At 44.0% G+C, this 144,179-nt stretch overlaps 3 protein-coding genes across 4 annotated transcripts in view; 1 reads left to right on the plus strand and 2 right to left on the minus strand.

Annotated features, from left to right (window-relative positions):
- Positions 1–8,608: 8,608 nt before the first annotated feature.
- CCAR1 (cell division cycle and apoptosis regulator 1) lies at positions 8,609–64,236 on the plus strand. Of its 2 annotated transcripts, none has more exons than XM_083148942.1 (24): positions 8,609–8,939; positions 13,681–13,856; positions 15,663–15,704; positions 17,184–17,249; positions 17,367–17,560; positions 17,732–17,846; positions 17,935–18,136; positions 24,774–24,906; positions 25,678–25,839; positions 43,203–43,428; positions 44,320–44,433; positions 45,754–45,920; positions 46,846–47,056; positions 47,679–47,762; positions 49,649–49,834; positions 49,921–50,112; positions 50,864–51,088; positions 51,380–51,488; positions 52,955–53,049; positions 54,850–54,996; positions 56,458–56,578; positions 56,981–57,166; positions 59,392–59,597; positions 63,474–64,236. In XM_083148942.1, the coding sequence occupies exons 1-24, from the start codon at positions 8,864–8,866 to the stop codon at positions 63,525–63,527; spliced, it is 3,489 nt and encodes a 1,162-aa protein (XP_083005068.1). In that variant the 5' UTR covers positions 8,609–8,863; the 3' UTR covers positions 63,528–64,236. The 2 variants fall into 2 exon arrangements, with proteins under 2 accessions (XP_083005068.1, XP_083005069.1); XM_083148943.1 differs by having other exon boundaries at positions 17,217–17,249.
- A 2,694-nt stretch (positions 64,237–66,930) lies between these two features.
- Positions 66,931–120,029, minus strand: STOX1 (storkhead box 1). The gene is made up of 4 exons (XM_083148945.1): positions 119,630–120,029; positions 75,386–75,538; positions 70,802–73,073; positions 66,931–68,352 (listed from the first exon to the last, which is right to left on the minus strand). The coding sequence occupies exons 1-4, from the start codon at positions 119,931–119,933 to the stop codon at positions 68,196–68,198; spliced, it is 2,886 nt and encodes a 961-aa protein (XP_083005071.1). The 5' UTR covers positions 119,934–120,029; the 3' UTR covers positions 66,931–68,195.
- Positions 120,030–136,060: 16,031 nt separating this feature from the next.
- LOC146009712 (uncharacterized) overlaps positions 136,061–144,179 on the minus strand; it is a 13,378-nt gene continuing 5,259 nt past the window's right edge. The window contains exon 3 of the mRNA XM_083150168.1: positions 136,061–136,498. Within this exon, the coding sequence (XP_083006294.1) occupies positions 136,061–136,498 (438 nt within the window). The remainder of the gene's footprint in view (positions 136,499–144,179) is intronic.

Raw genomic sequence — 144,179 nt, forward strand, 5'->3', positions numbered from 1 at the left:
GTGAAAATGAAAAATTACATTTTTTTACACAAAAATGCAGTTCTGGCTCAAAATTTTTCATTTTCATAAGGTATGAAGGAGAAAAAGCACCCCAAAATCTGTGCCCCAATTTCTCCCGAGTATGGCAATGCCTCATATGTGACCAAAAAATACCAGTTGGGTGCATGGCAGGACTCAGAAGGGAAGGAGTGATTTTTGGATTTTGCAGCTCAGATTCTGGTGGAATGTTGGTGGGTGCTATGTGGCATTAGCAAGACCCCCGAAGCACGGTGAAATGATGAACCTAATAATCCATAGATGTGTGGTATATTTTAAAACACTCCTTTATACATAGGCCGGGTTTGTCGGGGCAAGTTTCACAGTGGAAAATAGTTTCCTTTCTTATTCCCTTTTTATAGCAAACTTTGCACCTTTTTTGTGTCCTGCCCTTTCTTGCAGTGGAGGGGATTTCGTTCGGAAAATGCTGCCCTGGTACAATACGGGGGCCAGTACTAGAAGTACTGGGGCCCTCTGCCTGCTGGTTCCCAAATACTAGGCCCTTTATGACTTCCTCTTGAAAGTGCATAAATGTCCCCCTCTGGCCGGTAGAACGGAATAGCACGTAAGCGTTATACAGTGCCATCTGGATGATATACACGGCCAGCTTCTTGTACCAGATTTTTGTTTTCCGCAGGGCACTGTACGGCTTCAGTACCTGATCTGAAAGATCCACTCCGCCCATGTACCTATTGTAATCCAGGATACAATTAGGTTTTGAGGTGTGGGTACTGGTACCTCGTACAGGGACGGAGGTGGTACTGTCTCCGTGAATTGTTGTCAGTATAAGGACATCCCTCTTGTCCTTATATTTGACCAACAACATATTTTCGGTGCATATTCCCCTGCTTTCACCCCTTCTCATTACTTGGGCAATGTGCGTTTTTGGGAGGCCTCTTTGGTTCTTGCGCACAGTACCGCAAGCTGCTGTACCTCTTGAACCAAGGGCCTTAAACAGGGGGATGCTAGTGTAAAAGTTATCCACATAGAGGTGATAACCTTTATCCAGGAAGGGGTGCACTAAATCCCAGACAATTTTTCCACTAACACCTACGAGGGAGGGGGGGCATTCTGGCGGTTCAATTCTTGAATCCTTCCCTTCATATACCCTAAACCTGTGAGTGTACCCTGAGGTGCTTTCACACAGCTTATACATTTTTATGCCATACCTTGCCCTCTTACTGGGAAGGTACTGGCGGAATTTAACCCTTCCTTTAAAATGTATAAGGGACTCGTCTATGCAAATGAATTTATCTGGGATGTACATCTCTTCAAATTTGGCACTGAAATGATCAATGACCGGCCTGACTTTGAATAGCCGGTCAAAGGTGGGATCATCTCTGGGTGGGCACTGTGCATTATCGTTGTAATGCAAAAATTTAAGGATCGTCTCAAATCGAGCCCGGGGCATGGCCATACGGTAAAATGGGGTGCTGTACAGAACATCTGTACTCCAATATTGCCTAATTTCTGGCTTTTTTACTATGCCCATATGAAACACCAGACCCCAAAACGTCGTCATCATCTCTACTGCATCTACAGGGGTCCACCTAGCAAATGATGACGTGGGGTTTTGAGCAATAAACTGCTGGGCATATAAATTAGTTTGGTCCACCATTAAATTTATAAAATCATCAGAGAAAAATAATTTGAAAAAGTCAATTTCTCTGAGACCTGTGGAATCAAATTGGATTCCTGGCATGGCCAAAAACTCAGGAACTTGGGGCTCAAAATTGTCTGGTGGTGGGGTCCATACGAGATCAATTATTGGGGGGGGGTCTCAGCTGCTCTACGGGGGCGTCTTTGAGGGGGTCCCTCATCACCAGAGGAGGAAGAGGAGCTTAAGGCGAATCCTTAAAATTCCCCGCTTGCATCACTGGCTGTGTCAGAGTCAGAAGCAAGCATGGCATATGCCTCCTCCACTGAATACATTCTTCTGGATGACTGGGATGACATTTGGGATGACATTTGGGATGACATTTGGGATGCCATTTTTATTTTTGTGTTACTGGTAGTGAAATGTTTCAACACGTGTATAGTGTAGGGGGGGGTACAAACTTTATTTCAACCAGGGGGGTATGTAGTGTGTAGTGTGTATGTAGTGCAGAAAAAAAAAATACTTTATACAAAAAAAAAAAAAATGAAGGGGTTAAAAAAAAAAAAAATTGAAGGGGTAAAAAAAAAAAAAAAAAAGGTCCTGCGCCAAAAATTGAGCACAGATGTTGGTCAGTAACGTCCGTCACTGAACAGCGCTCAAAGGCAACAGGAATTTGATCAAAAAAAAAAAAAAATAGATCAACCCTGTGCCGAAAAAGATGATCAGTGATGTACGTCACTGATCAGCGCACAGCGGCCACAGGACACCCCCAAAATCACAGTGTGTGTAAAAAAAAAATTAAAAAAAGACCCCACAGCACACACAAAAAAAAAAAAGGTGATCAGTGATGCGACACTGATTACCAGTGAGGGGCAGCAGGTGCACAACCTTTGGTGCAACTGACAGTGCAACTGGCAGGTATATATAAAAAAAAAAAAACCTCTGCACCCCTAAAAAGTTGCTGATCACCTCAGATATAGTGATCAGCACAAAAGGCGGGGGCAGCAGACACAAAATTTAGCACTCTCTATCACTCTCTGTCACTATCTCTCTCTATCTCTCTATCTCTCACTATCTATCACTCTATGACACTGCAGCAGCAGCACTGACAGTTATATATATGAAAAATAACCCCTGCACCCCCAAAAAGTTGCTGGGGGTGCACAAAAGGGGGGCAGCAGACACAAAATATAGCAGTCTCTATCACTCTCTGTCACTATCTCTCTCTATCTCTCTATCTCTCACTATCTATCACTCTATGACACTGCAGCAGCAGCACTGACAGGTATATATATATATATAAAAAATACCCTGCGCCCCCAAAAAGTTGCTGATCAGTTAATTTATACTGATCAGCACAAAAGGGGGGGCAGCAGTCAGTTATATAAAAAAATATATAGCACGATCTGTCACTATCTCTCTATCTCTCTCTATCTCTATCTCTCTCTATCTATAACTCTATTACACTGCAGCAGCACAAAATATAGCACTCTCTGTCACTAGGCCTCTCTATCTCTCTCTCTCTATCTCTCTCTCTCTCTAACTCGATGACACTGCAGCAGCACAACACAGCACAACACAGCACAGGATGTCACAAGATGAAGCAAGATCCCAAGCAGTGATCAGGTAAGTATTGAGCAAGGTTCTGGTCAGTAAATGGCGACAGCTGGTCACTGCACGCTATTCCAGACCGGAATGGCGTCTGCAGTGTAGTCCCCGTTAGTTTAAACCCCCCTCCATGGCTGTGATTGGTCCGTCGGTCCGACGGACCAATCACGGCCTTTGGGGGCGGGCGGGGTGAGGTGGGGTGACACCAGTGTCACCCTTACACCCCGCGGTGATTGGTGCTGTACTTTACAGCACCAATCACCTCCGATCCCGTGTCACCGGCGAACGTTATTCGCCGGTGACACAGAAAACGCTGTAATTGGCTGTTCACACTGAACAGCCAATCACAGCGATCGCCGACGGGGGGGCTGCATCGCAGCCCCCCCTGGGCATGCAGGGACATGTCTGCTGTCAGGGACAGCAGACATCGTCCCTCTGTCACTGCGTCTCTAGACGCAGTGACAGTTAGAAGTCATGACGTATATATACGTCATGTGTCGGGAAGTACTTCCCGGCCATGACGTATATATACGTCAAATGTCGGGAAGGGGTTAATATCGCTCCAACTGACACGGGTTCTCGTGCATGTATATGGGATTAATATCCTAAGAAGGTCCCAATACCATTAGTGGGGATCCACTATCACTGTGGATTTCTTACACACTTAGTGAAGGGATAACTCTCGAGGAAGGTCCCTCTGAGTTTATAAACCCCTTTTTGGCCCTGAGGAAGCTATTATCTGCGAAGCGCGTGCCGGCTAGCGGTGCGCAGGCAGATGTGTGCTACTTTTGTTATTTTTCATACTAATGTATTTTGATTGTGTGTAGTTTAAATGCTGCGATAGTCCCCACATTTGCGCATACTGCTCAGCATATGCAACCCTTTGGAGGCGGCTCCAAGTGACCTGGCACAGCCAGCCACCCCGGTGGTGTACCTACTTAGGTCTTATACTGGAGCGTTCCCACGCTAGAGACCACACACACCGGGCAATCTGCACTGGCTTGGTGCATAGGAGCAGCGGGAGCTTTATATCCAGGAAAGAGCGAAACACAATGACAGCCCCCACAACGGTGCTGACTGTCTCACATGTGTAAACTCTAGGAGGCGGCTCCACCTGGATTATCGCAGCTAGATACCCTGGGGTGCACAGACACCCGTGCTAATCCTAGAGCGTTTTCACGCCGGATCAACGCACACACAGGGCGATCTACATTGTTCAAGTGCACCCATCAGAGGGGTTTATAAACTCAGAGGGACCTTCCTCGAGAGTTATCCCTTCACTAAGTGTGTAAGAAATCCACAGTGATAGTGGATCCCCACTAATGGTATTGGGATTCTTAGGATATTAATCCCATATACATGCACGAGAACCCGTGTCAGTTGGAGCGATATTAATAAGAGGTTGTTTCAACCTACGCTCAGACACGTCTACTGATCTGCCAGACCAATATTTCTGGACAGACCAGACGCACACCACCTAATAAGTGAAATACAGTATAACATCTTTGCAACATCTGCCTGCCACCTTGGTTTTAAAAATTGTGTGAACCCCACCTTGTTTGTTGTTATTTGTTAACATTTTATCTCGCAGTTCTTAAAAGAAGTATTAAAAGTTAAATTTTATTTCTGTTTGGTGCACCTACACAGGACATCTTTCTCTCTTGTTGTTTACAAATCTCCATGTCCTATGGTAGCACACCCCCAGCATTATATTATTACTCTATTAATATTTGCATAAGGTGGTCCACCTCTCTTGACTAGAGGTCTTGTGCGACCGACCCAAAAAACCTCCTTGCACTCGACTATGTTTTAGGGAATACTGAAGTCTTCAAATAGAATAAGTATGGTCTCTGCCTGTATTGCATAACATGATTGGTTATTGCAAACAATGATAACTCAATTGAGTTGTGAAATAAGCAAATCCTAACAGGTAGGGCGAATGGCACTGTGTTCTCTTTAGTGTACACTATAAACATCATGTCCTTCCAAGTCAAAATATAAACCCTGAGCATACTGTTCAAATCCTCCACACCCTCCTGTAAGTAGAACAGGGAATGGAAAATGTACTTTATTCTATGTAATACTGCATAGGAATATACAAAAGGCAAATATATTAAAGATAAGCATTTCAAATGAAATAAATGTAAAACAATAAAATCTGTAACAATGGAGGCTATAGTAGCACATGTACTTTGGCAGCTAGTTATGAAAAGTTAAATGAACCTGTCTAGCAGACTATTGACCTGGTAGATATGTTCAATTTTGACAAATATGCACATAGATAAAATAATAAAATTAAAGGTGCGTACACACGTACAGATTTTCTGTCTGATCTATCTGGTGGGAACAAAAACCTGGAATTGTATGGGAGCAACGGACAATCCATAAATTGTTCCCAAACACTTGAAAACAGTCAGTGATCAGTCAGACAAATTGTTTAATCGTTCTGATATAACACATTTATCAAAGCATATATTTTTTTCTGTTTTCCTGCATTTGAGTGGAAATTTTTGATTGTCATTTGCTCCCATACATTTCCAGGTTTTTTTCCCACCAGATAGATCAGACAGAAAATCTGTACGTACCTTATGTCAGCCTTTGTGTAAATAATAAAGAGGGTTATGCATGCCTCCCAACTGTCCTTATTTTAGAGGGATTATCCTAATTTGGGGCCAGCAAATGTGCAGAGATTCACTCCTAGATGGGTAGGGAGAATAGGAGTTTGGGCAATTATTTTATGTGACTTAAATGTTATATTAATATTTATTATTAATCTAAGAAAAAAATCTCTGTATTTTCCTACCAAAAATGAAGTTAATTCTCGCCACTACATACATCAAAGGGATGTAGCAAACAAGGAGGGAAAGAAAAAGTCCCCCTAATAATCTGACAGGGCTATGGGTGATGGTCTGATGGGACTCGACACTCTGAGAGGGTATTTGTGCCGAATTTCATTTATACTTGTGCAAAAGACTTCAACATAAAACAATGGCGGATAGGTGCTCGATGCTTAAGGATATAGTAGAATGATAAGTAGGGGAGGAATAGGATGTATTCCACCTATAATATAATGTTGCCAGTTCATTGTAGGAAATTATCTACCTATATTGGATGTGGCCATGATCCTGCATGGGTTGTTCATCTTTCTGCCTGCTAAAGGGATGAGCAGGCTCGATGAACAACCAGCAGGCACCCACATTGGATCGTCATCAAGCCCCAACACGGTAAGTTTTTGAATTATTGCTTGTTCTGATCAGTCGGAAATGGCCGTATCGTTTAAAAAAATCTAACCATGTGTGGGCACCTTAAGGGCCTAACATAGACTTGATCTCAGGGCAAATTTGTTCCCAAAATGGGCAAAGCCATGTGCAATGCAGGTGGGGCGAATGTAGCGTGCCCCACGGAGTAGCCAGAGACAGATAGCTGGCCCAGGTATTTCCCCACTGGGTGGCTGGACACGTTCACCCTAGATATTGTCCCAAAGGCTGGTGAAAGATAGATAGCCAGCCCACGTACTACGTCACTGGCTGGCCAGAAACAGATAGTTGGCCCTGGTACTGCCCCACATGGTGGCTGGACACAGACAGCCGCCCCAGGTATTGCCCCACGAGGTGGCTGGACACAGACAGCCGCCCCAGGTACTGCCCCACGAGGTGGCCAGACACAGACAGAAGGCCTAGGTACTTGTCCACAGGCTGACCAGAAACAGATAGTTGGCCCTGGTACTGCCCCACATGGTGGCTGGACACAGACAGCCGCCCCAGGTATTGCCCCACAAGGTGGCCAGACACAGACAGCCGCCCCAGGTACTGCCCCACGAGGTGGCCAGACACAGACAGAAGGCCTAGGTACTTGTCCACAGGCTGGCCAGAGACAGATAGCCAGCCCAGGTACTGCTCAACAAGGTGTCTGGACTACAGCCAGGTACTGCCCCACTGGCTGGTCAGAGATTGATAGCTGGCCCAGGTACTGTCCCACAGGCTGGCCAGAGCAAGACAGTCGGCCCAGGTACTGTCCCACAGGGTGGCTGGACACATGCAGATTGCCCAGGTACTGCCCCACAGGCTGGCCAGAGACAGAGAGCTGGTCTAGGTATTGCCCCACAGGGTGGCAGGACAGAGAGCTGTACCAAGTACTGCCCCATGGGGTGGCCAGACAGAGTCGGCCAAGGTACTGCCCCACAGGCTGGTCAGAGATAAACATCCTGCCCAGGTACTGCCCCACAAGGTGACCGGACACAGACAGAGGGCCTAGGTTCTTGTTCACAGGCTGGCCAGAGACAGATAGCCAGCCCAGGTACTGCTCCAGAAGGTGGCTGGACACAGACAGTTGGCCCAGGTACTGCCCCACAGGCTGCAGAGAAATTGATAGCCGGCCAAGGTACTGCCCCACAGGGTGGCCGAACAGACAGTTGGCCCAGGTACTGCCCCACAGGCTGGAGAGAAATAGATAGCTGGCTTAGGTATTGCCCACAAGGTGGCCGGACAGAGCTGGCCGAGATGCTGCTCCACAAGGTGGCCGGACACAGACAGTCAGCCCAAATACTGCCCCACAGGATAGTCAAAGATTGATAGTCGACCGAGATACTGCCCCACAGGGTGGCAGGAAACAGACAGTCAGACAAGGTACTGCCCCATAGACTGGTCAGAGATAGATAGCCGGCCCAGGTACTGCCCCACAGGGTGGCTGGGCACAGACAGCTGGCCCAATACTGCCCCACAGGCTGATCAGAGATTGATAGCCGGCCCAGGTACAGGGTGGCTGGGCACGGACAGCTAGTCCATACCCTCCAACATGACCCATTGCATTTGGTACATAATGCTATGTTCCTGGACTTCCCTCTTAATGTATGATTGCCATCACCTGTGTGGAACTAGGTAATTGAAGAGAAGGGTGTTTCAACTCAGGTGACGGCACTCATATATTAAGAGGGAAGTCCAGGAACAGAGCAATGTGTACCAAATGCAATGGGTCATGGTGGAGGGTATGATGATCCAGGTACTGCCCCACAGGGTAGCTGGACACAGCATATTTAGGTATTGCCCCACAGGGTGGCCGGTCAGAGAGCTGGCCGAGGTACTGCGCAACAGGATTGTCGGACACAGTACTGCCTCACAGGCTGGTCAGAGACAGGTAGCCGGCCCAGGTACTGACCCACAAGCTGGTCAGAGATTGGTACTGCCACACAGGGTGGCTGGATACAGAGCTGGCCTAGGTATTTCCCCCACACTGGTGGCCGTACAAAGAAATGGCCGGGGTACTGCCCATGGGGTAGCCGGGCAAAGAGTGCAGGCCAAGGTACTGCCCCCACTGGATGTCAGAAGAAGCTAATATGCGGCCGCAGTACGACAGAGATGTCTCAGGCAACCAACGGCACGCGTGGCGCCCATGATTTTACACTGGCGGAAGGATTTGCTCTGCCACCACCCTCACCAGCCTGGCTGGCACCGCCCGGCGCTGTGACGCGATCGATGGGTCGCGCTGTGCTGACGCTGCGTTTTATATGAGGCGGCGTCAGTGCAGCGCGACGATTGCCCGTGTCACTCTGCCGGTCGACAGGGCAGTTTCGACCGACAATATCACCTCCGCTGTAGGAGATTAAACTGAACTCTTCTTGTCACCATGGCGCAGTTTGGAGGACAGAAGACCCCTCCGCCGTGGGCGACCCAATTTACAGCCACCGCTGTGTCTCAGCCGGGTAATCCATAGCCTCCTCCTTATTGTTTTGGTTCTGCTGTGACGATTGTGTGTAGTTTGTGAGCCTGCTTTATTCGTTCCTATGTACTTAATGGGGGTCATGGCCTTGTGGTTCTGACAGTCTGTGCCCAGTATCGTTCTGTGATACTTATAATGCAATATTTACAGTACATTATTTTTTTTTTTACACACTATTGTAATCGAGATTATTATGGTGTCATGCTTATATACTGTACTATCAACACTTAATGCAGTGCTATGCACGTTCTGAACAGATATTACACCTACATGGATGTACAAACCAGTAAAAAAGTTTTAATTTGTCTTTAAAATAGAAAATATGATGTAGTACTTGCTATATGATATAGGGTCAGATACACTAAGCTTCAAAAGTAATAAAATGGAGTGATAAACAGCCAGCCAATCAGCTCCCACCTGACATGTCACTGGCTGTTCTTGAAAAATGTCAGGCAGGAGCTGACTTGTGACTGACTGGTTGTTTATCACTCTCCATTTTATCACCTTTAACGCTTAGAGCTGGGGTAGCCAGCCCTAGTCCTCGAGAGCTACCAACAGAGCATGTTTTGCAGGTCTCCTCACAGAATCACAAGTGAGCTAATTAGCTTCATATGTGTATCTTTTAAAATGTGTCAGTGATTAATGAGTGCAGCTGTGCAGCAGCTAGGTTGTCTGGAAAATGTGAACTGTTGGTAGCTCTCGAGGGCTAGGGTTGGCTACCACTGGCTTAGAGCATCTGGTCCATAATGTTTATTAGACCTTCCCAGTATACATATTAAGGCAAAGGGTCTATTATTTTTTTTTTTTTATAGCTGGGAAAACAATAGAATAATGTGTACCCGGCAGTTGCAATGGGACACTGCAGGGTGTACACACTTGAACAATGCAGGGGATTGACTGTGAGCTGTAGGAAGCCATTCTGCATTTTACACAATAACTTCTGGTTGGCCGGGAAGCACGAGCGACCAGAATATATCCCTTGATCCGTGGGAGTGCACAATGGGCCATGCACACTGAACAAAATGCCTGTCTTGTTGTACCCATATGCCTAAAAACAACTAATAGAGCACATTTCTGTGTGTATCTTCCCTAATGCTGTGTACACACAGAAGTGATGTGTACACAAATGATAAGCTGGCTGACCTGTCATAATGTGCATAGACATCAGATCAATGTAATGAAGTATAGAGCAACATTTTGCTCAGTCCTTGAACGGTGTGCGCTCCTGTGCGTCGTTAACAATGATTGATGTTTACTGAACATGGAAAGGATAGTAGTGCAAAAGGTACTTGTTTCCTAGCACGGCCACAATCGCGGGCATCGGGTGTAATTTTTAGTGGTCTGCGACGCGACCGACGCGATGCCTCCGATTTTCCCATTGAAAAAAGTCAAGGTCGCGTCGCAGGCGGCTAAAAAAGGCTTAAATGGTCCAGACGCGATGCCCCCGATTTCCCATAGGAAACAATGTTAAATGGCTCAATTTACCCGCGATGCCCCCGATTTCCCATAGGAAACAATGTTAAATGCCTCAATTTCACCAAATCATCATAGGGAACAATGGTAAATGGGCCAGAAACCCCCAAAAACACCCCATAACAGTGAAATGTCCCCCCAAAAGTAGTTTACGCCACCCCACGATCAACTTGAACCCGAAGCGTGGCGAGCGCAGCGGTACGCGTTCTCCGCCCTTTTCATACCCCCACTATCCACGTCGGCGTGGAGTTGAGAATAGAATAGTGTGGCGAGCGCAGCGAGGGAACGCGGATACCTTCACAGGTAAACGCGTCCCTTCACGGGCTTCACAGGTATCCGCGTCCCCTCGCTATTCTATTCTCAACTCCACGCCGACGTGGATAGTAGGGGTATGAAAAGGTCGGAGGACGCGTGCTAGAAAATCGCGGGCATCGCGTCGGTACCATCACCCCCGATTTTTACTAACGATGCCCACGATCATGATCGGTGTGGCCGTGCTAGGAAACAAGTACCGTGCAAAAACCCCAGTGAGGAATTAAAAATAACATTTAATATTTCCCATGAAAACACATTTTGCAGAATGCACCAATGTCCGTCACAATATTTGTCACTTTAATTCGAGAGTGAGGATCCATTCCTTGTGTTACCGCTATAGACCGTAGCGGTCCTGATTCGAATGTGTAATCCCCCCCCTGTTGGGTTTTTATTTACCACATGCTTTGCCACTGAAGGAGTTAATCTTGGTTTCAATACATAGCAGCATTGTCCTCAATAGGAACGGTGTGGAAGAGGGGTGCAGTTCTGTCATGAACACAGGTGTGGATAGCGTCCCAAATGTGGGGCAGCTGGTCCGGATCCTTTTGCAGATAGAGGTGATGAGCGTGCTGAAAGTGGTGCAATGGACGGGCTCTCAGTTCTGTTTACAGAACATGCTGGTCAATTTGGCTATATAGCCAAAAACCCTGCGTGTTCAGGGGGTCCTGGTGACATCACTGAATGATATTGGTGGCCGATGTTGTTCAGTGTGTACGCACAATAAAGGCCGCCAGTGGCCAATATGGTTAACTGTATCGGCTGTGGCCAGGTCGGCTAGCTTAAAGGAAGAACCTGATGGACTGAAGGTCCTAACATAGCTTTTGGGCATCTTGTTTAATTATCCTGGTGTAACATGTGTTGTAGCCAGGTGAACAGTAAGCTATTGCATATGTCTGCAGTTATTAGGTTAATCAGTAGCAAGACAGGCTTCAGCTAGTACATACTGTAATTCTTCATTACAGACTTCTATTTTTGGGATGCTTGGGGAATATTCCGTTATTTGCAATGACAGGCTGTACACTTTATAGAAAATAACTATTTATTTTACTGCACACCCTTATGGGGTGCCAGATAAAATGGGCAATGTCGCCTTTACGATCCTTCCTACTGTATGCACATTGCAAATAATTTAGTGTTTTCACAGTTGTGCATGTGAAGGAGGAAACACTCTCTCTGCACACATGTTAATCTGCATCTAAGTGTATTGACTTATTTTATTAACCAGTGATTGTAGTTATTTATTTACTAAGATGGGAGTTCTATTGAAGATGGGATGTTGCCCCTAGCAACCAATCAAATTATATCTAGTAGCTTCTAAAAGGTGTTAAATAAATAAGAAGTAGATTCTGGTTGGTTGCTATGGGCGAAAATCCCATCTTCAATTGAACATCCCATCTAAAGGGTAAATTTACTAAAGCCCTTTACACACTAAATTAGTCCCCACCAACACCGATATTGGCGGTGGCGGGCTGCTGGCATCAGCAAGTGCATACACACACCCTTATGTTGGCGAGGTAGGAAGGCCTCCACACTAACGAGGGCCTCCTATGCCTGAACACGCAGGATGAGGGCACAATAACAATGTGTGAGTGCGCACATCGTTAATGTTATTGAGTGTACACACTAGAGGATATTGTGAACAATGTTGCCTAGTGTGTATGGGGCTTAAGATGGGAGATCTATTGATTATTGGATGTTGTCCATAGCAACCAATCAGATTCTACTTCCCATTTATTTAGCACCTTTTTAAAAATTAGATAAAATCTGGATTGGTTGCTATAGGCAACATCCCATCTACAATAGAATTCCCAACTTAGTAAATTTACCCCTTTATAAATAAATAGAATAAGTAAATTTATCAAAAACCAGTGTACATATTGTTAACCTTAAGTCAGTGGTCAGGGTACTGGTAATTCACCCCAAATTGGGTAAAAATGTTACTGGGGTCCGCCCGCTTCTTCAGTAGAGGCGACTCAGTGGAGGCGACTAGTTGCTGCACTATCTCGGCAGCACGCAGTCTGTACTGCCGCTGCTGCGCCAAGTTTCTTTGCCTGGTTATAGGCTCCTGTCAGGGTATACCCCTCTCTAGTATAGGGGTAGACATTTGCACAGACTGTCACTATCATCTTGAAATACTGACACTAAGGGGGATATTCAATCTTCAGGTCACGGCAGGCGAGCTTGCTTGCCCGCCGTGACCCAGTCCCGTTCTCGGTCAGCTCGACCGAGAACACGCAGGCGGGATTCAATGTCCCGCCTGTCGGGGAGCGAAAAGGGGGCATGGCCGCGAGTTGCGGCCGGGAAGTGACGAGATGCAGCCGGCAGCTCGTCACTTCCCGGCTGTTCTCGGCAGAACGAGCCCGACAGCTAGAGATGTCGGGCTCGTTCTGCCAGGAAACCCTGTTCAATGCTGTCGGGGAAGACAGCATTGAATAGGGCCCGTCGAGCATCTCCCCCACGGGATATGCTAGACGGAGATTGAATATCCCCCTAATAGTTGCCTGGACGTCACATTATCAATGGCTATACCACACACAGCCCGGCAGCCATTGATGATAATGATGATGATTACCATGTATGACTGTGTGTGGTACATTAAGCTGCATTAGAATGACAGGTACTTATGTAATATCTGGGCTCCCAATTTTTCTTATGAGACCGGGTCCCCTCGCGGGGCTCGCTGCGCTCGCCATGCTTCGGGCACGGTGGCTCGCTGCGCTCGCCACACTATATAAAATCAACTCCATGCGTAGTTGGATAGTAGGGGTATGAAAAAATGGGGTGCATTTAACATGGGAGACCAGATAATACATAAGTACCGAATGACATCCCTTCGTAAATAAAACCTGATTTATGGGTAGCATCAGTCACGTGTATCTGTATTTTCAGGATATTTACAAACTGAATGATATACTATGATGTTTTGTTGTTGGCAGCATTAGGTGTCCAGCAGTCCTCCATACTTGGGGCTTCTCCCACGATTTATACTCAGCAGTCGGCACTTGCAGCAGCTGGCCTAAGCTCCCCATCTCCAGCAAGCTACCAACTTACTCAGACTGCAGCTTTGCAGCAACAGGCAGCAGCCGCCGCCGCCGCGGCCGCCCTCCAGCAGGTGAATGCTAATTTATCTCATTCTCTCTCTCTCTTTTTTGTTGTTGGAAGCAATATACCTGTAAGCTTGCCTAGCTAACCTCTTTTCTGGAGTGCAAGTGCATTTGGTGGAACTTGTTTATTCTGTATAAAGCAGGATAAGTAGAGATTTCTGGTGTGTAAGTATTTTGATGTTAATCTCTTGTTTGGAACAAAGTAGAATTATGTTTCATGGTCATAGTGTTCATTCTAGCACCCGCTATCTTTGAAAATCCATGCAGTTCCTCTTCTTGCCTGTGGTGTCGCTGTCTGCTGTAGAGCTTCTAGCACAATGTGGTCTGTATATCAGCTCTGATATGCAAACCAGACCTGTGCTAGAAACACCACAGCAGACAGCGACACCCCAAGCAGCGAACAGGAACTGCATGAGTTTTCAGAGATAGCGGGTGCTAAAATGAACACTATTGTCATCTAAAGACTTTAGCTGATATACCAGTGATACTCCACCAGTATACTGTGATGAATGTGTATTTTATGTGTTTTTCTTTGCTTTCTTTCAAGTGTTAAAGGAAACATTTAAAAGAGTAAGAACTGTGCCGGTGAATAATAAATTGCAGAAAGACAGATAATGTGCAAAATATATAGCAATAATTAGGGTTGGATGGTTTAAACCAAACTGTTTTTATTATGCTGTGATGCCTACTGTATATAACTTGAGGTTATGGTATATTAGATCTGCAATGTCTAGTCTACAGTCATATGGTTGACCACTAATGTTTGACAGGGGCCAAAGGACGACTGAAAAGATCGACAGGGTCAACCGGCCGACATTCAAAAGATTGACATGGAATAGGTCATGACATGAGTTTCTTGTTTTTTTTTTCAACTAGATGCGATGCGCACCATGCACTTTGGTCTAGATTGCATCGCATCTAGTTGAAAACGCATGCGATATGCTAAAGCAGAATGTGTTTTGGGCTAGATGTGATGTGATCTAGTCCAAAAAGTGCCTGCAGCACATACATATCGATGTGTGTGGGAGCGTGCATCGCAAACCCAAAATGCACCATGTGGGCACCTTTAGACTATTCCACTTATCCACTACCCTTCTTGTGAACTAATTCTACCCGCAACAGCAATCAGGATTTCCCACAATCTAATATTCAATTACAGACTCTTTTCAGTTACATGTTAATAAACACCCCAGATTGTACTGATCAAGATTGTTTTTATTGTGCTAATAATGTTTTTTTCTTCTTCAGATACTGTATCACTTTCAGTGAAGGTGCCCATACTTTGGGCCGATTACCCCCCCCCCCCCCCCTGCTGCCAGTCCGACTTCCGAATTTGTTCTCCTGGTGGTGGGGTGCAGGGTCGCATGCAATACATAACATGTGAAAGGACATTGCATGCAATCCTGCCACCCGGGAAGGTCCCAGGTGCTCAGGGGAGTCGTGTGTGTGTGTGTGTGTGTGTGTGTGTGTGTGTGTGTGTATATATTTTTTTTTCCCTTTCAATTTATTATTCATCAGTGCGGTCCTTACTCATTGTTGCTACCTACCACTGGGTATATATATATTTTTTGTTATAGTGTGTTTTAGAAAAAAAACAGTATTGACACCAGGTGAGCATCACTCCCAACTGTAACAAGTTAGACATCCGTACTGAGCAATCCCATCAAAGTAAAGGGCCCAAGATGGCCGAATGTTCCATGTGTAATATTTTGCACCTTTTTTAAGCCTGACTCTATAAGTGTGCAAATATTAGCACAGGTTCCATGCCCATTAGAAAAAAAGTGATAATGAAAGGTATTTTGTTTTTATTTCAGCAATATTCTCAGCCCCAGCAAATTTACAGTGTACAGCAACAGGTTTGTGAACATACATTTGTTTCTGCCATTTGTTTTAATACTGGAAATAGTGAATTTATGACCTGAACTTAAAAGGAAAAAAATCCTGTTATGTATACAATGGGGTGTATTCCATGTTTTTGCGAGCTGTGACAGCGAGCAGTGCTGACTGCTCAACTGATTCAACTGACCCCCTGCATACACTGTTTCCCCCTCGCTAGGTTTTTGTATCGACACTAAAACAGTGAGACTCGCAGCTTAATCCAGGCTCCCTGCTTTAGCCGCTAGCCTCACTGTTTGCGGAAATCCTTGCCATCCTTTGACAGCAAGGATTCACCAGGAACGTGGAATAGGCTTGTTTTTGACGCTCCCTACCGTTTAACCCCCCTCTCCGGCCGCATTGAATACGGCCCAAAGACTTGTGAAAGTGTTCAACCCCTTAAAAAGTCAACAGAGTTGTCTGTATTACAGATGCCACTTTCACAGTATCTAGGCATTGTAATGTGAACTGGTATACACCAATATACTTACAATAAATTCAGAACGTGCTCTCTTCCTTCACCTGAAAGTTATTTATTGCCAGTGGTGGTAATATAATGTCTAAACAATAAATATACATATACGTTTAATTGCTGGTTAAAGTTCTCTCTGTGTTAGGGGACCAATTAATTGAGCTGAACTTTTTTATTGAATCCATGTTATCTGTTGATACTGCTTTCATGCAACAATACAAAAAAGAGCTGTTTAGACTGGGTAACAGGTTCCCAGGTTAAATGAAATGCTCTGTGTTTGCATTATGCACAGCTGGGCAAGCCAATGTTGTCACAGCAAAGCCTAGCAGATGTGTTCTGCGCCTCATTTTTTTACTTTTTACCCTGTACGAAAATTCCAAGTACACCATTGCAAATTAAACAGATCATATGTCCCTTTTTTTTTTTTTTTTTACATTTGTTATTTCTTTTGTATTTAAATGGACTTTTTATATACTGTACAAATAATGTGTGTGGAAAAAAATAAATGACTTCACCTGTGCACCTACTTGGGTGACCTGTAAAACCTGAACTCAAATTGTGCTGCATGCACAGTTGACAGGGGGAGCGTTTGTCATTCGTAGCCTTCACATTGGGCGATTATGTTAAATGATATCGCTCAGGAGGCCCAAAAATGAACGAGATCATTAAAAAAAAATATCACCCAGTGTGTATGCACCTTAAGTATGATAACCTATGGAATACTGTTCTTCTGTGTTTTTTTTAAGGAGCTAACTTTAAATGTCATAGTGAATGTGTAGAATTAGTTAAACCATGTTAGAAAATCACATACTATTTTACATTAACTAGAAGGGAACAAATGATAAGTATGAGCAGAACTTTGCACTGATTCTGCTGCAGTTTTCCTCCAGAGATATCCACCTTGAGAAGAAAATAAAACTATTGCGTACAGTATGTATGTCTGGTATTTGGCTATCGAAGTGACCTAAATATGAATTAATTTTTATAGAACTGTCCTGATGACCGTTCTTTATTATTCCAGTTGCAACAGCCACAGCAAACATTGATAACTCAGGTGAGTCCTCCATTTTGTTTTCCAGCCACATTGTGTGCAGTAAACACTCTTTTTGGTAGCATTGTTGAGTGGCTGTTTCATTTGAATCCTTTTCCCTATGCAATTCTTCTTTTGTAGCCAGCTGTTGCCCTACCTACAAGCCTTGCCCTGTCCACTCCGCAGCAAACAGCACAGATAACTGTTTCTTACCCAACTTCCCGTTCCGGTCAGCAGCAGACACAGCCCCAGAAGCAGCGTGTTTTCACTGGGGTGGTTACAAAGCTCCATGAGACCTTTGGCTTTGTGGATGAAGATGTGTTTTTCCAACTAACGTAAGTCATAATGTTGGCAGAATTTAACCTTACAGTTAAGCTGGTACACATTGGGGTGAAGGGCATTCGTATCAAATTGGTGACCTTTGACTTCCTATGCCTGAACCATGCAATGCAAATAGATTTTTATTTTTTACTTTGTATTAAATATCAGTTGTTTTGTTTCTGCAGAGCTGTTAAGGGAAAGTCACCACTGGTTGGAGATCGTGTTCTAGTAGAAGCCACTTACAATCCTAATATGCCTTTTAAATGGAATGCACAGAGAATTCAGACTCTTCCTAACCAGGTGAATAAATGTACCTGCAGTGCTCTGTTCTAGCCTCCCTTTGTTGTGTAGTCTGTTTCTTCTGCTTATACAGATTGTCATTTTCCAGAACCCGGCTCCAGCACAGCCTTTGATAAAGACCCCTACAGCAGTAATGCAGCCTGTGGGTCAGCAAACTGCTTTTGGGGTTCAATCACAACCCCCTCCTCAAGCACAGACTCTGCTGCAGGCACAAATATCGGCTGCATCGCTAAATCCTTTGCTTCAGGCACAGCCTTCCCCTCTGTTACAGCAGCAGCAGCAGCCAAAAGGTACTGTACGGTTTCTTCTCCTACTTAAACAACATTCTCACTTTGTACAGGGAGACTCAGATGCTCTTTCATTATGGGCCTGATTCTGAGCCCACGTAGTGCTCATGCTCACTTAGTTGAGCCTATTTTTGCAACTGTGCATGCGCCCGCTTTAGACCGGTACAGCACATGTTCCACAATAACCAATAAGCTTGTTGTATCTGGGCCATAAAAGGTTCATCAGGGATGGTGGGGACCAGGCTTCAGTTTGTACTCTGTAGGATCGCTGGGATACTTTCACATCTAAGCACAGTTTTATATATGTAATAAAAGCATTTATTCAGGCATGCATGTGGCTTATATTGAAGATTTTTTTAATGTCCCCTTCATCTCCCTTTATTTAAGCTGTGAATGCAGTTTAATCAGTACTTTAGGACTAAAAGTGCAGAGTTGAAATGAAGCAGGTGGCAATGGGCTTAGAATGGATCTTCCCAGTCTTCACACCATGCACAATTCCTGTCATTCTTGCAAGACTTAAGGTGCATACACACGGGGCGATATATTGCCGGGCGATATATCACGAGCGATATGTCGCTCAATGCCCCCTTTCCATCGGCGACCAGAGATGGTCGCTGATGAAAAGAAACCTCTGCCGGGCGGTGCTGCAGAGGTAACCAGCAAGCTCCTGCGATCAGCAATTAGAACGGGGCTGAAACCAGGAGCGTGCACCCGGCAATTATCACACGCCAGCGACCATATTCCCAGCAATATCAGCCCCTTTCACAGCCGTGTGTACACGGCTTTAATGTAATTGTTGTTTTTAGAGTGGGCATTTCCCTATACCATAATGCATACATGTGCCTACGTTATCGATGACCTGGTATAGTCTTAATAAACCTAGTGAAATGCTTTCAGTGATTAGAGTAACAAATGTGGTAGCACAGAGCCTGAAATAATGTAACACATTTTGTTCATGATACAAGAATAAGTCTCTCAGGGGTACATTTACTAAGATGGGAGTTCTATTGAAGATGGGATGTTGCCCATAGCAACCCATCAGATTATTTCTATTATCTTCTAAGTAAATAAGAAGTAGAATCTGGTTGCAATGGACAGCATCCCATCTTCAGTAGAACTTCCATCTTAGTAAATTTACCCCTCAGGAATCTATTTACTAAGCCGTAGATGGAGATAAAGTAGCAACCAACCAGCTTCTGGTCACTTCTTCGTCCATCCACTAAGGGGCACAAGGACTGGGTCTTGCCCTGAGTTGAGTCTGCGCACTAAATAGCTACTGACGTTTTCCTAGCATACACCCTCCTATTATATCCCACCTCCAGCCATTGGCCAGCTGTGTTCAGTTGTTCTGGGAGGCTGCTATTGAGTGATTCCCCCGGTTACTATTTTATTTAATTTTCTTTTGAAGAGAGGTCTGTGTAGGCATCCCAGAGGATGCCCTAACAGCCACTCCAACACCCAGAGCTTGGGTGGCAGTGCCTGCGACTGTGTCAGTGACTTCCAGAAGGGGACAGCCCTAGAATCTTGCAGCAAATGTATGTCCTGGCCAGGTAAGTGGGAGTGAACAGCATCCTGTCGAGTATTCACTGCTAGTGTGCGAGACCACCAGAGCTGCTCTACACATTAGGCCACAAGGGCATGAGCAATTGCATTTGGGGATTTTCTCCTTGGGGGATGGGAGACCGAAGCAACCTGTTAACCCCTCCGCCATCCCTGAGCATGCTTTAAACATAGTAGACTGCTCGTCTCAGGCTGCCTCCTTCCTCACTCTCCACTCTTCAGAGTCCAGCTGGGCAGCCATTTTTAAATGTATGCCTCAGCCCTTCTCCAGAGAGTAGTTTTCCCTGTTTTCCTGTCTACCTCACTCCTCAGGTTATACCTGAGCTCCTTCCTGCTCTGTCAGTGCTGGTTTGTTGAACACTAATTTCCCATTTGTTTTTATAAAAATAAAAAAGGTGTTTAAATGTTCTGTGTGTATTTATTGAGTACTTTATCTGTGTGTATTTATTGAGTACTTTATCTGTGTGTACCTGGCTGCTTACATTGGCCTGTTATGTCTGTACTCCTGCCGTGCAGTTAGCTTTGCTTAGGGATCCAGTGAATTGGCAGTCGTTTCCTTGGGATACTTGCTGCATAATGTGAAGGCAATTCTACACACAGAACTCATGTCTGCTTGTATAGCCATGTTAGTGGCTGCTAAGCAAATGCACTGGAAGGCTGCCTTTTTCTAGTGCACACAAAAAGGTTGATTTCTCTAATGTGGCACATTATGGTGGGCCCCTACCTAGACTGGTGAGTGGCTTTTGCATCAGGTACACCTTTTGTGTAGGTGTCTGCTGCAATGGTCAAGCAAAGCTCTCAGGCTGATTTCTTCTGCGGCAGACGTCAGGGGCCCCAGGGATTAAAGTGGGTAGAGAGTGAGGTCACGACCTTTCCAGCACCAGAAAGGATAAAACTTCTGGACTGCCCAGAGACAGCCCTGGCTCCTCCCCTCCTCTACCCTGCCTCCTAGGCTAGCTACTTTCAGTTTTGATTGTGCTGGCAGGAGCCAACACGCATTTTGAAAGGAGCTGCTTTTAGCAGCCTAAACTTCGTTTTTAATCTTTTTTTTTATTCTTATTTTTACACTGACCGGAGTCAGTGACAGAGCAGCAGCGCTGAGGGTCTGTTAGACCCCTGCACTGCGCTCCATCACCCGGGACCCGGCAGCCGCATCACCTCACACGTGGCTTCCACAGCGGGGGTGTCGGCTGGCTCCAGGCACTGAGGAGACGCAGCCGCGACGGGGACCGGGACTTCAGCGGTGACAACCGCTTCAGTTAACGCGCTCCCCGCTGGGAGCGTGCGCATGTAATAGCGGCTGAGCAGCTCGGCGAGGGGGACGCCGGGCTGCACTAGCAAGCGGCCAGAACGCCGCCTTTCAATAGGTTGTGCACCCTGCCCCGCTGGACCACCAGGAAGACTTGAGTGTGGGCTGCAGCGCCGGTATGCGGGGCCGCCCGGCAAGCGCCGTATCCCAGCCATTTTACCGCATGAGTCATTAATCCCAGGTTGCCATTTGCTAGTAGGGAGAAGGGAGCCTCTCCTCACACAGCCCCTCTCCCGGAGACAGGAGCTAGGATATACCCATGTGAGTTTCCAGCCCTGGTCTCTTCCTGCCTGCCGCATAGTGATAGAGGGACACGGAGAGCACTTTGCCAGTCCGGGGTCCACCTCTTCACAGCCAGGCCATTTGGTCAAATCCCCCCTGTACCTCTCCTACTGGAGCACAGGTTACAGCAATTTATGCTCCTGCCGGCCATAGTGCTTTGCGGAGCTCAGTGCCACTTTATTATTTGTATTATATGTGTGCTGTGTCTCTTATACTGTGTTAACACCATCACTGCATGTCCGAAGTATAGGGTGTTACCTATACCAGTGTAGCTGCCTCTTGTACTATGTCAGAGGACAGCGATAGTGACACAGGGGCTTTTTTATTGGTGTCCTGCACACATTGCAAGACTGGCCCGAGTACCACCGGCCAGCCTGGACAGTTGTGAGTATAGCCTGATGGCGGTCCGAGGCTACCCTTTCAAAAAGGTGCGCCATTGGAGCTGGCCAGGAGGGGAGCTTACCGCAGGGTTTGCTCCCAGAGGCCATGACACTTCCCCAGCTATCACACGGCTCTGGTGGTCATTTTAACATGCTTGACACCCCTGCACGCTGCTGGAGGCTCCAGACTGATGCTGCCAGGGCTGTGCTCCAACATGTCCCTGTCTCCCTGCTGCATCTATGACTGCGGCTGCTCCCCCAGGTTCTGTGATCAGACAGTGGGGTTTAGAGCATAGTGGGACAGTATTGGGCTCATAGCACTCCTGTGTTATATACCATGGTGTTGTTGATGGCCTGTGGCAGCTCATCTCCTTATACTGTCTTTCTTATCCAGTGATTCTATCTCTGGTTACCTATACCTACTCTGTCTGTGTGTGTGTGTGTGTGTGTGTGTGTGTGTAGTGTATAAGTGTATATATTGGCAGGTGGAAAGTGTATAACTCAGTGTACACAGTCCTCTGAGGGGCCTGCTTTATCAGCCCCCTGTGTTCCATCCCAAAGGAATTTTCCTGCTGCCTTCCCTAATGTATTTTTCCTCTGTATTACTGCTACCACTGGGTGACAGAGAGATCGTTAGATCTATGCAATAAAGGCCTCTGCTTGTGCAATGTGTATCTGCTGGCAGGCAGGCAGACACCCCCTTTCTGTGTTACAGAAAGATACACTGTGTTCTCAGATTACAGTTTATGGGGGGACAGTTTGCAGCCAGCTAGGTCATACAGAGGACAGCAGGAAGTCTTATATCCTGCTATCAGGGTGACACAGAGGTCACTGCCTTACTCTCTAATGCAGAGGTTCCCAATCTTTTTTGATTCACGGCACCCTAGAGAATCAGAATTTTTTTCACGGCACCCCTAGGCCCCAAAAAAATTAATTAGATTGGGTTTATATTCGATTCTTAGAGGCAGTTATGTGGTAAAGGGCAGGATTTGCTTCTGTTTGTACACATTCTATGATTGGCAGCCACCAGCACTGGTTTTGCTCCTAAATAATTAACCATTAATAGTTTGAGTTGGTCCTAGACTACTAAGCCGCGGCACCCCTGCATGTGTCCCGAGGCACCCCAGGGAGCCACGGCACACAGTTTGGGAACCACTGCTCTAATGCACAGATACTGAGGGTAACATTGCACTGTCACACAGACAGCTGGTTGTGGTGTGTACTCACAATACAATCCAGTGTGGGATCTGACTATGTAGTTGGAATTACATTAGGATCACATGCAGGTGGCATGCAGATTGCACATTTGAGATCATGATGCATCCTCTTGGCAGGCCACAAATGTCTATATGAAGTCTAATGCAGATAGCATGACTTGTATGTAACTAACTCATAAGTTAGCAAAGATTTCTATAGCAAGTCAAATAGCAAAGGAATCTCAGTGTGTGCAGCCATTACAGTTCTGGTCCAGACACTTATAAAGTGTAAAAGACCTCTGCAAACTTTCAAATCCTGTCGGCCATAGTCCAGGTCTGTTTAAACCTAATAAAGAGCGATAGCTCAATCAGCAGCCCTCCCGTCCCTATCCCGACAAGGTGCACGGCTAGGAGGATTTGGTCCCCACAATACTATGGGTTATTTCATGCCCTGACAGGGCACTATGGCAAACGTCACTATAGTGGACCCTGAAGTATAATTTCTCCACAGGATAACCTTCGGTATTCCTGCTCAATGGAAGTTGGAGAATAATTTTACTTAGTATTCCTCCAGGCCTTTAGTAGCCTTGCACCACTCTGTGTTGGGGCTTGGTGTAAATTGGGCCGTAAAAAATATCCTGGGTCCTGTCACCCGGGAATCCAACCCTGCAAATGCTCAGTCAGACATGGGTCATACCCAGTGTGAGAGGTCGTGTAAACAGGTAACCCGAGTCATTCGACCGGGGACTCCTTACCACCAATGACTGGAGCCAATAACTCCCGACCACAGTGTCCTGCGGTCAGTCCGTAGGTTGGGTAGAGGCCGCGTACAGCCTCCGCTACATAGTAGACCGCAGCGGAGGCTGGGAGGAGGCCAATGAGCCGGGGGGGTTTAATGGATTCCCGTGTGCAGCATCCATTCACATCATGGACAGAGACTGGAGGTGCACGGAGGCTGGGGGCAGCTCAGCAACTTACCTTGGTTGGCGTTTCCCCTTTTGCTTTCAGGACTGAAATCTTCCTCACCACTGATGCAGGGCTTCATGGGTGGTAGGTCAGTTGTCAGTCCTTCAGGTTTGGTGGATGGCACTTTTCTGTTTGACTTTCTGAATTTCCGAGTCTCTTAAGTCTAGCATGACTACTCTTGGCTCTGCTCCTCCTCCAGTTTTTTCCTCCTATCAAGTCTCTCACAGGTTGACATTACTATATTGCTCTCCTCCTGGCTTCTGCCTAGTCACAGGTTGTGGTGTGCAGATCCTCTACACCTCTGACACTCTCTGCGACTGCCTTTACAGTTGGATCTCCTGTCTTAGGGCCTGTGCTTCCATCGGATCTGGCCACATCACCTTAACGGGGTGGTTATTGAGACATCAGTCAGCAGCTCTGGTACTTACGTGCCCCTGGGCGACAGCTTTAGGATGTTCCAGTGCCCCTAAGAGGATGGATTTTTTTCCAGTTTAAATCCTTTTCTTCAATTCCGTAGGGGGGGGGCACAGGGCAGGCACCCTTACACAGCTGGCTTAGAAGGGTTAGATACTATAATACCAGTTCACCACCTTTCCTGTGAGGTGTCTGAGGGTTCAATCTCCTTGGTTCTCCATTCTATAACTAGTGTTCCTGAGCCCTATTGGACTTGAAGGAAATTATTTAACCAGGTAAGAACAGGAATCTTTTTTTTTTTTCCCAAATAGATTCTGTAACATGGCAGTTAGGAACTGATTCGTACTTTTATCTCCACCCGAGGCTTAGTAAATTGACCCCTTAATTTTCAACCAGCTTAGCCCATATTAGTTTTACTTTTTGTCAACAATCTGCAGCATATTTATGTATTACCACAGGAACTAAACCCATTGGCATAGATCAGTGGCAATTTTAAACACCACTCATCATATTTGTTTTCTGTGTTCTGCCAGCTGGCTTGTTACAGACCCCCGTTCGCATTGTATCTCAGCCACAGCCTGTCCGACGGATTGAACCGCCATCAAGATTCTCTGGTAGAAGTGATAGAGGAGATTCTTCCATATCCAGCAGAAAAGATGACCGGAAGTTAGTTTTTTAATTTCTTTTTATAAGTTTGTGTAATTTTACATTTATAAAAGCAATATTCAAACAATGTAATCGAGGCAGCTGTGACAACTATGGTTATTGCTCATGACAAGAACTCTTGAAAGTAGGATAGGAGGTCATTCTGGTCTGTTCTCACCATTGCAAATTTGCAACAGTGAGCGATGTTTATGGGCTGCGCATATACGCTTCTGTGCACGTGCAGCCCATCTGTGCAAGCAGACGCTGCAACTTGTATAGTCGCCGGCCCATTTACATGGATCAATGCAGGGGCGTGGGGTGGCAGATATGGGTTGCGCCTGTGGGAACGTCCAGCGTTTCGTGGGCGGTCCCATGGTAATTTGCCAGAGATGCGGGTGCTGGGGCTAGGCAGCTGACGTCACCAGATGCCAGCTGCCTGCCCTCTTCCAGTACAAGGTAGCTGCAAATCTGAGACACCAGAGAGTGTCTTGGAGTTGCGATGGTCGGCGCACCATCGAATTATTTCTTACCACAATTAAATACCGCCCCATGTGTGCACTAATAGTGTTCCACAAAAAGAATGGGACACACATACTTTGTGTCTCCTAATAGCGATCCTCAATGAGACTGGGACAAATGCTAGGTGTGTGCCCATAATATTCTTTAGTGTAGTCTTAATAAAAAGCTGTTGTGTAATCTTTTTATATAGCACAATAACATAATCAGCCGATTGCTTTGCGGATTCTTTTTCACAGCAAGAAATGTAATTTTATTTTTAATTCTTTTTCTTAGCCGAGAAAGAGAACGGGAGAGGCGTAGGTCACGTGATCGATCACCTCAAAGAAAACGCTCGAGAGAGCGATCTCCACGGCGTGAGCGAGAGAGGTCACCGCGTAGACCCAGACGGGTTGTTCCCCGCTACACGGTTCAGTTTTCCAAGTTTTCTTTAGATTGGTAAGTTGTCTGTGAGGGAACTTGGGCTCCGGTGTACAGAGGAAATTTGTCAAAGATTGCATGCACCTTTCATCATTCCTGGAGGCAGAAACGACAGAACATATTTCTGTATATATTTAAATAAATATAAATACATCAAAAGTACTGGCCACAAAGCTGTAGTGAAGTGTTAACCCCTTCCTGACAGAGCCAGTTTTTGCGTTCCTGACAGAGCCCTTTTTTTCAAATCTGACATGTCTCACTTAAGTGGGGATAACTTTTTTTTGCTTTTACTTATCCCAGTGATTTTGAGATTGTTTTTTCGTGACACATTGTACTTCAAGTTAGTGGTAAATTTTCGTCGATGCAGTCTGTGTTTTTTTGTGAAAAATACCAAAATGTCGTAAAAAAATGGAAAATTTAGCAATTTGCAAAATGTTAAATTTTCTGCTTGTGAGACAAATAATCATACCACTCAAAATAGTTAATAACTAACATAGACCATATGTCTACTTTATGTTGACATCATTATTTCAACTTCCTTTTAATTTTTTGGGACACTAGGAGGCTTACAATATGAATAGCAAATTCTCAAATTTTCAAGAAAATTTCAAACACTGATTTTTTTAGTGTCACCCTTACACCCCGCGGTGATTGGTGCTGTACTTTACAGCACCAATCACCTCCGATCGCGTGTCACCGGCGAACGTTATTCGCCGGTGACACAGAAAACGCTGTAATTGGCTGTTCACACTGAACAGCCAATCACAGCGATCGCCGACGGGGGGGCGGCATCGCAGCCCCCCCTGGGCATGCACGGACATGTCTGCTGTCAGGGACAGCAGACATGTTGAAACTGTCACCGCGTCTATAGACGCGGTGACAGTTAAATGCCATGACGTACATTTACGCCATGTGTCGGGAAGTACTTCCCGACCATGACGTAAATGTACGTCAATTGTCGGGAAGGGGTTAATGGTTTGGTTTAGCAAAGGAACAAAATACAGATATACGTATATGAAGATCTGGGGATTTTTTGGTCTTTGCCTTTGTTATCCAGTTACTCCATATGAACCTGAAACGTTGGCAATGGTTATAAAAGCTGGAAATGGTTTCTTATGAGTTAGCGGTGGGCATGGATGTTGTATAGAAGAACTGCACTGGACATGCATTAACCCCTTCCTGACAGAGCCAGTTTTTGCGTTCCTGACAGAGCCCTTTTTTTCAAATCTGACATGTCTCACTTAAGTGGGGATAACTTTTTTTTGCTTTTACTTATCCCAGTGATTTTGAGATTGTTTTTTCGTGACACATTGTACTTCAAGTTAGTGGTAAATTTGGGTCGATGCAGTCTGTGTTTTTTTGTGAAAAATACCAAAATGTCGTAAAAAAATGGAAAATTTAGCAATTTGCAAAATGTTAAATTTTCTGCTTGTGAGACAAATAATCATACCACTCAAAATAGTTAATAACTAACATAGACCATATGTCTACTTTATGTTGACATCATTATTTCAACTTCCTTTTAATTTTTTGGGACACTAGGAGGCTTACAATATGAATAGCAAATTCTCAAATTTTCAAGAAAATTTCAAACACTGATTTTTTTAGGGACCAGTTCAGTTCTGATGTGACTTTGAGGGACTTGTATGTGAGACACCCCCATAAATGATGCCATTTCAAAAACTGCACCCCTCACAGTATTCAAAACAGCATTTTGGAAGTTTGTTAACCCTTTAGGTGTTTCACAGGAATTAAAACAAAGTGTAGGTGAAATTTCAAAATTTCTTTTTTTTTGCAGATTTGCAATTTTAATACATTTTTCTAAGGAACACAGTACATTTTACTAGAGAAATGTGACTGAAAATTGATTCCCCCAATTCTTTTGTTTTCATAAATATCCTATATGTGGCCCTAGTGTGCACGGTGACCAAACCACAGGCTTCATAATAGAAGGAGCACCTACTTGATTTTGGAGCCTCCTTTTTATGAGATTATTTTTTAGGCACCATGTAGGTTTCTAGGCACCATAAGATGCTAAAAGTTAGGAACCCCCCCACAAGTGACCCCATTTTGCAAACTACACCCCTCAGGGAATTCATCTAGGGGTATAGTGTACATTTCAAACCCCCAGGGGTTTCACCAATTTTGATACAAGTGGGCAGTGAAAATGAAAAATTACATTTTTTTACACAAAAATGCAGTTCTGGCTCAAAATTTTTCATTTTCAGAAGGTATGAAGGAGAAAAAGCACCCCAAAATCTGTGCCCCAATTTCTCCCGAGTACGGCAATGCCTCACATGTGACCAAAAAATACCAGTTGGGTGCATGGCAGGACTCAGAAGGGAAGGAGTGATTTTTGGATTTTGCAGCACAGATTCTGGTGGAATGAATGGTGGGTGCTATGTTGCACCAATACAGTGGAACCCCCCCACAAGTCACCCCATTTTGCAAACTACACCCCTCAGGGAATTCATCTAGGGGTATAGTGTACATTTCAAACCCCCAGGGGTTTCACCAATTTTGATACAAGTGGGCAGTGAAAATGAAAAATTACATTTTTTTACACAAAAATGCAGTTCTGGCTCAAAATTTTTCAATTTCAGAAGGAATGAAGGAGACAAAGCACCCCAAAATCTGTGCCCCAATTTCTCCCGAGTACGGCAATGCCTCATGTGTGACCAAAAAGTTGCAGGACTCAGAAGGGAAGGAGTGATATTTGGATTTTGCAGCACAAATTCTGGTGGAATGATGGTGGGTGCTATGTCGCATTAGCAAGACCCCCAAAGCACCAATACAGTGGAACCCCCCCACAAGTGACCCCATTTTGCAAACTACACCCCTCAGGGAATTCATCTAGGGGTATAGTGTACATTTCAAACCCCCAGGGGTTTCACCAATTTTGATACAAGTGGGCAGTGAAAATGAAAAATTACATTTTTTTACACAAAAATGCAGTTCTGGCTCAAAATTTTTCATTTTCAGAAGGTATGAAGGAGAAAAAGCACCCCAAAATCTGTGCCCCAATTTCTCCCGAGTACGGCAATGCCTCACATGTGACCAAAAAATACCAGTTGGGTGCATGGCAGGACTCAGAACGGAAGGAGTGATTTTTGGATTTTGCGGCTCAGATTATGGTGGAATGAATGGTGGGTGGTATGTGGCATTAGCAAGACCCCCGAAGCACGGTGAAATTATGAACCTAATAATCCATAGATGTGTGGTATATTTTAAAACACTCCTTTATACATAGGCCGGGTTTGTCGGGGCAAGTGTCACACTGGAAAATAGTTTGCTTTCTTATTCCCTTTTTATAGCAAACTTTGCACCTTTTTTGTGTCCTGCCCTTTTTTCCAGTGGAGAGGATTTCATCAGGAAAATGCTGCCCTGGTACAATACGGGGGCCAGTACTAGAAGTACTGGGGCCCTCAGCCTGCTGGTTCCCAAATATTAGGCCCTTTATGACTTCCTCTTGAAAGTGCATAAATGTCCCCCTCTGGCCGGTAGAACGGAATAGCACGTAAGCGTTATACAGTGCCATCTGGATGATATACACGGCCAGCTTCTTGTACCAGATTTTTGTTTTCCGCAGGGCACTGTACGGCTTCAGTACCTGATCTGAAAGATCCACTCCGCCCATGTACCTATTGTAATCCAGGATACAATTAGGTTTGGAGGTGTGGGTACTGGTACCTCGTACAGGGACGGAGGTGGTACTGTCTCCGTGAATTGTTGTCAGTATAAGGACATCCCTCTTGTCCTTATATTTGACCAACAACATATTTTCGGTGCATATTCCCCTGCTTTCACCCCTTCTCATTACTTGGGCAATGTGCGTTTTTGGGAGGCCTCTTTGGTTCTTGCGCACAGTACCGCAAGCTGCTGTACCTCTTGAACCAAGGGCCTTAAACAGGGGGATGCTGGTGTAAAAGTTATCCACATAGAGGTGATAACCTTTATCCAGGAAGGGGTGCACTAAATCCCAGACAATTTTTCCACTAACACCTACGAGGGAGGGGGGGCATTCTGGCGGTTCAATTCTTGAATCCTTCCCTTCATATACCCTAAACCTGTGGGTGTACCCTGAGGTGCTTTCACACAACTTATACATTTTAGTGCCATACCTTGCCCTCTTACTGGGAAGGTACTGGCGGAATTTAACCCTTCCTTTAAAATGTATAAGGGACTCGTCTATGCAAATGAATTTATCTGGGATGTACATGTCTTCAAATTTGGCACTGAAATGATCAATGACCGGCCTGACTTTGAATAGCCGGTCAAAGGTGGGATCATCTCTGGGTGGGCACTGTGCATTATCGTTGTAATGCAAAAATTTAAGGATCGTCTCAAATCGAGCCCGGGGCATGGCCATACGGTAAAATGGGGTGCTGTACAGAACATCTGTACTCCAATATTGCCTAATTTCTGGCTTTTTTACTATGCCCATATGAAACACCAGACCCCAAAACGTCATCATCTCTACTGCATCTACAGGGGTCCACCTAGCAAATGATGACGTGGGGTTTTGAGCAATAAACTGCTGGGCATATAAATTAGTTTGATCCACCATTAAATTTATAAAATCATCAGAGAAAAATAATTTGAAAAAGTCAATTTCTCTGAGACCTGTGGAATCAAATTGGATTCCTGGCATGGCCAAAAACTCAGGAACCTGGGGCTCAAAATTGTCTGGTGGTGGGGTCCATACGAGATCAATTATTGGGGGGGGGGGGGTCTCAGCTGCTCTACGGGGGCGTCTTTGAGGGGGTCCCTCATCATCAGAGGAGGAAGAGGAGCTTAAGGCGAATCCTTCAAATTCCCCGCTTGCATCACTGGCTGTGTCAGAGTCAGAAGCAAGCAGGGCATATGCCTCCTCCGCTGAATACATTCTTCTGGATGACTGGGATGACATTTGGGATGCCATTTTTATTTTTGTGTTACTGGTAGTGAAATGTTTCAACACGTGTATAGTGTAGGGGGGGGTACAAACTTTATTTCAACCCGGGGGGTATGTAGTGTGTAGTGTGTATGTAGTGTGCAGAAAAAAAAAATACTTTATACAAAAAAAAAAAAATGGAGGGGTTAAAAAAAAAAAAATTGAAGAGGTTAAAAAAAAAAAAAAAAAAGGTCCTGCGCCAAAAATTGAGCACAGATGTTGGTCAGTAACGTCCGTCACTGAACAGCGCTGAAAGGCAACAGGAATTTGATCAAAAAAAAAAAAAAAATAGATCAACCCTGTGCCGAAAAAGATGATCAGTGATGTACGTCACTGATCCGCGCACAGCGGCCACAGGACACCCACAAAATCACAGTGTGTGTAAAAAAAAAAATTAAAAAAAGACCCCACAGCACACACAAAAAAAAAAAAAGGTGATCAGTGATGCGACACTGATTACCAGTGAGGGGTAGCAGGTGCAACTGACAGTGCAACTGGCAGGTATATATAAAAAAAAAAAAAAAAAACCTCTGCACCCCTAAAAAGTTGCTGATCACCTCAGATATAGTGATCAGCACAAAAGGCGGGGGCAGCAGACACAAAATTTAGCACTCTCTATCACTCTCTGTCACTATCTCTCTCTATCTCTCTATCTCTCACTATCTAACACTCTATGACACTGCAGCAGCAGCAGTGACAGGTATATATATATATATATATAAAAATACCCTGCGCCCCCAAAAAGTTGCTGATCAGTTAATTTATACTGATCAGCACAAAAGGGGGGGCAGCAGTCAGTTATATAAAAAATATATAGCACAATCTGTCACTATCTCTATCTCTCTCTCTCTATCTCTCTCTATCTCTCTCTCTCTATCTATAACTATAACACTGCAGCAGCACAAAATATAGCACTCTCTGTCACTAGGCCTCTATCTCTCTCTCTATCTCTCTCTATCTCTCTCTCTATAACTATATCACACTGCAGCAGCACAAAATACAGCACTCTCTGACACTATCTCTCTCTATCTCTCTCTATCTAACTAACGCTATTACACTGCAGCAGCACAAGTTCACAGGAAGTCACAAGTAACAGGATCCAGGAAGCATCCAGCACACTACAAGCAGATGAAGCAGCCAAGATATTTGCAAGGATCAGGTAAGTATTTTGCCAGGTTCTGGTCAGTATATCGCGGCAGATTGGCACGGTGACCGCACTGCACGCAATTCCAGACCGGAATGGCGTCTGCAGTGCAGTCACCGTTAGTTTAAACCCCCCTCCATGGCTGTGATTGGTCCGTCACCAATCACGGCCTTTGGGGGCGGGCGGGGTGAGGTGGGGTGACACCAGTGTCACCCTTACACCCCGCGGTGATTGGTGCTGTACTTTACAGCACCAATCACCTCCGATCGCGTGTCACCGGCGAACGTTATTCGCCGGTGACACAGAAAACGCTGTAATTGGCTGTTCACACTGAACAGCCAATCACAGCGATCGCCGACGGGGGGGCGGCATCGCAGCCCCCCCTGGGCATGCACGGACATGTCTGCTGTCAGGGACAGCAGACATGTTGAAACTGTCACCGCGTCTATAGACGCGGTGACAGTTAAATGCCATGACGTACATTTACGCCATGTGTCGGGAAGTACTTCCCGACCATGACGTAAATGTACGTCAATTGTCGGGAAGGGGTTAATGGTTTGGTTTAGCAAAGGAACAAAATACAGATATACGTATATGAAGATCTGGGGATTTTTTGGTCTTTGCCTTTGTTATCCAGTTACTCCATATGAACCTGAAACGTTGGCAATGGTTATAAAAGCTGGAAATGGTTTCTTATGAGTTAGCGGTGGGCATGGATGTTGTATAGAAGAACTGCACTGGACATGCATTAACCCCTTCCTGACAGAGCCAGTTTTTGCGTTCCTGACAGAGCCCTTTTTTTCAAATCTGACATGTCTCACTTAAGTGGGGATAACTTTTTTTTGCTTTTACTTATCCCAGTGATTTTGAGATTGTTTTTTCGTGACACATTGTACTTCAAGTTAGTGGTAAATTTGGGTCGATGCAGTCTGTGTTTTTTTGTGAAAAATACCAAAATGTCGTAAAAAAATGGAAAATTTAGCAATTTGCAAAATGTTAAATTTTCTGCTTGTGAGACAAATAATCATACCACTCAAAATAGTTAATAACTAACATAGACCATATGTCTACTTTATGTTGACATCATTATTTCAACTTCCTTTTAATTTTTTGGGACACTAGGAGGCTTACAATATGAATAGCAAATTCTCAAATTTTCAAGAAAATTTCAAACACTGATTTTTTTAGGGACCAGTTCAGTTCTGATGTGACTTTGAGGGACTTGTATGTGAGACACCCCCATAAATGATGCCATTTCAAAAACTGCACCCCTCACAGTATTCAAAACCGCATTTTGGAAGTTTGTTTACCCTTTAGGTGTTTCACAGGAATTAAAACAAAGTGTAGGTGAAATTTCAAAATTTCTTTTTTTTTGCAGATTTGCAATTTTAATACATTTTTCTAAGGAACACAGTACATTTTACTAGAGAAATGTGACTGAAAATTGATTCCCCCAATTCTTTTGTTTTCATAAATATCCTATATGTGGCCCTAGTGTGCACGGTGACCAAACCACAGGCTTCATAATAGAAGGAGCACCTACTTGATTTTGGAGCCTCCTTTTTATGAGATTATTTTTTAGGCACCATGTAGGTTTCTAGGCACCATAAGATGCTAAAAGTTAGGAACCCCCCCACAAGTGACCCCATTTTGCAAACTACACCCCTCAGGGAATTCATCTAGGGGTATAGTGTACATTTCAAACCCCCAGGGGTTTCACCAATTGTGGTACAACTGGGCAGTGAAAATGAAAAATTATTTTTTTTACACAAAAATGCAGTTCTGGCTCCAAATTTGTCATTTTCAGAAGGTATGAAGGAGACAAAGCACCCCAAAATCTGTGCCCCAATTTCTCCCGAGTACGGCAATGCCTCACATGTGACCAAAAAATACCATTTGGGTGCATGGCAGGACTCAGAAGGGAAGGAGTGATTTTTGGATTTTGCAGCTCAGATTCTGGTGGAATTTTGGTGGGTGCTATGTCGCATTAGCAAGACCCCCAAAGCACCAATACAGTGGAACCCCCCCACAAGTGACCCCATTTTGCAAACTACACCCCTCAGGGAATTCATCTAGGGGTATAGTGTACATTTCAAACCCCCAGGGGTTTCACCAATTTTGATACAATTGGGCAGTGAAAATGAAAAATTACATTTTTTTACACAAAAATGCAGTTCTGGCTCTAAATTTTTCATTTTCAGAAGGTATGAAGGAGAAAAAGCACCCCAAAATATGTGCCCCAATTTCTCCCGAGTACGGCAATGCCTCACATGTGACCAAAAAATACCAGTTGGGTGCATGGCAGGACTCAGAACGGAAGGAGTGATTTTTGGATTTTGCGGCTCAGATTCTGGTGGAATTTTGGTGGGTGCTATGTCGCATTAGCAAGACCCCCCAAGCACCAATACAGTGGAACCCCCCCCACAAGTGACCCCATTTTGCAAACTACACCCCTCAGGGAATTCATCTAGGGGTATAGTGTACATTTCAAACCCCCAGGGGTTTCACCAATTTTGATACAAGTGGGCAGTGAAAATGAAAAATTACATTTTTTACACAAAAATGCAGTTCTGGCTCAAAATTTTTCATTTTCAGAAGGTATGAAGGAGAAAAAGCACCCCAAAATCTGTGCCCCAATTTCTCCCGAGTACGGCAATGCCTCACATGTGACCAAAAATACCAGTTGGGTGCATGGCAGGACTCAGAAGGGAAGGAGTGATTTTTGGATTTTGCAGCTCAGATTCTGGTGGAATTTTGGTGGGTGCTATGTCGCATTAGCAAGACCCCCCAAGCACCAATACAGTGGAACCCCCCCACAAGTGACCCCATTTTGCAAACTACACCCCTCAGGGAATTCATCTAGGGGTATAGTGTACATTTCAAACCCCCAGGGGTTTCACCAATTTTGATACAAGTGGGCAGTGAAAATGAAAAATTACATTTTTTACACAAAAATGCAGTTCTGGCTCAAAATTTTTCATTTTCAGAAGGTATGAAGGAGAAAAAGCACCCCAAAATCTGTGCCCCAATTTCTCCCGAGTACGGCAATGCCTCACATGTGACCAAAAAATACCAGTTGGGTGCATGGCAGGACTCAGAAGGGAAGGAGTGATTTTTGGATTTTGCAGCTCAGATTCTGGTGGAATTTTGGTGGGTGCTATGTCGCATTAGCAAGACCCCCAAAGCACCAATACAGTGGAACCCCCCCACAAGTGACCCCATTTTGCAAACTACACCCCTCAGGGAATTCATCTAGGGGTATAGTGTACATTTCAAACCCCCAGGGGTTTCACCAATTTTGATACAATTGGGCAGTGAAAATGAAAAATTACATTTTTTTACACAAAAATGCAGTTCTGGCTCTAAATTTTTCATTTTCAGAAGGTATGAAGGAGAAAAAGCACCCCAAAATATGTGCCCCAATTTCTCCCGAGTACGGCAATGCCTCACATGTGACCAAAAAATACCAGTTGGGTGCATGGCAGGACTCAGAACGGAAGGAGTGATTTTGGGATTTTGCGGCTCAGATTCTGGTGGAATTTTGGTGGGTGCTATGTCGCATTAGCAAGACCCCCCAAGCACCAATACAGTGGAACCCCCCACAAGTGACCCCATTTTGCAAACTACACCCCTCAGGGAATTCATCTAGGGGTATAGTGTACATTTCAAACCCCCAGGGGTTTCACCAATTTTGATACAAGTGGGCAGTGAAAATGAAAAATTACATTTTTTACACAAAAATGCAGTTCTGGCTCAAAATTTTTCATTTTCAGAAGGTATGAAGGAGAAAAAGCACCCCAAAATCTGTGCCCCAATTTCTCCCGAGTACGGCAATGCCTCACATGTGACCAAAAATACCAGTTGGGTGCATGGCAGGACTCAGAAGGGAAGGAGTGATTTTTGGATTTTGCAGCTCAGATTCTGGTGGAATTTTGGTGGGTGCTATGTTGCATTAGCAAGACCCCCCAAGCACCAATACAGTGGAACCCCCCCACAAGTGACCCCATTTTGCAAACTACACCCCTCAGGGAATTCATCTAGGGGTATAGTGTACATTTCAAACCCCCAGGGGTTTCACCAATTTTGATACAAGTGGGCAGTGAAAATGAAAAATTACATTTTTTACACAAAAATGCAGTTCTGGCTCAAAATTTTTCATTTTCAGAAGGTATGAAGGAGAAAAAGCACCCCAAACTCTGTGCCCCAATTTCTCCCGAGTACGGCAATGCCTCACATGTGACCAAAAAATACCAGTTGGGTGCATGGCAGGACTCAGAAGGGAAGGAGTGATTTTTGGATTTTGCAGCTCAGATTCTGGTGGAATTTTGGTGGGTGCTATGTCGCATTAGCAAGACCCCCAAAGCACCAATACAGTGGAACCCCCCCACAAGTGACCCCATTTTGCAAACTACACCCCTCAGGGAATTCATCTAGGGGTATAGTGTACATTTCAAACCCCCAGGGGTTTCACCAATTTTGATACAAGTGGGCAGTGAAAATGAAAAATTACATTTTTTACACAAAAATGCAGTTCTGGCTCAAAATTTTTCATTTTCAGAAGGTATGAAGGAGAAAAGTACCCCAAAATCTGTGCCCCAATTTCTCCCGAGTACGGCAATGCCTCACATGTGACCAAAAAATACCAGTTGGGTGCATGGCAGGACTCAGAAGGGAAGGAGTGATTTTTGGATTTTGCAGCACAGATTCTGGTGGAATGAATGGTGGGTGCTATGTTGCACCAATACAGTGGAACCCCCCCACAAGTCACCCCATTTTGCAAAGTACACCCCTCAGGGAATTCATCTAGGGGTATAGTGTACATTTCAAACCCCCAGGGGTTTCACCAATTTTGATACAAGTGGGCAGTGAAAATGAAAAATTACATTTTTTTACACAAAAATGCAGTTCTGGCTCAAAATTTTTCATTTTCAGAAGGTATGAAGGAGAAAAAGCACCCCAAAATATGTGCCCCAATTTCTCCCGAGTACGGCAATGCCTCACATGTGACCAAAAAATACCAGTTGGGTGCATGGCAGGACTCAGAACGGAAGGAGTGATTTTTGGATTTTGCGGCTCAGATTCTGGTGGAATTTTGGTGGGTGCTATGTCGCATTAGCAAGACCCCCCAAGCACCAATACAGTGGAACCCCCCCACAAGTGACCCCATTTTGCAAACTACACCCCTCAGGGAATTCATCTAGGGGTATAATGTACATTTCAAACCCCCAGGGGTTTCACCAATTGTGGTACAACTGGGCAGTGAAAATGAAAAATTAAATTTTTTACACAAAAATGCAGTTCTGGCTCAAAATTTTTCATTTTCAGAAGGTATGAAGGAGAAAAAGCACCCCAAAATCTGTGCCCCAATTTCTCCCGAGTACGGCAATGCCTCACATGTGACCAAAAAATACCAGTTGGGTGCATGGCAGGACTCAGAAGGGAAGGAGTGATTTTTGGATTTTGCAGCACAGATTCTGGTGGAATGAATGGTGGGTGCTATGTTGCACCAATACAGTGGAACCCCCCCACAAGTCACCCCATTTTGCAAACTACACCCCTCAGGGAATTCATCTAGGGGTATAGTGTACATTTCAAACCCCCAGGGGTTTCACCAATTTTGATACAAGTGGGCAGTGAAAATGAAAAATTAAATTTTTTTACACAAAAATGCAGTTCTGGCTCAAAATTTTTCAATTTCAGAAGGAATGAAGGAGACAAAGCACCCCAAAATCTGTGCCCCAATTTCTCCCGAGTACGGCAATGCCTCATGTGTGACCAAAAAGTTGCAGGACTCAGAAGGGAAGGAGTGATATTTGGATTTTGCAGCACAAATTCTGGTGGAATGATGGTGGGTGCTATGTCGCATTAGCAAGACCCCCAAAGCACCAATACAGTGGAACCCCCCCACAAGTGACCCCATTTTGCAAACTACACCCCTCAGGGAATTCATCTAGGGGTATAGTGTACATTTCAAACCCCCAGGGGTTTCACCAATTTTGATACAAGTGGGCAGTGAAAATGAAAAATTACATTTTTTTACACAAAAATGCAGTTCTGGCTCAAAATTTTTCATTTTCAGAAGGTATGAAGGAGAAAAAGCACCCCAAAATCTGTGCCCCAATTTCTCCCGAGTACGGCAATGCCTCACATGTGACCAAAAAATACCAGTTGGGTGCATGGCAGGACTCAGAAGGGAAGGAGTGATTTTTGGATTTTGCGGCTCAGATTATGGTGGAATGAATGGTGGGTGGTATGTGGCATTAGCAAGACCCCCGAAGCACGGTGAAATTATGAACCTAATAATCCATAGATGTGTGGTATATTTTAAAACACTCCTTTATACATAGGCCGGGTTTGTCGGGGCAAGTGTCACACTGGAAAATAGTTTGCTTTCTTATTCCCTTTTTATAGCAAACTTTGCACCTTTTTTGTGTCCTGCCCTTTTTTCCAGTGGAGGGGATTTCATCAGGAAAATGCTGCCCTGGTACAATACGGGGGCCAGTACTAGAAGTACTGGGGCCCTCAGCCTGCTGGTTCCCAAATATTAGGCCCTTTATGACTTCCTCTTGAAAGTGCATAAATGTCCCCCTCTGGCCGGTAGAACGGAATAGCACGTAAGCGTTATACAGTGCCATCTGGATGATATACACGGCCAGCTTCTTGTACCAGATTTTTGTTTTCCGCAGGGCACTGTACGGCTTCAGTACCTGATCTGAAAGATCCACTCCGCCCATGTACCTATTGTAATCCAGGATACAATTAGGTTTGGAGGTGTGGGTACTGGTACCTCGTACAGGGACGGAGGTGGTACTGTCTCCGTGAATTGTTGTCAGTATAAGGACATCCCTCTTGTCCTTATATTTGACCAACAACATATTTTCGGTGCATATTCCCCTGCTTTCACCCCTTCTCATTACTTGGGCAATGTGCGTTTTTGGGAGGCCTCTTTGGTTCTTGCGCACAGTACCGCAAGCTGCTGTACCTCTTGAACCAAGGGCCTTAAACAGGGGGATGCTGGTGTAAAAGTTATCCACATAGAGGTGATAACCTTTATCCAGGAAGGGGTGCACTAAATCCCAGACAATTTTTCCACTAACACCTACGAGGGAGGGGGGGCATTCTGGCGGTTCAATTCTTGAATCCTTCCCTTCATATACCCTAAACCTGTGGGTGTACCCTGAGGTGCTTTCACACAACTTATACATTTTTATGCCATACCTTGCCCTCTTACTGGGAAGGTACTGGCGGAATTTAACCCTTCCTTTAAAATGTATAAGGGACTCGTCTATGCAAATGAATTTATCTGGGATGTACATGTCTTCAAATTTGGCACTGAAATGATCAATGACCGGCCTGACTTTGAATAGCCGGTCAAAGGTGGGATCATCTCTGGGTGGGCACTGTGCATTATCGTTGTAATGCAAAAATTTAAGGATCGTCTCAAATCGAGCCCGGGGCATGGCCATACGGTAAAATGGGGTGCTGTACAGAACATCTGTACTCCAATATTGCCTAATTTCTGGCTTTTTTACTATGCCCATATGAAACACCAGACCCCAAAACGTCATCATCTCTACTGCATCTACAGGGGTCCACCTAGCAAATGATGACGTGGGGTTTTGAGCAATAAACTGCTGGGCATATAAATTAGTTTGATCCACCATTAAATTTATAAAATCATCAGAGAAAAATAATTTGAAAAAGTCAATTTCTCTGAGACCTGTGGAATCAAATTGGATTCCTGGCATGGCCAAAAACTCAGGAACCTGGGGCTCAAAATTGTCTGGTGGTGGGGTCCATACGAGATCAATTATTGGGGGGGGGGTCTCAGCTGCTCTACGGGGGCGTCTTTGAGGGGGTCCCTCATCATCAGAGGAGGAAGAGGAGCTTAAGGCGAATCCTTCAAATTCCCCGCTTGCATCACTGGCTGTGTCAGAGTCAGAAGCAAGCAGGGCATATGCCTCCTCCGCTGAATACATTCTTCTGGATGACTGGGATGACATTTGGGATGCCATTTTTATTTTTGTGTTACTGGTAGTGAAATGTTTCAACACGTGTATAGTGTAGGGGGGGGGGGTACAAACTTTATTTCAACCCGGGGGGTATGTAGTGTGTAGTGTGTATGTAGTGTGCAGAAAAAAAAAATACTTTATACAAAAAAAAAAATGGAGGGGTTAAAAAAAAAAAAATTGAAGGGGTTAAAAAAAAAATTTGAAGGGGTTAAAAAAAAAATTGAAGGGGTTAAAAAAAAAAAAAAAAAAGGTCCTGCGCCAAAAATTGAGCACAGATGTTGGTCAGTAACGTCCGTCACTGAACAGCGCTGAAAGGCAACAGGAATTTGATCAAAAAAAAAAAAAAAATAGATCAACCCTGTGCCGAAAAAGATGATCAGTGATGTACGTCACTGATCCGCGCACAGCGGCCACAGGACACCCACAAAATCACAGTGTGTGTAAAAAAAAAAATTAAAAAAAGACCCCACAGCACACACAAAAAAAAAAAAAGGTGATCAGTGATGCGACACTGATTACCAGTGAGGGGCAGCAGGTGCAACTGACAGTGCAACTGGCAGGTATATATAAAAAAAAAAAAAAAAAAAACCTCTGCACCCCTAAAAAGTTGCTGATCACCTCATATATAGTGATCAGCACAAAAGGCGGGGGCAGCAGACACAAAATTTAGCACTCTCTATCACTCTGTCACTATCTCTCTCTATCTCTCTATCTCTCACTATCTAACACTCTATGACACTGCAGCAGCAGCAGTGACAGGTATATATATATATAAAAATACCCTGCGCCCCCAAAAAGTTGCTGATCAGTTAATTTATACTGATCAGCACAAAAGGGGGGGCAGCAGTCAGTTATATAAAAAATATATAGCACAATCTGTCACTATCTCTATCTCTCTCTCTCTATCTCTCTATCTCTCTCTCTCTATCTCTCTCTATCTCTCTCTCTATCTATAACTATAACACTGCAGCAGCACAAAATATAGCACTCTGTCACTAGGCCTCTCTATCTCTCTCTCTCTATCTCTCTCTATCTCTCTCTATCTCTCTATCTCTCTCTCTCTATCTCTCTCTATCTCTCTCTCTATAACTATATCACACTGCAGCAGCACAAAATACAGCACTCTCTGACACTATCTCTCTCTATCTCTCTCTATCTAACTAACGCTATTACACTGCAGCAGCACAAGTTCACAGGAAGTCACAAGTAACAGGATCCAGGAAGCATCCAGCACACTACAAGCACAGATGAAGCAGCCAAGATATTTGCAAGGATCAGGTAAGTATTTTGCCAGGTTCTGGTCAGTATATCGTGGCAGATTGGCACGGTGACCGCACTGCACGCAATTCCAGACCGGAATGGCGTCTGCAGTGCAGTCACCGTTAGTTTAAACCCCCCTCCATGGCTGTGATTGGTCCGTCGGTCCGACGGACCAATCACGGCCTTTGGGGGCGGGCGGGGTGAGGTGGGGTGACACCAGTGTCACCCTTACACCCCGCGGTGATTGGTGCTGTACTTTACAGCACCAATCACCTCCGATCGCGTGTCACCGGTGAACGTTATTCGCCGGTGACACAGAAAACGCTGTAATTGGCTGTTCACACTGAACAGCCAATCACAGCGATCGCCGACGGGGGGGCGGCATCGCAGCCCCCCCTGGGCATGCACGGACATGTCTGCTGTCAGGGACAGCAGACATGTTGAAACTGTCACCGCGTCTATAGACGCGGTGACAGTTAAATGCCATGACGTACATTTACGCCATGTGTCGGGAAGTACTTCCCGACCATGACGTAAATGTACGTCAATTGTCGGGAAGGGGTTAAGTCAAGTATCAAAAGGTTGACATGGAAAATGTAGATATAGAAAAGGTTGATATGAAAATGTTCAACACGAGTTTTTAAGATTTCTGGGTGTAATTTTCTATGTTTTTGACCACAATTATTGTAAATGTGTACCCTCCTGCACTGCCTTCGCTCATCATGATTCGGGCAATGTGCCTCTCTGTGCTCCACAAAGGTAACGATTTCCAATCCTAGTCCACGTAGATGAAAATCAAGCAAAAATTGAAAACAATGTGACCCCCACTCCACAAAAAAAGCTGGTCGACTAACTATTATCATGGCAACCTTTTTTTTTTTGTACCCGTCAGCCCTTTAATCCCTATAAACCTTTGGAACATGTTACACCCCTGTACTTTACTTTGAACAACAAATTAGATTGAACACTGTAATCCATTGTCATCTGTTGCATTGGGCCCAGTGTTGTGGATCTACTCTGCGGTGATGTTATATGTGTCTAAAAGAGACAAGGCAGGGATGTCAATTCACGGGGGGGGGTTTCCCCGCCTGCGATGTTACTGCACACTGGCTGGGTGTGAGAAGGGCCGAGGACTGCACAGTGGAAACAAGTGTGCCCAAACATTTCACAATTTTTGGGCACACTAGGAGAAAAAAAATTTCAGGAGTTAACCTCACCGACTAAACATCTCCAACTAAATATTAAGATCACCAGAGCATTTAATTTGTCAACAAAACCTTCAAACTCCCACTAAGCAATACAGGATTGTATTTATTAACATATACCACTTCTATAATGCCAGCATATGTTTGTTTGTTGTTATGGCAAATAAACCCTCCAGCGTTCTCTGCAAGGCTGTTATTCAGAACAGGCGGTGCATACATTACACTGTCAGGAGGTAGAGCGACTTGTAAGTAACTAGAGCGACAGGTGGTGGTATGTTTTTATCAGGCAAGTTACAAAAAGCTCTCCTTAGTAAATCGCTATCACACACTCATACGTAAAGCCAATAAACTTAATTTGCACTAAACGTATTCCGCGTCCCCTTGCGGGGCTTGCTGCGCTCGGCACGGAATACATGTAAAATAATCCACGGGGCTCGCCACGCTTCAGGCTCGCTGTGCTCGCCACACTGTATAAAATCAACTCCATGTGTAGTGGATAGTGGGGTTATGAACAGGTACAGAATCGCATCCCATCGCATTGCATGCAATATATCTGCCGCTGTGAAACTAAACAAGTACCGCCAATTCCTATTGCTCTTCTAAAACCAGCCCTCAAAGCTGCCAAGAATTGGTTTAGTAACTATACCCCTTGGTGTAACTGATGTTATGGCTATAATCTAAAGCCACTCTTTTCTGGACGTTGGAATAAAAAATGCTGCCCTTTTATTGTTGCGTACGCATTGGAATTTTTTGTAGATCTCAAATAGGGTGTGACAAGAAGTCTTATACATTTTTTAAGCATAACTATACGTCTTTTTATAATTTAGCCCTGGATGTGATATGATGGAACTAAGAAGACGTTATCAGAACCTCTACATACCCAGTGATTTCTTCGATGCTCAGTTCACCTGGGTGGATGCTTTTCCTATTTCTCGGTCATTTCAGCTTGGTAGCTACAGCAACTTCTATGTAATGCATAAAGAAGTAGATCCACTTGAGAAGAATACAGCTATACTAGATCCCCCGGACATAGATCACACATACAGTGCAAAGGTATGTTGGGTTACTTGCATACTTAAGTGTGTGTGTGTGTATGTATATATATATATATATAATGTATATGTGTGTGTGTGTGTGTGTATGTATATGTATATGTATATATATATATATATATATATATATATATATATATATATATATATATATATATATATATATATATATATATATATATATATATATATATATAATTTTGTTTAGTTAAAATTTTCCGAAACAAGGTTGCACAAAGTAAAGCAGGGAATTGTGGATTTTATATATTCTATGCTATTCCCAAAAGATGTTTATAGAAGACTTTTGCAAATTTCCGAATAGGCTGTTTATCTTGCATCCAAGCTAGGGGACACTGGTAAAATGGGTTCCTGGTGAGATTGAATGAGCTGGCACTTAAATTACACTGTAGCTTTAAAAATTTAAACTCCTCCCCCTCCAGGCCAGTGCGTTTTTAGGTGCCTTTTTGCAGCCTCAATGTAGCTAGATGTTTTATTTGTTACTGTTTTATTTTTTAAGTTTGCCGCTTGTAGCAGCACACAGCGGGAGAGCAGCGCCTGCAGGGATCTGCGGCTTCGCTTGCACTTATATATTTCTGTCAGGGGTTAGTTCCACCTACTATAACTACATATTACAGTTCTTTTGTGGAGTATAAATAAGACAAGGCAAAGGCCATGAAGCCTAAGGGCACAACTACGTAATTTACATGTGCACAATGTAATGTCAATATTCCATCTGGGCAAATGGGCTCAGACTAGGTGTGCAGACCGAGACCGGGTCTAGTGATGCTCATGCGTTGCCTTTCAGGTGTTACAGATGTGGCTGTGTAGATGTGTGTGATAATCTTTGTGTTCATTATTGTATGGATTTTTAATTTGTATTTGTTTATACTAGGTCATGCTGCTAGCAAGCCCTGCTTTGGAAGATTTATATCACAAGTCATGTGCCCTCGCTGAGGACCCAGTGGAAGTTAGAGAGGGGTTTCAGCATCCAGCAAGACTAATCAAGGTAAAATGTCCAAAAAAGGCAAAAACTACCTTGTATCCTTGATTCAGATTGACTATTAGTCACAAGAAGTTACCAATCCGATATGTTCACAATTATTGCATACAGATGTGTCCTCATACATCTAGAATTACTATGCCTTGTGTAGGTAGATGTCGGTCAGCAGTAACCTGATATCTTGCAGGTCGGAAGTCCTTTCCCTTTTTTTTTTTTAATGAAAATGAGGTCTCATTTGCAATGTGATACGACCTGGGTCTATGGGGGGCATTCAATCTGTGGCGATATTTTCCGACAGACACTTGCCTATTCAATGCTGCCGTTACCGACACTATTGAACGCTGTCAGATCTGACTTTTCTTAAAGTCTGATCTATTTTGTCAGAAACAGCCGTGGATTGTCTAATTCACATCCATTTTCCAAAAATTTGCAGTATACAATACTGTTGGAGCACAACAGAACTTGGCATGAGAAAAAGCCATTGCCACTGCATCGTAGCACTTCATATGGAAATTCAGAGACTTTATTGCACACAGATATACAAGTGCTGGATGGCAAATTAATTAGTACAGCCTCCTGGTGCTTCTTAGCTGCAATGCGTACTGTCTAAGACACATTTTTGTCAAAAAAGCTGCTTTGAGTGGGGCGGTTTGGCCCGACTGCAGCAAAGATGTATGAGGACACATCCCTAAAACGCCTATGCTGGACAAACAAATTGGTTGCCCTTTCTTTTGACAGCCGTGCCTACCCAACCAGCATTTTCTGTCAGTGTACCTTTAGTCCTGCTCAAATTCCAGACTTTCCAAGCTGCACACAATAAAGAATTAGTTCATGGGCAAAATGGGAGTATGAAGGCCATCTTGTGAATGACAGGAGAGGGATGCGGTGGTCTTAGAACAACTTTTTGTAGATCCTCCTTTGCCTTCTAGTTATCTTGGACCGTTACTTGATTTCAATGCCCATTTGCCTTTGTTCTACTGTTCTTGCTTCAGCATGAAGACTATAGGTCTGTGGCTGTAATTTAGCTTATGACAATTTTAATCGAACAAAATATTGTTTATATTTATTGCAGGGATAATAGGTTTGCAGGAGCTAGATTATATTACCCCTAAAGTGTCTCTCTACAGCAGATATACATTGCATAACAGAGCACTTTACCATTTATTTAGATCGTCTTGTCGATGTATAGAATTGGTTTTTGTGGTTTCCTAAGTTACAATAATAATTATTTAAATCTTTATATATATATATTTTTTTTTTATGGGTTTAATTGCCTTTTGATTGGTTTTCTAGAATAAAGTAAAAACTATGTGTGTTGCGTTTTAGTTTTTAGTGGGAATGAAGGGTAAGGATGAGGCAATGGCAATAGGAGGACACTGGTCTCCTTCACTTGATGGACCTGATCCAAATAAAGACCCATCTGTGCTGATCAAGACTGCTGTCCGCTGTTGTAAGGCCCTGACTGGCATTGACTTGAGCTTGTGTACACAGTGGTAAGTACAAGTCTTAAAACGGGACAGGTCTCCCTTTTCATCCTCTGCTGTACTTCTCTAGAGCTATGCAGGTGCTCTAGTTATTTAAGAAAAAAAAGAAGTGAATGTTTTGCTTTTTCTGTTACTAATAAAGAGCAGCAAACTTGAATGTGTTTCTTTTGATTGACTATAAATGTTTTCTGTGGATTATGAAGAACTTTTTCTTTTCACGCTCAGCTACGGACCGTCCAGAAGATCACATCTTACACTGTTATAAACCAAGTTGCTTTGCTGTATTTTCTAATGGTATTTCGAGCTTTGTTGACATCCATAAGCAAATCCTTAAACAAAAATGAAAGCCTATATTTCAGGTGCATTACAATGAAATATTGCCAACTTAGTTGCAAATTTATCTAAAGTTCAATTTTCAGAGCAGATCTTTTTTTTTTTTAAATTTTTTCCTCTTTTATACTCAAAAAGGATTCAGTATTGAATCCCGGCGGTCGGGATCCCGGCGTTCAGAATCCCGACGCCTGAATCCCGACAGACGAAATGCCGACATGGGGGGACGTGGATCGCCCCCCCTTGCGGGCTCGCTGCGCTCGCCACGCAGCGGGCCCGGTGCCTCGCTACGCTCGGCACACTAATTTATTCTCCCTCCAGTGGTGTCGTGGACACCCACGGAGGGAGAATGTGTCGGCATTTCGGCGGTCGGGATTCTGAACGCCGGGATCCCGACCGCCGGGATTGTAACTGCATCCCCTCAAAACAATGCTTCGACTTACCTGAAGAAAATCCACGGCTTTATATAATTGGTGTCTTTTTTATTTTCTTTTTATAGACAACCGTGAGCTAGCTGTTCATGATGTGCTACAAGAGAACTAGGCTCTTATATTTCATGCATTCTAGATTTTGTCTTTCCAACATGCTTCTTCCCTTGCGACAGGTACCGTTTTGCAGAGATTCGCTACCATCGCCCTGAGGAGACCCACAAGGGGCGTTCGTTTCCTGCTCATGTGGAGACAGTGGTTTTATTTTTCCCGGATGTTTGGCATTGCCTTCCCACCCGCTCAGAGTGGGAAAACCTGTGCCGAGGATACAAGCAGCAGCTGACCGACAAGCTTCAGGGTGAACGCAAGGAAGCTGATGGAGAACAGGCACTGAACGCTAATCTCTCTTTCTATTTCCGCTTCTCGCAGGCACAGGAACACAGGCACAATGCACTGCACACACTAAACACACTCCATCCCCCAGAAAAGAACACGCCTCGTGTCGACTGCAGTATAGTGAATCTCACCTAACACAGAAAATGATTCGGAACTAAAATTATTTTATACATTTTTTTTTATTTTTTTTTCTGTCTAAAGTAGAACTAGGTTGTTGGGTCATTTTGTTGTATTTAGTGACATCTGACCCTTCTCACCATCTTATCTTTATAAAGGTTCACTTTTATCACATTCATCCCCAAAAACTGGAAATGAACCAATTTAATTTTGGGGCTGTAATTGAATAGTACATTTCTGGAATTTAATATGGGGTGGCTTTAATTACAGACAGCGTCTGTACATACCGTTACAATTTATTCTATTCATCATCCCTTTATTTCACAGATCTGGCTTTGATGGGCTTAGTGGACAGTGCTAGAATGTGTGTATGTGCCTCAACAGAGCTTTACGGGAAGACAATGAGAAATTATGACCTTGCTACTTGCACGGACCTGCAACAGATTCGTTCTCCAAAGGCGTGTTACTGACCACGTTTATTGTATGTTTACACTAGGAGGAAGAGGACAAAGACGATAGCGGTGCAAAAGAAATCCTTACTCCTACTCACTGGTCAAAACTTGATCCAAAGATAATGAAGGTAAGCTTGTATTATATATTTCACTCTATAGAAGGTGTAACTATAGCTGCAAGTAGAGATAGAGTCATCCTCATCTAGCCCTTTAATAGGATTAAGTGAGCCAGACTGTCGGACTTAATCCTCTACTAATCCCCTACTGTGTTGTTCTACACAGTATGTATTGTATTGCAGCTGAGAACAATAGATAAGAAGCCTTGGTGAGCCATGGCTCACCAGAGAAGGCTAGTTGAACAAAGCTCCATCTGTATCTCCTGTAACAGCCCTAGTGTTTCTCAAACTTGGTCCCAATTACCCCTTACAGTTTATATTCCTCTTCCATGCACTATGGGGGACATATATACTGATGATAGTTTAGCTTTAGAACTGTATCTTTTTATACCATCTGCATATTAAAAGTATCATAAACTTGATACATAAGTTTTATACCCTACTTGCTGATTATATTTAGCTTCAGGGCTAAATATAGTCCATTATTCTTAGAAAAAACAGACTATTTTATCTTAAATGTCTTTTCTCTTGACATACCCCCACACTATTTCTCAGAGTTTAGGCAGGATTATTATTTGTTTATGTGCATCTCACTGTTTGTTACCTTTGTTTATAGTTTATTCAGGATTATTGATGAATGAATGTTCCTGTACTAATGACTATGAAAAATTGAATGTGATTTTATCCTGCATTATATATGCAGGATTTGTACTTTCAGTAGTACAGATAGGGCCGCTCTCAGCGTTACCGCCATCCGCAGGTGCCCCATTCTGTCATTTTCAGTTTGTTGCTTCCTGCACTATTCCTTGAGAGACTTAAGCTGGGCACACACTTAGTGATTCCCGCAGCCACCGATTTATATAGTTACGTTAAACCTGACCCCACTGATTGTGTGTTTGCGCAATACCGTTGTGCCTGTAGCACTTCCAATAAAGTTAACTATATCGGCTGTGCTGCAGGACAACAGTACTGTGCATACACAAATCCGTGCTGTCAGGTTTTGTTCCTTCATCCAGCAGTGGACACTGGAATGTAGACTTACAGTGGGTATAGAAGTGTAGGAAATGGGAGCCGGTACTTTAAATCATTTGAGTAGTGTCAGCTCCTCCCCTCCATGACCCTCCCCAACTCGGTCTGCATTGGCTGGTCATGTTTTTGGCTTCTCCTGTGAGGCAATTTTTTTTGCGAGGGATTCTTCTAGCTGCAAGAGGAGGACAGGGCAATGGCTGCTCTGTCTTTTTATACCGGAGGGAGCTGCCAGGGGGACTCCTGTGCGGGGGGGGTCTCCGACTTTGAGACCACTGTCTCTGGGATTTCTGGATGCTGCTGCCCGCAGTGCGCCTCGCAGGCCCCAGCCTTGACCGCACCTACAGCAGGGCAGCTTGTGACTGTGCATGGCGCCCGATTATCGGAATGCCCTGCGTTAAAAAGCCAGTCAGTAATAGAAAACGCCATTTGAAAATTGTGCCATTTTAAGGGGTGGAGCTAAAAAACTGAAAGCATTGAGTTAAGACATAAGGGGTACTAAAACTCACCCTCTTGGCAAAGAGGGTGATCAGTGTGAGCAGCTAATGTCACAAAAGATCTCATTTGTAGCATATGTATGTGGGACCCATGTTTTCTAATTATTATGTATTTATACTCATCCTAGTATTGGATTTATGCACCTTTAGTAAGCCTGAAGCCATTTTCATTTAAATGTCATTGGATCTTCAATTTGGTAGTTCATGTTCCAAAATAAATAACTTTTTATTTGGATCCATCTGTATTTTATTTAGGTAGTGTGTTTTTATTGTGCAATATTGCTCTATAAATATGTTGGTAGAATGCAGTAAATCTTCTTCATTACATCCCCTGGTACTTACATGGGTTTATGGATAAAAATGACTGTTCTTCAGGTAAACGATCTGCGCAAGGAGCTAGAAAGTCGAACTCTTAGTTCCAAGGGGTTAAAATCTCAGCTTATTGCTCGACTGACCAAGCAACTCCGCATAGAAGAACAAAAAGAGGAGCAGAAAGAGCATGAAAAGGGTGAAAAAGAAGAGGATGAGGAGGAGGAGAGGAAGTCAGAGGATGATAAAGAGGTTTTTATACTATATTACAATCAGTGCAATTCCTCATTCTAAAGTCTCTCTTCAATAAGTTGAAACTGTATTTCCTATCATATTAGGAAGAGGAAAAGAAACGTCAGGAGGAGGTAGAACGTCAGCGGAGGGAGAAACGATACATATTGCCTGATGAACCAGCAATTATTGTTCACCCAAACTGGTTAGCCAAAAACGGAAAGTTTGACTGCAGTATCATGTCCCTGAGTGTGCTGTTAGATTACCGAATAGAGGACAATAAAGAACACTCGTTTGAGGTACACTTGCTGATCACGTTTTCTTGCTCTGTACAAAGCTGGATTACTGGGTTAAATTGAGAAACTAAAATGCTATGAGAAACTATGGCAGTAGTGTTAGTGGCACCAGAAAATGGGCCATTTTTTGATGCTTTTGTGCATATCCCATTTTCCTTGATTTTGTGGATTCCTTTCAGCCAATGGTGTAACTAGACTTTGTGACACCCCCCCCCCCCCTCACCGTTGCATCTGCCGCCGTCTGGTCTGTTGCTGCTCCACTGCCGACCCGCCAGGGCCATCAGATCTTTCTGTCTGCAGTCCTGGCACTGCTCCTGATACAATGAAAAATGTCTCTCGCCGCATCCTCAATAACTCTTCTGTGAGAGGGCAGCCATTTTTGGAGGGGCATTCATAATGGAAACTTGAAGTGCGGCAGGTCGGCAGAGGTGCAGCAACAGACCCAGCGGCAGTCCCATTAGTAGCCCCTGCAGACCCCTGGCACTCACATTTACCAAGCACCTCCAAGCCAACACAGGGTCTGCAGAGCTATTGTTACGCCACTGCTTTCAGCACGGTTACCCTTTCCTGTATATTGTGGAACAGTGTAAAATAAATCAGTGATGTGCAGACAGGTGAGGCTCTCTGTCAGAGTTTTGACAAAGACGACACTACAGTTTAAATATCTTTTGTATGTTATATTATTCGTGTAATGCTAATGTAAAGGATCCTTTAAGTCCTGCTGTAAGCTTACCATATTTATGTATGTTGTCAGGTGTCGCTTTTTGCTGAGCTATTCAATGAAATGCTTCAGAGAGACTTTGGAGTTCGTATATACAGGGAGCTCTTAGCTCTCCCTGAAAAGGATGACAAAAGAGAGAAAAAGATTAAAAAGGAAGAGAAAAAAGAAAAGAAAGACGAGGAAGACGATGAACCAAAACCCAAACGAAGAAAATCCTCAGATGACAAACTTCGGTTGGAGGAAAAAGATGAAAAAAAGGTTTGTGTTTTATCCATCGGCCATGATCAGTCTGGACTGACTTAGATTTGCAGCGTCCTAGAACGGGGCGTGTGGATGACATCCAGTGACATCAGCGGCCCAGCCCTGGAAGGAAGGTGCCCACCTGCGTTCGCATGGGGATGCCCAGTGTTTTCCTGGGTGGTGCACCATTTTAATGTATCATGAAATGCTTAAATGTTTTTATGGTACTTTTTCATGCTAGGTAAGCTTTTAGTCCTGTATTCTCACTGGGGTGATCTAACTCTATATCCCTACATGGTGGTCTTATAGAAGGAGGACAAAAAAAGAGAAGATTACAGAGATGACGAAGAAATGGATGATGAGAATCAAGAGGATTATGAGCCTATTGGGGCAGAAGAAGATGATGGTGACTATGAAGGTCAGTCTAACCAAGCCTGTTAGTGCTAGTTTATTATAGTGTTACACACTGCTTTCATGCACACATTTTACATTTCCTCCTAAAGAAAATGGACTAGAAGACCTTATTTGCAGTATAATAAAGAACCTCTGGATAACAAAAAAATAAATAAAAGGTATACTCTTATTGTTGGGCATTTCTCAGGACTCAGTTCGCCAGTTGTTGTACACATCATTATCTAAAATCTGCTTGTTTTACCAAAAGGGAAACAGACTCTGGCATATATTCAATTGATGTTGAAAACTGCCGTCTTGCTGAAAAGACAACTGTTTTCTTCTAGAATAGGTCAGAAGTGGTTCTGACCTATTCATTTCTAGCTGTGTTTTTTTTTTTTTTTAAGATAAGTCGGAATGTTTTCCGCAATGCCGGAAACCGTGTGGATTGGCGGAATAGCCGCGATCCACTTGCTTTTGATGAAAACACAGCCAAAGCCAAAAGGTTTTGGTCACGTTTCCAGCAATCTCAATCCAACATGAAGATGTCAGATTGAGGCAGGGAGAATGGCGCTGGGTGAGCAGCAGCAGCAGTTTACACCGCGCCATCCTCCTGTCTGCTGCCTCTGGCACCGGGTTGGGTTGAGAGCAGCTCACCGACCCCGTCCCGGCTCTCACCACCTCCCAGGCGGCTCCTGCTGCCACCCGCCGCTGCGCTCTCCTGGTCCCCACAGCGGCTGTTGAGAATCAATCTGCACCCAAATCTGACACCCGGATTTGGCCTCTGCATAGAATTTCGGAATGGATCCGACACTTGTGCACTGCACTGTCCATAATCATGTTGAGCTAGTCATTGGCGGTGTATAAAGCAATATCTTAAGGGGTGTACACACTGGCAGGCTACTAAGAGCACTGAGTGATTTTGCCCAAATACAAACAGACTTTCGGGTAGTCAAAATGTACTTGCCTGCACTGTCTATATTGCCGGGCGATAGCAACGCTGTGCATCACTATCGCCCACAGTGTACACATGGGGATTCTGGCTTACTTGCTAGGCGATTTTGACTATTTACTCAAAATCGCCTGGCCAAAACGCGCAGTGTGTACACGACTTTATAGTTGAGAACTTCAAAACATCAAATCTTGTTCCTTTAGAATAATGTCCCATTTAAGAATAACAAATATATCCCCACTTTGAGCGTGCAGGAGTCGCCTTATATAAGGGTGTCGTTTTTCTAATATTTTAGGTTTACGTGTTGAAATGGCACTGCAGCTAGGCCTCTAATCTCTTTTAAATCTGTTGTCATCACTTGATCATCCTTTCACACTCAGCCTAATTATGAAGCATTGGTAGATTTTTTTTTTTTTTTTTTAATTAAGTGCAATTTTTCTGTTTTCCCTTTTTATTTTCTATCCTTTCATTGTGTGAAACATGAATACATTTAAAAAATAAAATAATGATACCTTCAAGTATATCTATGGTATTTATTGCAGAGCGAGAAGAGGATGATGATGATTTGAGCACCAAGGACAAACGTGAAGACAAAAGAGATATAAAGTACAGCAAAGAGTGGCTAACCAAAGATAAGGTGTGCTCATCGCTGCCTTCTGTGATCATATTTGCTTTTGTGACTCAAAAGTGGTAATTCTATCTCATGGCAATGTGGAACGCAGAACTACCAGACTTATAGCTTATTGTGGATTTGCTGCTGGAGTGCTTTAACTGGAAGTCCTAGCTTCCAAGGGCAGCAGTCAGGTCAGGAAGCAGGTTACCATGTTAAACTGGAGATTTGGGTGAGCTTTATCGAGCTTGGCTACTCCATCTAGTCCTGTCGGTGGGCTACATGCTGGGTGTCCAGTACTGGCAGGTGGACGTCCTCAGCAGACGGGAAGAGGACACTTCTCCCCCAGGGTTTTCCAGATGCTAGAATACCGCTGGGGCAGTTGAATATTGTTTTGATGGCCTTGAAGCACAACCACAAGATTCCTCATTATGCCTGGCACACAATGGACCCAGGATCCTTCTTGGTAGACCCTCCTGCAGTTCCATGGACCTTTCATTTAGTGTACCTATTCACACCAATTCCTCTCCTTCCACATATACTTTGCAAGGTGAAGCTGGAGGGTGTTACCACTATTGTGGTCACTACACAACAGGCCTTGTATGCAGTACTATGGTCATCGTCCCTCCTACTTCTACACCTGATTTGCTTTCACAGGACTCATCCCTTTACCCTGACCTAGCTAGTCTAGCTTCAACGGGGTGGCAAATAAGCCTCCATATTTTTCCTTTAACTTGCAGAAGCATGGCTGGCCATTTATCAAGCATACGTTTGCCCGCTGGTTGCGTCTTGCCATTTGTCAGGCCTATCTTTTTAACTACTCTGCTAGTCCTGACATCAGTGAAGGTGTATTCTACAAGATCTGTGGAGGGCTATGGGGGCAGCTTGCCGTGGTGCCTCTCGAGCAGCTCTGTAAGGCGGCCACAAGGTCCTCAACCCACGCTTAAATAAAATTCTACATTCTATACAGTGGGGTATAGAGGAGGAGCCTTTACTGCCTCCAAATAATAATAATTAAAACTTTGGTGCTCACTCCTGAGCTCCACTAAATACCCAGTGTTCCCCATGGACTCGAAAAAAAGGATTTTGCAGGTAATCCAAAAAACCCCTTTACCTGTTTGTCAAGTTTACTTTGTAACACTCTAAAATTGGTTAACCATAAAGGTGCCCATACACTGTACAATTGCCAGGTGCGATGAGATGCGCGCTTCCATGGACATCTAATCACACAGCTCAAAAACACATACTTTTTGCACTAGATTACATCTAATTGCATTGCAAAACAGATGCGATGAAATCTAGTCCAAGTTGCATGCAATAATTGTACCATGTATGGGCACCTTAATATACAAGTATCTGGGCTAAAACCCCATACACCTGGTGAGATATTGGCTAATGGCCAATTTTGACTAAGCAATTTTGACTAAGCAATTTTGACTAGAAACACAAGAGGTTTTGGCTAGATGCACTGGAGATTTTGACTAAGCGATTTTGTCTAAGTAATGATGGTTTATGATTTAATCAAAATGTCATTGCCTGAACAGTCTATATATGCTAAGCAATCTATGCTAGACAATATTGACTAAGCAGGAGAAAACATTGGGAGATTTTGGCTAACCTTTTAGGAGATTTGGACTGTAGTCAAAATTTCCGCATGTGTACACCACAAAGCAGTAACTATGTAATGGGAAATTCTGCTCTGTGCATCACAATTTGTAATTGAAAATACCCATGTGTGTTTTGTGATACAATTTGTTTTCTATATCTGGATATTATATGCTTATTTATGCTCTCACACTCTCAAAACAATGTCTGTTTTTTTTCTAGGACAAAGAAAAGAAGCAGATGGTTACAGTAAATAAGGATCTCCTGATGGCATTTGTATATTTTGATCAAAGCCATTGTGGCTACTTATTGGAGAAGGATTTGGAAGAAATTGTCTACACCCTTGGTCTACATCTTTCAAGAGCTCAGGTACATACTATAATCTTTAGTCTGCAGTATATTTGTGCTGCTGGACAGTGTGGCAGCAATGACTATAATGTGTAAAAAGAGAACAGAAACCATCTTTGCGCCTTCCAACTCATGTATAGTTTATGCCCTGAGCTTCAAGTTAAGCCCCATACACACGTCTACTTTTCTTAAATGGGCATAATTTGACTCCCTGGCAGTTTTGGGGCCAGCTACTCCTTTCTTGATCATGGACGATAATTGTTTTGATTATTGAGTTATTAAACAAGGCATGTCCAAACTATGGCCCCCCAGCTGTTGCGAAACTAAAACTCCCATCATGCCTTGTCACAGTTTTACTATTAGGAAATGCTAAAACTATGGCAATGAATGCTGGGATGTGTAGTTTCACAATAGCTGGATGGCCGCAGACTGGACATGCCTGCATTATAGGGTACTTAGACCAATTTTATTGAGCTGCACAACCTCAGGATTCAAGTGATTGTAACAGGCCTTATTTATTCAGTATTGTATGCGGGGGAATTTAATTTGGCACAATGCTGCAGAGCATCTCGCAAAGCCCAGCGGTGCACATGTCAGGCACCAAAGGTAGTGCCAACGTTGCAAGTTTTCCCTCGCACCTCTATGGGTTGTAAGGGAAAACTTGCATTGTCGGCACAGTGCAATGTTCTCTTCCAAAACTACACGTTGTGTCGTTGAATTCCCCCGCATGATTAGTATTCCAAAACAATGTAATATGGGGAGATATGGACTATATGTGTTGCCTACCCTGGCCGACAAGCTCCGGATCCCCTCCTGACACCCCCCCTCCCCCTGGAGGGTGTGGTATGACACACCCACAGTCGGAAGTCCGACAGTCATTTCTCCGACGTCGGAATCCCGACTGCACAGCGGGGGGAGCGCAATAAAGCCCCTTGCGGGCTCGCTGCGCTCGCCACATTTTATTCTCCCTCTATGGGGGTCATGAACCCCCACGAGGGAGCAGTCGGGATTCCGACGTCAGAGTAATGACTGTCGGGGAGCCATCCGGCACCCCCCCTGGAAGGGTGGGCAAGCCTCCCGCATTCTGCTGGCATCCCACCCCCACAGCCCCCCCCTCCACTGGTGAAATACTGGTAATTGCGGCTCTTTGGGGAGGGGGCAGGGCCAAAATTACACAAATTGCATAATTTTAGCCCCTAAGTGCAGTGAATTGCGGTATTTATTGTGCTGGGGCCATGACTTGATGACATCAAGCTCCGGCAAGGCCCCCAGGAAATGCTGCAGAGTCTCCTCTCCAGGCTTCTCCCAGAGAGGACACATGTAAAGTTGGCAACCCTTACTATAGGGTCCCTAAAATATGTAGCTTTGGTAAAGAGGAAATACCTGTGTATTCAGTTTTAGTTTTCCTTTAGTGATATCTAATGGGATATACTGCTTCTGGGTAACTGGGCAGTTCCAACAAGCTTGCCATTTCTTTTGTAGGTGAAGAAACTGTTTACTAAAGTTCTGCTGAAGGAATCTTGTTTCTACCGTAAGTTGACGGACACTTGCACAGATGAAGGAAGTTGTGAGGAGTCGGAGTCTATCAATGAAGACATTCTAGGTACCGGTCACCTTATTCATGCAGTACAAACATGTCAGGTTTCTTGTTTTTGCTAATCTACTTTTTTGATAGGAATATGTTATATTTGGTGTCCAGATTATAGTTCAATCAAATGGTAAACATGGTCACATAACCCACGTATTGACTATTGCCATGTTGACTGAGCATGTGTTGTTTTTTTTTTTTTTTTAAACCTTTTCATATTTTACCATGACGTTGACTTTGATTTGCCCCTTGCCCAAAGCATGACGAGCGAAGTGGTATGTTGACTTTTTTTATTTGTGGACCATTTCCATGTCGACCTTTGCCTGACCTTTTGGACAGAGTCAACATTTTCACTGTCAACCTATTATACCACACTTGTTTTATTTGGTCTACTTTAAAACACCCCTCCCTTCACAGGAAACTGCTTGCTTTTGCCACCTAAAGCGACAAGATCGGGAGTATCCTCCTTGGAAGAAAAAGGTGGTCTTATTGTCTATAAAGGTGCAATGGTTGATATTGGAAGTCTTCTTCAGAAACTGGAGAAAAGTGAAAAGGGAAGGGGAGAGTTGGAGCAGAGACTGCAGTGCCTTCAGTCCAAAACAGGTAACCAAGGAACTTGAATGCAGTAACCAGGTCATTTTGCTGGGAGCAGCCTGACCAACCCTTTCACACTGAATAACAAATTACCGGTAATTTGCTGAATAACACGGGTATTTCTTCTTTGTGAAAGGGTCAACCTGGGTCGTAAATTCCAGGTCCTCAATCCTGGTAAATTCGGGTTGATCCTTTCACACAGAAAACGGTTGAAATTAAAAGGTAAAATTGCTTCACCCGGTAATTTTGGTTTTCTGTATGAAAGACGATACTCAACCCTGTAAGACTGTAGCCACACTTCCCAGTGCAGCGGGTCCTGTTCAGCGGGACCCGCTGCGCCACAGGGACGCTGTGTGTGTGGCCAGATCCTGCAGAACAGGATCTGCCCACTCCTGATTTCATTTGTAATACGGTGCGGCAATGCCACACTGTGTGAACACATACATTGACATGTATGGGTTCACGTTGTAATGGGGTCGTCCTGCAGTAGAACCCAACGGCTGCGGGTGTGGTATAGGAGGCCGACAGTCGGGATCCCGACTGCCCTGACTAAGACAGCGTGGGGAGCGGATGTGGACCCCCATGAGGGAGAATAGCCGTGGCCGTTGTGACCCCGAGTGTCGGGGTTTTAACAGGCGGGATTCTGACATCAGTGTAATGGCTGTCGGAATCCCGACTGTCGGGCACCCATCCGGGACACCGGCAGCTGCATGGCTAATGTGTGGCCAGCTGCATAGGAGGCTGTGTGTGTGCTGATGTGCGGCCATAGCCTAAGAAAAATGCTTCTTACATCTCCATAATAGATGTTCTCTCTGATCTCATTAACCCCTTTACTGCTATGGACGATTGAGTTTAAATGGAGGAGGGTCCCCAGAGTTTGTTTGTTTATTAATTTATTTTTTGTGGCGCCCACAGGCCCAACATTTCTGATTGAGTCATTTAGAAAAAAATACCAAATTTAAGTAAATTGTGTTTAGGTTCAGTGGAGATGACGGGATTCACTTCTGTTTATCCACATATTTTATAACTGGAAGCCACAAGAACTGATTTTGTCTGTTACATTGACCATAAATAATTTGAATTGATCCTGTATTTGTTTACCTTTCATAAAACTAGATTTCTAAATGGCATTAATTCTAAGGGGGTAATATACTAAGATGGGAGTTCGAGTTTCGCACCTTTCCTGAAACTGCCTTTTAACAGCCGATTCCACCGGTTTGACGGCTTCCGGTCAGTCAACTTGTGAACAGCTTGCAATTAAAAGATGCTGGGCTTTTATCACAGGATGGCCTTGCACTTGAAGATCCATATGCATTTAGTCAATTGATGATCAGACGGCCTGCAAATTTGCAGCCCAGGGATCAAGTCTGAATAACCACCATTGTCTGGTTTTGAAATGTATGGGTTTAATAAATAATTTGGGTGGGTCATATGCCAGAGTGTCGAGCACTGACTGTATATATTCTGATTGACTATATATTAGACTTTGATGGCAGTCTTATTTTCGGTACTTGTTTAGTTTCATGGCGGCAGTTACGTAGTGCTGTATTGAGAATACCAATACAGCACTATGCTGCCTACGTACAGTAAGTGCTTCTGGAGCCCTGAAACCACACAATGGTTAATATCCCCACTATCCACATCGTACTCCCACTATCCACATCGGCGTTGATTTTATGAAGTGAGGTGAGCATACGCGTCCCCTTGTGGGCTCGGTGGCTCGCCACACTTTATAAAATCAGCTCTACGCCGATGTGGATAGTGGGGGAAATGTGTGTGTGTGTGTGTGTTGTGCTTTATACTTACCCTGCTCCGGCCCAGCCACCGCGTCCATCAAGTCCACCTATGGGCAGCGTTCAGTCCCTCCTCCGGCAGTCTCCGGCACTGGCAATGGACAATGTACGCAATTAGCGTAGTGCCACTGGGGGAGCAGGGAAACCATGTGATGCTCCCCCAGTGGTAATACGCTGAACTACATTGCTGGCGCCGGGGAGTGACTGCCGGAGGAGGGGGACTAAAAGCTGCCGCCGGGGAGTGACTGTCGCCCGTGGGGATCGCCGACCGGGGGCGGTAAGTATAAAACAAAGCACCCACCACCCTGCTCCCAGTATAGTATCACGGCGGCTGCTACACTGACAACGTAGCTTAGGCTACGTTGAGAAGTAGCATAGAGCTGCTGCCGTGAAACTAAACAAGTACCTTATTTTCTTTTTACTTTGGTCCATTTTTCTTAGAGGAAGACGAAAAGTCAATTTCTCAGTTAGAAAATGCTCATAAAAGTTTATCTGGAGAGTTGAAAGTAGCAAAAAGTGATCTCAGCCACTTGCGGGAGAACTTGAAAGCCCTTGAAGATACAAACTGCCAGTATGAGGACCAGCTGAATAAAACCATCAAAGAACTGGCTTCAACCATGGCGGGTATCCAAGGTGTACTGAATATAGTAAGTTGAATGCTTCAAAGTATCCCTTCCATACTGCACATGCTACAATACTGCTCCCAGCTATACAATAAGAACTGTTGTGTATGTTAAATGTTTTACGTTTTTAACATACATGTAAAGATTAAGGCCTGTATTGAATTCGGGATTCCAACTTTCGAAACGTACCAACAGTTGGAATTCCTGGCTGTTTTCGTTCTGCTCAACAGCAACTCTACAGTCGGACTTCAATGTTCCAACTGTGGAGTGTTTGACAATCCGCGGCCGTTTTGCCAATCCTTAGACTTTTCAGACTTTGACAATTCGATTGAATACCCCCTTATTGTCCATTCTGGCTGGTTAAAATATGGGTGCAAATAACAATTGATTATTTGGCCCCACATACTGAAAAACAGACCTAAAATGGTCAATCAGACAAAGTCATTGACATTCGATGTAACATTTTGACTAAATAACAGTTTTCCCAAAAATTTCTGGAATTTGGGGAAAGGTCATTGTCACTTGCTCCTGTTCATTGCCAGATTTTTGGTCCAACCAGCCAGAGGGAACAGTCTAGGTGTATGGCCAGCTATAATTTTACATGCATGTGGTTTATTTAGGCTATTCTGGTTCTCCAGCCTGCAGCTGCACAGGAACAGAATGGTTACCTATTGATGACTTGAACTGATCCTTCTCTGCTCTGTTTCGAATGTATTGGGTCATAGGCATTTTTTTGTTTTTCTTGGTTTATATGCCTTTACTTTTATGTACTTTTTTTTTCAACATATATATTTGAGAAATTGCCTCCGTTATCTCCTTTAAAGATTTAAATGTGGGGCTTTGGCACCTCTGTCTGCTTCTACAAATGTAATACCCCTACCTGTGTCCCAAGCCTTAGCCATCAGTCTGTGACCCCTTGGCCATTCATCATATCTAACTAACTGGCATGTTGTTAAATATATTATTTATTAACAATATTGGGCTGGGATTACTCAGGAATGTATTCATCTCTGCTGATGACACAAAATTGAGTAGAGTAATTAGATCACCAGAGGATATCTCCACGCTTCAAAACGATCTTCACGATCTAGATGAGTGGGCAAAAAAGTGGAAGATGAGGTTCAATGTGGATAAATGCAAAGTTATGCACCTCGGAAGGCATAACCAGTGTGCTAGTTATAACCTAAGCGGGGAGGCATTGGGTATTTCAGTACTTGAAAAGGATCAAGGAGTCTAAAAAAATCAATGTCATATAGCAACAAAAAAAGGGCAACAAAATTCTAGCATGTATTAAAAGGGGCATGGAAAATAGGGACTCAAAAGTAATTATGTCTCTGTACAAATCATTGGTTAGACCGCACCTTGAGTATGGAGTATAATTCTGGGCCCCGCACTATAAAAAGGACATCATAGAATTAGAAAAAACCCAAAGAAGAGCAACAAAGCTAAATAGGGGAATGGAGAATTTAAACTACGAGGAAAGATTGAGCAATTTGGGACTATTTACATTAGAGAAGAGACGTTTAAGGGGGGATATGCTCAACATGTACAAATATATCAGGGGCCAATATAAGGAACTGTCAAACACCCTTTTTACTGCAAGAAATGACTCTAGGACACGTGGGCACGGGTTTAGATTAGAAAAAAAATTTCATTCCCTTAGAAGGAAAAATTTATTTACGGTCAGAGCAGTGGAACTCTCTTCCTGGAGATGTGGTGTCGGCAGACACAATAAATAAGCTTAAAATAAGGTTGGACAAACATTTATTGGTTACAATAAATCCATCCATCATAATCCAGGAGCGCTGTTAGAATTGGCATGCACTACATATTGATCTATTCATGTGTAGCAGGCATTCCTGTCCTTAGGGCGAACACACAGTGCAGATTCTGTGGTATCCAGCCTTCAGCACAGATAGTTACACCATAATAACTGTAGTACTGATTAGGTCCCCTGTCTTCGGGACATGGGGCTGTTGGTGTTCTGGTAATGCCAGATATAGACTTCATTAAATCATTGATATATACACCCTGCTACTTATCCCGAATACCTTGGAGGGCACCTGGCTTATACTTATCATTTGAGGGGAGAGTGCTGATACTGGACTTTGTATGTATGTATATGTATATATATATGTATATGTATATATATATATATATATATATATATATATATATATATATACGATCTGTTGTAGAACAGCACTCCTCAAATGTCTGCAAATAGTAGGTGCCTTCCAATGGATACCCGAATCTGGGGTCCAACATACAGTTCTGTGGTAGGCGGCACTCTCAATAAATCAATCACTCAATGGGTCAGACCCATTGAGTGATTGATTTATTGAGAGTGCCGCCTACCACAGAACTGTATATATATATATATATATATATATATATATATATATATATATATATATATATATATATATAATGTATATATGTCTTTGCCCATCAGCAACAAAATATCACTGCAATCGGAGTCAACTGCTTTACCACTCTGTGAAAGCTTATACTGCAAGATAACCCTTTGTGTGCCAAGGGAAGTTGTCAAAGTAGGTATGATTTAAAGGTGCCCATGCACTATACACTGTACAATTATTTGTATATAATTTGAACTAGATCGCATCGGTTTTGCAATGAGATGAGATCTAGTACAAAAAGGATGTCCAGCACTTACTTGACATCTCATTGCACCTAACAATTGTACAGTGTATGGGCACCTTAACCCCTTGAGTGCCAGCATTGCTGGAAGTGATCCTTAAAAATGCCAGCGCTACTCACAGGGACTGTTTTTTTTTGGTACTCTTTACCTAGAAGGGCGCCCACGATTTTGATCGTGGGCATCGTTAGTAAAAAATCGCGGGCATCACATGCACTAAAAAATTGCATGCGATGCGACCGACGCGATGCCCGCGATTTCCCATAGGGAACAATGTTAAATGTCCCAATTAACCCGATTTTCCTGTTCAATGTCTCAATTGACCCGATTTTTCCATAGGAAACAATGTTAAATGGCCCAGAGAGGCCAAATAGGCACCCTGAAGTGTGAAATGGCCCCCACAAAACGCCACCCCACGATCAACGTGAATCCGAAGCGTGGCGAGCGGCGGCGGTACGCGTCCTACGACCTTTTCATACCCCCACTATCCACGTCGGCGTGGAGTTGAGAATAGAAAGTGTCACCAAGCCCGAAGCGTGGTGAGCGTACGCGGACAGCTGTGAAGCCCACGAGGGGACGCGTATACCTGTGAAGGTGTCCACGGGGCTCGCCTCGCTGCGCTCGCCACACTTTCTATTCTCAACTCCACGCCGACGTGGATAGTGGGGGTATGAAAAGGTCGTAGGACGCGTACCGCCGCCGCTCGCCACGCTTCAGGTTGATCGTGGGGTGGCGTTAACAATTGTGGGGGCCATTTCACACATCAGGGTGCCTATTTGGCCTCTGTGGGCCATTTAACATTGTTTCCTATGGAAAAATCGGGTCAATTGAGACATTGAACAGGAAAATCGGGTCAATTGGGACATTTAACATTGTTCCCTATGGGAAATCGCGGGCATCACGTCGGTCGCATCGCATGCGATTTTTTTTAGTGCATGCGATGCCCGCGATGGGCGCCCTTCTAGGTAAAGAGTACCCTTTTTTTTTTTGGGTGCAATATTTAACAAAACTTCAATTAATTTACATGGCTGTATTTCTGTTTATTTATACTAAAAGTCCAGACACTGAGCTAGCATTTTTAGCGGATATTTTAAAGATCGCTTACCACAACGTTGGCACTCAAAGGGTTAAAGAAATTCTGAGTGCCGGCTATTAGAGGCGGGGTTAATTGAATACCTATGAAACGTCATTGTACTTCGGGAAAGGTACTGTGCAGTTAAAGGTCTATAATATGTTAACAGAACCCATCGACATCTGAAGATCGCAAGTCAAAAGAGAATGGATCCAGCTTATGATGCAGCTTCTACTTTGTTCTGGAAAGAGAAGAAGAATGTTAAATAATGTAATGTAGATCATGTTGGGAGTACTCAGAAGGGGTATGTACTTTTAATTGATATTTAATAGAGATATCTGTATATAGTTTTATGAATGAACGCATTGCCTGTAACAGACAGAGCAAAGCAGAGTACACATTTTTGGATAAATTAAATGTCGACAATTTGAGAGAATAGATTGTGTAATAAATGAATCCTCTCTATATATTTTTCTTTTGGTAATCCTTTCCTGTTTTATGTATATTACTAAGAAAAATAAATCTAAGAATGGAAAAAGATTCCATTGTAGCCCAGCATTTAGTATGCATTATTTCTGTGTGTCGTCAGTGAGTATTCCCTGCAGAACCTACAGTGATTGTACCAAGCAATAAATATATATATATTATATACACCCATTACTGATGTTACAAAGTTATGTTTATTCCTTTCAGGGTTTTTTTTTTCTGTGTACAAATAAAAAAATAAATAAGTATTTAATATTTATTGTTTAATTAAAAGGCCAGTATAAAATAATACAATGGCAGATAGAGAATGTAGCTTACTGCATTTCTGTTTTCCCCTTCATTATTGAATCTCTTTCTGTTTGGAATTACACAATGCTGTATGACCGCTCGGGGATCCCACAATATGATTCATATTATCCACTGTAATAAACAACTACAAAGATTTTGCTCTGTATGTTGGTCGTTGCTTCTTTCAACCCTGTCTGTGCATTGGGGGCAATTCAGACCCACTCGCTGTAGGCCAAATTCGTTCCCCTGTCCAACGGTCGGTGTTTGCGCATGTGCAAACACAGGGAGTGAATGGCTTTGGCGAGTGTTACACCTTCCGGGCCGTTCGCTGAGGTGGGAGGGGGTCAGGCATGGGCGGCAGCAGGGGAACGGCCAATGTTTTATGGGCATGCAGATGCATCGATGCTTGCTTGGGGTGGGCGGGTGATTTCACATGACTCCAGTGCCCGCTCCATTTTCCGCCATGTCTGTACAGGATAAATGTGAGTTTAGACTGACTTTAATCTACGTACAGGAGAAAAATCATTCGACTGTGAGCGTCCATCGAATCAGAGTATGTCTAAAATTATAGTGATTGGTTGCTATGGGAAACACCTACTTTTTTCATTTTAAGGATCTTTAGAAAAATCTATCCCCATGTTACCAGTATATGGTTTTCTCTGATGGTTGGGTATGCAAATGCTAGGTCTAAAGTCAATAGGTCAGCAGTGGTTAAGGTGACCATGATAATAGCAGGCATACCTATGGTAGACCATTTATATTTTTAGATAATTTTTTTTCTCCCAACTGCTGTGCCATCGGTGTATTCATCCTATAAGTTGGAATAATACATTGAATGTTGAATGATAATGTTCTTATTTTAAAGTGGTTTACCATTGGATCTGCTACTAGTGCTAGGGCTGTCAAGCCTGACTAGTTGTTGGACCTGAAAGGGTTAAGCTTGTTTGACAGCGCATTGTCCCACAAATCAGACTTCAAATGCCCTAAATGTCTAAAGGTTAAATAATGAGCGATAGAGCTCTTTAGGAAAGATGTTCAACTGAGCGAGAGCTGAGCTATCTAATCAGTTTTCTTATTTAAACTTGAGGTTTAAGAGGTTTTTCCTGGCCATTAGCAAGATTGCCAGTCGTTTAGATGTGCACTTGGCCAAGTGTACCCACTGTGCGATGTGCTAGGCAATCAAAATTGCCTCGTTAGCCCAAATCACCGTATGTACACTGCGGGCGATAGCGATGCGTCGTGTTGCTATCGCCTGGCAAAAAGACTGCACAGCCAAGGCAATTTTGACTATGCCACACAGTGTATGTAGTGCAGGGGTGGGCAATTATTTCAGCAGGGGGGGCCACTGAATACTTCCAGAAGAGTCGAAGACCGCACTTGAGATATAGGGGGTGTGGTCACTCAAAAGGATGTGTCTTTGAATGTATTGTAGCACACCATATACCCCTTTTATACATCATGCAACAACAGTAGGTCCTTTACATTAGTACTTCCACACACCTGCCCCTCTTTAGATATTCCAAACACCTGCGCACCAGCCTTGAAAAATGGCCCCTATTGCAGTCACGGCAACTCACCCATCCTCGGCAGTGGTGCTGCGGCTGTAGTGACATGCAGGGATTGCGGCAGTGGTGCTGCGGCTGTAGTGACATGCAGGGGGTGGGCGGCTTGGCGCTGCTGTATGTGTGTACGCCGTAGTTCTGTGCCGTGCCTGCTACGCACAGGCTGAGCGTTGGCCACACACACAGCTGCCATTGGACACACATACAACAGCAGCGGGCCAGTCAGGAGCTGTTAGCGGGCCGCACTGTGTGTGAGCTGCCTGTTGCCCACCCCTGGTGTAGTGTATTTAGCCTAGGGCCAAATCGGCCATGGCCTTAGTCAAAACTGCGCTCTGTGTGTACAGCCCTTTACAGTTATGAGGATCTCTTTCCTTTAGGCAAAGCATAATCTCAACATTTAGGCACTGTTATGGCAATACAAACAGGTAGGTGTCCGCTGGCTTACCAGAACAGGAGGCAATGGTTTATATTTATTTGTTTTACCAATATACAGCCAATGTCCTCAGCACAATTATTCTTTCAGAGAAAGGAGGACTATTGATCACACCACAAATGGTACCAGGAGTCCTCTACTGAAAATATGCATCAATTTTATTGTACGGTTACAATCCCTAGTGTGTTTTTATTTTGTTAAATGTTTTTGTCCATATTTAAAATATAAAACCAGAGATACAAATACTATATATCTTACAGATTATATACATAACATTTACATGAAGATAAAATGTAACCTGAAACACTGAACAACCCTGTCGTAATTTGTCACATTTATCAAATTATAAATAGTATTTTTATTTTTTTAAAGGATTAATTGCTCGTTGGATTAAAGCAGGGGTGGGGAACCTTTTTTGTGCCAAGGGCCATTTGTATGGGGGAAAAAAATCCTTTGGGGGCCATATGTAAAAAATGTATCTTACAAATTGGCCTGCTGTAGCCGTCCTACGCTCCGGCGGCTGCCGCTGAATAGGACTCACTGTCTCCGGCTGCTGTTGATTAAGAGGAATCTCACAAGAACTACCGACCTCTCGCGAGATTCCCCTGTACTTGACTCCTGGCAAAGCCACCGGGCGAGTGCGAGGGTCACTCAGACCAGCCACATACGGCCCCCGGGCCTGAGGTTCCCCACCCCTGGATTAAAGCATAGGATTTTAAATTGCTTGTGGTATTTTCTTGAAATGATTATGGGGGTAATGGTTACGTGGTTTCAAGTGAGTCCTTTTTAGACCATTATATTGCTGTTCAAGTCACACTGATAGTAACAGAGAATATGCAGCATTATGAAGCGACCAACATAAAATTGGCTCAAAAGATCAGGCACTTGGAAAGATTACCAATATAGCATGGGTTACTTTATTCCATTAAAACATCTATATTATAAAAGGTGATACTTGGCTCTAATCTATAGTTCTGAAGTGCTGATCAGAATTTGGCCAGTAAAACCCCAGGCACATAACATGACTGTCGCTGATATCACCCATTCACACTGAACGATATCGTCCGCCTCTACCATTCAGTGACGTCACCGGGACCCGCTGAACATGCAAGTCATTTGGCTAGATTGCCAAACTGACCTGCATGTTCAATACAGTAGATATCACTCATCATTACTGGTATTGAGAGTGCACACTAGGCGATATTTTGAACACCGCTCAGGAGCGCTTTTTTTGAACAATATTGTTAACAATATCGCCTAGTGTGTATGCGGCGTTACATCACTAATTTTCCCTCACACTCTATAGTTGGGCAGGAAGATTAGTGGGGTTAGCACTTTGTAGTCTGTGATGGGTGTAGCCCACCAATGCAGATAATGTGTCTCCCACTTCAGCCCCGTACACATGGGGAGATATATTTCAATATATTGCTCAGTTTTTCCTTTTCATCAGCGACCACAGATGGTCACTGATGAAAGGGAACCTCTGCCGGCGGTGCCACAGAGGCAATCAGCTGGAAGCTCCTGCGACCAGCGATTAGAACGGGGCTGAAAACAGGAGCGTGCACCCGGCGATGTATCGCCGGGTACACACTCCCATCACTGGCAATATGGTCGCCTGCGACCATATTTCCAGCTATTTCAGCCCCTATGTGTGCGAGGCTTCAGACTACTTTCGAGTAGCACCCTTAGATGCTAGCAGTTTTCCCAATGTGTGCTGAGCCATCTGTGCTCACTAGATTGCGGTGTAGCACAAGTCGTCCTGCATATAGGGCTTCATTTTCTGTTATGTTTATTTTTGTATTATTGTAAATGTGCCTTTTATAAAACATACATGGTCAGCCATCACAAAAGAATAATCTGGTATCCATATGTATTAATTCTCATTAAGGTAATGCTTTACAGCTGCAAAATACTGCATTTCTGGATGGGACATTTAAAAAAAAAAAATAGCTTTAAGGCCGGTTCTCTTCATAGTGGGCGTACAACCAAACTGCAGCTGCAGGGCCACATATTGCTCAAAGAAGGTTTAACTCAGAAAAGTGAGCTGTATAAATATAATTAGCTTGGTAACTTTACACACAACAAGATACTGCCACACTGGAGAGTCTGCTGCGGCCACGTCTTATACATTCATAGCAGTGGTCAGCTGCATTAAGGAATTGGTAGTAAGTAGTCCTTCTTTCTGGTTACCGACGCTAACTTCTAGATTTTGCAAAAATGTCCTTTTCTTCAGCTTCTCAAAAATCACTGAGTTATTAGAAGCAAGACTTATACGGGTTCTAAAAGAGGGAGAGAAAAAAAAAGTTACTTTTATTTTGGATATACATGGACAAATAAATAGCATGTGAGATTCCCTTGCTATTCGACTTAAGATTCTATTGCTATGCAATCTTTGCCAACTCTGTACTATTTACATACAATTCAGTGAGTGATGACTCCACCTGTGCACGTGCAAGGTGGACTGGAAAACATTAAAGGTGCCCATACACTGCTGCAATGTCTCGCAGCAGTGTTCGGACACCAGATACCCTGCAAGGACCTTCCCGGTGGCAGGGACGCATGCGTCCCTGCTTCCCGCCCGTCTGGAGGGCGGTCCCAGAACGGCTGGCTGTCTGACCACCTGGCCGGGTCCGATGCGCATGGGACCCGACTGCATGTCAGGGAGAGACGATTTGGGCCGATTTTAATGGGCCGATTGGTCGCAATCAGCTGAAATCTGATCAAATTGCCTCAGTGTATGGGCACCTTAACTGTTTTCTCGAGGGCTGGAGCTGGTTAACCCTCACTGAGAGTATACACTAATGAGGCTACAAAGTTTAGATTTTAGAATATCAGAGGTTGGTGTAGCACAGTAGGGTTCTGAGGACTGCGTTTAAGAACCAAACAGTTCATTCAGCAGGATCACCACTATTTTCCCTTGTGATTCTGTGAGATCAGGAAAACAAGACCTTTTGTGAACTACGGTCTTATATATTTACATAAAGGAGTCAGCTATGCTAAAAAAAAAAAAAAAAAAGCTGTGTGCCTTTGGAAGTGGGCAATAATTTCACTGAATAGATTCTGGCTTAATACATAGAAAAAGTGCTTATGCCGGATTGGTTTATAAGAACCTATTCAACTGAAAAAAGTCCAACTGCATGTGCATTTCCAATGTGACTTTGATGTGTTAAGAGGATCCCCATTCATTTAACCCCTTCCCGACAATTGACGTACATTTACGTCATGGTCGGGAAGTACTTCCCGACACATGGCGTAAATGTACGTCATGGCTTCTAACTGTCACTGCGTCTATAGTTAGGTGATGTCTGCTGTCCCTGACAGCAGACATCCCCCCTCGCCGCCCAGGGGGGGCAGGGGTGCCCCCCCCCGGTCGGCGATCGCTGTGATTGGCTGTTCAAATCTATTCAAATCTGAACAGCCATTCACAGCGTTTCCTGTGTTACCGGCGGCTAAGCCGCTCGGTAACACAGGGATCGGTGGTGATCGGTGCTGTCAAGTACAGCACCGATCACCACCGATGTGCAGCCCCCCCCTCGCACCCGCCGGGCACTCACCCGGCAGCAGCAGCAGCTCCCCCGGCAGCAGGCAGCTCAGCGCAGCAGCGCTGCCCTCCTCCCCCCTCCCCCCCGCAGCAGCAAGCTGCACAGTAAAAATAAATACTGTATATGTGTATATGTACTGAATATATATATATATATATACATACATACACACACACACACACACACACACACACACACACACACACACACACACACACACACACACACACACACACACATATATATAAAGATATTCCCGACATATGACGTATATATACATCATGGTCGGGAGGTACTTCCCGACCGAAGACGTATATATACGTCATGGTTTTAAACTGTCACCGCGTCTATAGACGCGGTGACAGTTTGGAGATGTCTGCTGTCCCTGACAGGGAGAAATTGGGGAGAAATTGGGGCACAGATTTTGGGGTGCTTTGTCTCCTTCATTCCTTGTGAAAATGAAAAATTTTGAGCCAGATCTGCATTTTTGTGTAAAAAATTACATTGCAGATCTGGCATGTGGTGTAATGTGTGCAACGTGTAATAGGCATTCTGGTGTAAATTTTTGGCTTGCACTCTCCCAATTTTTGGTTTGCCTAGCTCTTTTATCCTGGCTCCTACATTAACATAAAATTTGTTCAGCCCTGGCATAACGTGTAATGAGTGTCACAGTGTCTGGCTTAACATGTAATAGGTATCACAGTGTGTGGCGTAGCGTGTACTGGGCATCACGGTGTGTGCCGATTCATGTAATGGGCATCATGGTGTGTGTGGGGTAGCATGTACTGGGCATCACGGTGTGTGGCATAATGTGTAATGGGCATTACGGTGTGCAATAAGCCTGTGAAAATTGCACAGGCCTGCGATTATCTGCAAATCCATTTGCAATAATTTACCATCAAATGATTTACCTAGTGTGTGGAGTCTGTGCGTAGCCCAGGACTTTCTCTGGTGCTGCGATAGAAACAGGGTCGAAGCTGACGTCACGGTCTGTGACTGTTACTTATGGCCCAGTGCTCTGGACTTGCCCCCCAGGCTAAAAGTTGCCAGCCAGCCCCTGCACACATACATTACAAGCATCAAGCTTTGGAGTGCTGCTCCAACATAACACCGAATATAACAGCATCAGCGCAACAGCCAAGAGTGACAAGAGTCTAGTGTTTAAAGAGAAGTAAAAAAATCTTACCGGGGAGATTCAATTCCACTGTCACCAGTAGTGCTATGGTTTTCATTCTGATTTGTTTCCAATGGTTTAGTGCTTGCATTAAATAACTTCAGTGTCTGTTCATAACACGTCCTCATTTCCATTGACTGTTGCCCAGAAGTCTTCACATGTTTCTCATCACTCCCTTTAATGGACATCTGAACAGTTTCAGCCATGGAGTTACAGTCACTGGAAGTGCAGTAGTTAAATATACTACTGTCAGCAAGTTCTGGAGATTGATTACATTCAGGACTATCAAGCTTCACTTCTGGATGGTGGAGCACATACTGTGACAATGGCTGTTCAGAACAGGCCTTCACATGCAAGGCAGGATTTGTATAACTTTGAGAACTGTCTGAAGAAAAAATAGATGGTGTATAGTCATCTTGATGATGGCTGGTAGAAGAAGAGGTAAATTGATGAACGGAGGATCTGTGAGGGTCCCAGTGGCTTGGAGGGGACGTTCCTGATGCACTATGGTTTTCTTCATTTATATCATTCCAATTGATTATATCCATATTTATGTTTTGCATGCGTACTTCAAGGTTCTGACACATGCCAAGGTGGTCATCAGCATCTCCTTCAAAGTAGAAAGAACTTGAAACATCGTCTACCTTTTTATAAAAGGTCTGATTATCTTCTGTACGTTCAACATTTAAAGAACCGTTAAAGGCTGTATATTGTGAAAACTCTTTGCCTTTTATCCCAATTGAGGAATAATGGTCATGTTGATCAGACTCGGTTTCCTCCAGAGCATCAATGTGGGATTTGCCAAAACATTTTGAAGAGTTTATCTTGGTGCTATAGGGTCCAACAGAATAATGTTTTCCTCCATCATGTTCCCAAGTCACTTCTGATTTTATCAACATCTTTGTTTGAGCATTATCAAAAAGAGGACTTCTTCGGTCATCAGCTAAACCTACAAGAGCATTGTGTTCTTTAAACTGTTTAAATTTATCATCTATCCTTAGAGTGCTGCACTGTGGGTAATTGGGAGGATACTCTATTAAACCATCTTTATCATTAGTAGGCACAATCTGATCATTAAACAAATCCTCATTATTATATTCCTGCACAGGCCTCTCCGCTTGTAAATGTCTTGTTTCAGCTGCAGTATTTGACCCAGAACAATCTAGTGACTTTGTCCTCGGGGCGTTTTGTAGGTCCTTTCCAAATTTTAATTTCTTTATCTCTTTTATAGCTTTGCGCCCATTTATGTTATTGTTATCTCTGTAGGAAATACCCTCAAAAGGGTTATGGATTTGCTTTTTGTAGAGAACATGTTTATCGACATCATCAACAGCAGGAGTTGTGTGGTCCAGAACCTGCATATTGTCCATTTCATTTGTCTGGTGCAAAGATTTATTTCCTGTATCAATCTCTGCTTTACCAGGTAATCTTGCAGGACAAATGCTCTTTTTATTTTTGTCCTTGTTAGAGTTTATCTTTTTGTGGTACTTTGAGATCCTGTTTTTCTTCTTACTGCTGCCCCTAAGATTATGCCCATTCTTGTTCTTTATTATATCCGTTGACGTACCTTTGCTAAAGTACTTTTTCTGTTCCTCAGCTTTCTGCATCAGCATTGTGTGTTTCAGGAGGTTGTCCACAGTGAGAACTGGGTTGATGCGCTTAATGATTTCATGTTCTAGGTCACGTGGGATATTATCCAAATTGTCTTCATCCCTCACCGGCCACTCCTCAGGTGGGAATTGTGCAGAGAAGCTCACCAGCTCTTTCTTTGATTTCTCCTTCTTAGCAACATTCCTCCAGAATAGACTGATGCCAAATTTCTTATTACACTTTTCTTTGTCTTTTAATGAAAGTTGTGTCTTTGTTTTAGCACATGTATGATAGTCTCGGGAAGTGGATGTTGCCTGGTTTTGAACAGACGGTTTGGATTCCTTGCCGCTCCTCTGAGCTTTTATGTTGCTCTCATTAATGGACTGTTGCCCAAGTATATTCTGGGTGGACGTTTCAGAGAAGCAGCTGCAAGACCGACAGTGTGACACAGAGGGGGCATTTACTTTGGTTAGATCGGCACAGCTCTCCATGCTGACAATATAGGTGATGGCTGGGGGAGAGGTGGAAATATCCTCCACCGCCCCACATTTGCTGTGAAGAACTGGCTTCTTAGTTATAAAGTAAGTTTGTGGAGTAACAATGAAGTAGCCTTCTCCAGTATGGTAGATTTTTCTTTCTTTGATAAGTGTTCCGAGAGTAGAATAGAGAATTTCCTGGGATGGTGTTGCTATACCTATCAAACAAAAAACACAATCTTTTATTGTGGTTATTCTATATCCGCACTGAAAAGATTTTATATGGTAAAATTGCCAGTTTAAATATACCAAAACAAATTACATATTATGTTTTTAATTTTCGTAAATAATTTTATTTTGGGAGATAGCATTGTTGCCATCTATGAAGCATTTTACCAGATGGAGGCAAAATGTCCACCTTATAAGTAACAGTGGTAGATGTATTAAGCCTGGTAAAGTGATTAAGTGGAAGGTGATAACACACTAGCCAATCAATTCCTGACTGTCATTTATCAAACGCAGCTGATTGGCTGGTGTGTTACCACTTTCCACATGATCACTTTACCAGGCTATATTTGCCCCATTAATTCATAAGCAGCTGATATGAGCGACAGCTGTAACCAAGGAAGGTTATTTGGTGTCCAAGAATAAAGGTGGTGATGTGTTATCCTGAATACTGCGCTGCCAGCTGCACAGATTAGAGTATCTTTACAACGCACATGTCTAGTACTGACAAAATACTGACTCTGTTCCCAATATACCACTGCTAGGGCTACATTTACGAACAATGGTGGTTTCCCAAAAATACATTTTCTGGTGTATTAAAATCTGAGATTTACTAAAGAGAAACCCTAGTACAAGGCCAATTAAAAATTATAAAGTTCATAAGATCTTTAATAGAAAAAAGGTCTACAATCAATTAGTCGACATGGAATAGGCTGAATTTTTTTTTTTTAAATGGAATCTTTTTACACACACACACACACACACACACACACACACACACACACACACACACACACACAAAAGCTTGTGTACCACTACAGGCAGGGTGGCTCACTCCACTACTGCTGCGTTCAGGTTACTATGCCTAGTTGTAGCCCACATGGAAGTCAATGATTAAAGTAGAAAAAAAGGTACTTATGTACTAACTGGGCTGCCGATTTTGAAATCGGGTCCATCGCATCGCATCCGACCATATCGCATGCGATGCAATGGACCCGATTTTTCCATAGGATTCAATGTTAAAATGGACTGAGTCCATTTTAACATGGAATTCAAAGGGAAAAGGGGTCATACCCCTACTATCCAAGTGGGCATGGAGTTGGATATAAACCTGTGGCGAGCGGACACAGAATACAGTCCCCTCGCGAGGCTCGCCACGCTTCGGGCTCGGTCCAACTTCATGCCCACTTGGATAGTAGGGGTATGAAAAGGACCCCTTTTTCCCATTAAATTCCATGTTAAAATGGACTCAGTCCATTTTAACATTGAATCCTATGGAAAAATCGGGTCATCTCATCGCATCGCATGCGATATGGTCGTATGCGATGCGATATCGCATCTGATTGTATGCCTTAAGTTAAGGCATACAATCAAAAAATCGGCAGCCCAGATAATACATAAGTACCGAAAAAAAGAAACACACTTGACCATAGTCATATCTACCTATAAACCAGATACCTTTTGTAATGGAGCGGATTCCCCGCCCACCAAAAATTGAATAGTCCAGTGGTTTGTGTATCTGCTTTCAGAAGCTCACACTCAATAGTGGATATGGTGCAGAAAACTAGAATTATAAAACTAGTTTAAGATCACATTTGATTCTTGGAAGACTGGGGAAGGTCTAATGGAATGTGGGAGGGCAGGCCAGAGGAAGGTAGTAGCCAGGGAGAATGGAAAGTGATCAAGGAGGAGCAGAGGTGGCAATAATTGGGGTAAGAGAGGATGAAGATAGGCTACTTAGGCTGAAGATGTAGAGAGGAGGGGTGGGAGAAGAGGCTGCTAGAGGTGGCAGAAGAGGCAGAGCAATTAGCACAGAACAGCCGGGAGGCTCCGAAAAATTGGGTGGCACTCTTGGCCCCTGGAGAGGTGGACAAGTAATCCCGCTTTCCTCCAAACCTCACCCTATTGGCCACTTACAACAGAGTGCATGTGGGTGGTCTGAGGAGGACCCAATGAGATTTGCACTGGATCGTACCACCGAAGCCCAACCATATACAGTGCCTGCTTTTTCAGCACTGAATAGTGTTGGGTGGTGCTAGGTGACATGCGATGCATTTTTTTTTTTTTACAGACTTGTTCATACTTTGCCATCCCAGTGGCATAGAGGGAGAATGAAATAGCGTGCTGAGCACAGCGAGGGGCCACAGTACACTTATACAGTATCCAAGTCGACAGTCACCCAAAACAGAAAAAAAGTGAAAAACTCATGTCCATCTATTTTTTCTGTGTCGACCTAATGCATGTTGACCTTTTGACCATCTCCCTAACAACCCATACCCTTGAAATACATGCAAGCCATCCGTACCTGGATAGTGTTTTACTAGCTGCTCGAGCAGAGACTCCTGTGTCACCAGGGTCTGCGCAGTGTTCATATCCGATATAGCACAGCACAGGACTTCCGCCAGCGGAATAAACTGAGACTGGGCCACCTGATTCATCTGCACCGGAGACACATCACCTGCAATGAAACAACATTATTACATCACTCTCTAGAACATCAATTGATTAAGAACTAGTTACCCCAGAGCAGATCTGAAATATACAATAGTATTAAAAGTTTGCTTCAATAAAACAAGTGAAAGCACAAAGGATCTTAAAGCTAGAATGTCATTAAAAAGTGGTGTTTTATTGCCGTAGTGATGTCACAAGTTCCTAGTGTCGGTTTAGTCCAATAAATGCTTCCTTCTATTATGTGTATGCAGTAATTCCTGGGGGGGGGGCGCTATTTCCCTCTATGTAAAGTGTGCCCTCTTACTACTGTAGCATCTATCTAATGCGTGTTCCTAAGTTTATTGCCTAAAGAAAAACCATCAACATACACTATGCAATGAATATTTGATTAATCATTTCAGACTGAAAAACAGAGCAGATCAGATTTTTTTTTTCTTTTAAAAAGACCAAGCAAGGAAGTAGGATGCATTATCTTTTTATTTCATGTTTTTATTTGGATTCTACTTAAAAAGTTCCTTGTTACATAGTAATGAAGAATTTTCTTGTAAGTGTTCCAGACCCAATAGCAGATGAAACATATAAACTTAGTGACCACTTTGTTCCATAAACCGGTTATTAAATGTAAATATCTAATAAGCCAATCATGTGGCAGCAACTCAATCCATTAAAGAGATTGAGTGTACCACAGAAATCTGCGAGAACTGCGGAATGCTCTCAACAGAAACTTGAATTTCCTTACAAAATGCACAACACACTGACTTCAAGTTGTCCTGCGGGCAAATAGGATTCTACCCATCCATGCTGGGTGTGCAAGGGATATATAGTTCCACAGCACCACCAAGATGTTACACACGGCCTGATTCAGACCTGCAAGCGTTTGTAGCTCAGCAAGCAGGTTAACCCCCTCACAGAATGCACCCCCCTCCGCCCCTGTGCATACACAGCCATGCACACCGGGGGAAAATCATTCACCATCAATGTTTTTCTCCCTGGTCGCAGTGCAGTGTAAGTCTACACTTACGTGGGGAGAAGGAGGCCGCTGATGACATCAGCGGCCCTCCCACCAAACGACCGGGGAACACGTGAGCTGCACTGTGCCCTGCTGCCAAGTACATTGGCTGCCTCAGTTGGTTTGGGAGTGGATGAGCTGACACCTTTACCCCCCTCCCGGTACCTATGCAGCCAAATACACAGTCTCTTACATACATGTTGTCTGTTTGTCGGGTATGTATTCGGACACTGTTGGACAGATTTGGACAAAACCAACGTAAGGTGGCTTGATTGGGTCCAGATTAGGTTCACTGCCACTAAGACCCCCAACCCTGACCTCATGAGGGCACAAAAAGTGGTCTGGTCCCTACACAAAGTGAGTTAGGGAAGCAAGATATGGCAATGTTGCATAACATAAGAGGGGGTAGAGGACATGGGGTTTAAAGAAAAAAAATGTGGTCAGAGCCGACTACAGATATATGTATATAGATATAGGTATATGCCGGACACACCAGGGGCACAGGGAGCATGTTCAGGGCCTTCTGCTGGATGGATTTGGATGAAAACATTAGATGACACTAGGTAGCCACCTCCTTGGTCTGTTGGAAGAGCTGTCAAGCTTACAACACGAGAAGGATCTAATTCAAGTAATGCTAATTGCACAACCAAACCTGAGCAACTCCGGGTACCTCAGCTAAGAATAAATAAAATACTGCACCTAGAGTGAAAGCCAGAAATTCCAATAAATGACTACAGTCACATTCGGTTTCTGACAAATAAAAACAGCAAAGTTACAGAAAATAAGTTTACCATGTTTTATGTGAGAACCAAGTAGGACTGCTAACGCTTAACGTACAGCTCCTGACAGATCAACATCATAGGGAGATTGTTAAATTACTGCTGACCTTTGTGTTACAGCCTTCCATTGTGAACTGCAACAAAGCCTGTTTATACAGAACTTTCCAAGAGCCTTTTATCCCAGGTAGTTGCTAGGCTACCACATTCAGGTGTATAAATCAGGGAAAAGTCTTTGTAGTGACTTCAGATACCTTTCCCTCATGTCAGCTCTGAAATATAATACCCACAGGCCTGAGACAGAAATGCCCTAAAAACAGCACTTAAAAATAGGTGAAAGAGAAACAAGCCTGATAGTAAAGATTACAAACACATTTCCGAATACTGATTGGTGGGGAGGAGACGGACGCTAGAGAGGTACTAGCCTGTACAAACACAGCGCTCTGCTGGTACATGCTTCACTTACACAGACACAAAGGCAATAACAGCCTAATTTGTGTTTAACTACCAGGAAAAAAAAAAAACTGATGGCTGATGAATACCTAAGTAAATAGTTTTCTGTATTGAATACATTTAAAAGCGGCAACAACCGTAAGCAGAGAAGAAACTCATACCTCCTAACATGATCCATTCCAGGAGGGACACAATACTCTGCTCCTAGACTTCCCTCTTAATGTGTGATTGCCATCACCTGTGGGGATCTAGGTCATTGATAAGAAAGGCGTTTCACCACAGGTGATGGCAATCCTACATTAAGAGGGAAGTCCAGGAACATTGTGTCCCTCTTGGAGACAGTCATGTTGGGAGGTATGGCAATTTAAATAAAAAAGGTTTTGATAAGAAGCCTAATGTATGCCCAAGTGCATAATGGGCCCTACACACATGCCGATGTGTGCAGGGCTACCTAGCTGCGCTATGTCGGGCTGTGCTGCGCCGCTGTCGCCTAGCACACAGAGCTGACAGCCCACACACAGAGCGAGCTGTCAGCTCTGTGTGCTAAGCGAGCGGACAGCACCAGTGTTCTCCGGTGGGAGAACACTGCCGATGCCGAGATTGATGGACACTGTCCGTCAATCTCGGCCACCGATAAAGACGCGCGGGGACGCGCGCCGATGCAGATACAGCCCCCACACATACACCGATGTGAGGGCATTTGCTAAGCGACTTTGCAAAACTAAGCAAAATCGCTTAGAAAATGCCTTAATATCGGCATGTGTGTAGGCCGTATTAGGGTCAGTAGGACATTCTCAATCAGCCAATCACAAGTGGTTCAGTAGTGATGCTGGAATCGTTGCATGGTCCGTCATTTGTATCTGCCCTTCACCATCCACAAGGCTCTGATGCACATGCATCTAAATTTGCAATTGTGCCAAGATGGTGGTGTCCTGCTATGTCCTGTTATGGTGTCCTGCCTGCCTTATGTTAGCAGACTGTAGCTGCAAGATTACAGCATCATGCAAATCTGCATGGGCGCATGTGCATGTGGCCACCTTCCCAGTGATGCATGCGCTCTCACTTTCTGTCCAGATAAGCATGGTTTCCCATTATGAGAGCACAAGTGTCTGACCTGGGACAAACCTATTCAGGGGAATTCTACATGTAGACAATGAATTCTGTAACATAATCGACTAGCTGAGCGGACATTCACAAAGATAATACAAAGGTATAGCTTTACAGAACAATATATCGGGTTCTCCTATTCCTGAAACAGAAAACCAGGGCATGCGTGCCACCTGGCATTTGCTTAGTCCATAAAAGCTGCACCAGACTTCCTTGTGGGTGCCAAATGTAATAAACACAGATTAGCGTCCCAGCCCCATTCAGTTACGCTGGTTGCACCCAGCAATGGGATCTAAGGGAAGAGTTTCAGTAAGAAACTGGACCATCCCAGGAAATCAGACACACTGGTAAATATACCACCAGGAAACACCTACACACTCAAAACAAACAGAACGGTTGTACTGCATTTGGTGAAAGAGGGAAAAGTGATTTTATGGGTTGAGCAAACAATGGGCAGTATTCAATGACAATATTCTCCGTGCATGGCAAGCGTTTTTTTTCGCTCGCCATGCACTCGCCGTGTTTTTGCGGAGATTCTCCATGTTTGGAGACTCTCCGTCACGGCACTTTATACACTATTCAATGTGACTGAGACTCGCGGCGAGTCTCAGCCAATCCAGCGTATGAGGTGACGCTGCAGGGAGCCTGAGGACGGCGGCAGGCAGGGAGATGGAAGTCTCCCTGCCTGCCCCAGAACGTATGTGGGGGGGAGGTGAGCTCTCCGGGAGCCAGGCAGCACAGGCTGCCCCCCAGGGGGTGCCAGAAGGGGACCGTGTATTCACTGCTCCCGATCATGCATATGTAATGATCGGGTGCAGTGATTTTTTGACACCGAAATTAAAACAAAAAACTTTTATTTTGAAAGTTCACATTCCACTTCTCCATGAAAAGATGAAGAATTGCTACACGGAAAGACAAGGCGAAAATCACTTAGAAAGACGGCGAGAAGTGCAAATTGAATAGGGTTGCTCGCTTTTTGAGAGCAAAAGTCTCCGTCCAACGCGAGAAAAGCACAAACTCGCCATAAAACACGGGGAATTTTTCTCATTGAATACTGCCCAATGTATCAGATACAGAGTTCTGCCTGGACACACAATGTACATGCAGTGCTTAATAACACTCAGGCCATGCCTAGTGCACTTAATCCCATACCACACTGGGGTAAACCCAAGCGTCACAGTTTACACAGACACACACAGGGCTATTTTTGTGCAGGCTCCAGCAGGAACTGAGGCCCTTATTCTAGTTCACTCTGACAAAATATTTCTTAGATGGACAAAACCATGTGCACTGCAGGTGAGGCAGGTGTAAAACCCCACCCAAATCTAATTATCTCTGCACAAGTAACACCTGCCTCACCTGCAGTGCACATGGTTTTGTCCATCTAATAAATATTTTGTCAGAAAGAGTGAACTAGAATAAGGGCCTCAGTTCCTGCTGGAGCCTGCACAAAAATAGCCCTGCACACACACATATATATATATATACATACATACATACATACATACATATATACACTGCTCAAAGAAATAAAGGGAACACTAATATAACACATCCTAGATTTGAATGAATGAAATATTCGGTACTTGTTTCCTAGCACGGCGCCACCGATTTGCATGCAATCGGGTCCAGGGCTGGCGCCACCACTAGGCAGCTCTAGGCATTTGCCTAGGGCGCCGGCACCTGGAGGGTGGCAGTTCGCCCCTCACCCCCAGCGAACTGTGTAAAAAACTTGCTGGAGTGGTCAGGGTTATCCGTGCGACAGTGGTACCGGCGGCGGCGCGGGAAGCGCTAGTTATTTTCTATTCACTGCAGGGACCCTGCCGGCCGCAGCCAGCTTTATACACATGACGGCGCCGCAGGTACCACTGTCGCACGGACACCCCTGACCGCTACAGCAAGTTTTTTACACAGGTACCACCCCTCCCCCCCCCCCGGCACCGGGGTGCCCCCACCCCGACTTGTCTGGGGCGCTCCGGTGCCTTGCACCGGCCCTGATCGGGTCAATCGCATCGCATGCAACCAAATAGCATGCAATGCGATGCGATTGACCCGTCTGACCCGATTTTTTACATTGGCCCCAATGTTAAATGCCCCCCAGACCCCATTTTTCATTTTATGCCCCCCATTGTTAACGCCACGATCAACGTGAACCCGAAGCGCGGCGATCCCGCGAGGGGCGGTGGTACGCGTCCTCCGACCTTTTCATACCCCCACTATCCACGTCGGCGTGGAGTTGACTTTATATAGTGAGGCAAGAGCAGCGAGCCACCGAGGCCGAAGCGTGGCGAGCCCCGCGTGGGGACACGCATTATTTCAGACGTATTACGCGCCCGCTCGCCACACTGTATGAAATCAACTCCACGCCAACGTGGATAGTGGGGGTATAAAAAGGTCGGAGGACGCGTACCGCTGCGCTCGCCACGCTTCGGCGTTCATCGTGGGGTGGCGTTAATGGGGGGCATTTGACATTGTATACCCACCCTGATGGGTAATTTCTATCAAAAATTGGGTATGGGGGGCAATTTAACATTGGTTCCTATGTAAAATTGGGTCCATCGCATTGGTCGCATTGTATGCCATTATAATGGCATACAATGGACCCGGATTTACATAGGAATTTAACTAACATACAATGCTTACAAAGTAAAATCGGGTCGGTCGCATCGCATGCCATTATAATGGCATTCGATGGACCCGATTTTACATTTGTTGGGAAACCTCAAAAAAAGCCTGAAAATCGGTTCCGTCGGGTCCCATCGCATACCTTAAGTTAAGGTATGCGATGGGACCCGATGGGCGCCGTGCTAGGAAACCAGTACCAAATATTCTTATTAAATACTTTGTTCTTTACATAGTTAAATGTGCTGACAACAAAATCACACAAAAATAATCAATGGAAATCAAATTTATTAACCCATCTAGGTCTGGATTTGGAGTCACTCAAAATTAATGTGGAAAAACACACTACAGGCTGATCGAACTTTGATGTAATGTCCTTAAAACAAGTCATAATGAGGCTCAGTAGTGTGTGTGGCCTCCACGTGCCTGTATGACCTCCCTACAATGCCTGGGCATGCTCCAGGTGAGGTGGAGGATGGTCCCCTGAGGGATCTGGACTAAAGCATCCGCCAACTCCTGGACAGTCTGTGGTGCAACGTTGGTGGATGGAGCGAGACATGATGTCCCAGATGTGCTCAATTGGATTCAGGTCTGGGGAACGGCCAGGCCAGTCCATAGCATGAATGCCTTCGTCTTGCAGGAAATGCCGACACACTCCAGCCACATGAGGTCTAGCATTGTCTTGCATTAGGAGGATCCCAGGGCCAACTGCACCAGCATATGGTCTCACAAGGGATCTGAGGATCTCATCTCTGTACCTAGGTGCAGTCAGGCTACCTCTGGCGAGCACATGGAGGGCTGTGCGGCCCCCCAAAGAAATGCCACCCCACACCATTACTGACCCACTGCCAAACTGGTCATGCTGGAGGATGTTGCAGGCAGCAGAACGTTCTCCTTGGCGTCTCCAGAATCTGTCACGTCTGTCATGTGCTCAGTGTGAACCTGCTTTCATCTGTGAAGAGCACAGGGCGCCAGTGGCGAATTTGCCAATCTTGTGTTCTCTGGCAAATGCCAAACGTCCTGCATGGTGTTGGGCTGTAAACACAACCCCCACCTGTGGACGTCCGGCCCTCAGAGTCTGTTTCTGACCATTTGAAGTAGACACATGCACATTTGTGGCCTGCTGGAGGTAATTTTGCAGGGCTCTGGCAGTGCTCCTCCTTGCACAAAGGCGGAGGTAGCGGTCCTGCTGTTGGGTTGTTGCCCTCCTACGGCCTCCTCCACATCTCCAGATGTACTGACCTGTCTCCTGGTAGCGCCACTATGCTGACAGACACAGCAAACCTTCTTGCCACACCTCGCATCGATGTGCTATCCTGGATGAGCTGCACTACCAGAGCCACTTGTGTGGGTTGTAGACTCCGTCTCATACTACCACTAGAGTAAAAGCACCGCCAGCTTTTAAAAGTGACAAAACATCAGCCAGAAAGCATAGGAGCTGAGAAGTGGTCTGTGGTCACCACCTCTAGAACACCTGCAGTGTCTTGCTAATTGCCTATAATTTCCACCTGTTGTCTATTCCATTTGCACTAAAGCATGTGAAATTGATTGTCAATCAGTGTTGCTTCCTAAGTGGACAGTTTCATTTCACAGAAGTGTGATTGACTTGGAGTTACATTGTGTTGTTTAAGTGTTCCATTTATTTTTTTGAGCAGTGTATATTAGTTATATATAAGTATATTAAACAGATTAAGACATCTAAACAATTACTTGGATTTGGTATATTTTGTCGACATTCATCATGACAACATTCATAATGCCGATATGAGAATGTAGACACTGTTGTAATGCATACCTCCCAACATGACCCTCTTCAGGAGGGACACATTGTTCTGCTCCTGCACTTTCCTCTTATTGTATGATTGCCATCACCTGTGGTGAAGCACCTTCCTTATCAATTAACCTGTTCAACACAGATGAAGGTAATCATAAGTTAAGAAGAAAGTCCAGGAGCAGAGCATTGTGTCCCTCCTGGAGAAGATCCTGTTGGAAAGTAATGTAATGTATGTTGATATTAATAAGTGTTGACATGGTCAATGATAGACATGATTAGATGGTCTACAAATCAGTGCACCTCAAGTTCGCAATGTTGCTTGCCTGTTTGTATGTCTCTGGCGGTCAGCTGAACATGACTTTTGGGGTTCATGTAGGTTTACCAGCATTAGGTAATCCCAACTCTTCACTCTGCAACCATCTCTCTAGTACCAAACCCTCCCTTCCTATACCGTAATTGTCTTTCAACAACTTAACGGTCAAAACTGCGGTGTTGACATTTTGAATAAGATGAATCAGGGCTAAAGATTTAGCAAAATAATTTAGATTCAGTCACTAAAAAAAAACTGTCTTGGCTTTGGCTGTCCAAAATGAAGTTATGCATTGAAAAGTCTATACTACTATAAGGTGAAAGCATGGAGTCAAATTCACATATCACACTGCAGATGACTCAATATCCACCTATGTATATATCTGCATTTTACATGAATAATAATAATATATACAACTTATACAATTAGATCATTTTAAATATGGAATAAGATCATTTTAAATATGGAATATACTCTCAGCATTACAGTAAGATGTAATCGCTGGTGTTAGAAGCAAACAGCAGGATTTGGGCATCTATTAGGCAAACAGCCAATTACATGCTACTTGAGATCACCGCTGCTGGAGAGCAAGTATATACGATACCCTCTCACAGAATACACCATCACACAGAAGTGTCATACATTATTAATCCATCCCCCCTCACTTGAAATGTTAGGAACAAGATCATGTGACATGGCTCTACCAGATCGGCTTTGCATTGTACAGATAGATGGCCAACATTACATCTTTCAGAATATCATTATGGCATGACAGTTAAGGGATTTTTTTTATGTAATATTGGGGCAGATTTATTAAGCTTGGAGAAGAGATAAACTGGAGATAAAGCGGAGAAAAGGTAAAAGGAGATAAAGCACCAGCCAATCAACTCCCAACTGTCTTTTTCAAACACAGCTGATTGGCTGGTGCTTTATCTCCTTTTACCTTTTCTCCGCTTTATCTCCAGTTTATCTCTTCTCCAATCTTAATAAATCTGCCCCACTGAAAACAGAGGGGGAGATGTATGAAGCAGTGGAAAAAAAATGGAGTAGGCCAGTGGAGAAGTCGCCCATGGCAACCAAGCAATCAGCTGCTGACTAACATTTATAGATAAAATTGACCACAAAGCTGATTGGTTGCTATGGGCAACATCTATTTTTTCACTGCTTCATACATCAATACCATAGTGGAGTAGTTGCACATAGCAACCAAAGAGCTGATGTAATGAAAAAGACTATTACATAAATAACAGGTAGAAGCCGATTGGCTTTGTGCATCTTCTCAGTGAGATGTAGGAGTCCAATATCCCCTTTTGCTAGAATAGCAAGTGTGACTTGTTGTGGTCAAATGTGATCTGGAAAGGGATACGTTCTTTTTAGCAATATTGTACAAGAGATCTTTCTTCCAATCCCAATAAATATTTTCCAACTGTACGATGATAAAATTTTCATTTCTCCAGTATAAGATCATCATTGAGAAAAGTTTTTACTATTTGGTTTTCATGGAACCATAACTACATCATCTATCTGTAACACAGACGTGTTTACAGGTCTACAGGTGGTACTAACTCAGTGGTCGCCAACCCGTTGCTCGCAAGATACTGCTAGATTGCCCACTCCTCTGCCCACCTGCCACCTTACCACATCTGCCCGTTGCACTCCTCCGCCTCGGAGGAGACAGACGCCAGAGGTCATATTTGAGACAGTGATATTTGCACAGTGCTGCAGCATTACCCAAAAGTGCCACGAGCGCTTAGCAGTGATGCCACATGGAATCCCCTGGCAATGAGCATTAACCCCTGGCAAGCAGCAATGCAGGCGGGGAAAATGTAACATGTGCAGAGAGTAAGATTTGCATGGGGTGTGTTCAAACTGTAATCTAAAGTGCATTGAAGAAATAATCGGGACCCCGACAGTCAAAACCCCGACACACGGGGGCCTGGCGGCCACCGGCTATTCTCCCTCGTGGGAAATGACTTTTGGGATCCCGACTGTCGGAACCCTATACCACACCCCTGCAGAATATGTGTGCGCTATGTAAGAGACTGGTAATAAATAAATATGCGGTCCATATATCATATCCAATGAGATATTTATAGTTTGCTGCATGGGAAACATCCGTGGACTGGTTGGGTACAGAATAATCACCCCGCTATCCCAACTGCATATAATCACGACAGAAGCAAAAAAACAAACTAATCCTAACCACCCACCACCATCACTGCAGCCTAACCTTAAAAGTTCCCCCCAACACACCACCACCTTCAGCCTACCCATTCTCAGCATACTTGCATTCGGGATTCTGGCTGTTGGCATCCTGGCAGGTTTGGGGAATTCAGCACTGGTATTCTGACCGTCAGAATCCCACCATCTGTTGGGATGCCAAATAAATCCTGCATGTACATTGCTTGTAATTAAAGAAAGACCATTTAAAGTACTTTTTAGGTTCATCCGAGCCCACAAGAAATCAAAGCCTTTTATTTTTTTTTTAAGTAATCTTTTTAATGGGCAATTTTTTTCTAGCAATTTATTTTATTTATTTTCTTATTTTACATGTGTTTAAAATGTGTGTGTGTGGGGGGGGGGGGGGGGGGGGAGAGTATATTCATGAAGGATGAAAAACATACAAATGTCCGCATCTCCACCACACTTTTTCCAAAATTTCATTCTAGCCTAAAGTGTTAAACTAGAACTGAAACTGGATCACTTAAGACATGTTGGAAGATGCGTAAGGGTTGATGTGGGGGATTGCCATACCTTTGATCATCAAGGGGGTCTGAACATTTGGATCCAGATGATGGTCTACAGTGTCTAGGTCGACAATCAGTAGGTCAACACCAAAAGGTCATCAATAACAAATGGTTGACACAAGCAAATGGTCAACACATAAAAAGATCAACATGAGTTTTGGGGATCTTCGTGCTTAATATCTAAATGGATGGGATGGTTATGCAGTAAATTCATTGGGGCTCCATGTTGACAGGCGTCACTGATATTGTCATATATCAACCTTATACATGCTGACCTTTTGTCCATGTCGACCTAGTGTACATTCACCATTTGTCCATGTCGACCTTCTGCTGGTCTGTGCTCATGCTGATCCCTTTAGATCCATCTTGTGGAGAGGTTATCCCCATTTCTTATCTTGTAAGTTATTAAGCGGTGTTTCTTCCAAATTCTGCATCAAGTTTTTAGGTTTGTTTTTTTTATAATTCTTTTTTTTTAATTAAAGTAATATTCAATCACAGAGACATAGAAAACATGACATTGTTGATTCAATTCATCTCCATTTTTGTCCATCAAGTTGCAAAACTAATAAAGTACCTTATTGGAGTAAATAATATCAATATTTCCCTGTCACATAATCAAGCGATAGCATTCTATTACATGTGCTGTACTTTAACACTCGACAAACGTATAGACATACAGACAGACTAACAAGACAGGAGGAAAAGGGAGAAGTGGAAAGGGAGGGGAAAAGAATAGGTAGGGGGATGGGATAGAAATAAGGAGTACCAATGAGGATGGCCATTTTTATCATTTGTTACATAACCTTAGATATTGATTCCTTGCATTTATATTTCTTACATTCTTTTTGTGGGTTTAACCCTTATACCTTATTCCGCAAGTTGGTCCCACTATAGTTTCTTTTTAGTTTTCAATACTCCCTGACTCAGCTTGGGGAAGGGGGGGGGGGAGGGAAAGAGGGGGGGGAGGGGCCACCAGCATTGATCTGTGCCACTTATCCTGATATTCTTTATGGGTAAGCAGTTCTCCATATTATATATTTCTTCTTCTTCTGTAGGCCCTCTCGCACACCACTATTTTTAGGTTTTATCACCATACATCTCTATTGGTTTGTGACATTTGTATGAAGTGAAAGGAACCTTTATATGTCTGCAGTCAGTTGTTGTTCATGTAAGCTATAGTGTGGGCATCCATTATCATCCTTCACATATATGAACTGTGAGTTCTATTTCTGAGAAACTATATACTCAGATATATATGTAAAAGAAACCTTGATAGGAATATTTCAAGTCTACCGGATGTAGTATATAACCGTCTTGTCCATCCCTTATCAGCCACTGTGTTGTTAATTCTGGGGACTTTTAGTCCAGAGAGACATGTGGGAGCTTACTGGTGGTGATATACACACCTTCCACATCTTCTGTGGGACTTTCACCGATTCCATTCTACCGCCCTGGGTGTGACGGAGGATCAGAGTTTATTTCCCCATATATTTTTTATACTTCATACTATTTGCAATGTGGACTACTTACATAAGTGGAGGTGAAGTCTCATCAAGTTTCATGGACTTGTAGACGTGGAACTGGAACAGGATTGGCACAGGAGTTTATGACATCACTGTGGTTTCGTTATTGTAAACATGGATAACTCCCAACCTCAAAATTATATATTGTAACAGATATATATTTGTATGGTGCAAAGAGAAAAAAGTATTTATTCCAGATGTGTAATTAGGTAGGGAAGGGCAGTCCCCCAGGAAAGGTGGACACAAATTAATATTAAAGGAAAAAAGGAGGATAAGGGGCAGAATTGAAAAATAAACTAATATTTAAAATGTTTCAATTTTATGTGGCAGACAATGTGACTGCAAAATACTATATTCAAATGTTATACTTCTAGAACATACCAGGGTCATAGCCTTTGTGAAACAGTGTGATGAAAATGGGATACAGTAAAAAAATGTTGGGAAAAAAAAGTTACAAGGGTGTCGAAGTAATATACACACAAAGAAATGTGATCACCAACTGGCTCCTTCTTCAATCACTGCTGATCAATTACATACCGTATGGAAAACATTTTTTTTTTTTACTGAAACCAAGTCAGATATTTCTCCATGTGAACTGTCATAATTCTGGGTGTATCTAACATCATCCCCTAAAATAAAAAATATACACCAAAATGGGTTTGATAGTAGAAATGTATATCCATCATCCGTAAATCTAACACAGTGATGTTTATAGACAATGTCATGAAGACTCCAAACCAGAAAAGGTTAATACTGTAAAACAAATCTAGAACTGGCCACACACAGACTGTTTCTCTACTCAATGCCAATGCTGGACACAATTTGGATAAGGAGATCTGGCTGTTCAACCCACTGGATTCATTGGCTGGGCAATTTAGTGTGTAGTTGGAATACAACCATACAAAAGGGGCCAATATCGGTGTTTTGTGGACACCCTCAAACCACATAAACCAACATATCCAATAATGATCTCAACAATGCTTGGACCACACACACCTACACACTGGAATATCTGGGCAGCATAAGTAACTATTAAAATGCCACTTATCCACTTGTAACTACAGGGTTCATAATGAGGGTCCATAAAAAAAGCTTTTCTTTTACTTCCATTTAGGTTTAGTTACAAAATTGCTATTTTCTTAGTTACTGAGGTTAAAGAGCAATTAAAACAAACATTTAAAATGAATATATATCAAAGGCTGAGTATTACAGAGTTAGATAATATACTGGAAAATCTCTGGAATTTGTGCTATATGTGTCTTTGTATTCATTTAAAAATGTCTTAATAAAAAATTTCAATTATAAAAAACAAAAAATACACCTTTAGACTGTTTATGCTAAAGCAGACATGTTCCCAATGCATACATTAACACTGACATGGGTTTGACTCCCACCATTGCCCTAACTGTGCTGAGTTTGTATATTCTCCCTGTGTTTGTGTGGGTTTCCTCCCGGTACTCCGATTTCCTCCCACAATCCAAAAATATACTGGTAGGCTAATTGGCTCCCAACAAAGTCTCTCTAATTAGCATGCAGATTTTCAAACCGCTTTGCAGGCTTATATTGTGTTCATTGGTGGATTTATAGGTGGGAACTGGAGCATTAATATTACATAAATAAAAATGGCTTCGTTCTTATATCGGACCTGTATGAAGTACCACCAGGACACTGTTCTACAAATGTGGGGGAAGCCAAAGTAAAGTGACACTTCTAACACAGATACAGGGCCTTATTCTGATTGACTCGCAAGGCTGTGAAATTCGCAGCCTTGCAAGTCCATCAGATGCCACCCTCCGCCCGCCCCCCCCCCCTGCACTCAGTACCCCCCCTGCACCGCTGCGAAGGGATGATTTCAGCTGCCCGCCCCCTGCATGTCCATCACGGCCTCATTAGCCTGGGAACGCCCAGCGTTCTCATGGGAACGCCCATGGAATGCTGGGCGTTCCCATATGCTTATGGGGCCGCCCTCCTCCACCCCCCTCTCATCGTGTACCCGGCGAACCAAAAGTGGAATGTTATAACCGAGGAGCTGATTGGCTGGTGCATCAATTTTTCAAAACACAGCTGATTGGCTGGTGCTTCACCTTCTACTGTATCACATTACCAGGCTTAATACATCTGCCCCTGAGTAACATTTATAATAACACGGTAAATAGCTGTAAATGCCATTTAGCTCCGTGGTAACTTATAAATTCCCTTTTACACTACAGAGAACATTAAATAACATTTAACAATACTTCTGCAATGCAAATCTTACCTTCTCAATAACAAACAATAGCGAACGTGTCATTGCAACCTCTCCAGGCTACAAGTGGATTATTGTACACATTATACACATGACCTGCAAGCTGCCAATTTGTTTCTGTTTATCAAGCTAACCGCCAGCAGCAATCACATGTAATATTGTGGTGAGCCCGTCCTGCGTGTGTCTTAGGAAGTGAGAGGGCCTATTTTGAAGTAGTGAATAAGCGCCTGGAAACGTGGATTTAGTGGCAAAACAAAACTGCAGTCTGTGAACTGCTCCTCTAACCACACACAAATCCAGTTGTATTCAAAGTATCTGGTGTTTCCCAACTCAGGCTAAGTAGCATGTAGGACCTAGTCATCTGGAGGTCTTCCTCGCCTTCAAAAGAAAATAACCACCAATGGTACTATTCATTCGCATTCTCCTTGATGCCTCCCACCAGTAATCATAACAACACTGCTTGCATGTCCCCGGACCTAGCTGCCACATGCTTTACATTTTTGCAAATGAGAAAACAGCTGTAGCCCAAATTATGCCTTTTCCTTCCTGACTTCAGCATCTGGTGCCTCTGTTTCTCCAAGTAACCTTGCTCATTTACTTTGAGAAGGAAAAAACATACATAATAGATTGTGATGTATGGAAACAATGACCGCTTTATTAAGAATAAAGAACAGATTTTACTCATCAAGACAGGATTACGGACCATGAAATACTGCCGTTACCCAATCAACAGACGCCATTGTTTTTTTGGGGGGCTGCGCGGATATTTGTAACTTATGCAAAACCACTATTTGTTCTGTTTTACACAGATTGCAACATGAAAACAAGTTTAGCCAAAAAGGTTGCAGTTAGTCAGTCAGTGGTGTTAAATGTGATATCCTACCTTCCTTCACTCCAGTCCATGCAAGCTATCCTAGATTCAGGATACCAATGACCTTTAAAACACGTTTAAAATGGTACTCAACCATGAAGATGCTGTTTTCAAACATACACTTAAATAGACAATACTGCCTTGCAGTTAATGGATATTACGTTACGGCTATATATTACCAATACTTTCTGTTTGAAACTGGGACATATAATCTAAAACATAAAGTTAGGACAATTTTTGTTAAAAATAAAACAAGATATAATGCTTTAATCTTATTGGCTGCCCACTGGTGTAAAAGAGGTAGATAATTTCTAGACTATAGACCACATACAGTAGTACAGCTTCTCGATTCGGTTTGTGTAGTAGCCTATCAGGGTATGTATTAAAAAATTATTATTATTTTTTTTTTTTGGGGGGGGGGGGGTGTTTGTGTTACATCAATATATTTTTTTATTAACAGCTACTCATATAGCACACACATATTCCACAGCGCTTTACAGAGAATATTTGAACATTGACATCAGTCCCTGCCCCAGTGGAGCTTACAATCTATACTCCCTACCACATGTACATTCTAGGGTTCATTTTGTTGGGAGCCAATTGACCTACCTGTATATTTTTGGAATGTGCGCAATATAATGCATAATTTTAAAAGTATTGGGAGAGAAATAGAGGAGTGCAAATAGTATTTTTTCAACACAAAAGTCCATTTAGACTTGATTGCAGGGCAATTTTTTTCTCAAAATTGCCAAAACCATGTGCACTGCAGGTGGGGCAGATGTAACGTGCAAAGAGTTAGATTTGGCTGAGTTATATTGTGTTAGTGCAGAGTAAATACTGGCTGCTTTCTTTTAACAATGCAATTTAGATTTAAGTTTAAACACACCCCACCCAAATCTAACTCTCTCTGCATATGTTACACCCCACAGGTTTTTGACTATTTTGAGAACATATTAACCTCGAACAATTCTGAATTAGGCCCATTGTGCTTTTAGTGGACCCTGCTTTTGGCTGTTATAGGGTTTATTTAAACTATTCCTTGAAGCCAGTGAAGTTGCTGTATTATCCCATAAGGTGCTCATCAAATAAAGCTGCATACAAATGTGTTGTTTACTACTCCAAGACAAACATTATATTTTGCAATGTCTTTGTGTATTGTATTGTTATAAAGTTCTCTGCAGTGTTATTTATACTATCCAACTGTATTCTGTAAACCTTGCAGTAAACTGTCCTTGCCAAACAATATAGTTGTGTGAAAAAAAGAATCCACTCCCCTACCATAAAGTCTACCTGCACAGTATTAGTCATGTGAACAATGGCAGGGACACATGCTCCCACACATAATACAATGCCGCTCACTAAACTCCATGGTTCTGTACCTCAGAGCCCCTCTTATCCCCCAACAGTCACGTGGAAAGATCTTGCATGTATTCTATGCCATTCAGCCGTACTCTATGTAATACACACTGAATCCAGCAGAGCTTGTGTGGAGCAGGCTGTCATACATCTCATCAGCTGCAAGTATGCGGATGCAGGAATATCAGAGATCTAACTTGAGATAAGTGCCACACAGCCATGAACCACAGTGTCACTCTCTTACACAGTGACAAGATGGCACCATGAATGCTCAGCACTAAGGTCGGTAGCCATCTTGAAACAGTCTCTGAAGCAAAGCCCCACTGGAGGAACAGCAACATGGAGTCTGCAAAATAATGCACTTCATTCTCAATACAGGAGAATTGTGACAATGAATATGCTTATGCTAAACCCTGACACTTTTTATAAAAACTTAGGCCCTTATTCTGGTTTACTCGCAAATGCTAATTCCTTCTCAAATGGAAAAAAAAAACATGTGCACTGCAGGGGGGCAGATGTAACTTGTGCAAAGAAAATTAGATTTGGGGGAGTTATTTTGTTTCTGTGCAGGGAAACTATTGGCTGCTTTATTTTTATACTGCAATACAGATCTCACTTTGAAGTAAAACCACACCCAAATCTAATTCTCTCTGCACAAATTACATCTGCCCCCCTGTAGTGCGTATGGTTTTATCCATTAAAGCGTGAATTTGCCTTTGCGAGTGAACCAGAATAATCCCCTTAATCAGTTTCAACTTTTTATTCCTGCAACAGTTCAGCATAAAGAGAGACCTATTAGAAGTTTGGGTACTCTTTACCTAGCACGGCGCCCGCGATTACAATCGCGGGCGTCGGGGGTAAAAAATCGCGGGCATCGCGGGTAAATAAAAAACGGGTGCGACGCGATGCCCGCGATTTTCCCATAGGGATCAATGTTAAAAGTCAGATTGGTCGCGATTTTAGCGTTAATTGGCTCAATGCCCGCGATTTTTACATAGGAAACAATGTTAAATGGGCCACAGAGCCCTAATAGTCCCCCTGAAGTGTGAAATGGCCCCCACAATTTTTAACGCCACCCCACGATCAACGTGAACCCGAAGCGTGGCGAGCGCAGCGAGCCCGCGAGGGGCGGCGGTACGCGTCCTCCGACCTTTTCATACCCCCCTTATCCACGTCGGCGTGGAGTTGAGAATAGAATAGTGTGGCGAGCGCAGCGAGCCACCGAGCCCGAAGCGTGGCGAGCGCAGCGAGCCCCGCGAGGGGACGCGGATACCTTCACAGTTATACGCGTCCCCTCACGGGCTTCACAGGTGTCCGTGGCGACGCGGACACCTGTGAAGCCCGCGAGGGGACGCGTTTACCTGTGAAGGTATCCGCGTCCCCTCGCCACGCTTCGGGCTCGCCACACTATTCTATTCTCAACTCCACGCCGACGTGGATAGTGGGGGTATGAAAAGGTCGGAGGACGCGTACCGCTGCGCTCGCCACGCTTCGGGTTCACGTTGATCGTGGGGTGGCGTTAAAAATTGTGGGGGCCATTTCACACTTCAGGGGGACTATTAGGGCTCTGTGGCCCATTTAACATTGATTCCTATGTAAAAATCGCGACCAATCTGACTTTTAACACTAAAATCGCGACCAATCTGATTTTTAACATTGGTCCCTATGGGAAATCGCGGGCATCGCGGGCATCGCATCGCACCCGTTTTTTAGTGCATGCGATGGTCGCGATGGTCGCCGTGCTAGGTAAAGAGTACCGAAGTTTGTTCATTTAATTTAAAAACTATAGAACACAATGCGAGTGGGTTCCCTCTTTGACCTCACAGTGCTGTGAGTAAAGTGGGCTTATGCACAGCTAGAGGCTCTCTCCTCACCCCTGTGTTTTATTACACTACTCCCTCCGATGTCTGAACAAAGAACCAGAGCCAGTAATGTTGATCTCAGAGTACTTCAAAATAAAATCAAGGGTCGGGAAGTGTTAAACAGGGACACAAGGTTTACGAACTTCAAAAGGACAGTGGCATTATTACTTAGCCCCATCACATCATTGTATAGAACAGCAATTAAAGAAAAACAAGCAACATCACAGAAGCCTCAAGTTTATGACGTGTGGCAATTTCTACTTTTACTGCAGTTTGTTTAAACTTCTCATCCTGAACCATTCAGAGAGCTTATTATGAGGTTTTAGAGGAAAAAAAAAAAAAAAACTAAAAGCAAAACAGGATCCACATGGAAGTGGAAAGTCTCCAAAGTATAGTAACTTCATCTGAAACACATGCTCTCAGCTAGAGTATATCCCAGGAATTCCAGCAGCAGCAGCAGCAGCTCCTGGGCTATCCCTGAGTCACACTCACATGAAGGATGCCAACTGAGAATGGAAAGAGAAGAAAACAGGCCCCCTGTGGCTTTACCACCCCAGAGAGGTTTATGTGTTCCTGCCTGACCTAGGACACAAACCACACCAAATGGCCCAGAGGACTGGGGTGTGGGTGGCTTACGGAAAGCATGAAAAACAGAAATCTATTTCACTAATTATATATCATCTATATATAGATATAGGTCTAGTGTCAGTGAGTTTCTAAAACACTGCCATCTGCTGGCAGAGAGTGAAACTACATCTCTTTCTCACACATGCACAAACACAGAAAGTAGGAGACTAGTGGGCTTACTAGTGTGTCTGTATATATCAGGACATATCTAGAAACAAGTTAAATGCTAACTCAATGTTGCCCATCTAAAAGTAATACATGAAAGCGTTATGCTACTAATACGGCTTTCACATCCCAAAATGCAGGGTCGCACCGGGACTTTGAAACCATTCAGTCCCGGCATGACCCTGCATTTTGGGATGTTGGCATCACCTCAGCGAACTGGCATTATTGCCGGTTTGCTGACGTCATTCGCGGGTGTGGCAGGGAGTTGGCGCATCATCAGGGCGGGGGAGGACGCAGCACTTAAAGCTGGCGCTGCTCCAAGCACTGCCTCCTCCATAGTGTAAACGGGAAACGGGTCGCTTGACCCATTTAACCCGTTCACACTGCACAGCAACGAACCAGTAAGAACTCTGGTTTTTGCCATTTCTAATTGCCGTGTTGCTAACCATTTGCGGGACACGGTAACCCCTTTCACATCGCACTAATTACCGTGTTGAGTTGCGATGTGAAAGGGGTATAATCGGGCAGGGACAGTCCTGGAAATACATTTCCACACAAATACATGCCCCTATCGCAGTGGTTCCCGCTGCCCTAGCTATTAATTTATTTATAGACAGACAGAGCTATACATGCCATATGCAGACGGCCCGTGAACTTGCAGAACTGGGGAGCACATTTGGTATATGCCCTGCAGGCCACAGGACTGAACCCCAATTTTTAATTAAACAATACAGATAGAAGACATCACTTGGTGTGTAAAAGGGCTGTCCCCCCTAACTAATCCTGAGTAGAGAACAAAAGCAGATCGCACCACTGCAGGCTATCACTAGGTCCTGCTTAGCCAGTGTGCCATGACAAATCCTCTGCTTCAGTCTGTAATACACATGCAAATGAGAGGATTATTTTACAATGTCACAACATCTATGCTATTTGCTTCAACAGTACAATAACGGTGGTTATTTTGAAGAACTAAGAGGACAATTTTAGACTTGTGCAAATTGCAGAGTTAATTAAACAAAAAGTATCAGACAATGATTAGCATCTCATTAGCTGCATTATCTATTATGACACCTGGCATGTGTATTATATGAAGTATGTACATTATATAACAATTGTGACGAAAACCAGTTGTTCGACCACTGTGTCATGGCACACTAGTGTGCCCTGAGCTAGAGATGTCCACACCAATTTACAGCCACCACAACGGATATTCACTGGTCTCTTACTGCTTCAGTCCTGTATCTGTATCTTGGGCATACGAGACCACACCCATGGGTTTGTTTTTTCCTGGGGGTGGGGATGTATTTTTCCCTGAGGGGGTGACGGTGTGCTGTGGCAATTTTAAAATCTTGTTTGGTGTGCAGTGAGTTCAAAACGGTTGAAAATACCTGCATTATTTACCACTTCCTTATGCTCTTTAGTACTACTGGTGTTTGAGAAATGTCTGGGTTTTTGTAGGATTCCTGCACTATATTGCTTCCATGATAAGCGTTCCTGTACTCTGTCTCATACTTTTCTGGAGTCTCATTCTCTTCCATGCCCAATTTACATACAATCGGTCGAGATTGTATCGAAATTGGGGGAATTGAGGCCAAACCGCTCTGGTGTGAACCCAGCATTACTTTGCAGCAGGAAAAACAACAACAAAAAAAACGAATTGTTACAGTACATCAGACATCTCTCAAACCATGAATTGTAAAGTACACATGGACCGCAAGCTAAATAGTACTGAGGAGACAAAGCATGGAAATGGGTGCTACAAAGAAATAGCTTATAAATACGAGACCCTATGTCTTAAATCTGAAACCACCTCCTAAGAAAGAAAAGGCAGATGCCATGTGCAGAAAATAAATGATCGGTAATGCAAAGCACATGGGAACATTTGTTTTAAATTACATTGTACTGACTTAAAATATAGAAGACAAAGAGAGGTACAGAAAAAGAAACCTGGGTATCACATTTTCACGAAGGAAGATGTATTGGTGCTGCCTGGGTCAGGGGCACGGGGTAAATTTACATCCTGTACTTATAATCTGTTGAATAAAAATACTTTATTTAAAAACAAGAGATAATGTTGTGTACAGCAATAAAAAGATTGTCTGTCATTTTCTAAAATGCAGTAGAAAAATGAGACAATCGGATTGGTTGCGATCGGCAACGTCACTTTTCATTTTTAGAAGGTTAAGTAAATTTACCCCACATCCACCAGTGGCTTCCACCAGGGACCCAAACAAGGAAGCTTAGCCTTTCCTGTGTCCCGCCCAGACGCACAGAAATGTACTGTATTTACTAAAGGCTGATTTTTAGTCCATTAAAAATAGATGAAAGAAAATGTATGAAAATGGAGGGGAAATTCCGTTCTATACAATGCTGCTTTGAAACAGAACATTGCAGCCAACAACATTGATTTTTTAATTCTATATATTAATAAAAGTTATAGATTATTTTTTCTGAATTGAAATTGCACCCCAAAAAAGAGAGTACTTGTCTCTTCTCTCAACACGTACTGTAAATTGTACTCCACAAGAGTTACCAATACTATGGTATCCAAGCCAAACATTGTGGATGTTCTATTATCTTGTTGATACTTTAAAAATAAATCTCATATAGAACGTGAAACTTGCGCTCCGGTATTTTCCCACTTCCCCTCCCTCCCCGGTCACATAACATTGGGATGTTGGCAGGAATACTTGATGCTAAATGTTAAGCCTACTGTAACAGTCAAATATGCGTGCAGCAACAGTCAATGGGCCAGATGTATCAAGCTTCAAAAAGTGATAACATGGTGAGTGATAAACAACCAGCCGTTCAGCTCCTAACTGGTACAGGTTGAGTTTGAAAAATGACTGGTAGGAGCGGATTGGCTGGTTGTTTATCACTCTCCACTATCACTTTTCGAAGCTTGATACATCTGGCACAATGTCAGAACCAGAGTCACAGAAAATACAGAGTCAGATTGCAACCAGACAAGGCAGAATCAGCTGTCTCGAACACAAAGCAGCATGAAGTCAGGAGAGCACATACTGAAGGGCCGTAGACTAGGGTAAAGACCTACTTTGGCAGCTTCATGGTCCCAGATAGAGGCGTAACTAGAGCATCCCATCTGTATTTGGGGTCTGATATCACGCTCAAATTACATGCGGCCGGTCTGCCCCGAAAGAGTAGAAACCGTCTGGGAAGCGGAAAAGTTGGTAGGAGCGTGGTCAGCTGCAAGGAGGGGTGGGGATCAGAGACACTTGGGGGAGGAAATTTAATAGGATAAGAGATTCGGTAAGAAATCTCCATTATTTTTTTAAAGCGGCAATCATTTATACGGCAAAATCAAACTGGTTTTGCCGTGTAAATGATTGCTGCTTTAAATAAACCGGGAGATTTCTTACTTTCCGATTTCTCTCACCCATGGTATGGACATCTGGGAGGGTGCTTGGTCAGAGATGAAAAATACAACAGGCACTGGTTTATGTAACAGAGTGGATTAAATATACATTTCTTTTCTTGCATTTTATTTTTCCAATCATCTGGACACTTCTAGAATAACTACATTTCTATCTGTGTTTATTTTGTATTTGTTGGGGGGGGGGGGGTACTGGGCAAATGTCTGGCAAGTTTCATTCTGTGTATTGATGTCAGGAATATTTCGTGCAGCATTTCGACCATGACTTTATCATCGGAATGACACCATTTGTGCACTTGTCACATTGTGACAGCTGGACAAAGCCGTGTATCAGGGCTTTGTTTTCATAGCTGAAGAATTTCAGTTCTTGTGTTACACAGCTATTTAAGCCCATCGTGTAAAAGAAACATGGAATATTATATTCCGTAATAAGAAACAGACCAACATTCTGCCTGTGTGATACTCAGTGCGCAGCTATCTTGCAAATGGAATGCACTTGAGATAAATAGGATTGCGTGAATTTTCGTAAAGGGCAGCTACTGAGCTCTCAAATGGAACATTACCTATTTTGGGGTATGAAGCAGTAAACACGTACAAACATAGGTTGGTTGTAACACTATAATCAGTATTAGGATTTTCCTCTTGGTGGTTTCTCTCTTGGATTTTGGCCAATATGACTGAACTTACTGAAGGAAAAAAAAATGGAAAGCCGCATAGTGAGGCAACTGTACTTACAGCTCCAGGAGCCAAATCAGAAGGCATCAAACTAAAGTGACTGAACATGAGGTAAAATGCACCCTGATGCCACTGTTACCTGGCATCAGGGCGCACACTTACTGAAAGGTTGTTCCTATAGCAATCTGGCCTAACCAATTAACCCCATGTATCAAACTCCCAATTTCTATATACTAAGTTTGTGAGCAGGACTGTCTGTTTATTTTATTACTGGACTAAAGCACTGCAGATTTAGGTTGGCAATAAAATAAATCCGGTACTCTTTACTTAGAACGGCGCCCACGATTTTGATCGTGGGCATCGTTAGTAAAAAATCTCGGCCATCTCGGGCATTGAATGCACTAAAAAAAAAAATCGGGTGCGATGCGACCGACGAGATGCCCGCGATTTCCCATAGGGAACAATGTTAAATGTCTCAATTGACCCAATTTTCCTGTTCAATGCCTCAATTGACCCGATTTTTCCATAGGAAACAATGTTAATTGGGCCACAGAGGCCAAATAGGCACCCTGAAGTGTATAATGGCCACTGAATTGTTAACGCCACCCCACGATCAACGTCAACCCGAAGCGTGGCGAGCGTAGCGAGCCCGCGAGGGGCGGCGGTACGCGTCCTACGACCATTTCATACCCCCACTATCCACGTCGGCGTGGAGTTGAGAATAGAAAGTGTGGCGAGCGCAGCGAGCCCCGCGGACAGCTGTGAAGCCCGCGAGGGGACGCGGATACCTGTGAAGGTATCCGCTGCGCTCGCCACGCTTCGGGCTCGGTGGCTCGCTGCGCTCGCCACACTTTCTATTCTCAACTCCACGCCGACGTGGATAGTGGGGGTATGAAAAGGTCGTAGGACGCGTACCGCCGCCCCTCGCGGGCTCGCCACGCTTCGGGTTGACGTTGATCGTGGGGTGGCGTTAACAATTCGGGTGGCCATTATACACTTCAGGGTGCCTATTTGGCCTCTGTGGCCCATTTAACATTGTTTCCTATGGAAAAATTGGGTCAATTGAGGCATTGAACAGGAAAATCGGGTCAATTGAGACATTTAACATTGTTCCCTATGGGAAATCTCGGGCATCTCGTCGGTCGCATCGCACCCGATTTTTTAGTGCATTCAATGCCCGAGATGGCCATGATGGGCGCCCTTCTAAGTAAAGAGTACCATAAATCCTTACATGGTATAAAAGAAAGTCCCTGAAGCGCATCTGTCTGAAGGCGCTAATCTCAAAAAACACTTGACGAACTTTTGTGCAGTTTTCACTATAATGTAATGCAGTTCTCGAGGAAGGCTTAGGTATATTAACTATCGGCCTATCCCTTATGGGAGCCAAGCAATACCAATTTTAGTGAATCAAGTTTATCACGGACGCGTGCACCTCGCGTGACAGTATATAAAGCGGGGAGTAACACGGTGCTTGGCCATGAACCCGTGTGAAGCAGGACCGGATCACTAGTACCTACATAAATAAATGTATAGCCGCGGTAGAACAAGCAGTGAAAATGATCAAGCTTGTAAGCACTGTTAAGGGCAAGCACTTATTTAGGGCCATCTTATAGAAACATAGTATTATCAACTGACATCATTCTTTTTGTTTTTATTCTCAACAACATTGCATAAGCAGGACAATTTGTGAACTTGTACCTAGTTATGGCGAATGGCTTTCTACCAATTACTCCAACTATCAACCACCCTTGTTTAAAGAGTAGATCCTCTCCCACTGCCTAGAGCGATGTCTGTGGGAATGTCATCTTATTAACCGGTTCTGGCCCCAGATCTGGAAATCTGCTATTGCCCACATGGTGGGTGTTTTTCCCACTATGCTGTGAGTGGGCTATGCTGGGTATTCTAGTCTCAGGCTCTGTAAGCATGCAACCCCAACCTCAGGTCATCAAGACACAAAAGAGTTCAATCAAAATAACTGAGGTACTAATTAAGTCACCTGTGCCCAAGCCTGGATAGCACTAAAACCTGGACTGTAAATTTGCCTTGAGGACCCATGTTGGCGGTGCCTGCTCTTTAAAGCTCTGCCCACATTTGTATAGTCCACGTTTAGGCCTAGACCTCCATCCCCCAAGTCTTTTATTTTTTATTTTTTTTACAACTTGGAAAAGCTGAATGTTTTTTTTTGTTGGAATCTACAAGGTTTCAGATTTGGGGGAGATGCGGTAAAAACCCTGTTATCCGGTTTTTACCACATTTCCCCATGCACTAAAACCTAAATCACTGAGTTTTTGCAATATAAAGTAATGCTAGAAAATGCTGGCGTTACTCTATATAAACAGTTTGGGCTTCTATCTGTGGCAGGGTTTGAAGGATCAGTCACGGAACCCTCCCAGCATGTGCAGAGGGACTTCCGGGTCTCAGACCAGGAAGTCCAGTACCAGAGCCGATTCGCAAAGGACAGTTCGTATCGCAAGAGCTGTCCTTTGTGTTAATGATTGCATATGCGAATATCAACAATGCGGAAGCTGATGAATGCCAGTGGTGTGGGGCGGTGGATGTTTGTACATCCCTCCCCATCTTGGAGAGACTTTGGTTACTGCATGGTTTGTCTGCCCAGTATCAGGATGGCTGACAATGTCTTGGTTGACAGTCAATGGGTGGAAACCATATAGTCAATGCACATATGGTCGACATGGTCAAAAGGTCAACCTGGCTAGGATCAACACATGAAAAGGTCAATATGGAGTTTTCAGGGGTTTTTCATACTATACCCTTGATGGCTAACCTTGACACTCCAGCTGTTGAACAACACATCCCAGCATGCCCTGCATCAGATTTAGCATGGCCAAATAGCAAAACTGAAGCAGAGCATGCTGGGATGTGTAGTTCAACAACAGCTGGAGTGTCAAGGTTAGCCATCAAGGTACTAGAACATCCTCTTGGACTCTGATTGGGAATGGTAAAGTGTGCCAGGCATTAGTGGAGCCCTAAGAATAGCGAGGGGACCCGGTACACTAACTGGGGGTCCATGTGCCCAGGTGTCAACACACACGCAGAACAAAAAAATGACATTAACCTTTTTCAATGTCAGCCTAGTAGATGTTGACCAAGACTGTGTAGACCTACTATACCACACCCTGTCTGCCCCATGCTTAAAATTGTGATCATTTGGGCCTAAGTATTACCTACTAGCCTGCAGATATATTTTTTTGTATATTTCTTTATGTTTTAAGTAAAGGGGAAATTCTTGTTTCACGAAGATTGAATGCATGTGTTAGCACTCAGGCTATATTTTAACAAGCTACATTTTTACAGAACTCTTTCAGCGTAACATGCAGCAGACTGTGATCTGCTGGTGTAACAGATTGTTTCCATAAGGTGAATAAAACCAGCCTGTGGGCAAGTTACATGTCCTTAGCCACAATGCTACAAATGTCAGCCCTGGTATTACACATTATTAGCATATTCACAGCAGGAGGCCAAACAATTAGCAGCTCTCCATGGCAGCAATTCAAGAAACACTGCCCTTGTCTACAGTAAACACATTTTTACACTTACCTTTTAGAACCATAAAAAAAAGAATTTCATAGGTAAACGCTGTATAAAAAGTGTAGTCGGAACTGGCTCTGAGAAACTGAATACACCAACATTTCTCAAGGGAAACTGAGATGCATGCCAGAAATACACCCACACACACATTTCTACACAGCACAATTATTCAACATCACTTTAGGGCAGCGGTGGGGAACCTCTGGCCCACGGGCCGTATACGGCCCCCGTAGCCGGTCTGAGTGGCCCACCCACCTGCCCGCCGGTTTTGCCGGGAGTCAAGTACAGGGAAATTCTTGTGAGAGGTCGTAGTTCTCGCGACATTCCTCATAATCAGCAGCAGCCGGACACTATCAGTCCTATTCAGCAGCAGCCACCGGAGCGTGGGACGGCTGCAGCAGGACAAATTGTAAAACACATTTTTAAATATGGTCCCCGAAATTTTTTTTTACAAACGGCCCTTGGCACAAAAAAGGTTCCCCACCCCTGCTTTAGAGCATAAGGAAGTGCAAATCAGGCTGAGCCTGACACTAAATCAGAAACATATTGTGCCACCAGAATAAAGTTACACATGTAGATGTTCCCTATTGGCAAACACACATCTGCCCATCTAAAGAAAAAAAGAAGAGAGGTCTTATGAAAAATTCACACTTATTTGCCTATTGAAAAACCAGCTCAAGGGACATAAACCATAGTTTGACCCTTTGAGTGCCAAGTAAATTTGTCAAAATAGATGTGAAAATTGCCCAAATAGAGTCGCTAACAAAGAGATGGGTAGATTTGGAAATATCATGGCTAGGGAGAATAGCAGCCTTTAAAATGTCAATCCTCCCAAAACTAATGTACTTGTTTCGCTCAATACCATATTTGATCCCCCAGAAAGTCATTGGCCAGATACACTCCATAATATTAAAATATATCTGGAAAAAGAAGCCCCCAAGAATAGCCTATACACGGATTGCTAGACTGCGGAAGTTTGGTGGCCTGGGTATGCCAGACTTGAAAAAATACCAACTTGCTTGCCTAGCTGCACAAATCGGTGATTGGTCCCTGCCTCAGGGTACAAAACAATGGGTGGACTTAGAGAGACTACTATACCCCTATGTCCCCTTAACGGACCTACTGTGGATCCAATGAAGGTCCAATGAATAGTAAATCATCCCTACAACTGAAATGGGAATCTGATTTGAAATGCTCATTCACCCAGAAACAATGGGAATCAATCTTCACCTCATCACATACCATGTCCAAATGTACTAATCACACAGAAATGCATTTCAAATTGTTACACGGTCTTTATTTCACACCGGTTAAATTGCACAAGATTTGGCCCACAATATCCAATCAAGGTTGGAGGAACTGTGGCCAGACGGGAGATATTTTTCATGTGTTTTGGTCCTGCCCTAAGATCCTTCAGCTCTGGAAAAATGTCTTCGCCTTAGCGGCGAAAGTATTACATCACTCAATCCCAATATCCCCCGAGCTAGCACTGCTCCATATATACCCAAATACGTTACCCAACACTTGCCACTATGTATTAGGCCATATTCTAATAGCCACCAGAGCTGCAATAGCACAAAATTGGAAAACTCCATCCCCCCCATCTCTCTCTAAAATCATTAGGAAGATCCAGCACGCTTTCCAGATGGAAACCATAGGACTCCCATACTCTCTTAAGGCCAACTCTCCCCTAATCAAATGGTCTAGCCGGCATGACTACTCCACCTCAGGTGAGGGAGCTAACCTGCTACTGGAGATTGATTGATACTGTATGTGAACTATTGCTCTTAATTTCTTTTCTTGTTATTTAAGAATGTTATCTCGATGTATAATTACCACTATGACCCTATGTACCTGGACTTTCCCCTCCCCTTGTTCCCTCACCCCTCCCCATTTATTTTTGTTTTCTATACCCCATCCCCTTCCGTGGTTAACGGAACAAAATTCTCAATAAAAAACTATTGAAAGGAAAATAGATGTGAAAATTGCCATGCAAACCATTTTATCCATCATAATGATCTGTAATGTTTACCTTATATAGGAAATATAATCTTTACACAACATTTTTTTATTTGAATTTATATAACAATTGTGAGCGATGCTGACATTTAGCAGATGTTGGCACTCAAAGGGTTAACTATTACAATACAAGGAAAAGTTGCTGCTACGGGAAACCATATGTATAATAGACTATAAACTAAATTGATACATTTAAAAAAGGTGATAAAGAGAACGCCATGAACTAGATATTAAAGCAGATTGAACTATAAATCTCCAGTACAGACCAAGGGCTCAAAAAAAATTTTTTTATAAATATAAATGAAAATATCACTGTGTGCAAAGATCAATAAAAGAAACAATGGTACAAAAAAAAAAAAAAAAAATCTGCCAAGAAAAAAAAATATGGAATTGGATTTGAGCCAGCAATTCAAGATTAACCTGCTTAATGTATTGTTGATGGAGTTTGGATAAAAATAAATAACTTGGTGCCCAATTACAGTATATAATTAAATATGTGGGATAACATTCTAGAGATCATTTATCAAAATCAGAAGGCTACTGGGAAAAGTCACTAAACTTGATAGAGCAATGCAAAACAAAATAAAAATACAAATAAAAGGCTGGTGGGACGTATTGACGCTGATTCTGTGTCGCACACAATGCAGATGTTCATGTATGCTGGTGATGTGTTCCACAGTGTCTGCATACACTGTCCCAGGACCAATGGAGCTGCCTCTGGAATGTGCTGGGTGTTGATGGGCAGCGGCGAGAGGTGGATAAACAGACGCACACACACATATAACATTCAATGGGTGTAATATGGGAGTACTGCAGGCATGGCGCATTTGGACAAATATTAACATCTTATTGCAGCGATAGGAAATTCTAATGATTGGGCGTAAAATCTGCCTATTAGCAAATATGCATAATGGGTCTCTTGAATTACCAGATAAGCACCTTTCCCTAAATGATCACTGGATGAAACACTACTAGCCAGGATACAGGACAACTATCTGAAATAAACATTGACATGTTCACAACAATACTCATGAACTTAGGGCCTTATTTTGGTTCATTCTTTCTGACAAAATCCTTCTTAGATGGGCAAAACCATGTGCACTGCAGGTGGGGCAGATGTAACATGTGCAGAGAGAATTAGATTTGGGTGGGGTTTTACTTCAAAGTGAGATCTATATTGCAGTGTAAAAATAAAGCAGTCAGTATTTTCCCTGCACAGAAACAAAATTACTCACCCAAATCTAATTCTCTCTGCACATGTTACATCTGCCCCCCCTGCAGTGCACATGGTTTTGTCCATCTAAGAAGGATTTTGTCAGAAAGAATGAACCAAAATAAGGCCCTTAGTTAGGTACTTGTTTCCAAGAAGGGCGCCCACGATTTTGTTCTTAGGCAGCTCAAGAAAAAAAAATTGCGTCGGTCGCATCGCATGTGGCCAAACAAAAAAAAAAATCGCATGCGATGCAACCGACGCGATTACCGCGATTTCACATAGGGAACAATGTTAAATGGCCCACAGACCCCAAATACCCACCCTGAAGTGTGAAATGGCCCCAATTGTTAACGCCACCCCACGATCAACGTCAACCCGAAGCGTGGCGAGCGCAGCGAGCCCGCGAGGGGCGGCGGTACGTGTCCTCTGACCTTTTCATACCCCCACTATCCACGTCGGTGTGGAGTTGAGAACAGAAAATGTGGCGAGCGCAGCGAGCCACCGTGTCCGAAGCGTGGCGAGCGTAGCAAGCCCTGCGAGGGGACGCGGAACATGCTCCCGAAGCGTGGCGAGCACAGCGAGCACACGCTTCGGGCTCGTATTCCACGTCCGCTCACCTCGCTGCGCTCGCCACACTTTCTATTCTCAACTCCACGCCGACGTGGATAGTGGGGGTATGAAAAGGTCGGAGGACGCGTACCGCTGCACTCGCCACGCTTCGGGTTGACGTTGATCGTGGGGTGGCGTCAACAATTGGGGGGGCCATTTCACACTTCAGGGTGGCTATTTGGGGTCTGTGGGCCATTTAACATTGTTCCCTATGTAAAATCAGGTCAATTGGGCCATTTAACAGGGTGTGGTATGGGACTCCGACAACCTGTCCGGCACCCATTTAACATTGTTCCCTAAATCAGTAATCGCGTCGGTCGCATCGCATGCGATTTTTTGGCCGCATGCGATCGACGCGATTTACATTTTACCATGCATTTCTATGTAAAATCGCGGCCATCGCATGCCATTATAATGGCATGCGATGTACATGCGATGCCCGCGATGGGCGCCCTTCTAGGAAACAAGTACCCTTAGTTATGTCTCACATGTATGTGGTCAAGGTTCTCCCTAAAGTAGGAAAAAAGTATTGGCACATGATTTAGGGAGCAGGAGGCTCTTCACAAAATTCCAGTAATCTGATCAGGTGAATGTAGAGCGATCTAACTTTGTGCTGGAGACTGGCGACTTGCATAACACCAGCATTACACTTAGCAGCCAGACAACATGCCCCAAACATGTATTTTAAAATCACAAAAACAAACAAAAAAAACGTTGATTCTTGGCTATTTTAAGAAATCTTTCAAAGAAATATAATCTACCAGCTGTTATTAGCCGAGACGGTCCTGTTACATATAATATGTAAGAGTGACCAAGGGAGAATGATGTACGGTCCGCTCCACAAAGATGCTGGACAGCACTAGAACACATGCAATACCTTAAAATCACTTTCTCATTCTCAAGTTTTGCTGCTAGAAAACCAACTATTTTCTGGCATACAACATACAGTGGGCCCTGCTCTGAAGGGCTATTCTTTCTTTACACAGATACTTATGCAACTCACCCAAGACTAGACTGTTTGTTCCAAAAGCATGTGAAACAGAATGGAAATAAAAATACACTATCTGGTTACTTAACTCTTGGCAAGCTCCTATGTTAAACCAGTCTTCAGGGAACACCTAATTGAGAGATCACAAACTGCAGTTCCAAAGCTTGAGGTCATGTGACTTGCATAGACAGGTAAAGAGACACAGTATAGTATTATATAGGCATTCTTTGGTTTTGCTGATGTAATATAAAATGTGATTATGAGGAATTCCTACTACAAATAAACACATACTACCCAAAAAAATACACAAAAAATATTTTGCGCTAAAATTACAGTAATAAACAAGCATTCACTTTGTTTAAATACTGACACTAGCCATCTCGAGTGGAGGGTGCCCAGGCCGGAGACTTCACACGGATTTCCTCTACACTTAGGGCCTAATTCAGACCATTTCGCTAGGCTAGCGAACATGTACACGCCACACGATTCCCCTCACTAACATGGTCACTCGCCATCAAATGATTTTTCTGTCATTCCTAACAAAAAAAGTCAGCCTGGACTGACTTTTCATTTACACGCTTTCCGTTGAATTGGGGGCGGGCGCCCGCCCCAAAGCAGGCATCGACACACCTGCATTAGCAGCAGAACGCCCAGTGTTTTTATGGGGGCGCCCATAAAACACTGGGCATTCCCCTGCTGCCGCCCCCTTCCCGCGGCAAACGGGCCAGAAGCCGTTTGCTCCCGAGGTTCATGCATGCACAATCCCAGAACATTGAGGACCGGCCCGAATTCCACTCGTTACGAATGGGTCTGAATCGGCCAATTAATACTCCCCTGCACAATCGTTTGCCAACTTTTATAATCATAAGTTCATTGAATAAAAAAATACAGGTTTATACAGGACTAGGAGAAAAAAGAATGAAGATCATTCCTCAAATTTGCAATAGAAAAATAAGTTAACAGTCCCTGTGGTACTGATGCATTTGCATAACATTATGCTCTCAGTACATTCATCAGAGTGCTCTCCAAATGTTGCGCTTGGTGTTGAGACCAAAAAGTTAAGTCTTGGTCTCCTCAGATGACCACAGACTCTTCCTGCACATTTAATGGTCTCTGAAGTCCTTTCTGAAAAAGTGTAGGCAAGATTTTGTGTGGGTTTAAATCAATGATTTTCACCCCCTCAGAAAACGTAGGTTTAGGATGTGCTTGGGCTACTGGGTGTCCAATAAAGAGTTTCTCTTATTTCTGGTATCGAAGAACAACACTATCAGAGTTACCATAGGCCTTGGCTCTTCTTGTAGAGTGACATTTTTGCATTGATGTGCCTGTTCTGGCACACTAACATCCCATGGGCATATTAGGCCTGGATCACCTTGCTTGCCTTATTCGAATCCCATCGAGGTGCTTAAAAGGACTGGCGTAAGGACTGGAATTGTTGTACAAAGTTTGCAGTTGCTAAGTGGATCTGGCACTAAAAGCTTTGTAAAGCTATGTACACACACTTCGTTTTGTTTCAGATTTTATTTTCTATTAGATCTGCCATTAGATCTTCCCATTCAATTTGGCATTAGATCTGTACTTTTGCATTAGATATCGATTTTGATTTACATTCATGCTACATTGTACACATTCGATATTTCCTTGACTGCACAGTCTATTTTTCTTTTCGATTTTGAGAAGACGGGAGTGCACATCGAATCGAATGCTGATCGAAAGTGTCCTAAAATCCATTCGCAGTGGATTTGATATTGCTTCTATAAGCAAAATCGAATCGAAAACAGTGAAAAAAAGCTTGAAGCGTGTGTACACAGCTTAAATCTTATATCTTTCTTCTGACTGATGTTCTTAATTAATTTGTGATTTGAATGATTTTATGATCATCATGAAGAAGTGTGAATCCTCAGAGAGTTAAGAGTTTAAAGGTGCATACACACTGGACGTTTTTTGCCCAGTGTGTATGCCAAACAATGTAATGAAATTCGCTGGCCGATAAAATACTCAGTACATACATACTGAGCCATTTGTGAAGCATTATGGTAAAAATGATATATCAAAGTTTTGATTTTGATGCTGAGACATATTTCTACATATAGATAGATAGATAGATAGATAGATAGATAGATAGATAGATAGATAGATAGATAGATAGATATCTGAAAATATATATGCTTCACAACAAACATACAAAACATCTACAACTTTATATGTTGCTTTCAAAGACACTGAATGGACACAAACCTGACACTTTGTATTTGATGTATGTGGGCTCCTAGGCTTTAATCAGAGGCAAAATATACATATGTAATTATCAATTGTAAATACACTTTTTCATAATAAGTGGTATATTGAAATCCTGTGAAATAGCTGAACCACATGTTATAAGGAAAACATATCATATTTAATAAGCAGGCAGCAACTGACATTCTGCAATAATCTCGGGGCATGTAGGTCTTCAGTGGAATGCTTTTGGAAATAAAAATGTTACCATCATGATAATTATATTTATACTTTAAACAGTCCCTCAGAGATGAATGTTGGTGCAAGGTCAATCTCTTCCAAAAAGAAGGTCACCACTTTGGTTAGCATATTTTTACAATTACACATGGACCTACTAAGACTCTCCTTTATCCAGTGTAATTTTCAGACACAAATTATAAAGATTGCATTCCGCAAACCTCCCTGGGCAGCTAAATGAGAGGAGTTACCTAAAATTCACACTAGCTGTGCTTCACAGGCACAAAGCACAAGCAACCCATTACTATGCTACCGTCAGATATAGAAGAAAGATATCCCTTAAGCCAAGTTGTTTTTTTGTACCTCTTTTCTGTCTTATGCTGCCCATACATATGTGCAATTGCATTCGATTCGATCTCGGGTTCGATTTCCCTTGAAGCTCAGCATTTGATAAATCGCATGAAAAAAGCATTTTAGTGCATTCGATTTAAAAAAAGAGGAGGAGGGGCCAGGAAGTGACCAGAACTCATAAAACTCATGTGCAGTACATAAGACCGTGAGACGCGACACACGAGCGGCGTGCCCACGCATCGCGTCTAATGGTACACATTTTGTGCATACAATCATTCGATTTATCGGCCAGATGCGGTTGAAATCTGTATGCGATATCTCACATATGTATGGGCAGGATAACTTCTCACTTTCCTTGTGTCAATCGGCATTACTAAAATAGAAGATACACTACCTACACTATTGTACAGCGTGTAAATGGCTGGACATTTTTTCGAAGCTGGTTATGTACTAGCATGCTTTAGTAGTACTTTTTCATATAGACTTCTGGGTACCTCACATTGATATTGTATGTCAGGCACCAGCACTACATGTGCAGACACAACACACGCAAGTATTGAACATAAGTCAGGTTTGCAGATGTCTCTTGTGTTTTTGCAATGAGCCGGACATACACAACTAAAATGGCTTACTTGTAAGCTAATGTAGGGTTCTCATTCATTGAATAATTGTATTCATTTGACTTGCTACCAAGATTTAGGGGGATATTCAATCCCGGGTCACAACTGTCAGGCTGGCACGACAGACGTGAGCCTGTACTGTTCTCGGCTGACTATCCGCAGGCGGGATTCAATGTCCTGCCTGCCGAATGACAAAAAGGGGGCGTGATCGCGAGACACAATCCACAGCCGTTCTCGGCAGTACGGGCCCAACTGCTTCTAAAGTCTGGCCCGTTCTGCCAAGATCCCTGATCAATACTGTCGGGAAAGACAGCATCGAATAGGGCCCCGCCGCTATTTCCCCCATTGGGAAGAGCGGCGGGAGACTGAATAACCCCCTAAGACCCCCTGCATAACCCCCTGTTACATGCAGCCCTTTTAGAGGCCTCCCAATGCAACCCCTGAAGTGTATCGGGTTGCCTATCACTACTGTGTAAGCCCATGGTTGGCTGGCTGGCCCATCCTTAATCATGCAGGTAGCTGTTGATATCTAGCTTACATTATCAAAATCTATATTTACAATCGGCTCAGGTGACCTTTTCTAAAGGAACAATAACCTCTTCAGTTGGCTGTGGTGTGCCATTGCTTGCACAGTGACATCACAAGCCTGTGCTGAGGTTATTAGATTAAAAACAAAAAACTTTGACTAGCTTCCAATTTCACAATACCTACCTCTGCGAGAATGGCACGGAGTCACCAGCTATAGGTCTGCGTGTTAGCATCAGTGAAATCAGCTCTCAGTTTCCTCATTGATAAGTAAACATTGTGAACAGCAGGGTTTTTACAGCGCCTCCTCAGCTGAACACACAAGAACAAACACCACCGTCAGTTACTAACAGAGCAGAATGTGATTCCCGTGAGCAGCTAGCACTTCCCACCCTTATCGGACACACTGTAATCACATGGATACAAAGGAGACTTAACATATAATAATATCATATACATTAGACAAAAGATGTTCTACTGATAAACTAAAAGATAACAATATATTCTGGAGGCATCTGGTTATTGATGAATGTTTCCCACTGCTAGTTCAATGTGTAAAAATGGCAACAGTTGCATTCTCACAGCAAGGGGAACTAATTATGGAGCCAAATATCCTCTTCTTAAATTGAGAGGATCCCAACTTATTTGGTGCCCTTATCTCCATCTCTATAAATCTGTATGGGAACTGCAGCCATAGTAAAAGTTGAGACAGTGAGAAGTGTAGCTAGATAGTGCCATCTAAGAATGGCATTAGCTGAACCTGACAATTGGGGACCAGCATACCCAGAGAGACTTGGGCCTCTAGTTATAAGAAGAAGAAATCCCTTTCCTCCAGCTTTTAGTAAAAAAAAAAGTAATTAGTAGAAAATTGGGTACTTGTGTAGTTTCACGGCGCCAGCATGGCTCCGTGCTACTTCCGGGTTCTACACTCGCCACAAAACTAACATGGATAGTTCATACCTCCACTATCCATGTTGGCATGGAGTTGATGTTAAATAGTGTGGCAAGCGTAGCGAGCCACCGAGCCCGCAGCGTGGGCGAGCAAAACGAGCCCCGCAAGGGGACTCAGACGCACGGCGCCATGCTGGCGCCGTGAAACTACACAAGTACTGAAAATTGCAAACAAACAGTCAGAACTGTGCTGCTTCTGTTTGTGCTATGTGGAAATGCCAGTCCTGTACTGTAGCTAACATTGAGGTCCTGGCGCTTCCTGCATTTAGAGATCGCACCATAGTAGTGCATTGAAGATGGGTTGGAAAATTGCATAGGAGAACAGCAGGAAAAGAGCATCCTCTTCCTGCCACACTGCTTCAACCAAACAAACACCACCTTTTCTCCTCGCCGGAACATTCCTGTACCACATTAGCCTAATACCCTTGGAGCCAAAGGCCTGCATATAGAAAGCTAATGCAGTACCATTTTTGGTGTTACAGGCCCATACACACTAGAAGATTATCTTTCCAATCTGGCTGGTTGGAATGAAAATCTGGAAATGTCTGGGAACAAATTACAGTCACCTGTTTGCTCCCAAACACTGGAAAATGGACACAAGCAGTCATCTGCATAAATTGATTTAACCAATTTGTCTATAGGACCAGTTTTTTACTGTTTTCCATGTTTAGGAGCAAATGGCCAATTGCTCCCAAAAAAATGCAGATTTTCATTCCAACCAGCCAGATTGGAAAGATAATCTTCTAGGGCAGGCATGTCCAACGTTGGCCCTCCAGATGTTGTGAAACTACACATCCCAGCATGCTTTGCCAAAGTTTTGCTATTAGAGAATGCTAAAACTATTGCAAAGCATGCTGAGGTGTGTTGTTTCACAACATCTGGAGGGCCAACGTTGGCCTGTTCTAGGGTGCATGGGCCTATAGCTAAAACAGCCACTTGCAGCACATTGTACCTGTGTAAATCGGTTTTGATAGGTCTTTAGCGCCACAATTGGTGTACCATCCGAGTATGGCATACTGCAGGGGTTCCCAAACTTTTTTGAATCACGGCACCCTAGTCTATCAGAATTTTTTCGCGGCACCCCTAGGCCCAAAAACAATTAATTAGATTGGGTTTATATGCAATTCTAAGGGTCAGTTATGTGGTAAAGGGCAGGATTTGCTTCTGTTTGTACACATTTTATGATGGTCAGGCACCAGCACTGGTTTTGCCCATAAATAATTAACCATAAATAAATTGAATTGGTCCTGGACCACCAACCTGGGGCACACCTGCAAGTGTCCCGAGGCACCCCAAGGAGCCACGGCACACAGTTTGGGAACCACTGGCATACTGTGTGAGCAGTTTTGTATCTTCTGACTCGCATCTGCATTGCACCCTGGGTACTGCCACTAAAATGCCCACACCATTCGACCAAATGTTTTCTGCACAATAACAATTATGACGCATGTGTAGTACTTAAAACATTGGCCAACTGCATGCATAATGTTTTAGTGTGGTACCCAAAATCAGGCCTCAAATCTCTATGTGCAGGCAAAGACATTAGCCACGCAAGCACATACCACAGTAACCCTCCACTGGCAGAAAACCTTTGCTTAGGAGGAGCAATGTTTTCAATAGGGCTCCAAGAGGCACTGCGGGATGTAACCACTGGCGTAACTATAAGGACGCAGCCCCCGCGGTGGCGGGGAGGCGCCGGGTGTCTGCGGGCGCTATTTTTTCTCAGCCAGCTCCCCACTGCTTGTGGGTGCAGCGGGGAGCTGGCCGGGGGGTCCGTGCGGCGCGGAGGTACCTGTATTCAGGCAGGGAGAGCCTGGAGGTCCCTGCGCCGCTGAGTAGGATGTTGCCGGCCGGGGTCCCTGCAGTGAAGTGGAAATAACGCGCTATCTCCGGCGGAGATAGCGCGTTATTTCCACTTCACTGCAGGGACCCCGGCCGGCAACATCCTACTCAGCGGCGCAGGCGCAGGGACCTCCAGGCTCTCCCTGAAATGAATACAGGTACCTCCGCGCCGAACGGACCCATTTCCACTTCACTGCAGGGACCCCGGCCGGCAACATCATACTCAGCGCCGCAGGCGCAGGGACCTCCAGGCTCTCCCTGAAATGAATACAGGTACCTCCGCGCCGAACGGACCCCTGCGGGGGGCAGCGGCAAAATTGTCCGGGGGGGGGGGGGGCGCGCGAAATTGTCCCGGCGGGGGGGGGGAGCAAAAATTTTCGTTACGCCACTGGATGTAACATGTGTCCCAATAGCATTCTGTATTGCTGTGATGCACTGATAAATAAGGAGTAGTGTACATTCTAGCACCTGCTATCTTTGAAAACCCATGCAGTTCCTCTTCCCTGCCTGGGGTGTCACTGTCTGCTGTAGTGCAGTGTAGTCTGTATATCAGCACTGATATGCAAACCAGACCTGTGCTAGAAACGGGTGTGGTATGTTAGCCCGACTGCACAACGTGGGGAGCGCAATGAAGCCCCTTGCGGGCTCGCCACGCTGCAGGCACGGTGACGAGCTGCACTCGCCACCTATTTTATTCTCCCTCTATGGGGGTCGTGGACCCCCACGAGGGAGCAGTTGGGATTCCGACGTCGCAGGAATGACTGTCAGAATCCCGACTGTCGGGGAGCCGTCCGGCACCCGCTAGAAACACCACAGCAGACAGCGACACCCCAGGCAGGGAAAAGGATCTGCATGGGTTTTCAAAGATAGCGGGTGCTAGAATGAACACTAAAGGAGTGTTAGCATATCCAACATAAATAACTGGATGATAGACAGACCTCTTAGCCAATGAACACATAGGGGCTTATTTGATAAAATGGTGCAAACGTGCCAAAGAATGACATGAAACGCATGCCATGATTCCAACATCACACTAGAAGCAGCTACAAGCGCAGGGTAGACAGGTGTGCACAGATACAAGTCATTACAAGGTACTATTATCTGTGGGCTATTAGGTTACACTAGATACAAACTAGATAGAGGTGTGTCTTGCTTACGGTTGTTTCATTTCACTTTACTCAAATCTGGACAAGTAGTGTAGCCTCAGATTACTAAACCAAGTTATAAAGAAGCATTATTTAATTGTGGAGGCAAGTTATACCATCAACTTACAAAAATAAGTGATATATAGGTCATGAAAGGACATTATATATTATGATCTGATGATCGTATGCACTGGTCCCGGGAATTCTTTAGTTGTAAAGATGTTGCACTTGCACATTATGAAAAGCATTCTGTAGAATGACATGGTACTAACTGTGTGGAGTTTGTATATTCTCCCTGTATTTGTGTGGGTTTCCTCCGGATGCTCCGGTTTCCTCCCACAATCCAAAACTATACTGGTAGGTTAATGGTTTCCTAACAAAATTAACCCTAGAATGTCTGTGTGTGTGTGTGTATGTACATGTGGTAGGGAATGTAGATTGTAAGCTCCACTGGGGCAGGGACTAATGTGAATTTTTACTTTTATTGGGGGGGGGGGGGGGGGGGGTTGGAATACAAGTGAAATTAAGTGAAATTTAAGCTTTAGTTTTTATAAACCAAATTATAGAAAATAGAATTTCTAAGGCTTCATGTAAACATAGTAACAAGCAGTTTGGCATGTGGTTGTGTGTGGCGGTGGCAGGGGCGAGGAGCATTTGTGAACATGTTTGTAGATACCTAGACAAGAAACAGATGTCTGCACTGTTGGTTTGTTTTATTTTTTATTGGGGGGTGGGGGTTCTTTTTTTTAAATAATATAGTCAACATGTGGAACAGTTTTAATGCCGTATTATTTATAAGGCACAACGGAGGTGGCTTAATTAAATTTGCAGATATAAGTGGACGGATTTGCAAGAAAGCAGCAAAATCTCTAAATGCTCCTCACAAACCTGTACCTGCTGTGGTTCAGCTGCAAGTTCTGGTCCCACAACCCAGTGCTCATTTCTAAGGATTTTAGGGACCCACACATTAAAGCCAGGCATCTGAAATTCCTAACTGCCCAAATAAGAACTGGTGTCTGGTGACCATCCTGTTCCTGCTTTCACTGTCCAACATTAAGATTTACTGTTATTGTAGAACATTGTGATGCATTATCCATGGCCTCTGAAAGCAATAGCATGCATATTCAGCTCTATGTTGTTAAGACTAAAGTGGCCAATTTTGGTTTGCATCCCAAGAAGACCATCCTGTCTGATGAATGCCTGACCAGAAGACCTAACTAGCCGTTTTCTTTGCCATATCTGAGGAGTCAACAGTATCTGGATGGCAGGTTGACATTAACAAAAGGCGACACGAACAATAGGGCAATATGTGAAAAGGTCAGCCGGCATTTTCATGATTTTTTTTAATTTTTGGGGAGTTGGTTACTTCACTATTCAAATTTGGAATCCATGTGTATGGTAAAGTGTGCTGAACGCCGTGGTAGCAGAACGAGGCACCTTGCCTGAAGCTGCAAGGGGAGGAGGTAGCCTATATCAGGGTCCAACCATTCCCTCCGTTCTGTATATGTGGCCAAAGAGGACACCCATATGATCAATTGGCGATAAAAGTGAATGAATGGCTTGCCTTGCGCTAGTTAGTGGCAGGTTTGAACCTACATACTGAGAACACCTGTACCTTAACTTGAAATTCTTATGGTCCTCATACACTACTGCGATTTGGGCCAATTTCACCTGTTCCCGACAAAAAAATCAGGCCAAATCGGGTGAGTGTGATGACCCCTCAGTCTGAGGTCAGATCGACATGCAGGTCTGACCTCCGACCTTCCTACCGGTGGTGGAGAACAGGGGCCGCATGCGAGCCATCACATGTGAAAAGACCGCATGCGTCCCTGCTGCCTGGGAAGGTCCGGGGGGGGGGGGGGCTTGCAGGCAATCGGCTTGCCATACACTGTTGCGAGAGATCGCAGTAGTGTATGGCCAGCTTAACATACAATACGATAGAAAATAGAATTGATAACACAGAATAAAAATGCACATTGAATGCAAACCTATCTAGTGGACACAATGACAACAGTCCGTGCACAATTAAATTAGTCTATCAGTGGGCAGACTTGGCTTGTAGGCACACAGAGCTGCACATTGTAAGATAGGACTACATGATTACCCTCCTCTCTATTCTGGTAGAAACCCTTGGCTGCATGTCCGACTGTCATATATAGCTTATCCGACAGTGCCCAATATGATATCCTGTGGTTTGCACGCAGCACTGAATTCCGCAGCATCAGTGGTGTAACTATACATTTTGCTCCCCCCTGCCAAAAAGTTTGTGGCAGGGGGGAGCAAAATTTAGTTACACCACTGATGCTGCGGAATTCAGTGCTGCGTGCAAACCACAGGATATCATATTGGGCCACGGTCTGTTCATGACCGTGGTCTGCAGCTTGTACTTCCACTGTCGGATTAGCTATATATGACAGTCGGACATGCAGCCAAGGGTTTCTACCAAAATGGAGAGGAGGATAATCATGTGGTCCTATCTTACAATGTGCAGCTCTGTGTGCCTACAAGCAAAAGGTCGACATGGGGTTTTTCACGGTTTGAGCCAACATGTGCCGACGGGCGGTATTTCATGCCCTACCATCCACTTGGGCAGCGGTTCTCAAACTGTGGGTCCTGACCCCAAAGTGGGTCCCGACCTCCTCAGAATGGGGTCAAGTCTCCATGTTGCTGACCATCAGATTAATGCCTGTGGAAGGGGGAACAGGGGATAACTCATTAAGTAAACACCCTCTGCTTCCCTTTTCCATCCCCTCATTACCCACTGCCTCCCTGTCACAATAGCGGGTACTTCAGTTCACTGACCACACATGTGGCGGCCATTCTGTGGTTACTTGCTGGGGTCCTGTAATAATTTTTATTGTCTGATGGGGTCCCAGAGCAAAAAAGTTTAATAACTCCTGCACTAGGGCTTGGTGGGAGAATAAAATAGTGTGCGGAGCATAGCGAGGCACCGTACCTGAAGCATGGCTAGTGCAGAGAGGGGACGCGGTGCTATGTTTTAGTGTTCATGTCGACTGTGTCGACATTCTGATAAAAAAACTGTGAAAAACCCCATGTTGAACCTTTTGACTGTCGACCTTGCCCATGCCGACCAAATGCTTGTGTTGACCTAACTTATGTCGACCAAATGATCCACACCCTATAAAACGGACAAATTGTATTTAAGAAAAAACAGTGCCCCCCCCCCAAACAAAGAAAGGTTCTTGGTCAGGAGCTATGGGTGGACTTGCTCGTGGCAACAGCACACACCATAGATTTCTTTAGGAGTTCAACATAAACACAGAAGAGTAAACATGATTCCCATTAATCCCACATTGGTCATATCTGATGAAGTGCACTTTGGGGCATGATTCCGAGTAGCAAGGAAAGCAAGTATGCGTCTGACAAGTATATGTATATCTGAGGGCTATTTAGAGTGGCACACATCTGAGTTGCATAAATGGGCATCAATGGGGTGTTTCCACCTAGAGTACATTTAAGTTTAGACAGACTGAGGTGAGTGTCTGCAGAGATCCAGGTCAATTCAGACAGAACTTTTGCACCAGGGACGGGGTTGGTAACAACAGCAGCTAATACAGCCCATAGGTAAAATCCACCACTGAATAGTACACGTGTGCTGGTAACGATGGCAAGTACATTCACTAACAGCCACATAAATAAATGTAACTCTGAATACAGGTGAAAGTCAGCCCCAGTTGTGTAATGATATCCATACACAGATGTCTAGCTTGACAGCATGATTAATGTAACAGAAATAAAGCTGTACCTAAAAAGACTTATCTCCAGAAACCAGTTTACGTTCTACTTTACCAAACTTTTCCCCACAAAGTTCTCTTCACTGTCCCAAAGTCAGGTCACACATTGTATACACGACAAATACAGAACCCGGGGTACAGAGAAGTAACTGTACATTGGTAAAAGCATCTTCATTGCTAAAATACTTGATTACTATATATAATCTGCAGAGGTTCCAGCAGTATTTATTTCACTATATTGTAAATTATTCTCTGCAATGTAAAGCATGATGTAGTACACATATACCTTATATGAGAATATCTTTGTTAATGGATCAGTGCATACAGCTGCATTTACAGAAATAAGCTACAGATGGTAAGTGTATCATATAAAAGCAGAAGTTGTGAAAGACAAGGGGGACATTCAAAATCCACTTTTATAACTAGAAAAAGAGACTGAATAAAAAGAAGAACATTGTGCTCATGTTTAAACGCTTCCAGTGCCCCATGGCCAGTGAGCAGTCACACAGAAGTACAGAACATGGCAGGGGCACAGAGGTGTAATGCACACAGGGTACTTACCCAGAGCAGTGATGAGGAAGCCCCTGGGGGGTCTCAGTGCCCTCCGGACCCAGGCATCTCTTAGCACTTCTAGGCTGGAGCTCTGCCCCTGGACCAGCAGCACCCAGCTCTCCAGCCAGCCCTGGAAGGACACCTCCGACACGGCCCGGACCAGCCTCCTGTTCCAGAAGCACCTCGCATTGGCAGCCTGAAAGTCCTGGAAGATGTGGCTGCCCCTCTCCCCCTCCTCTCCCGAGCCATCCAGTCTGCTCAGGACAAGGGCTAGGGAGGCAGGGGCCAACTGGAGCACCCTGTCCCGGGACATGCTGCACTCACATGGGACACTGCCACCCACAGTTCTGCGCTACTACCTCTACCCCGTTACACACACTGACTGCGGCTTCTGCTGCTGCTGCCTGGGTTACTGGGGGCGGGACCTCCATGCATCAATCAACTACACCAATACCAATGGGTAGCCGCTGCAAACGAGGGGCGGGACTGTTTGTGGGTGGGGTATGAGTAGTATAATGAGCTTAATGATTAAAGGTAAGGGTGTTTTCTTTGGGCCATCCATCCATACCTAGTTATTCACAATTCTAGTGCAGGATAGTATTCATGGTGCTGCTGAGATGTAATACTGGACAATAATCAGAGTGCTGCTGAGAAGTAATACAGGACAATAATCAGGGTGCTGCTGAGAAGTAATACAGGACAACAATCAGGGTAATGCTGAGATGTAATACATGACAATAATCAGGGTGCTGCTGAGATATAATACAGGACAACAATTAGGGTAATGCTGAGATGTAATACAGGACAATAATACCGCTACTAGTTCCCATCCGCCGCAGGGACCCTGCTGGGCTTGGGCCCCGGAGCACCCACGGTTTCAGCGCCTATGCTTCTGGCTATAAGTCCACTTCTTCACTTTTTAAAACATGTAATACATTTAACACATATATGTCAGCAATAAAACATTACTGCCAAAAGCTCTTAACCTCGGCATAAGCACCTACCCCTTACTTGCCGCATAAAAATATTGGGTACTTGTGAGTTATCTGGGCGTACGATTTTGGTACTAGATCGCATGCGATATCGCATGCGATTTGCATGCGATTTAGCATGCGATTTGCATAAGATTTGCTATTCATTTCATTACCCCACTATCCCCAAAGTGTGTCTATCAACGTGAACCCGAAGCGTGGCGAGCGCAGCGAGCCCGCGAGGGGCGGCGGTACGCGTCCTCCGACCTTTTCATGCCCTACTATCCACTAGGGCGTGGAGTGAGAATAGAATAGTGTGGCGAGCGCAGCGAGCCACCGAGCCCGAAGCGTGGCGAGCGCAGCGAGCCCCGCGAGGGGACGCGGACACCTTCACAGGTATCCGCGTGCCCTTGCGGGCTTCACAGGTGTCCGCGTCCCCTCGCGGGGCTCGCTGCGCTCGCCGCGCTTCGGGCTCGGTGGCTCGCTGCGCTCGCCACACTATTCTATTCTCACTCCACGCCCTAGTGGATAGTAGGGCATGAAAAGGTCGGAGGACGCGTACCGCCGCCCCTCGCGGCCTCGCTGCGCTCGCCACGCTTCGGGTTCACGTTGATAAACACACTTTGGGGATAGTGGGGTAATGAAATGAATAGCAAATCTTATGCAAATCGCATGCTAAATCGCATGCAAATCGCAAATCGCATGCGATATCGCATGCGATATCGCATGCGATATCGCATGCAAATCGCATGCAAATCGTAAGTACCAAAATCGGACGCCCAGATAACTCACAAGTACCAAATATTGTTTTCCCAGTTAGATCTTTGCTAGGCATAAGGATTAGACGGCCAATCCCACCAATCCACACACAGGCATGCATAGTTATCAGAAACATGGTTGCATACAGTGCAAATTCACAAAGGAGACGCTATATCAACTACCATTGTACTTAATCACCTTTTTTAATCACATTTAATTATACCCCTTTCTCACCAGCCTAATTTTCCGGGTTGGGCCCAGGACCAACCCGTGACTAGCGCTTATGTGTCAAGTTTCCTGCCCAAAATCTTGGCACAAATTGCTGGGATTTCAACACTGCCGCCGGAGAGCTGTGTCATCTGCACCCGCCGTCTGACCTGGGTCATCTGCACCCGCCGCCTGTGTGGATTCCTGGCCTGCACCGAGGTCCAGCAACAGGGGTGAGTACTCGCCACCATCCTGCCGCCTGCACGCCTCCTCCCCGCCTCCTAACGGCCTCCTCCCTGCCTCCTTGCCGCCCCCTTCACACACCAGAAAATTCAGGGACTTCTCTGGTGTGAAAGGGGCCAACCCGGGAATGGCCCGGCATGATCCCTGGGCCATATTCCCAAGTGGGTCCCTGCATTTTCTGGTGTGAAAGGGGTATTATTAGACAACATACATAGGCGAATCTAGGGGGTGGTCCGGGGGTGCACCGGACCACCCATTAGCCCATTTTGTAGCTGAGGGATGGGGCTTTCCAACGAGCTCAGGCCAATGTTTTCCCTATAGGATAACATGGGACCCGCTAATTCAGACCCCCACCCAGTTCAACGGCTGCCAGTTCCCCCTTCGGCATCACTGAAGCTCAAGTTTGATCTCAGTCGAACCCAAATCGCTGAGCCTTCAATCTGATACCAGGCTGGATCCATATGGGTTAATTGGTTCCAGGGATATTGAGGTTAACCGTTTTTTTTTATTTTTTTTATTTCTTAAATGTAATTTAATGACTGTTTATGTTCTTTGAGGGCAGATTTCTCTGGAACCAAACAGTCCAGTTTCACAGGACCAAAATCATTCGAAGCCAACTCAAAAGTTCTTCAATATGATACTGGTCTCATTTATGTGTAATGGGTATTACAGAGTTTGCTAAAATGTGTAATGGGCATTACTGTGTATGGTCTGAAGTGTAATACCACACCCCTTTTTGTGATGCCACGCCTCCTTCCCATGAGGCCACACCCCTTTTGCCGCACGGCTATGCCGCGCAAAGGTCCCCCTACTATTATGTCTAGATCTGGGACCACCCATTACCATAATTCTAGATTCACCTATGACCACATACCTAGGCTATTACTCTTCAATGGTAGGCTAGTGGTCTAAGTAGCCTCAGGACACCTTGCAGACATAAACTTTCTGCTTTGGTCTGCGAGGAAACTTTCAGCAGACCTAGACCTATTTGTACTTTCAATGCCTATGGGTATCCAGTAGCATAATCTACAAACACAACAAAAGGAACTGGTGATGGACAAAGTGGGAATTCATTAAGCATATCAATCAGCTTAAAGGTACAAAGACAAATGTGCGAGTTCTATCAGGTCCCATAAGTCTAGCATACAGTTCAGCAGCAGCAGCTTTATTTTCGCTAAGTGGAGAGACACAAAAATAGGGAACATTGAATAGAAGTTAGGGTGGAGAAGGATGGGAGTAATGGGCTATACAAAATATAAACAGTATCTATTGTACATCCGCAGAAAGTCATCCATTTGTCTGTGACTTTATGCAAATGCCACTACAAAGCCTTTCCTAGTGTAAAGCCATACATCTAACTGTGTACATACTGAGACACCCACTTACAGCTGCAATACATTTGGGGCCTAATTCAGACCTGATCACAGGGCAAATTTGTTCTCAAAATGGGCAAAACCATGTGCACTGCAGGTGGGGCAAATGTGCAGGGGGAGTAATATTTGGGTGTGGAGTGTTGAAACTGAAATCTAAATTGCAGTGTAAAAATAAAGCAGTCAGTATTTACCCTGCACAGAAACACAAAATATCCCACCCAAATGTGACCTCTCTGCAGGGCCGCCAAGAGAAATCCTGGGCTCCGGTACAACAACTTCCTGGGGCCCCCACGGACGGAGCTCCCCGCACACTCTGCAGACCCATTGTTACGCCACTGCTTCCAAGGTGGATACAGGGACAACAATTTACACCATAATGCCTATTACACATGTCACACACCCATTTCATATTATACCACATGCCATAATGCCCATTACACGTTATGCCACACACCGTAATGCTTGTTTCATTTTAGGGGGTTAACATGCTCGTTGCCATGGGATTAACCTGCTCTGCCAGGGGTTAACATTCTCTGCCAGGGGATAACATGCTCTTTGCCATGGGATTAACCTGCTCTGCCAGGAGTTACATGCTCTGCCAGGAGTTACATGCTCTGCCAGGGGTTAACATGCTCGTTGCCATGGATTTACATGCTCTGCCATGGGTTACATGCTTTGCCAGGGGTTAACATGCTGACTTCCACAGTTGGATCTCAGCCACAGCAGCATGCAGGGAGGCAGCAGACACAGAGCACCCAGCCACCCACCTTCCACCTTGGAACACAGTGACATGGACATGGGTGGGGAACCAGGTCTGGGACTACTGGGCTGGAGACATTGCACTGGCACCTGCGGCTGCTGGTGGCGGCTGGGATGGTAATGTGGGGAGTGGGGTGGGCTGGATTCTGCGGAGTGGGTGGTACTCCCGCTGGAGGTGGCCTCTCTCTGACCCAGTTCCTTCCGGCACCCAGGGACTACCTACTCTAGGTACCTAACTCCCTAACTACCTAACTCCCAAGTTACGTGGCTGGCTCTCATCAGGCCTTGGAGTCAAAGAGCAGAATGACGCTCAGAAGGACCTCTGTGATTCTGCTGCCCCCATGTCTGCCCACATCCCCATTCCCAATGCCGCTGCTGAACAGCTGACCCCGGCGCACTCACCACCAAATAAAAAATAAAAAACTGTGTGTCCAGACCTGGGCCCCCCTGACAGGCCCAGGCCCGGGTAAACTGTACCTGCTCCCCCCCCCCCTCTCGGCACCCCTGCCTCTTTGCACATGTTACATCAGCCCCACCTGCAGTGCACATGGTTTTGCCCATTGTGTGAACAAATTTGTCCTGCAATTAGATCTGAAAGAGGCCCTTGGTGCGTCCTGTGATGCACCGTTGGTTATGCCATCAAAACTTGGACTTGCCCTATGGCAGGGGCAGATTTCCCTTTTAAATATGGTCTCCTAAGTGAACATTTCCACAACTTTCCATAACACAAACATAAAACTTACCATTACAAAGCCATAAGACATACCATAACTCAGCCATAAAAATTTCAGTGTGCCAGATTGCACACCCATTCTATCTACACTGTATATGTCCCTCTACACTTGCTTCTCACGCTACTTACCCTGACTGTGTCTATTTTTCTTCTTCTCTCCATATTGACCCTATCTTTCTGAACTACACTATTGTACAGGAACCATGGTTCCTCGATCCTGTACTACACCTATTCACTCTGCATGCTGCCCTCTAGCAGAATGTGTTTCAACATAGGGCACAGTGCAGGGTTGTTGGGGTTGGGGGTGCAGGCGGAGGTTGGAGAGGAGGATAGGAGGAGGGAGAGGACTACTTTGTCCATTCTCTCTATCTGCTGCCTCATGTCCTGACCATCCCTGCCATGCTCATTTCTTGCCTTCAGGTCTCCTTACCTGCACCTCGTGTCACCTAACTGTCTCCCCCTCCCTCTTGACTGTAAGCTCCTTAGAGCAGGGCCCTCTACCCTCCTGTTATCACGGCACTCTTCTTGCATTTCAATTACAGCTCTCTTACTCACCTACCATATAAAGAAAACATCTTCACTGGGTACAAAATTACCTATGCACAGGGGCGGATCCAGGAAAAAATTACAGGGGGGCATTTAAAGTACACATGCCCACCTTGGCAACAAAAGTGAAGGATGTAATTGTGCATACGCGCTCCAGAAAAAGTCACTTAAAAGGGGGAGTGTCCTTTAGTGTAGTGTAACACACCATATACAACTTCTACACATTATGCAACAAAATACTAGACCCCATTATACTTGTCCCTTACACATGATGCCAAATGGATTGAGCCAAAATTGACATAATGGCACACGGATTGAGCCAAAATTCACAATATGCTTCATAAACAGGGACATTGCGCGCCAAAGATGCGCATTAAAAATTTACACCATGGCTTCCGGTTCCGGTGGGGATGTGAGCAGACGTGCACCTTGGAGCTCCGCAGCCGCCCCAGCACTACGAAGCTTTCCCCGGTGCCCTCATCGCGACCTACCAACCTGCTGAGGCGACAATTCCGTCTCCTTAGACGCCAGTCACACTGCGGTGTCAGCTTAAATGGAGCAACGAAAGCCAGAGGGGGAGAACAAACGGCGTACGCAGAGGGACAGAGCCGCGCCCAAGATGGCGGACGCATCTGACCCGGAGCCGCAGCGCTCTCAGCCACACCATTCGGGAGGCGCAGTGAGTACAGGGAGAGAGTCTGACCTGGCAGATACTCAGGCAGACTTGTTCGGCCATGATAATACCTCCGCTACCCCCCTGTTACCTGCGTTTCCCTCCTCTCAATATACCGCTCCCCTGGCATATGAGGACATAGTGCGCGCGGTGGGCGAGACAGTGAACCCCATAATGGAAGCTCACTCAGCTAAATTAACCCAGGCAATCCAGGATGTCAAATCCCAGATAAAACAAGTGACCAAAAAGGTACAGGTGACAGAGCAAAGGCTGGGAGAAGTATTCGAGGACGTGGCCAAATTAAAATCATCCACTGACTCCCTCCAGAAATCTCAGTATCAGCTTATAAACAAGGTGGACAGTCTTGAGAACCGCTCAAGAAGAAATAATCTTAGAATTATTGGCCTGCCTGAGTCTATCAAGGGGCCTGCTTTGTACTCTTTTGTTGCACAAACACTCCCGGGTATTCTCGGGGTACAGGAGCAGTGTAATGGGATTGTGGTGGAGAGGGCACACAGACTGGGCCCGTCACGACAAGACTCAGATTCTAGGCCTCGCCCAGTGATCTTTAAGTGTTTAAATTTTCTGCATAAAGAAACCTTATGGATGGCTTACAGGAAAATTAGACGTCTTCAGTGGAATGGCAATAATTTATTAATGTTCCAAGATTACTCGGCTGAGGTACAGAGAGCCCGAAAGGATTTTTCCCCAATCTGTTCAAACCTGGTAAAGGAGGGCAGAAAATTTGCACTCTTGTTTCCAGCGCGGCTTCGCCTGTTCCAGGGAGATGCATTTAAAGATTTTTTAAATCCTCAGGATGCTGAATCATTCATTGCAGAGGAAGCCCAGGCAGAATCCCATCGTTCACCTGCCGCGAATGACTCATAATAATTCTCCATAATGTGCGGCAAATTTCTATATTGTGGTGATTGGGGCACGATCTGTGTGTTAAGATTTACTACAGTTACATAGGTTTTTTCGTGATATACCGATGCCATACATCTTTGGACTTCTCCCCCCCCCCCCACCTTATGTTTGACTCAACTTGAAGTAAGGACTTTTACTAAGGGTGGATTAGAGGTTTCAGGAGGTTTAGTTTATAAGGTTTCCTTTCTGTATTGGTCTGAAATGTGATCAGGCTGCGGTATATTACTGTACTCGGAATGTTCATTTGATACATTATTATAACCATAGTTTTGTAATGTTTTTTGATGTTTTTGCAAATTAGAAAAATGCTGGGGCGGTTAGCATGGCTTCAGGGCTGAGGCTGAGGGAAACTTGGTCTTTGTCTTAGGTTATGTTTTACACTGGAGGATCGGGAAACCCATTGAGGCCCTGGTTTTCCGGAAGTCCAAATAGATCATTGGAGGAGTTGGGCATAATTGAGCTCATGTTTAGTCTCCTGGTCTGGTACCAGGTTCCGAATCTGGGCTCAATGGCCAAAAGGAACACCCCCATGTCTTTTGACGAACAAAAAGATGTTAATGTTAGAGTTCATCTCTATGTTATTCTTTATTCTTGTATTGTTTTGCTTTTCCCCAATGTGTCTTGTCCTCCCTTCTCCCCCCCTAATTCCCAAGAGAATATTGTATGGGCTCGGTCTCCACAAAAAATTGAATTTCTTTATGTAAAGTTTGCTCTGCACTTGTACTCAGTTTATACATTATCCTTATGGTGCAACTGAAAATTGGTACACTTAATGTACGCGGGCTCCATCTTCCTTCAAAAAGGAAGAAAATTTTACACTACTTAAACAAATTAAAAATGGACGTAATTTATCTGCAGGAGACACATTTGCTGCCCCCCGAATTGTTAAAATTAAATACGCTGGGCTGGACCTTACAAGCTGCAGCCCATTATAATTCTAAGTCAAGAGGGGTGGCAATTCTAACAAAGAAAAATATTCCCGTCAATATCCACTCAACGGTTAAAGATCCAGAAGGACGGTATATCATATTAGAAGCCACAATTTATGACACTCGCTATACACTTTGCAACATTTATGCACCGAATGTACATTCACCAGAATTTTTCCGTAATGTTATGTCTCTTTTATCTCCTAACATGGCTGGTTTTATTATTCTAGCAGGCGATTTCAATGCGACCTCCTCCTCAACCTTGGATAGATCTCCTTCCCTCCCGGGCCGTCGTTCATCTCCTAAGACAGGTCCCCCCTTTTTGCTATCACAATTACATCTAACAGACGCTTGGAGGGCTCAGAATCCTCTCGAAAGGGAATTCTCCTGCCACTCACAGGTACACGCAGGGCCGTTTCTAGAGGCGGACAAGCCGTGCAGCAGCCCGGGGCGCCGCACGGCTTGTCCGCCTCTGAAACAGCCAGGGCGCCCGGCAGTCTAACCCCCCCAGCCGCAGCCGCAGCCGCAGCCGCTGCCGCTGTCTCCCCGGCCGCCCGACTCCACGCTGGAGAGGGGAGGGGAACGCATCGTGCGTTTCTCCGTCCCCTCGCCCACGTCACTGGGCTGCCGCTGTCAGCCAATAGGAGCTCGGGCGCGGGATAGGAGAGAAGCACGATGCGCTCCCCTCCCCTCTCCAAGTAAGTTTGTTACTGGGGGCATATGTTTGTGACACTGGGGGGCATATATCTGTGGCACTGGGGGGCATATATCTGTGGCACTGGGGGCATATATCTGTGGCACTGGGGGCATATATCTGTGGCACTGGGGGCATATGTTTGTGACACTGGGGGGCATATATCTGTGGCACTGGGGGGCATATATCTGTGGCACTGTGGGCATATATCTGTGGCACTGGGGGCATATATCTGTGGCACTGGGGGCATATGTTTGTGACACTGGGGGGCATATATCTGTGGCACTGGGGGGCATATATCTGTGGCACTGGGGGCATATATCTGTGGCACTGGGGGCATATATCTGTGGCACTGGGGGCATATATCTGTGGCACTGGGGGCATATGTTTGTGACACTGGGGGGCATATATCTGTGGCACTGGGGGGCATATATCTGTGGCACTGGGGGCATATATCTGTGGCACTGGGGGCATATATCTGTGGCACTGGGGGCATATATCTGTGGCACTGTGGGGCATATGTGTGGCACTGTGGGGCATAATTGTGGCACTGTGGGGGCATATATTTGTGGCACTGGGGGCATATGTGTGGCACTGTGGGGGCATATATTTGTGGGACTGTGGGGGCATATATTTGTGTCACTGTGGGGGCATATATTTGTGTCACTGTGGGGGCATATGTGTGGCACTGTGGGGGCATATATGTGGCACTGTGGGGTATATATTTGTGGCGCTGTGGGGCATATCTGGCACTGTGGGGGCATATTAGTAAACAGCATCGGTTGTGCGGCAGCGGCACATGGGGCATAATGTGTAATGGGCATTACGATGTGGGGAGTATTGTGTAATTGCCATCACAGTGTGTGGTCTAATGGGCATCTTGGTGTGCGGTGTAATGTGTAATTGTCATCACGGTGTGCGGCGTAATATGTAATCGTCATCACAGTGTACGGCGTAATGTGTAATTGGCATCACAGATAAATAGTGTATAATGATTTAAGTAGCCTGTCATTGTGAGGCGTACTAGGTCATTGTGTGGCCTTCAGCCAGCCAACTTAAGTGCGGGAGGACAATAACAATTCCTGCAGCAACCAATGTCTGGTCTTGCAGGTTGCAAAAGTGTGATATAAGGTAATTGTTTTCCTGCTAGACCACGCCTTACATTAAGCCACACCCCTTTTAATATCAAGCCACACCCCCTATTTCGGCGCGCGCCTTCGGCGCGCGAAATTACTATAATACCATGCTATGTATTGGGGGGGGGGGGGCGCATTTTTATTTCTTCGCCCTGGGAGCTAAATTGTCTAGAAACGGCCCTGGGTACACGACACTCTATCCCGTATCGATAATATTTTAATATCCACCACACTATTCCCCAGACTGATTAAGACAGGGATTGAACCTATCTGCATTTCTGATCATGCCGCCTGTTGGATCGAAATTGATTCGCGTATAGATAAGGGTACGTTTATCCAATGGAGGTACCCAGCCAGATTAGCAAATTCCAAAAAATTTAAAGAGACAGTAGAACACTCTTGGACGGTTTACGAGTATGAAAATGCAGATATGGCCTCAAGGTCGAGCCAGGTTTTTTGGCAGGCCTCAAAAACTGTCATAAGAGGTGACATTATTTCATACACTGCTAGTTTTAATAAGAAAATGTCCCAGCTGTATTTACAAACCCAAACCCAACTCACAGAAGCGTATCAGTTATTTAAACGTAATCCTACTCAAAGGAATAAAGTAGCTTATACACACCAAAAACAACTTTTCGACAATTTATTGACACAACAGGAGTCTAGGCAGACTTTCCAAACGAAAAGTCGTATCCACAACTTAGGTAATAAGGCAAATAAACTATTATCTAACTTATTGAAAGGACAGAAACCCCCGACAATTATTACAGCTTTAAAAGATTCGAAGGGCATCACACATAACTCAGGCCCCCTCATCTCAGGTATTCTACATGACTTTTATAAGGCCCTATATACACAACCAGAGATAAACGAGATTAACAAAAGGTCGTTTTGGAACTCAATTCAAACCCCAAAGATTTCTGAAGAAATGGCGCAAACACTATTAACTCCAATATCAGAGGAAGAAATTTTAAATGTGATTAAAAATCTAAAGTTAAATAAAGCCCCAGGCCCGGACGGTCTTACTAATGAATTTTATAAACTCCTAGCTCCAAAAATTGTAAAAACCCTAACAATATTGTTTAATGAATTCCTACAAGGCTCTCCCTTTCCCCAATATTTTAATGCAGCTACTATTAAACTTCTCTTAAAACCGGGGAGAGACCCAGCTTCACCTGCCTCCTACAGACCAATTTCCTTGATGAATACTGATTACAAAATCTACACAAAAATATTAGCTGACCGATTGAAAACTCTGTTACCTTCAGTAATTCATAGTGATCAATCCGGGTTTATCTGGGGGAGGCACTCTACAACAAATATCAGACGAGTGCTGGCGGCAATGCACTGGGTGCAAGCCAACAACACCACAGACCCACAAGCCTTGTTATCACTTGACGCCGAAAAGGCCTTTGATCTTGTTACCTGGGATCATTTATTTGAATCACTATCTCGATTTGGCCTCCCGAAAGAATTTATTAAAACAATTGAATTGTTGTATTGTGGTGCCTCCTCCTAGATCTTATCCAATGGATATCTCTCTCCAAACTTTCCCATACTTCGGGGTACGCGCCAGGGGTGTCCCCTCTCCCCTTTGTTGTTCGCTGTTGCAATAGAGCCGTTGGCGATCCATCTTAGAGCATCATCGGAGTTCAGGGGAATTAAGGTGCATCGGGAGGAGCTGAAGATGGGTCTCTTTGCTGATGACCTCTTATTATTTATTTCTGATCCACGTACATCTGTCCCTAAGATAATGGATACCATAAACCTTTATGGTACATTTACGGGTTTTAAGGTTAATTATGACAAGTCCCAATTGCTTCCCTTAAGCGGTCCAACACCATATTTCACATCAGATCCCTTGTTTGATCATTTTAAAATATGTCAAAACACATTGAAGTACTTGGGAATTCATATCCCCACTCGTATTGATCTTATATATAAAGCGAATATCAGCCCAGTTTTACTTTCTATCTCTAAATTATTAGACAACTGGCAAACTCTACCACTCTCATTAATGGGAAAGATTACCGTTATTAAAAGTATAGTTTTCCCCAAACTTTCATATATCTTACAAACACTTCCTCTCATTTTAAATAAAAAAGATTTACAAAAATGTCAATCCATTTTCAGGAATTTTATCTGGGGAGGGAAAAAACCAAAAATCCCTTATTCAAGATTGTGTTTGCCGAAAGGTGAGGGAGGGTTTGGATTACCTAATATCTCATACTTCACACAAGCCACGCATTTCCGTTATATTACGGACTGGTTTCTGGGTAACTCGATATATACCAACAGTAAAGTGGAAGAAGCTATTGCCTCCCCCTACTCCCTTGCAGCACTTTTACACTTACCAAGATCTTCTATCCCCCCACATATACTCAAATCAATTCTTTTTCAAAATACATATGCTTCGTGGCTGGCATTGAACAAGAGAATGGGCCGCAAATATGAGGGCTCCCCTTTTGTTACATTTTGGGGAAACCCTAACTTTACCCCAGGCCTAGAAAATATAAATTTCATACACTGGAAACACAAGGGTATATGTGCTGTGCGGGATGTCTTCGACCCGGGAGGGACTCTCCTTACCTATTCAGGCCTAAAGGAAAAATTTAACATTACGGAAAACCAGTTTTATATGTTTTTACAAGCACGTCACTACGCCCGCTCTATACCACTGCCATGGTCCAGAACTGATCTTACAGACCCAGTGGTCTCTTTGCTGGGCTCACAGGGAACACTGGGGTACAGATTACGTAATCTATACGGGTTATTGGTGACATGTGATCTATCTTCCCAAAGGGCTGCATTGCTTGATAAATGGAAAATAGATATCCCATTGCTTCCGAATCCAGAGGACTTGTTTAAAAGATGCCCAAACACCTTAAAATATTTATGCTCCACGTCCCTCCAAGAAACCCATTTGAAATTTATTAATAGGGCGTATGTAACACAAAAACAGAGAAGTCATTTTATTCCAGACGATGACGGATCGTGCCCAAAATGCGGAATGCTGGGAGCCACCCTGATACACAACTTTTGGGAGTGTAGAAAGATAAGAGTGTTTTGGCACAAGTTGATCAACTATTTTAATGATATGTTTAAAATAAAATTGAAAGCCCTCCCAATTCCCTGTTTATTTATATATTTAAAAGACTGGGATATGGGCTGCAACAAAAAACTGATCCTTCCAGCATTAACGGTTCAATTAACACTAGCAAAGAAATTGATTCTTCGTCATTGGATAAGTAAAAGGTCCCCATCTATTGAGGAATTTAAACAAGCACTGCTTGATATAATTTTGTTTGAAAGACAGTCGGCTCTCAAAGATGTAGAGAGAGGTGTATTTAAATTTTATAAGAAGTGGGAATGTGTAATAACAACTTTCAATGAAGACACTCAATTGTTCATACAGAAATTATTTGAGAATACCACATGGTATTTACAACGACGAATTGTGGATGATAACTCAGTGAATAATTGAGTATATAATATGTGAACATATTCTGAGACCTAAACCCATACGATAAGAAAAATGATGGAAAAAAAAGAACTTTGTGGGAATTCACTTCCCTCCCCGGTATGTTATCCATTGTGTTCCCCCCTTTCCTCATGTTTGAACCCTCCCCCCCCCCCCCTCTTTTTTCTTTCATTCTTTATTACGATTTAAGCTTAAATTTTATATTTCGTTGTCTGATTAGTAATATTAACCTGCCAAAGGAATTCATGTAAAGTACAGATGGTACAAAAGGCAACATAGGAGTGATGGTCCATTTTATAATGTAATTCTTGTATGATGAGTACTTGTTATTAGCGGAACTGTAAATCAACACACAAGACTTCTTAAGAGTAATTCATATATTTTATTAACACTTTATTCATAACATAGAAGAATTGTACTTAACCTTTTCGACATGACTCTAGAAAATCTGTATTGTGATGTTTAGGTCTCCTTCACCAATATGATTGTCTTATATCTTCCATTTATTGATAATTGAAGAGCAGAACCTGTTCTAAGTATAGGTCTTATGGAAAAGAAATCTATGTAAAATTTCCACTTTTGGCACTATGTATATGTTTATATGCAATGTTTTTCAACGAAAACTTATGAAAATAAAAAAATGTTTAAATAAAAAAAAAAAAAAAAAAATTTACACCATAATGCCCATTACATGTTAAGCCACAGACCATAATGTCCATTACATGTTATGCCAAACACCATAATGCCTATTAAAAATGATGCTACATAAGTGCTGCTTACCTACATGCTCAATGCCAAGGGTTCCATGCTCATTGCCAGGGGTTCCATGCTCGATGCCATGTGGGATTACATCCTCATTGCCAAGGGGGAATACATGCTTGCAGTAACTGGGGGACAGCCACTGCCGGGCAGAAGTGACAGCCATTGACAGCCGGGCAGAGAGCAGGGGGCTGCCCGGCTGTATTCAGAGCACTGCAGGTCCCGGCTATTTTAAATAATACCCCTTTCACCCCAGGAAATGCAGGGATTTACCCGGGAATATGGTCCCAGGACCATGCAGGGACATTCCCAGGTTGGCCCCTTTTACACCAGCCTAGTCCCTGCATTTTTTGGTGTGTAGGGGAGGGAAAACCACCCCCATCTCCTCCCCCCCCCCCCCCCTTTAACCAACCAGATATATCTTCAAATGATTTTGGTCCCGTGAACCTGGGCCGTTTGGTTCCAGAGAAATCTGCCCTCAAAGAGCATGAACAGCCATGAAATTACATTTCAGAAATAAAACAATTGGTTTATCTGGAACCAATTGACCCATATGGACCAACCTGGTATCAGATTGAAGGCCCAGCGATTTGAAATCAACTGGGTGGGGGTCAGAATTTGAGGGTCCCATGTTATCCTATGGGGAAAATGTTCCAGCTTTGCCTGGCAGTATCTCCGGAAAGCCTCTGCTACAAAATGAGCTATGTCAGAAATGACAGGGGAGGCACGTGCCCGGGCGCCCCCCCCCCCCCCCCCTAATCCGCCCATGCCTATGCATCCAACTCTATTGTACATCAAATTGAATCTTCTGTTTTTTCCTATAGTAACTTGTGAGAGGCTAGAGGGGCATTATTTTCAAGAATTCCTTTTTTACTGAGTCATGTAACTGTTTTTAATGTAGATATGCTAGTTGTCACAGTTGTCTGGCCATACAGTATGTGTGCAGGGTGGTAATTGTGGCCTTAGGGAATACATTCATGCATGCATTTGGAATAACTACTTCCTATGACTCACTCTTTTTAGATGACATAAGATCCTTACATCACAGCTTGCAGGAGTCAGTTTTTCACATCTTGCAGGAAATATCCAATAACCTGATGGTGTTTGCACTGCATGTTCATCATTTACTTTTAGTGGTAATAATCAATAAGTAATAGGTAGTGCTGAATTTCCCATTACAATAGGGACCTTATTCAGGTCCGTTTGGTAGTCCTTATGCATTCGCACAGGGGCGATATTTAGCATCGGTGCATCTGCAGATACATTTCTGCGCATGTGCCCATGGCGAACAAAAACTTTGCGGCCGGTGGGGGGGGGGGGGGGGCAGGCGGTAGGCAGGGGTAAATAGCACATGAGTAAGCAAAGATTGCATAGCAAGTCGAATAGCGAAGGAATCTCACCGTGTGTACACACCATGACATTTATAATCACCAATGTGCAAAAAAAATAAGTGAGCTTTTCCGTTGTGCAGATTTATTAAGCTCGGTGAAGTGATAAAGTGTCTGGTTTTTATCACCGACCAATCAGCTCCCACTTGTTCTTTTTCTAACCAAGCCTGTAACTTCACTGTTAGGAGCTGATTGGCCGGTGATAAAAATCAGACATTTTATCACTTCACCGAGCTTAATAAATCTGCCCCTCAATCACAAAACATGCACCACACGATGTGTTCAACGTTAAAGGAAAGCTGGGTGCACACTATATACTGTGTGTGCCAAGCGAGATCGCAGGTGATGGGACTCGGTGGGGGGGGGGTGCATAGACACTTGTCAGCAGAGACAGAGGTCTGGCGGTGGCCATTCTGCTTTCTGGGGCATGGTCCTCGCTAGTGATGTATCTTGTTGGCCTTGAATGTAGGGCCCGCGGATGATGTTGCTGACAAACATGAGGTGTGCACTGTCAGCGCTGGACGATTTGACCATTTTGTCATTCCGATGTGACGAAATCTGCTAAATCGTTCAAAAAGTTGTCTCATTTATACCCAGCTTAAGTGCATGTGTGTCACTTCTGTCTGATAGGAGTGTCATGGGAATGTCAGGGGTATGTACAAGGTGTGGCTATTAAATAAAAACACTGATTCCATAATATACAGTATGTTTAAATATATTATATACATTTTAACTCTGTTACCCTTCTATGTACTCTCCTTCTGCATTCTTGCACTGCTGCATTATTACTGTTCAATGGTCAAAGCCGTGCTGTAGCTGATTATCTTCCAGCTGTATCTACTGTGGCTTCATCTTCTCTATCTCAGTAACAGCTTAATCCCTTGAGTACAGATTTGAATTTAGGGAAAAGAATGAAGTCACACAGTGCTAGGTCTGGCGAGTATGGAGTTTGATCTAGCACTGCAATCTGTTTCTCAGCCAAAAACTGCTTCGCAGAGAGAGCTATGTGGGCTGGTGTATTGTCTAGATGGAGAATAACACCATTTTGGAAAACTCTGGCCTCTATGATTCTTTCCCGCAAAGTTTCTAGGACATTTTTGGAGTAATGTTGAGTTACTGTTGCACCTCCTGGTACCCTCTCTGGCAACATAACACCTATGATATCAAAGAAAACAATTAACATGGCTTTGAATTTAGAATTGCGTTGACGCACTTTCTTCATCCTTGGTGATGATGGTGTTTTCCATTGCGTGGACTGGTGTTTTGTACTAGGATGTTTCATCATAGGTAATAACTTTATCTAAAAAATATGTATATGCTTGAATTTGTCCTAATATATTTGTACAAATTCACTTTTGATTTTCTTTCTGCTCAGCAGTGAGAAGCCTAATAGCACAAACTTTTGTCATGTTAAGATCTTGAAGCAAAACTTGCCTAAAGCCCCATACAGACTAGGCGATATTGTGAACAATAAAGCTCAGAAAGGGGCTTCTGAGCGATATTGTTCACAATATCCAAGTGTTTGAAAGTGCAACTTTATCCCCCTCACTGTTCTAGTGTACAAAGACACAACTGTCATAATTAGTATAAGCAGCACTTGCAGCAGCCACACTGTAGGTGCAAGTAATCTGTCAATCTTGGTTGACTGTAGCATAGCATAGGAACAGTGCATCAGAATCAGCATCTTGCGTGCTGCCTTCAGTTTTTATTGTGCTAGTTTAAATGTGGGAACCTGCTAGTTAAGTGCCATTTAATTTAAGATACTGTATCGATCTTTGTAATCCTTCTAAAAAAAGATTTTTTCATGGCAATTGTAGTGAAGTGCATGAATGGAAGAGGACAAACCTATAAAATCAGGACATCAATACAACTACATTTGTCTTCCCGTAATCCCTGCCCCCTCCTAAGTATCCCATCTGCGAGAGACAGTGTCAGAAATCAGCTGTCTGCTTTTGTCAAGTTTATTTACTAAGTATAATTTACACTATCAGCTCTGGCGTAATCTGGTTTAAGGCTATGGATGTATCACTCACAAAATCTTTCACCCCTTTACAGTGGCAAAGGTAGCGACTGTAAAATCACACTGTAAACATAAAAGGATCTGGTTTGTTGTTTTTGTCCCCGTTATATATTTTATTTTCTCTCTTTCAGGCACAGCAGAAACACAGCGCAAACTAAGCTGCTTTTGCCTAGAGTTATTCCCTGCAAAAATATTTCTGTTTTATACTTTGATAAATAGATCAAATATAAACACTGTTGACGGTCACAGGTCATGGAATACAACCCCAATGCAAACACTGTTATTTACCAGGCTGGTGAGGATCCGTTGTACCACCGGGCTCCTGAGGTGTGTGGCCCGCACAGCTGTGCCATCTTCTTGGCGGCACGCCAACCTGCTAGTTGCCCGAGTCACTAAGCCTGAGGATTGTTACTGCCATGCTGGCGTGCCACATGCTATGTTTCCCGACAAGTCCATAGCATGGTCTGTGCCATCTTGTCCACTATCATGTGATTTTGATTTCTCTGATCCTGGACAGGCTTATAGTCATTTGACCTCTACAACCAATCTGACAGCACGTCAAGGTATAATCTTCCCGGTTCACAAGGTTCAGATTGCTAGTGCAATAAATAACACTTCTTGCATCGATCCAATCAGTCATCCAAATCCACATATTACTGATACCATCAATATTACCGGTACCATCGGGCAGCCTATTCTGCTTTTCCATCTTTATCATCGATTTCATAATAACTATCCGTCAGCCGTTCCTGCTAATCATTGGTTCCATCCGATCCTGTTACCGTCAGTCCCAGCTGATCCTGCTAATAATTGGTTCCATCCTCTCCTGCTATCATCAGTTCTAGCCAATCCTGTAATGATCTGTTCCATCCAACCCTGGCAACATTGGTCCCAGCAAATCCCGCAACCATTAGTCCCAGCCGATCATGCTAATCGTCGGTTCCACCTGATCCTGCTACCATTAGTCACAGGTGATCCTGGTCACTTTGGTTCCATTTGATCCTGCGGTGAACAGGATCTACTGTTTCATCATCTTCTGCATGTGGAAAAACTATATCAAACCTCCACATCTTCAACATACCACTTGTCTAGTGTATTCGCAGCTAGTCTCCAGTCCGTAAACGTCAAACACCCAAGGTGACATTTACTAGGATGAGATATTTAGACTTTTTCAAATTTTTGTCAAAATGCCGAATTCCCACATTTTTTCTGAAATTGACAATTTCATAGGGTGCAAATTGATGTAAAAATCGCACTTTTTTTGCCACGAAAAGCTCACATTTTGACCTGTCAATTTTTTCTCACACTTCAATTCGCATTCAGATGTTTTCCCATTATAAAGTATACAACTCGCAAATTTAATAGGATGTGATTTTTGCGATGCAATCATCCTGGCGAGTTTGACAGAACCATGCAGAGACCAGTGCGATCTGTGCATGGTTCTGTCCAAAAAATGTGTAAAAAGTAAAAAAAAAAAAAAAATGGCGTGGGATCCCCCCTCCTGAGCATAACCAGCCCCGGCTCAAAGAACCGGTCCTGGTTTTCGAAATTCAGTGGACTAAAAACATAGGGGATCCCCATGATTTCTAAAACCAGCACCAGGCTCAAGGGCCGGTCCAGGTTCCCAAAATACAGGGACAAAATGAGCAGGGGACCCCATATTTTTGGCAACCAGCACCGGGCCCAAACAGCCAACAGGGTAATGCCACAGCCGGGGGAAACTTTTATGCAAATTCCCCTGGCCAAAGCATTCATCCCTGTGACTGGTCAGCCCAGACAGGGACCCCTCCAGAGTTAAGCCTGCCTGGGCTGAAGCCCGGAGCTGTCCCCGGTGCCCCTGGTCTGTGGGCAGCGGGCTGAGTGTTGTGTAAAAAAAAACTAAAACTAGGTTACATTGTTGTGGAACTACAAGTCCCAGCAAGCATGCACCATATACAGGCACTTGTTGAACCACAAGTCCCAGCATGCGGGGCATTACAAGACCGACTGGGTCTTGTAGTTCTACAGCAAAGGAAATAGTGGACTAAAAAAACACACACATACAAAAGTTACGTTTTATTACATTCGACAATCACACACACAATACGGTATGTGGGAGGAGACGAGATTGCAAACCATCTCAGCTTGCGTGCAGCTGGAGGAGCAGAGCGTTGGGGACTGGAGGGCATGTGAGTATAATTTCCCTCAACAGGTACACATGGATACTACTGGAGAAGAGGACCAACCGGCGGTGGACCCTATAGGTACGTATTGTGTATGTAATTGTAGAATGTAATAAACCTTTACTTTTATTATGTGTGTGTGTGTGTTTTTTTTGTCCACTATTTCCTTGCTGTAGAACTACAAGACCCAGCGGGCCTTTTAATGCCCCGCATGCTGGGACTTGTGGTTCAACACAGATCCTCTATTGTGGCTGGTCACACCCCTATTCAAGAGCCCCAACCTCTGCATTCTCCCGGTTGGCCCTACATGCCCCAGTCGGACACTGCATGTGGCAATACAAATAATAATGATTAGACACCTTAAACACAGAGTGGCTGATTCTGAGTCAGACACACGGACAGCAGAGACTACCTTTCCTTGCAGCAATCGCAATGCCACAGTGATTGACACACAACTGAGAATCCCACTTACAGCGTATTGAGAAAGTGCATATCTGTCACTGTGCATCTTCCATTACTGCACCATGAAAACTTGCACCAGCCGTATGCTGCCAGGTGGTTTCTCAGTCTGAGTAAATCAACGTCTCCTATATGATCAGCACGGTACCAGGCCCCTAAACATACACAATGCTCAACATGATAAATGGCAGAATGTGATATTTGCATTAATATTAGTCAAACCCTTTAACTATATAAGAATATCCAGATCTATAAATGAATGAATATTGAAAAAGTTTTCCTTTAAAAGCCAATGTGATACATGAGGGTAAGGTTAAAGTGGTCAAATATATTTATATAGTGATTTGGGAAGGGATCAGCTATAACCAACTCATCGATAGTGAATTTTTTGGTTGGAATCCGTGAACAGGTTTCCAACATGTTAGATTGTTGTTCCCATGACTCTGGCATCAGGAGAACAGCAAATTAGTCCAATACACTCCTGATGTATGGGTCCCTTTATAATAAGCTTTGGCTTACTGAATTTGTCAGTTTAGGGAAAAGACAATCATGTAACCCAGTGTTGTAGTTCATTTATGAGACACCGCTCACTGTACACCTGCGGTAGACGCCATGGTGATACTTCTGAGTTGAGAGATTATTTGCAACTGCGCATGTGTGACGTCTCCAGAAAATCCCTATGGCACATGTGTACCACTAAGTGTATGCAGAGACTGCGTACAAAGTCACTTACAGTAGAGCCAGTGGTGCAGAACAATGGGTGTTCCTGTCTGGCGTCTGGGAGGTGGAGTGGTGTCCACAAAAAGACAGTTTAATAAATATATGTCTACTTGCACAGGAGAAAAGCAAAAGAAATCATTCTCTTCCTGCTTTCTCCCACTCTGCGCATACAGATCTGATGGCAGTGGCGCCAAGAGGAAGGGGGGGGGGGGGGGGAGTGTGTAATTTTTACCCGGGCCTTGATCTGTTGGAGGGACTTCTCACCCCTTGCAGGGAAAGAGAGAACTAAATGTGGGAGAAAAATAACTAACTGTGGGAGAGAGAGAACTAACTGTTGCTGCAGCAGTATCTCTCTCGCTGTTCAGAGCTGTGTGCTGAGGGGGGCAGCTTCAATGGTAGCCTGTCCTCTTCTTCTCCCTGTGTCTCTCCTATGCCCATGCCCCCCTGTCCCAGTTTCTGTTCATTGACCATGCCTCCTCCATTGGCCACGCCCTTATTTCATAGAGGCCTGGCTGACCTGTCGCTGCCCCATTCTGATGGTAATATGTCGTAAATACTGTACTCAAAGGTGATTGCACATCATGAACCTCCCCAAGTTTCAAAAGGTCACTGTTATTCACAATTCCATATGCAATTCCGGCCCACTGAATGATTTTTCCAGTCCGTGCAAATGTGAGTGTCTGACACAAATCTGCGACTGATGCCGGCTGATCGAGGCCAGTCCTGACATCACAGACCCTCCTTTAAAATGCTTGGGCGTACCTACATTTTTTTGGACATTTCCAGAAATCGGCAAGTGTCCATCCCCCAAACTCATTTACAATCCATACACAATTTCTGTTATTATTTGGCCTTGCGTTGCGCATGTGCGTTATGATCCATATGCATGCTCAGTCATTCAATAATCACTCGTTCTACAAATTCGCAGATCAGCCATTAACACTGAATCAGTCCCTTAATACACAGTAACAATGGAGCCAAAATATAAACTGTGCCACGACTGCTCAAACAAAGATTATTTGTCATTTTAGTTATTATTAAACATGGACATGAATAAATGGGATAATCATAATACATTGTTTCTTGTGTGTATTTTGTGTCTTTTCATGAAAGCGTTAACTCCGCCACAGGCTATTCCATAAATCCCCTTATTGAAAATGAATATGGCCTTTAATCCAAATACTACACTATTTTCACTCCCAACCCTCAGTAAAGCAATTACCCCACCCAAAGCCATCAGTTCTAGAGCTGTTTAGAGATGTTAGAATGTAGGAGTAAATTGCAGGTATAAGAAGTGTAATATGGGAAACAGAAAAGAGACAATAGGATTTGACTTTCATCTGCAGGGAATGTTGTTTTATGATGCATGATGAGAACATCCGTAACACCCAATCAGATAAGAGCAAATCGCTTTGAGCTCTAGGAGGGTATAGACAAGGTGGTATATATTGCTATGGAAAATTGTAGAGCTCACAATCCAGACAAAACATTTGTCTAATCCAACAATAAAAGCCTCTAATGATGTATTTAACCAACAACTGAAAAGAACTGGATTTTCCACTGGGGAAGCCATTTCATTTTATTATGCAATAACATGAAGCCAGTTATAATAAAGAACAATCATCTCTGTAATTACTTACAATAAAAGAGCCGATCACAAAAGTATTTACACTTACACAGTGCTAGTATTTTGAAAAGTAAAGATATCCAGTCAGTTCCATATAGATTTCAGATTGGTGGTAACCGATACAGAACCTTGAGTATAAGTACTCCGGTACTTATGTAGTATCTGGGCGCCCGATTTAGAAATCGGGTCGGATCGGGCACATCGCATCGCATCGCATGCGACCATCGGATGCGATGCGATGCACCCGATTTTTCCATAGGATTCAATGTTAAAATGGTCTGAGTCCATTTTAACATAGAATTCAATGGGAAAAAGGGGTCCTTTTCATACCCCTACTATCCAAGTGGGCATGGAGTTGGATATAAACCTGTAGCGAGCCACCGAGCCCGAAGCGTGGCGAGCGGACGGTATTCTGTGTCCCCTTGCGGGGCTCGCTACGCTTCGGGCTCGGTGGCTCGCTACGCTCGCCACAGGTTTATATCCAACTCCATGCCCACTTGGATAGTAGGGGTATGAAAAGGACCCCTTTTTCCCATTGAATTCCATGTTAAAATGGACTCAGTCCATTTTAACATTGAATCCTATGGAAAAATCGGGACATCGCATGCGATATGGTCGTATGCGATGCGATGCGATATCGCATCGCATCTGATTGTATGCCTTAACTTAAGGCATACAATCAAAAAATCGGGCGCCCAGATACTACATAAGTACCAGTACTCCTGATACAGCTGCAACTGACCACAGCTGTGAGACTACAAAAGACACCTCCTGCAGCATTTGCGTATTGTCATACAACCGATGCTTATCAAGATGCAGCAACATTTGCATCCACCTCTAAGGGGGATTTTCAATCCCCGCCGCTATTTCCACTGGCATTTACGCGAACATGCCCCCTATTCGCTGATCAGCAGGCGGGACATTGTATCCCGCCTACCGATATGCGATCGAGCAAAACGCAAATGGGCCAGGGTCACAGCAGGGTCGGGACTTTCTGACAGTTGTGACCCGGGATTGTCAGGCCTTTTGTCCTAAATCAACTTATTCTAATATGTACCTGTTTTATTTTTAAATTAGAACAATTAATAATAATAAAAAAATATTTCCAATAGTCTAATACATATAGCTTATACAGTAAATCACCAGATTTAAAGAGGGGGGGGGGGGGGGGGGTCAAGGTATCATCGTACCTGGGGTACCTGCTGTGGAAACAGAAAACCTGGGTCCCATTTACAGCATGGAGAAAGCCTTAAGCTGGGTACACATATATACAATCGTCGGGCCGTTCTTCCGTTCTGGGACGAACGGCCGTTCGATTGTATAGGTGTGTACGCTGTCCCGACTCCCTCTGTAGGATCGATAAACAGCCAAAAACGGTCTTGTCCGTCCATACTCGGTCGGTCGAAGGTTCAGTGCTGTTTAATATTCATCCGACAGGACATGCCCATATCGGAACAAAGGTGCAGTGTGTACACACGTTCGATCGATATGCTGGCCGTTCTTGCGATTATACTGCCAAAGCTGGAACGCCCATGTGGGCGTTCCATAGCTGCATGATCTCCCCTACAGCACAAGAAGCGTTCACCTCTCCCCATGCATATTTAAATAAATAATCATAATATACATGCACCCCATCTTTATAGCAGGTCGCCGTATCTGTCCCTAGTCACCCTGCCGGCTGCTATAAAGACAGGGTACATGACTACAGTCAGCCGGCAGGGTGACTATGGACAGAGCAAGGAAAGAAAAGATTTGTAATGGGATAATAAAAAAATTTTTTGGGGACAAATATAGAGCCAGGCTCCCATATACCAGGCTTGACACTCAGGGTATTACTATTATTATCTCTCCCAGCGTTGCTCTCAATCAGCAACCCGATGCACCTTTTCTCGGTATTGAGCCTTTTGGATCAAAGTTCCTACAAAAGGACACTTACTACAAAGAGTTACGTTGTCCTGCAGTGAATGGAGTGCTGATTATATATGATTCCTGC

This window comes from Crinia signifera, chromosome 6, assembly GCF_055691185.1.
Source record: "Crinia signifera chromosome 6, ASM5569118v1, whole genome shotgun sequence".
NCBI classification, from domain to species: domain Eukaryota; kingdom Metazoa; phylum Chordata; class Amphibia; order Anura; family Myobatrachidae; genus Crinia; species Crinia signifera.

Coding starts and splice junctions, on each gene's coding strand:
- STOX1 (XM_083148945.1), bottom strand. CDS start 119,933: ATGTCCCGGGACAGGGTGCTCCAGTTGGCCCCTGCCTCCCTAGCCCTT. Junction 75,539..119,629: donor CTTCCTCATCACTGCTCTGG/GTAAGTACCCTG, acceptor GTTTCATTGCAG/GTGATGTGTCTCCGGTGCAG. Junction 73,074..75,385: donor GCTAGTAAAACACTATCCAG/GTACGGATGGCT, acceptor TTTGTTTGATAG/GTATAGCAACACCATCCCAG.
- CCAR1 (XM_083148942.1), top strand. CDS start 8,864: ATGGCGCAGTTTGGAGGACAGAAGACCCCTCCGCCGTGGGCGACCCAA. Junction 13,857..15,662: donor CCGCGGCCGCCCTCCAGCAG/GTGAATGCTAAT, acceptor TTTTTATTTCAG/CAATATTCTCAGCCCCAGCA. Junction 45,921..46,845: donor TTGAGCTTGTGTACACAGTG/GTAAGTACAAGT, acceptor CCCTTGCGACAG/GTACCGTTTTGCAGAGATTC.